At 43.6% G+C, this 143,880-nt stretch overlaps 2 protein-coding genes across 5 annotated transcripts; one reads left to right on the top strand and one right to left on the bottom strand.

Moving 5' to 3' along the window:
• The first annotated feature begins 27,044 nt into the window (after positions 1-27,044).
• On the top strand, positions 27,045-133,631 carry OGDH (oxoglutarate dehydrogenase). 4 transcript variants are annotated; one of them, XM_003418576.3, is made up of 23 exons: positions 27,045-27,157; positions 43,409-43,656; positions 73,312-73,503; positions 75,690-75,792; positions 90,222-90,337; positions 96,338-96,492; positions 97,007-97,153; positions 97,954-98,044; positions 98,568-98,747; positions 100,554-100,682; positions 124,624-124,803; positions 125,360-125,512; positions 126,314-126,416; positions 126,714-126,842; positions 127,241-127,391; positions 127,682-127,809; positions 127,911-128,089; positions 128,698-128,769; positions 129,504-129,632; positions 130,704-130,776; positions 131,825-131,988; positions 132,231-132,385; positions 132,496-133,631. In XM_003418576.3, the coding sequence occupies exons 2-23, from the start codon at positions 43,435-43,437 to the stop codon at positions 132,614-132,616; spliced, it is 3,072 nt and encodes a 1,023-aa protein (XP_003418624.1). In that variant the 5' UTR covers positions 27,045-27,157; positions 43,409-43,434; the 3' UTR covers positions 132,617-133,631. The 4 variants fall into 4 exon arrangements, with proteins under 4 accessions (XP_003418624.1, XP_010596576.1, XP_064146331.1 ...); XM_010598274.3 differs by having other exon boundaries at positions 27,076-27,169; XM_064290261.1 differs by lacking the exons at positions 27,045-27,157; positions 75,690-75,792 and adding exons at positions 31,358-36,463; positions 75,476-75,566.
• On the bottom strand, positions 116,471-117,738 carry LOC104846724 (glyceraldehyde-3-phosphate dehydrogenase-like). The gene has a single exon (XM_010598272.3). It carries the CDS (start codon positions 117,672-117,674, stop codon positions 116,673-116,675), a length of 1,002 nt encoding a protein of 333 aa, XP_010596574.1. The 5' UTR covers positions 117,675-117,738; the 3' UTR covers positions 116,471-116,672.
• Positions 133,632-143,880: the final 10,249 nt, after the last annotated feature.

Here is a 143,880-nt window from a genome sequence, read left to right as displayed (position 1 = left end):
TGATAAAGAACACTGATGAATCCTTGCAACATCTCATATCATGGATGAACCTGGCTGGCATTATGCTGAGTGAAATTATTCAGTTGCAAAAGGACAAATATTGTATGAGATCATTTTTATAAGAACTTAAGAAAAGGTTTAAACACAGAAGAAAACGTTCTTTGATGGCTGGGGAGGAAGGGAGAGGGGAATTCACTAACCAAACTAAGTGGGCAGCTCCTGTCCGGAGGTGGGATGAGAAGGCAGAAAGGGATAGGAGCTGGTTGAATGGACACAGGAAACCCAGGTGTCACATTATAGGGATTGCAACTAAGGTCACATAATGATATACATATAAATTTTTGCATGAGAAATTAACTGAGCTGTAAACTTTCACCTAAAGCACACACACACAATAAAAGTCAGGGAAAAAAAAATCTAATACTTAGTATGTGTTCAGTCTGTCCCCATTGTCTCAAAACCTTTTATGAAGCGAAACCTGTGAGAGCCGGAACTTGATGGGGCTGCCTTGTTTTTCCAGGTCTTGCAGGTTTTCCACCTTTGATAGGGTGCAGTTTTACCTCTTTACTGCTGCTTCTTTTAGTGGAAAATATTTGAGTTTTCCTTCTCTGACACATTTCCGCCTTACACAGGTTCCGGCCTTCACAGGTCTTACTGATTTAGTCTGTTCAAATCAGAGTTCACACAGTGTCTACTCACTGCATTTTATTAATAGCCTCTTTTTTTTTTTAACTCTGATATTTCTCAAATCTCTTTTAATGTATCATAATTCTCTTTCCTTTTTTTTGTTTTGCTTTTGCTTGCTGTTGTTGTTGATGCCATTTATTTATTGAAGAAACTGTGTCATTTGGCCAAAAGCATTTTCCACATTCTACATTCGGCTGATTGTATCTTCCTGTGTCAGTTAACTTACTCCTCTTTAATTTTTTATTTAAAATTTTTTTTCTTAAATACTCTCCCAGAATTCTGGATCCACGTCTAGACAGAGGCTTGATTAGAGCCAGGTTTAATGTTTTCTTCAGCAAAATACTTCATAGCTGATGCTCTTTACTTCCATTTCATCCATCAGGAGGTACATAATGTTTGGTTGGCCCCTGTGTTAGCCTGCGTTCTCTAGAGGAGCAAAACCAGTGAAGTGTATGTAGATATACATACGGAGAAATTTACTTGAAGGAAGTGACTCTCGAAATTGTGAGGAAATGGCTCATGCAATCGAGGGGATTGCCAAGTCCCAGATTTGTGGGTCAGGCAACAGGCTGAAGACCTCTGCTGGCTCACATGGTTGCACGGGCTGACGAACCCAAAATCTGCAGGTCAGGCTGGAGGCCACTGCTGGCTTATGGGGTTGCCGGGGTTGGCGAATCCAAAATCTGCAGGTCAGGTGGCAGGCCAGAGACTTCTGCAGGATTACGTCCCACGAACTGGAGGTCAGATGAAGAGTGCAGGGTCGAGAAAGAGAGCGAACCTTGCTGGAATACCCATTTATATACTGGGGGCAGGCCATATCCTCAAGAAGACTCCACTTTCAACTGATTGGCTACTCACATCAGATCACAAAATGAAAAAGGATTACGTACTATCTGACAGACCACTGAGAATCATTGCCTAGCCAAGCTGACACATAACATTAACCATCACAGCTCCTCCCCACCAGTAATGTTTGAATTCATCTGTGAATTCATGTATTGTCAGCCTGATCTATCCATCACAGTTTACCTTTTTTCTGATACTTTAGCAGACGTTGGTAATCATTGGGTCAGTGGCTCTGAACCAGGTTGTCTTAGGCTGGGTTATCTTACTTACTTAAAGTAAATAAGAGGGGTAAAACCAGCAAAATGTACACATAAGTAAATATAAAAAAAAAACAAACCCTATTAAAAAAATTTTTTTTAAACCCTACAAAAAATATATATATATATATAAAAAAAATTTTTTTTTTCTATTAAAAAAAAAAAATAGACAGGTTTAATTCAAGGAAATGGCTCATGCCATTGTGGAGGCTGGCAAGTCCCAAAGTCCATGCATCAGGCATCAGGCCAGAGGCTTCTCCTGACTCACGTGGTTGCAGCAGCTGTTGTTATTGGTGCCGTTGAGTCGGTTCTGACTCATACTGACCCTGTGTGCAACAGGATGAAACACTGCCGGGTCCTGCGCCATCCTTGCAGTCATGCTTGAGCCCGTTGTTGCAGCCACTGTGTCAATCCATCTCGTTGAGGGTCTTCCTCTTTTCCACTGACCCTGTGCCTTACCAAGCATGATGTCCTTCTCCAGGGGGCTGATGAATCCAAAATCAGCAGGTCATACAGCAGGCTCCTGGCTCATGGGGCTGTGGGAGCTAGCAAATCCCCAAATCTGCAGATCAGGCATTGTTTTCATCAGGGCTGCAAAGTGGCGATTCCTAATGCTTGTATCATTCCTTTGACATTTATCATCCGCGATTCTTCTACAAATGTGAGTGCCTCCTCATCTACTATCTGGTTACTCTGAAATAAATCCATTCAGGAAAGCCAGCATGATGCTTTCCCTTTGTTTACCAATTTTAAGAATAATGAATTAATATCCCAGCAACCTATAAATGTGACCAATTTGGGTTTATTGTCGAGGGCAGTGTTATTATGAACTTACAGATTTTTAGATATTTGATATGTTTTTCTTTATAATTTATTCTATTTTTGTTGTTGAGAATATACACAGCAGAACATACACCAGTGCAACCATTTCTTACGTGTACAATTCACTAACGTTGATTACATGCTTTAGTTGTACAACCATTCTTACCCTCCTTTTCCAAGTTGTTCCCCCATTATTAGCATAAACTCACTGACCCCTAACTAATCTTTCTAGTTGCTGTTAATTATATTCCATATGCACAGATGTTAAAAGAGCACAATGCTCAAGGCAGACATTCTTTGCTAGTTAAGCTAAACTATTGTTTGGATTTAAGAAGACTTCAAGGGATGTGTTTAAGGTTTAAAGATTATCTTAGGGCAGTAGTTTCACGGATTCATTCAGCATACATGGCTCCAGAAATTTGGGAGTCCATGAGTATTTGAAATTCTGTTCTGTATTTTCTCCCTTTTGATCAAAGATTCTTCTACACAATCTTTGATCAAAATGTTCAGTAATGTTAGCAGGGCATCATCCAGTTCCCCTGGCCTCATGGCAAAGGAGGCAGTTGTTTATGGAGGCAGTTAGCTACACATTCCATTTCCTCCTCCTATTCCTGACTCTCCTTCCACAGTTGCTACAGATGAACAGAGACCAATCGTTGTGCCTTGAATAGACACTTGCAAGCTTTTAAGACCCCAGGCACTACACAATGAACTAAGAGGTAGAACAGTAGCACTAAGGATGTTACTAGGTATGTTAACTGGGATGTCCCATATAACTATGACCCTAAACCTCCAAACCAAGAAACCAGATTCCAAGAGGTGTTTGGTTGCAATAAGTAGCCTCAGCAGCTACTTTTTTTTGTTGTTGTTGTAAAAATATCTATCACATAACTTTTGCCAATTCAACTCTTTACAGGCATACAGCTTATTGACAGTAGCTACATTAACTGGTTGTGCAGTACTAACCTTAATCATTGCGATTTTTCGGTCACCATATACCAAAACTCAGAACTCCATAAGCAATAGCCTTCACTTTCCCCCTTCCTCCTGCCCTTGGTAACTGCTAATAAACTTTGTTCTCTATACATTTGCCTTTTGTTTTTATATCAGTGAGGTCTTATAATATTTGTCCTTTTATAATTGACTTATTTGACTTAGCATAAGTCTTCAAACTCCATCCATCTTGTAGCATTATCAAGATTTCATTTCTCCTACTGGCTGAGTAGTAGTCTATTGTGTGTTTGTACCACACTTTGTTTATACATTTACCCCTTGATGGACATTTAGGTTGTTCCTAACTTTTGGCTATTGTGAATAGTGCCACAATGAACATTGGTGTACAAGTCGCTGTTTGAGTCTCTGATTTCAAGTCTTTTTGGTACATACCTAGGAGTAGAATTGCTGGGTTATACGGTAGTTCTATTTTTAGTTTTTTGAGGAACCGCCATACTGTTTTCCACAGTGCCTGTTTGTTTTGCATTCCTACCAGCAATGTATAAGGTTTCCAATTTTCCCATGTGCTTGCCAACATTTGTTTTTTCCCCAGGGGACACCTAGTTCAATTGGCATACATAGTTTATAAAGAAAATGTTCTACATCCTACTTGGGTGAGTTGCGTCTGGGGTCTTAAAAGCTTGTGAGTGGCCATCTAAGATACGTCTACTGATCTCACCCTATCTGGAGCAAGAGAAAATGAAGAAAACCAGACACAAGGGAAAGATTAGTCCAAAGGACTTATGGACCACAACTATCACAGAGTCCACCAAACTGAGTCCAGCACAATTAGATGGTGCCTAGCTACCACCACTGACTGCTCTGATAGGGATCACAATAGAGAGTCCCAGACAGAGTGGGAGGAAAATGTAGAACAAAATTCAAACTCACAGAAAGAGACCAGACAGACATACTGGTGTAACAGACAGCAGAAAAACCCCCGGACACCCTTTTAACTCAGTACTAACATCACTCCTGAGGTTCACCCTTCAGCCAAAGATTATCCAAAACCAGAAAACCAAACCAGTTGCCATCGAGTCAAATCCAATTCATTGCAACCCTACAGGACAGAGTGGAACTGCTCCATAGGGATTCCAAGGAGTGCCTGGTGGATCCGAACTGCCAACCTTTTGGTTAGCAGCCAAACTCTTAAAGCCAAAGATTAGACAGGCTTGTAAAACAAACAATAACACAAGTAGTTCAACCATGTATACAAGACTAAATGGGCATGCAAGCACAGGGGCAAGGATGAGAAGGCAGGAAAGCTTATGTTATTAGATAATCTACCTTTAAAAGCTAGGTGCGACAGCATTGCCCCTGCATTTTCTTCTAAGAATCTTTTGTTTTCACATTTAGGTCTTTAATCCATTTTGAATTTGTTTTTGTGTATGGCATAAAGCATTAATCCTGTTTCATTTTTCTGCATGTGGAAATTCAATTTTCACAACACTATTTATTGAAGAGATTCTTCTTTCCCCATTGAATGGACTTAGCACCCTTGTCAAAAATCAATTGACCATCGATGTGTGGGTTTATTCCTGGACTCTCAATTCTATTCCATTGGTCTATGTGTCTGTTGTTATACTGTACCAGATTGTTTTGATTACTGTAAAACTCCATTGCTATCATGTTGATTCCGACTCATAGCAACCCTATAGGACAGAGTAGAACTGCCCCACAGGGTTTCCAAGGAGCAGCTGATAGATTCGAGCTGCCAATCTTTTGGTTAGCAGCTGAACACTTGACCACTGCACCACTAGGGCTTCTTGATTACTGTAGATGTATAATATGTTTTAAAATCAGGAAGACTGAATCCTCCTACTTTGTTCTTCTCTTTCAGCATTGCTTTAGCTATTTGGGGCCTCTTGCCATTCCATACAAAGTTGAAGGTTGGTTTTTCCATTTCTGTAAAGAATGCTGTTGGAATTTTGATCAGGATTGCATTGAATCTATAGATTCCATTAGGTAGCTGTCTTAGGCTGGGTTCTCGAGAGAAGCAAAACCAGTGAAGCATATAATTATAGAGAGAAATTTATATAAAGGAAACAGCTCACATGGTTGTACAGGTTGGAAAGTCCCGAGTCCTTGTGTCAGGCTGGAGACTTCTCCTGACTCATGTAGCTGCAGACGCTAGCAAACCCAAGATTGGCAAGTTAAGCAGCAGGCTATGATTCACAGACTGCAGAGGCCATTGAATCCCAAGATTGGCAAGTAAGACGGCAGGTAAGCTGCTGGTTCAAGTTCCAAAAACTGGAGGTCAGATGAGCAAGAGCCAGCTGCAGGATCCAAAGTGAGCAGAAGCCAGTGAGTTTTGCCAGAAAGTTCACCTATATTGGATGCAGACCACAACCCCGAGGAAACTGGGTTTCTAATAATTGGTTGTTCATAACAGATCTCATCATGGAGGTGATTACATTATATCTGGTCTCATTATGGAGGTAATTACATCATTACATAGCTGCCATACTATATCGTAACAGCCAAACTACTGAGAATCATGGCCCAACCAAGTTGACACACAACTTTAACCATCACAGTAGTATTGACATCTTAACTACATTAAGTCTTCATCCTGGTAGGACAGCCAGGAGTCATCCAATCAGTTCCAGAGGTGGATCAGAAAACATACCAACCCCAACTTCTGGCGCCACCACGAGGTTCCTCCCAGAAACCTTGGAGCTGCCCTGGAAGCCGATCTGCCCTGGACCCAACGATGACACCATGGGAGACACAAAATGTGCCCAGGTTATTTGGTAAGTACCTAGATTGGCCTTAGGAGAGTCCCAAGAAGTGGGGGGAATTTACCGTTGATGGAATTAAAGTCTCTAGGTATCTGAGATTATTTGGTAAATAACAGGGTAATTCCTAGATAAGATCTTAGAAGAGTCCCAAGAAGCAGGAAGAATTGACTGTTGAGGGTATAAAAGGCTCTAGGTATCTGTTACTAAGTTGGTGCACAGAATTAAGCTGTGTAAGTGTGTGTGTCCAGAAAATGGGGAACATTCAAAGGATCTCAGAATGAAGTCTGCTAGGATGCATCCTTAAGAACTGGGATTATTTCAGGTCAGACCCTATGAAAAAGAAAAAGATTATTTTGTTTTGTAACAACTCATGGCCTCAGTATGAACTGGCAGATGGGTAAAAGTAGCTAGCAAATGTTGTCTTTGTTAGGTGCCATTGAGTAGGTTCTGAATCAGTGACCCTATGTACAATAGAACAAAACACTGCCCGGCCCTGCACCATCCTCACAATCATTGTTATACTTAAGCCCATTGTTGCAGCCGCTGTGTCAATCCATCTCATTGAAGGTCTTCCTGTTTTTCGCTGACCCTCTACTTTTTTTTTTTTCTACTTTATTCAAGCATGTCCTTCTCTAGGGACTGATCCCTCCTGACAACATGTCCAAAGTATGTGAGACATAGTGTCACCATCCTTGCTCCTAAGGAGCATTCTGGTTGTACTACTTCCATGACAGATTTATTCGTTCTTTTGGCAGTCCCTGGTATATTCAATATTCTTCTCCAACACCACAATTCAAAGGCATCAATCCTTCTTAGGTCTTCCTTATTTATCATTCAGCTTTCACATGCATAGGAGGTGATTGAAAACACCACAGCTTGGGTCAGGAGCTCCTTAGTCCTCAAAGTGATATCTTTGCTTTTCAATGCTTTAAAAAGGTCTTTTGCAGCAGATTTGCCCAATGCAATATGTTGTTTGATTTCTTGACTACTGCTTCTATGGGCGTTGACTGCAGATCCAAGTAAAATGAAATCCTTGACAACTTCCATCTTTTCTCCGTTGATCATGATGTGGCTTATTGGTCAAGTTGTGAGGATTTTTGTTTTCTTTATGTTGAGGTGAAATCCATACTGAAGGCTGTGGTCTTTGATCTTCATCAGTAAGTGCTTCAAGTCCTCTTCACTTCGAGCTAGCAAGGTTGTGTCATCTGCATAACACAGGTTGTTAATGAGTCTTCCTCCAATCCTGATGCCCCGTTCTCCTTCATATAGTCCAGCCTCTCAGATTATTTGCTAAGCATACGGATTGAATAGGATTCAACCTTGATGCACACCTTTCCTGACGTTAAACATGCAGTATCCCCTTGTTCTGTTCAAACAACTTCCTCTTGGTCTGTGTACAGGTTCCTCCTGAGCACAATTAACTGTTCTGGAATTTCCATTCTTCACAAAGTTATCCATAATTTGTTATGATCCATACAGTCAAATGCCTCTAAATAGTCAATAAAACACAGTTAATATCTTTCTGGTATTCCCTGCTTTCAGCTGGGATCCATCTGACATCAGCAGTGATATCCCTGGTTCCGCATCTTCTTCTGAACCCAGCTTGAGTTTCTAGCAGTTCCCTGTCAATATATTGCTGCAGCTGCTTTTGAATGACCTTCAGCAAAATTTTGCTTGTGTGTGATACTAATAATATTGTTCGATAATTTCTTCATTCAGTGGGATCACCTTTCTTGGGAATAGGCATAAATGTAGATCTCTTCCAGTCGGTTGGCCAGGTAGCTGTCCTCCAAATTTCTTGGCATAGACGAGTGAGTATTTCCAGCGCTGCATGCATTTGCTGAAACATCTCAAATGGTATTCTGTCAATTCCCGGAGCCTTGTTTTTCGCCAATGCCTTCAGTGCAGCTTGGACTTCTTCCTTCAGTACCATTGGTTCTTGCTCATACGGTACCTCTTGAAATGGTTGAACATCAATCAGTTCTTTTTGGTATAGTGACTTTGTGTATTCCTTCCATCTTCTTTTGATGCTTCCTGAGTTCCCAATATTTTCCCAATAGAATCATTCGGTATTTCAACTCAAGCCTTGAATTTTTTCTTCAGTTCTTTCAGCTTGAGAAACGCAGAGTGTGTTCTTCCCTTTTGGTTTTCCATCTCCAGGTCTTTGCACATGTCATTATAACACTTTACTTTGCCTTCTCAAGCTGCCCTTTGGAATTTTCTGTTCAACTTTTTTACTTCATCATTTCTTCCTTTTGCTTTAGCTACCCAATGTTCAAGAGCAAATTTCAGAGTCTCCTCTGATCTCCATTTTGGTCTTTTTTTTTTTCTTTCCTGTCTTTTTTATGATCTCTTGCTTTCTTCATGTATGATGTCCTTGATATTGTTCCACAACTCCTTTGGTCTTTGGTAGTGAGAGTTCAACACGTCAAATCTATTCTTGAAATGGTCTCTAAATTCAGGTGGAATATACTCAAAGTTGTACTTTGGCTCTTATCAACTTGTTCTAATTTTCTTCAATTTTAACTTGAACTTGCATATGAGCAACTGATGGTCTGTTCCACAGTCGGCCCCTGGCCTTGTTCTGACTGATATTCAGCTTTTCCATCGTCTTTTCCCACAGATGTAGTCAATTTGATTTCTGTGTATTCCATATGGCAAGGTCTATGTGCGGAGTTGCTGTCTGTGTTGGTGAAAAAAGGTATTTCCAATGAAGAAGTCCCTGGTCTCGCAAAATTCTATCATGCAATCTCCAGCATCATTTCTATCACTAAGGCCGTATTTTCTAACTACCTAGCCTTCTTTCAGTAAATAGGTCTCTAAATTATAATACTATGCTCCAACTTGATCTTTTCTGTCCTTGCGAGGGCAAATAAGATGAAAAGTGTTATGTGGATGCCATTATGACTCTGTATCAGGACAAGGGATTGCAGAAGAAATGTAAAATTCCAGTCCAGAAAGAGGGCCGGTGGATCGCAACGGCCAGTCCTCCCCTCCGGCCCTGAGGAAAAATCCCTGTTGCTCTTGTCTGCTGCATCGGTATCAGTATCGTCGCCCCCTTATGCTTCCATTCAGGGAGAAGCAGCTGCACTGGCAGTGATTCCCACTGCTAAACCTAAATATGCCCTATATTGGCCCATCTCAAGTCCTTCTGCCCCCAAATTGGGCTTGCCGCCCCATACGCAGAATAGAACAGTTTTTGGGTTCCCCAGTTCAGTGACTAGGAAGACCAAAAGTAACACGGGGCAACTGATTTTTGGGACAGCCATAACCCATCCAAGCCCAGAGGCATGTACCCCCTCTGACAAGTCCTGCCAGGAGATGCCAGCATGGTCTGGGTCCACCAACCTTTCTTAACAAGTGGTCTTTATAACTGGCAAAACCATTGCCCTGGATATTGGGAAGACTCTGAGAGAATGCAGGACCGTTTTGCCTCCATCTTCTGTACTCATAACCTTAATTGGGCAGATTGTCAGGTGCTGCTAAATGTGCTCCTGACCTCAAAGGAAAGGTGTATGGTCCTAGAAAAGGCTAAGGCTGAGGCTGACAGATGGCACAAAGTGCAGTCAGTAAATCAGCCAAGGGCAGAGACTTTCCCTGTGGTGGACCCTGGATGGGATCAGAATATGGCCAAGGGATGGACCCAATTTGGTTATCATAGGGAGTGCCTTTTAGAAGGGTTGAAGAAAGAGGTACCTAAAAAGAAAAAAATAACAAAATATATGGGATCAAAGAAGAACCAACCCAAAATCCCTCTAAGTTTCTGTAAAAATACATAAGGCTTTTAGACACGGACCCTGAGAGTCCCGAAAATGCTCGCATGGTGAATGTGATTTTTTTTTTAATCAGGCATACTGCCCCAGACATATGGGAAAAAAAACCCAAAAAACTCCAGAAACTTGAGGGAGGTGTAGAGTTGGGTATCTCATGGCTTGTTGAGCTTTCCTACCAGGTATATTCCAATTGGGACTAGAAACAGGAAAAAAGAAAAATCACTGATCAGAAGAGACAGGCTGCATTTCTGGCTGCCACCTTGCGGGGAAATAACCCATGTCCTGGTGGCCCAAGAATAGGAGGGCCCCTGAGAAGAGAGGGAGGTGAGAGCCCCCAACCCCTGTTAAGCTGAGACCAGTGTGCCTGGTGCAAAGAGGGGATTTGAAGAGAGAGTGCCCTAAATTCCTACCCAGAGTTAAGAAAGAGCCTGGGGCTTTCCAGTACCCCATGATGCCGATGAGGGAAGACTCAGATTGAGGAGGACCAGAGGCAAGTCCCCCACCTGAGACTCTGGTTGTAATGAAGGGAGAGGGAGAGGGAGACCTGTACGTTCTCTAGTGGATACGGGAACAAATCCACTCTGTCCTGACCTAGAAAAAGACAGCCATGATTAAACAAACTGTGTTGATCATGGGAGTCTCTGGTAAGAGAACACTTTCTTCCACCAGCCTCTAATCTGCTCCATACAAGGGAAGTCATTAACACCTTCTTTTCTCTACATGCCTGATTGTCCCATTCCCCTGCAGGGAAGAGATTTGTTGTGTAAACTGCAAGCACAAATTTCTTTTGATAAAAGGATCATGCAAATGCAGGTACCACCAGAGAATGGATGGTGGCTGCAAATGGCCCTTACCACTGAGTCACCCACCAATTATAGTGCAGAAGGATACTACCAGGGATCGATAGGACCATACATCACAGACACAGTGGTCCCGTGGGTATGGGCCAACAAGTTGCCAGGATGCACCAAAAACATTCCTCTGGTGGTAGTCAAGCTGCTACCTAGTATAGTTCCTTCCTGACTTAAGCAACACCCCATCCAGGCGGAGGTCCGACAGACACTGGTAAAAATCATCACCAGATACTTGAAACATGTACTGCTCAGACCATGTCAGTTCAACACCCCCACCCTGTTGGTGAAGAAGAAAACCCCAGAATACTGGTTCATTCAGGGTCTGTGAGCTGCTGAACAGGTAACAGCATCAGCCACAGTGAGTATGATTGCCTCCAGAATACCACAGAGGTTCTGAACTTTCTAGGAAATCCAGAGTATTGATTGGTTCTCAAAAGGAAAAACTCGGGTCAATCAAAAGGAGGTGATTCACCTGGGATTTAAAATCAGTCAGGGAGAGCGAGAACTTCTCCTTACCCAAAAAGATGCTATCTGCAGATTGGTGGTCCCTACCAACCGGAGACAGCTCCAAGATTTTTTGGGAATGGATGGTTTTTGCCACATCTGGATCCCAAATTTTGGACTTATTGCCAAGTCTTTACACTGAACGTTAGAGGGAAAAGACACAGATCCCTTAGAATGGACCAGGCCAGAGCAACCAGAACTGGCTTTTGATAAGTGCCCCCAGGGCTCCGGCAAACTGGGACAATGCCTGAAGTCTACTGGCAGGTGGATTTCACTGAGATGCCTTGAGCTCCTAAGAATTACAAATATCTGCTAGTCTTTATTGCCACTTTCACTAAATAGGTTGAAGCTTTTCCTTGCAGGACCAAGAAAGCCACTGAGGTTGCGATGCACCTCCTGAACAAAATCATCCCTTAATTTGGGCTTCCTGTCTCCTTGGCAGTGACAACAGGCCCCATTTTGTGGCCTTGGTGGTGCAATCAGTGGCAACTGCCCTGGACATTAATTGGAACTTACAGTCTAGAGACCCCAGTTCAACGGTAAAGTAGAACGGGCTAACCAGACTCTGAAGAGACATCTAGAAGCTGTGCCAAGAGACCAGGTTGGTATGGACAAAGGCACTGCCTGTGGCCCTCTTGAGGGTTTGGTCCACGGCTAGAGGGAAACTAAAACTTAGTCTGTTTGAGCTATTATACGGGCACCCTTTATTAGAGAACCCCAATATGACCAATGTAGCTTGCCTTAATAATGGTCAACCTCCCTCCCTCCACAAGGTTGGAGATGTTTAGTTCCTAAATACTTGCAGTATCTTTGGGCAGCTCTGTCTTTTTTCCACAGATACACTCACCTGAGGAGCCTGCCTGAGCCAGAGGTGCCCCTGCATTCATTCCAGCCTGGCAACTGGGACCTTCTCAACGCATGGAAAGTCAACCCCCTTCAGCAAAAGCAGACCAGCCTCTTTGAAGTCCTTTTGGCTACACTGACGGTGGTCGAACCCAACAGGTTCAAAGCTTGGATCCACCATATTCGAGTAAAGATCACCACCCTGCCGGATGCCGAGGGATAAACTCATCAGAACTGTGAAAACTGAACTTCTGAGCCAGTTGAGGGCCTTAAGTACTTGTTTCCCTAACACCCTCCTGCGTGGGTGAGATTCCCCAAAGGCTGTTAACACTGCTAATAACCTTGATGTTGGTATTCTGTCTCCCATATCTGTATCCTTTAGTTGAACAGATTAGATTTCTATAGACTTTTTAAAAAAAATTTATTATGCTTTAAGTGAAAGTTTACAAATCAAGTCACTTTCTCACAAAAATTTATATACACCTTGCTATATACTCCTAGTTGCTCTCCCCCTGATTAGACAGCCCGCTCCTTCCATCCACTCTCTCTTTTTGTGTACATTCCACCAGCTTCTGACCCCCTCTGCCCTCTCATCTCCTCTCCAGATAGGAGATGCCAACATACTCTCTAGTGTCTACTTGATCCAAGAAGCTCATTCTTCACCAGCATCTTTTTCTATCCCATTGTCCAGTCCAATCCCTGTCTGAAGAGTTGGCTTTGGGAGTGGTTCCTGTCCTGGGCTAACAGAAAGTCTGGGTGCCATGACCACTGGGGTCTTTCTAGTCTCAGTCAGACCATTAAGTCTGGTCTTTTTATGAGAATTTTGGGTCGGCATCCCACTGCTCTCCTGCTCCCTCAGGGGTTCTCTGTTGTGTTCCCTGTCAGGGCAGTCATCGGTTGTAGCCGGGCACCATCTAGTTCTTCTGGTCTCAGGCTGGTGTACTCTCTGGTTTATGTGGCCCTTTCTGTCTTTTGGGCTTGTAACTACCTTGTGCTATAGACTTTTGAGTGAGCAGAATCAACTATGAAAAAGGTGAAGTAGTTATTCCTCGGAGTCGCCCTATGTGTAAATGCTGGATGGAATTGCAATTTCTTAATAGGTTGCACCAGGCAGTTGTAAACCATGCTGCATGGGCTAACAATTGCTGGATTTGCTCACACTCCTGTTCGCATGTAGTGCAAGGATTACCCATAATTCCTGTACCTCTCTATTCAAATTACTGGCTACAATAATACGGGGTGCGATTAAAAAAAAAAACCCTAGGCAGAGTCCAATACACCACTGTGTGGTCTTCTTACCCATAATATCTCCACAGTAGATCAGTGGCCATGATGAAAGGCTAACTGTTCAAGCCTACGTCCAACATTTGCCCCAACTCTGAGAAGATGCCAAACAATGCCGAGCCGGGCTATATAGTTCAGAAGGAAACTGGTCCTGAATGACTAACGTTTAAAAAAGAAAAGGAGGGAATAAGAAAGAGGTCCCCAGGCTGCAGAAAATTCCACTGACTCAGGCACCTTCTTGGCATGCCCCATAGCTTCACATTACAATTCTGGTTCCTTTGCATAACACACCCCGTAGCTTTATTTTAAAATCCTGGTTCCATTCTCCTTAACTGCCGTCCCAAAGCTAGAGGAAATTGGCGAAAGGCAGTTTAGGCGCCATGTAGACTTTCAGGATAACACTTTAGATCTCATACATAGTAATTTTCCCGCCTCTGGGTGGTGTTTAAACACAATTTTCTGAATATGCAATGCATGAACTTATATGTAAACGCCATTGTGCCTGCGTATTATGATGAAGATTGTTGGTTGAAACTGTCTATCAAATATGAAGGCGAAATTAGGGCATTCGCAGATAAACAGAAGTTTAGGGAATTCGTAAAAACGAAACCAATGCTACAAGAAACACTAGCGGCAGTTCTCTGGTTAGAAAATTAATAATATCAGACATCGACCCAAGACTAGAACACAGGACAGAGCACCCAGATGTCAACACATATAGGGAAATCACAAAAATAAATCAAGATATAAAAACGCTCAAAACAGGGAAACAGCAATCTCATTATGTAAAAAAAGACAACATTAAAAAAATAAAGAGGGGGTGGAATAAAGAAATTCATAGACTCCAATGAGAATGAAAACACTTCCCATCAGAACCTTTGGGACACAGCAAAAGCGGTGCTCAGAGGCCAATTTATATCAATAAATGCGCACATCCAAAAAGAAGAAAGGGCCAAAATCAAAGAATTATCCCTACAACTTGAACAAATAGAGAGCACAGAAGAAGCCCACAGGCAAAAGAAGAAAACAATACAAATTAGTGCTGAACTAAAGGAAATAGAAAACAGAAAAACAATTGAAACAGTTAACAAGACCAAAAGCTGGTTTTTTGAAAAACTCAACAAAATTGATAAACCATTGGCCAAACTGACAAAAGCAAAACAGGAGAGGAAGCAAATAACCCGAATAAGAAATGAGATGGGTGATAATACAACAGACCCAACTGAAATTTAAAGAATTATATCAGATTACTATGAAAAACTATAGGCAAACAAATTTGAAAACCTAGAAGAAATGGATGAATTCCTAGAAACACACTACCTACCTAAATGAACACAAACAGAGGTAGAACAACTAAATAGACCCATAACAAAAGAAGACATTGAAAAGGTAATCAAAAAACTCCCAACAAAAAAAAAAGCCCTGGTCCAGACAGCTTCACTGCAGAGTTCTACCAAACTTTCAGAGAAGAGTTAACACCACTACTACTAAAGGTACTTCAGAGCATAGAAAAGGGCAGAATACTACCAAACTCATTCTATGAAGCCACCATATCCCTCATACCAAAAACAAGTAAAGGCACCACAAGAAAAGAAAATTATAGACCTATATCCCTCATGAATGTAGATGCAAAAATCCTCAACAAAATTCTAGCCAATAGAATTCAACAACATAGCAAAAAAATAATTCACCATGACCAGGTGGGATTCATACTAGGTATGCAGGGATGGTTCAACATTAGAAAAACAATTAATGTAATGCACCACATGAATAAAACCAAAGACAAGAATCACATGATTTTATCAATTGACACAGAAAAGGCATTTGACAAAGTTCAACACTCACACATGATAAAAACTCTCAGCAAAATAGGAATTGAAGGAAAATTTCTCAGCATAATAAAGGGCATTTATACAAAGCCAACAGCCAACATCACCCTAAATGGAGAGAGCCTGAAAACATCCCACTGAGATAGGGAACCAGACAAGGATGCCCTTTATCACTGCTCTTATTCAACATTGTGCTGGAGGTCCTAGCCAGAGGAATTAGGCTAGATAAAGAAATAAAGCGCATCCAGATTGGCAAGGAAGAAGTAAAAGTATCTCTGTTTGCAGATGACATGATCTTATACACAGAAAACCCTAAGGAATCCTCCAGAAAACTACTGAAACTAATAGAATTCAGCAGAGTATCAGGATACAAGATAAACATGCAAAAATCAGTTGGATTCCTCTACACCAACAGTAAGAACATCAAACAGGAAATCACCAAATCAATACCATTTACAGTAGCCCCCAAGAAGATAAAATACTTAAGAATAAATCTTACTAGAAACGTAAAAGACCTATACAAAGAAAACTACAAGACACTACTGCAGGAAACTAAAAGAGACCTACGTAAGCGGAAAAATATACCTTGTTCATGGATAGGAAGACTTAACATTGTAAAAGTGTCTATGCTACCAAAAGCCATCTATAGATACAATGCAATTCAGATCCAAATTCCAATGACATTTTTTAATGAGATGGAGAAACAAATCACTAACTTCATATGGAAGGGAAAGAGACCCCAGATAAGTAAAGCATCACTGAAAAAGAACAAAGTGGGAGGCCTCACTCTACCTGATTTTAGAACCTATTATACCACCATAGTAGTCAAAACAGTGTGGTACTGGTACGACAACAGATACATAGACCAATGGAACAGGATTGAGAATCCAGGCATAAATCCACCCATGTATGAGCAGCTGATATTTGAGAAAGGCCCAAAGTCAGTTAAATGGGGAAATGACAGTCTCTTTAACAAATAGTGCTGGCATAACTGGATATCCATCTGCAAAAAATTGAAACAAGACCCATACCTCACACCATGCACAAAAACTAACTCAAAATGGATCAAAGACCTAAATATAATATCTAAAATGGTAAAGATCATGGAAGAAAAAATAGGGACAATGCTAGGAGCCCTAATACATGGCATAAACAGTATATGAAACATTACCAACAGTGCACAAACAGTAGTAGAGAAACTATATAACTGGGAGCTCCTAAAAAGCAAACACCTATGGTCATCCAAAGACTTCACCAAAAGAGTAAAAAGATTACCTACAGACCGGGAAAAAGTTTTTAGCTATCACATTTCCAATCAGCTTCTGAGCTCTAAAATCTACATGATACTGCAAAAACTCAACTACAGAAGGACAAATAACCCCATTAAAAAATGGGCAAAGGATATGAACAGGCTACTTCACTAAAGAAGACATTCAGGTACCTAACAGATACACGAGGAAATGCTCATGATCACTAGCCATTAGAGAAAGGCAAATCAAAACTACTATAAGATCCCCTCTCACACCAACAAGGCTGGCATTAATCCAAAATACACAGAATAATAAATGTTGGAGAGGATGTGGAGAGAGTAGAATACTTATACACTGCTGGTGGGAATGTAACATTGTACAATCACTTTGGAAATCAATTTGGCGCTTCCTTCAAAAGCTAGAAATAGAACTACCATACGATCCAGCAATCCCACTCCTTGGAATATATCCTAGAGAAATAAGAACCGTTACACGAACAGATATATGCACACCCATGTTTATCGCAGCACTGTTTACAATAGCAAAAACATGGAAGCAACCAAGGTGCCCATCAATGGATGAATGGATAAATAAATTATGGTATATTCACACAATGGAATACTATGCATCGATAACAGTGAGGAATCTGGGAAACATTTCATAACATGGAGGAACCTGGAAGGCATTATGCTGAGTGAAATTAGTCAGTTGCAAAAGGACAAATATTGTATAAGACCACTCTTACAAGAACTTGAGATAGTTTAAACTGAGAAGAAAACATTCTTATGTGGTTACGAGAAGGGGGTAGGAGGGAGGGTGGGAGAGGGGCATTCACTAATTAGATAGTAGATAAGAACTACCTTAGGTGAAGGGAAAGGCAGCACACAATACAGGGGAGGCCAGTACAATTGGACTAAAACAAAAGCAGAGAAGTTTCCTGAGTAAACTGAATGCTTCGAAGGCCAGCGTAGCAGGGTCAGGGGTTTGGGGATCATGGTTTCAGGGGACATCTAAGTCAACTGGCATAATAAAATCTATTAACAAAACATTCTGTATCCCACTTTGAAGAGTGGCGCCTGGGGTCTTAAACGCTAGCAAGCAGCCATCTAAGATGCATCAATTGGTCTCAACCCTCCTGGATCAAGGGAGAATGGAGGACACCAAGGACACAAGGCGATTACGAACCTGAGAGACAGAAAGGGCCACAGGAACCAGAGACTACATCATCCCGAAACCAGAAGAACTAGGTGGTGCCCGGCTACAACCGATGACTGCCCTAACAGGGAACACAACAGGGAACCCCTGAGAGAGCAGGACAGCAGTGGGATGCAGACCCCAAATTCTCATAAGACCAGACTTAATGGTCTGACTGAGACTGGAAGGACCCCGGTGGTCATGGCCCCCAGACCTTCTGTTGGCCCAGGACAGGAACCATTCCCAAAGCCAACTCTTCAGACATGGATTGGACTGCAAAATGGGTTGGAGAGGGATGCTGGTGAGGAGTGAGCTTCTTGGATCAGGTGGACACTTGAGACTGTTGGCATCTACTGCCTAGAGGGGAGATGAGAGGGTGAAGGGGGTTAGAAGCTGGCGAGATGGACACAAAAAGAGAGAGTGGAGGGAGAGAGCGGGCTGTCTCATTAGGGAGAGAGTAATTGGGAGTGTGTAGCAAGGTATATATGGCTTAATGTGCGATGACTTGATTTGTAAACTTTTGCTTAAAGCACAATAAAAATTATAAAAAAAAAAGTTTATGAGCATCCATCTAAGATACAACTATTGGTTTCTATTTGTCTAGAATAAAAAAGAAAGAAACCCAAGTGTCAAAGATGGAGCCAGACTACAGGACTATCTCCATGAGCACTGCCTCCTCTACCTTGAGACCAGAAGCAGCAGATGGTACCTGGCTAGCACTACAGAATGTTCTGATCAGGGTTATCCTGATAGAAAGGGAGTAAAATATGGAACAAAACTTCAAATTCAGAAAGAATACAGACTTACTGGACCTACTGAGGCTGGAGGAATTCTTGAAACTATGACCCTAAATTACTCTGCAAACCTTGAATTGAAATTATCTCCCGAAGCCACCTTTAAACTAAGTAACATTTTAGGTCAAACAGTAGATTATCATCCTTAAGTACTGCATTCCTTTAAAAAAATTACCTGTATAAGACCAAACGGTCAATGGTTATTTTAAAGCATAGATAAGAAGCTTGGGGGGCAGAGAGTTTAAGTTAATAGGAGCGAAACAAATAGAACAGATGTAACGAGAATGCTGACAGAATGTAAAGAATGTAACCAATGTCACTGATCAATTACGTCTAGAAACTGAAATAGGAGCAGGTTTTGCAGTGCGTATTTTCATCAAAAATAAAACATATTCTTAAAAAATCCCAAATCTCATTATCCAAATCAGGTATGGGTGAGACTGTTATACCCATCATGAGGCAGCCATCTGTGAATCTGTGAAACCTAGAATGTACATTACCTGCTTCTAAAATACATGGTGGAACAGGCATACGATAACAGTTACTGATATTCCCATTCCAAAAGGAAGGAATAAGGAGGTCATCAGTCCCAAGCGAATTAGAAATCCAGCAGGGAAAATTCCGTTAAGTTTGGTGGCTTGTGGCTCTACTCTCTGGGCCCACGGCAGCTCTGTAGCCTCTGCCTGTACTCTTCTGGTCTCTATCCCTGTGCCCACACCTCTGGCCTCTGCTTCTGTCTCTGCACGCATGACTCCAGCCTCTCCCTCTACACTCACAGCTCTTCCATGAAGTCATTCGTCCTTGTTCTTGAAGTGCAGCCCATGTTTGCAGCTGAGTAGCTCTATCAGCCTCTTTCACTTCATCCTGTTTCTTTCCACCTTCAGTCCAAAATGACAGTGATCCTGCTGATACGACATGTTCAAAAGCCTTGCGGATCTCCTGTGTATATCAGAGGAATTGACACCATTAGACAAGAGGGTCCTCTGCAAATCTTTCTTGGATAACTCCATCTCGAATCTTGGTTTCTGCTGTGATCTGAGTCACATGCCTAATTTCTTCAGCAAAGGTGGCCCAGCCATACCCTTGGCCTGCTCTCCAGAGCACAATATACTAACAGTAAATTTAATATCGTTTGCAATCTAGTAAGGCAAAGAATTTCACAAATGATCAAACACTGATTCCTTTTTTTTTTTTTGCTTAAAACAGTTCTTCCCTCAATTTATCTCTCTCATCTCACATTTTCAGCAGAAAAGTGATCTGAAGTATCACATTTTGAGCAGGAAAGCAATCTCAAGTGTCATGTTTATTGTTATTAGTTGCTGTCAATTGGAATCCGACTCATGGCGAGCCCATGTGTGCAGAGTAGAACTGCACTCAGTAGGGTTTCCAAGGCTGTAATCTTTAGGAAGCAGATCACAAGGCCTTACTCCCAAACAGCCACTGAGTAAGTCTGAACTGCCAACCATTTGGTTAGTAGTTCAGTGTTTAATCATATGCACCGCCCAGGGACTCCATCTCACATTTTACTATTAAGCACTATCATAAAAAGTTCCTTACTATTAGAAGAAAGCAGGCTGTACCTCCAACATTCTCTTTGGAAATATCCTCAGCTAAATAGGCAAGTTCATCACTTACAAATTCTGCTTTCCACACAACTGTAGGATACAGTTCAACCAACTTTCTGCCACTACATGACAAGAAACACCTTTTCTCCAGTTTCCAATAACATTTTCTGCATTTCCCCCTAAGCCCTTACTGGGACCACCTTTAACGTGCATATTTCTACCAACATTCTATTCATGCCACTATATGAATTCTCTAAGATGACGGAAGCTTTTTCTATCACTTCCTTCTCAGCTTTCTCCAAGATTTACTTTTAATGCCCATATTCCCACAAACCGTCTCTTAATAAGCAATCTAGGCTTTTTCTATCATGCTTCTCAAAATTCTTCGTCTCTAGCCATTAGCCAATTCCAAAATCACTTTCACATTTTTAGGTATTTGTAACAGCATCACTTGACTTCCTGGTACCAAAATCTGCATTAGCTTCTTATGACTGTTGTAACAAATTACCACAAACTTGGTGGTCTAAAACAACAGAAATTTATCCTCTCAGTTCTGGAGGGGAGTAGTCTGAAATGGAAGTTTCAGCAGAGCTGTACTCCCTCCAGAAGCTCTAGAAAAGATTCTGTTTCTTATCTCTTCCAGCTATTGGTGGCTTCAGACATTCCTTGGTTTGTGACCCCATCACTCCAACCACTGACTCTGTGATCACATTCTCTCTTCCTCTTTTTTGTATCTCTTATAAGGACACTTCTCATTAGGCTTAGGGCCCACATGGATAAGCCAGGATTATTTCATCTCAAAACACTTAATTATATCTGCAAAGACTCTTTGTCCACATAAAGGCACATTCAGTTTCTAGTGTTTGGAATGTGGACATATCTTTTTGCAGGGATGTCACCATTTCTGCTACTCTGCTCAATCTTTCTATTGGTTCCAGTAGTTTTCTCATGGAGTTTTTTGGGTTTTCTATGTATCGTATCATATCATCTGCAACTTCTTCATTACCAATTTGGATGCCCATTATTTCTTTTTCTTGCCTTATTGCTCTAGCTAGGACTTTCAGCACAATGTTAAATAGGAGTGGTGATAAAGGGCATCCTTGTCTTGTTCCTGTTCTCAAGGGGAATGTTTTCAGCCTCTCTCCATTAAGAATGATGTTGGCAGTTGGTTTTGCACAGATGTCCTTTATTATCTTGAGAAGTTTCCCTTCCTTACCTATTTTATTGAGAATTTTTATCAGGAATGGGCGTTGGACTTTGTTGAATGCCTTTTCTGCATTGGTTGAGATGATCATGTGATTCTTTTCTTTCCTTTTATTTATGTAGTGGATTACACTGATTGATTTTCTATCCTTGCATACCTGGTATGAATCCTACTTGGTCGTGGTTTATTATTTTTTTGATATGATGCTGAATTAGAATTGGCTAGAATTGTGTTGAGAATTTTCACATCTATATTCATGAGAGATATTGGTCTGTAATTTTCTGTTTTTGTAGCGTCTTTGCCTGGTTTTGGTATCAGAATGTTTAATCCCTTTTACATCTTAAAAGAGATTAACTCAAGACATGCCCTACACTAATCCTGTTATCAACATAACAAAGACAGACCATTGCCAAATGGGATTATAGCCACAGGCATGGAGGTTAAGATTTACAACACATATTTTTTGAGGGCACGGTTCAATCCACAACATGGTTCAACATTAGAAAATCAATCAATGTAACACACCACATTAATAGAACAAAGGAAAAACAACACATGATCATTTATATGGATGCAGAAAAAGGACTGGATAAAATCCAGCATCCTTTCTTGATGAAAACCATAGAGAAGACTGGAATAGAATGGAAGATCTTCAGTATGATTCGGAGCATATATGAAAAACCAACAGCCAAAATTATATTTAATAAAAACTGAGAGCTTTCCCCTTGAAATTGGGAACAAGACAAAGGTAACTGCTCTTACCACTTATATTCCACTTATACTCAATATGATATGAGAAGCCCTAGACAGAGCAATAATACAAGAAAAAGAAATAAAAAGGAATGCAGATTAGAACAGAACAGTAAAATTATGTTTATGGAAAACATGATCCAATATATAGAAAACCTCAAAGAATCCCCAAGAAAGCCCCTAGAACTAGTAAAAGAATTTAGCAAAATTGCAGGGTACAAAATCAAGAAACAAAAATCAGTTGGGTTTCTATAGACCAGCAATAAGAAATCTGAAAGGGAAATTAGGGAAACAATTGCATTTACAATAGCATTTAAGAGAATAAAATAGGCATAAATTTAACCAGGGATGTGAAAAACTTATACAATGAAAACTATAAACCACTGCTGGAAGAGATTAAATAAGACTTAATTAAGTGGAAAGATGTTCTGTGTTTGTAAATTGAAATGTTGCCATGTGGAAACACCAGGTTCTGCTCCGTGCAGCTATCTCAGGCGATAAATAAGACACCAAGGTGGGAGGTTGAAAAGCACTTTTATTTCCTTGCACAAGGAAAGGAAACAGTAGGGGCTGCTGCTGCCAAGACTGCTCAGCAAGGGGGAGAGGGAAGTTACCTTTTTTTTTATATACAATTTTTATTGTGCTTTAAGTGAAAGTTTACAAATCAAGTCAGTCTCCCACACAAAAACTTATATACACCTTGCTACATATTCCCAATTACTCTCCGCCTAATGAGACAGCCTGCTCTCTCCCTCCACTCTCTTATTTCCTGTCCATTTCTCCAGCTTCTAACCCCCTCTACCCTCTCATCACCCCTCTAGGCAGGAGATGCCAACTTAATCTCAAGTGTCCACCTGATCCAAGAAGCTTACTCCTCACTAGCATCCCTCTCCAACCCATTCTCCAGTCCAATCCCTGTCTGAAGAGTTAGCTTTGGGAATGGTTCCTGTCCTGGGCCAACAGAAGGTCTGGGGGCCATGACCACCGGCGTCCTTCTAGTCTCGGTCAGACCATTAAGTCTGGTCTTTTCATGAGAATTTGGGGTCTGCATCCCACTGCTGTCCTGCTCCCTCAGGGGTTCTCTGTTGTGTTCCCTGTCAGGATAGTCATTGGTTGTAGCCGGGCACCATCTAGTTCTTCTGGTCTCAGGATGATGTAGTCTCTGGTTTATGTAGCCCTTTCTGTCTCTTGGGCTCATGGTTACCTTGTGTCTTTGGTGTTCTTCATTCTTCTTTGATCCAGGTGGGTTGAGACCAATTGATGCATCTTAGACGGCCACTTGCTAGCATTTAAGACCCCATACGCCACTCTCCAAAGTGGGATGCAGAATGTTTTTGTTACCGCAAATTGAGGGTTCGAGCGGCCTGCTGTAAAGCCAATACTAAGACAGGAGGAGGTAAGCAGTAAGAAGGGTTTATTGCATATCAGTATTCAAGAGACAGAGGGGGTTAAATTTCTCTCAAATTCTGTCTGCCCTAAAGGGTTGATGGGAGGGTTTTATATGGGAAAGATCACGGTTACCTAATGTTTTGAGCGTATAATCCACAGATGGTCTTATATATCACAAAACAACTACAAAAACTCTTTATTAAAAAAGATAACCATGTCAGGCACCTTGGACTCTAATCAGTATGTTTATAACGGGCTGAAAAACTCGTAAGAATCTCTCAGCTAGTGGGGCTGTTTTGCCAAGTCTACTGTGGCTGAGATAGGGAGCAAGAAAGAAAACCTTCTTGTCGGTTTGCAGGCTGAAGGCCATTTCTCAAGAGAACAAAGAAAAGAGACATCAAGGCCACAGAAGCTGAGATAGCTCCGCACCCCTTTGGAGGAGACCAGTGCAGCTGGTGTAATTAAAAAATGTTTAGAGATCACTTAGAGCATCATTATGGCGTTAGTCATGCTGAGCTCTCAATCACCTACTTCGAATAAGGGAACATATGTTGTAAGGTATTAGGGTGTTTGTTATGTTTAAGAGCGGAACAGGCTGCTCAGCTATAATTTGAACAGAGCCTGCACCATTTTCCAAGGACTAGTTTATACAGCTATTTTAAAACAAATGAGAAAATATATTCTCCCTAATATTAAAACGCTAAAGAAAAAGGATTTTCACTACTTCATTTTCTTAATAGATTTTATTATGCCAATTGACCTAGATGTCCCCTGAAACCATGGTCCCCAAACCCCCAGAAACTTCTTCGCTTTTGGTCTAGTCCAGTTGTGCTGACCTCTCCTGTACTGTGTTGTCTTTCCCTTCACCTAAAATAGTTCTTTTCTACTATTTAATTAGTGAATACCCCTCTCCCTCCCTCCTTCCCCCCTCTCGTAACCATCAAAGAATATTTTCTTCTCTGTTTAAACTATTTCTCGAGTTCTTGTAAGAGTGGTCTTATACAATATTTGTTCTTTTGCAACTGACTAATTTCACTCAGCTTAATCCCTTCCAGGTTCCTCCATGTTACGAAATGTTTCCCAGATTCCTCACTGTTCTTTATCGATGCGTAGTATTCCATTGTGTGAATATACCATAATTTATTTATCCATTCATCCATTGATGGGCACTTTTGGTTGCTTTGCTAATGTAAACAGTGCTGCAATAAACATGGGTGTGCATATATCTGTTCGTGTAAAGGCTCTTATTTCTCTAGGATATATTCCAAGGAGTGGGATTGCTGGATCGTATGGTAGTTCCGTTTCTAACTTTTGAAGGAAGCGCCAAATCGATTTCCAAAGTAGTTGTACCATTTGACATTCCCACCAGCAGTGTAGAAGTGTTCCAATCTCTCCACAGCCTCTCCAACACCATACAAAATATTTTTGATAAAAAAATGTTTAATATAAATCTACGCATGTCTTTTGCCCTAACTTCCATTTTACAGGAAATTTAGGAGATGGAGAACTAAGTTAGAACATCATGAGGAAACAAGAAGACAAATCCAGAGTATGGGACAATTGGTCTCAATCCTTCAAAAAATTAAAGAAAGGGGGATAAAAACCTGGGGTGAGGGGGTTATACTAATTTAAAAAAGACTAAAGACGCACAATATCAAACAAGATATGTGAACCTTGATTGGACCTTGGTGTGGTACATGGTCTGCAAACACCACTGCCAATAATTCCTCCCATCATTATATACAATGTGCTGTGCCTCCCATTAAGAGATGGAGTCTGTAGCCCTGCTGCTTGAGTCTGGGCTGGCCTTGTGACTTTCCTTAAGCAAGTCAATGAAGTGGAAGAAAAGCTGTATGACTACTTGGCAGCTTGTTTTCACTCTCGTGGAACCCGGTTGACATGTGATCTAGCCAGCCCAACTGAGGTGACAGTCATGGGAATGAAACCATCTTGGGTCTTCCAGCCCGAGTGAAGCTGCCCTAGCCAATATCCTACGGAATAAAGATGAGCTGTCCCCACCAAAAAGGAATTATGCAACTAAAAAAAAAAAAAAAAAATGAAAACACTCTCTATAAATTGATACAGGATGATTTCCAGGATATATTAAGTTAAAAATGTAAGGTGCATGCTCCTGAAGTTCACCCTTCAATCAAAGATTAGACAGGTCTATAAAACAAATTATAACACATATGAGAAATGTGCTTCTTAGTTCAATCATGTTATGAGACAAAAAGGGCAACACCTGCCCAACAGCAATGATGGGAAGGCAGGAAGGGACAGGAAAAATTGACACATGGAAACAGGGAATTGGGGTGTGGAAGGGGAGAGTGTTGACACATCTTGGGGATTGCAACCAGTGTCACAAAACTATTTGTGTATACATTGTTAAATGAGAACTAATTTGCTATGTAAAGTTTCACCTAAAGAACAATTAAAAAAATATATTAAAGTGCAAGAAAAAATATATACTAAGCTACCTTTGGTGTTTGTATTTGCATAAAGAAACACTGGAAAAATCGGTAAGAAACTAATACAAGCGGTTATCTATAGGTAACATGAATATTCAGCCCACATACACCAATATGGTTATACTGGCTAAAATAGAAATACTTATGTTCTAGTTGGTAAATGGCCACTCTCAAAACTGAATTCCCTCCACCTCTGCTCTCCCTGGAAACCCTGGTGGCGTAGTGGTTAAGAGCTGTGGCTGCTAACTAAAAAGTCAGCAGTTTGAATCCACCAGGTGCTTCTTGGAAACCGTATGGGGGCAGTTTCACTCTGTCCTATAGGGTCGCTATTGAGTCGGAATCGACTCGGCAGCAGCAGGGTTTTCTGCTCTCACCTGGGTCCAGCACAGAATGAGGTAGATGTTAACATGAGTGGAATGGAGACTTTGCAAACAATACCTTTTAATATCCCTTGATTTTGAACCATATGAATACATTACCTATTACTCAATGCAGTAAAATTTAAAAACGAAAGCACCGCTACCACCACACTCTAAACCTGTTTGAAGGATTTCAAACCACCAACTACTACTATTTTGTTGGTTTGCCCTAACATATCAACTTTATGACAGCACAGATCCTGCCTGTCTGTCGTGTTCATCACTGACACCTGGAATTGAACTGGCTCGGGACACATTCCAGCAATCTCTCTTTAGCCTCTGAACACGGACCCCGGAGTCAAAGAGGAAGGTCCAGAGCCTACCAGCTCACCCTGTAGGACCCGTGGCTCAGCAGGGGCGACGTCCGCGCCAACAAAGCCCGGGGTCGCATTCGCGGGTCCCTCACCGCTTCGGGGCTGGGCACTGCCTGGACCACTGTGACGTCACGGGCATCCCAGCCGCCGCCCTCAGCCCTCGGCTCACAGACAGCGGGCGAAGCCAAGGGGGCGGGCTCTAAATCAGGTGCGGGCGACAACGCGAAGCGGGCGGTGGCCGGACTGCGCGCGGCGCGGCCGGGGCGGGGCTACGTGCTGACGGAGCACGCCAGAGCAGGCGGGCAGGGCCGAGAGTTAGTGCTGCCGGAGTTGGGGTGCCGGCGCCTCATTCCCGGCGGAGACTGAGTCCGAGATAGGTAACGGCGGCGGTACGCCGTGTGCCTGGGCTCCGGGGAGCGGGCAGGACGCTGCGTTTGCCGGCCAGTGGGACTGGGGTCCACGGGCACGGCGCGAGGCCACTGCGCCCTTGCCACTACCGCGGTGACAGGGAGTGGAGCGGAGGTGGGGGTAGGGGGCGGGAGCGGGGTGAGGGGTCTTGAGGGACGGGCGCTGCAGCCAGTAGGACGGTGAGTGTCATCTGGCGGGCGGAGATTGGCGGATGCGGTGCGCGCGCAGAGTGCTCGCGCTGGCTTGCGGAGGCCCCGGATTAGCTGTCGGCGTGCTGGGGCGGGTTCGCCGCGGGCGGGCGGATATGAGGGCCTCGGCTACTGACCCTTACGGGGTGACCCACAAGGTCGAGGGGAGGGCGTCACGTGGGTAGCGTCTTGCCGGGACGGGCCGCCCCCGTTCGCCGCAGCTCAGCCCAGCTCATGTCCCGGCCGTGGCGCGGGACCCTCGGGGTTTCCCTGGGCACTACAGAGGCCACCAAAACCTCCCGGGAGGACCGAGCTCCGGCCCTGGCCGCCCGGCTCTACTCTGCGCGGCCGCCCTTCCCTTCTGTCCCTCGGAGGGCGCGGGGCTGCGTGGCCGTCCTAGGGCGTGGTGCGACCAGACCCAGGCAGCTACTGGGGGGCTGCGGTCTCCTGGGAGCGTGCTCTGCTTCCCCTTTTTGTCCTCCAACACGTTCGTTAATTTTCCGGAGTAAGAAAGTAGCCAAGGCACAGGTAGAGCTCAGCTGAGCGCCTCCCTGAAAGCCTAACCCTCTGTCGATCTTGGAACCATTTTGCCCCTCAGGTCTTAAGGTAGGAATGGTTTCTAGTTCTTGCTCCAGAAGCTGAGAAATGTGTCCTTCTGAAGTGCCCCACCCCTTAAAAAAAGGGGACTTTTTTCATAAAATTGTTGCATGCTTTGCTCTGACTTTTTCCCCTCATTTTGTGGCAGAACACACTTAAAATATTATTAGGTTGCTACATTTTTGGACTAGGAATTTTTGGCTGTCCCTGCTGCAGCTTCGCTTGGTAATGACCTTGGGTAAGACGATTTTCCTCCCCATGGAGTTACCTCTTTTCTATACACTTTCTTCCCATAAGTTTTATAAAACATTTTTATTGAAATGAAGATCAATTCCTGTAAAAACAATTTTCACGTAGATTTTCCTACTTCGGAAGGGTACTTGATGTAAATGTAAGTTATTACATGTTCCTTCCAGCTGCCGTGGGGTCAATTCTGATTCATGGCCGCCTCACTTCCGCAGGATTTTCAGTGCCAGGCCTTTCTTTCACAGGTGCTGCTGGGTGGATTCCAACCTTTTGGTTAGTAGTTGAGCACAGACTTTACTCTCTGGGGAAGCCTAGGTTATTACATTACTGAGATTTAACAGAAAACTTATAGCAACACAGCCACAGGATAGCCAGGGCACTTACTCAGAGTAAACGGTTATCCACGCCCCTGTATTCCCCACCTGCTCCCTCTACCCCTTTGCCCAGAACAGAGGGGACAGAAAACTCTAGAGATTGAGGGTATGAACTGTGTATTGGTATTTCTTTCTTATTTTTTGAGAGCCCTTTTCACATTTTAATTTCTTAAAAAAAAAAAAAAACTTTGTTACAATTCACATGCCATACAATTCACCTTTTTAAAGTTTACAATTCAGTGGTTTGTAGGATATTTAGAATTATGCACTATATAATTCATTTACTTTTAAAGACTAAGCTCCGAAACATTCCAACGTGAATTTCCGTTGGTTTTGTTTAAATTTAAATGCACATTTTGTTAAATACTAAACATTCACTGTAGTTATGATATGTATATCACACAGGAGTCCTTGTGGTGCAATGGTTAAGTGGTAGGCTGCTAACCAAAAGGTTGGTGGTTTGAATTCACTCAGCGACTCTGTGGGAGAAAGACTTGGTGATCTGCTCCTGTAAAAATTACAGCCTAGAAAACCCTATGGGGCAGTTCTGCTTTGTCATACGGGGTCACTGTGCATCAAAATTAACTCAGTGGCATCTAACAACAACAATATCACACAGGAGCTGCTTTTAACTGCAACCCATTTTTATTGTAGTATTTTTAAGTGTTACCTGTTTGTATAGCTTTTTTTTCCAATAATTTTTATTGTGCTCTAAGTGAAAGTTTACAGAACAAGTCAGTCTGTCACATGCAAGCCAACATATACCCCACTACATACTCCCATTCACTCTCCCCCCAATGAGTCAGCCCGCTCCCCTCTTCCAGTCTCTCCCCTCATGACCCTTTCACCAGTTTCCAACCCTCTATGTATAGCTTTTTTGATGGTTGTCTTGGTATTACATAACTTATCAAAATCTATTGGTGTCATTTTACCAGTTTGAGTGAAGTATAGAAGCCTTTTCTTTCCTTTCCCCCATTTAAAATTGTCTTAAATATTCCCTGTGCATATATTTAGAACCACATCAGTATTTCAGCCTTTGCTCTGTCAACCACAATTTAGAAGAATCAAGAGAAGGAAAGTCTGTTGTTTTACCCATATTTTTGCTCTTTCTATTGTTCTTTCCTTCCTTCCTGATAGTCCAAGATTTCTTCTTTGTCATTTCCTTTCAATTTCCATATCTTCCTTTAACCATTCTATTAAGATAGGTCTGCTGATGACAAATTCTCTTAATTTTCCTTCATCTGACAATGTCTTGATTTCGCCTTCATTTCTGACGGGTATATTTTCAGGATATAGGATTCTGAGTTGACAGTTCTTTTCTTTCTGTTTCTGAAAATGTTCTTCCTGGCCTTCATGGTTTCTGTTCAGAAATATGCTGTCATTTGTATTGCTCTTCTCTTGTAGACAATACGCTTTCTCTCTACTCTGAAGATTTTTTCCTTTGTATTTATTTTGCTTATGAAGTGTCTTGGCATGGATTTCTTTGGTTTTATCTTGTTTGGGGTTTGATCATCTTGAATCTGTGGTCTTATTTAAAAAAAAAAAAAAAGGAAAGAAACCTGTTGCTGTCAAGTTGATTCTAACTCATAGTGACCCCGTAAGACAGAGTAAAACTGCCCCATAGGGTTTCCAAGAAGCAGCTGGTGGATTCAAACTGCCAACCGTTTGGTTAGTGGCTGTAGCTCTCGACCACCGTGCCACCAGGGCTCCTGTGTTCTTAGAATTTTTGCCAAATTTGGGAAATTTTCAACCATTATTTCTTTGAGTACTTTTTCAGCCCCTCCCTCTTTCCCCTTCTTCTGCGACTCTGATGACAGAAATATTAGACCTTTTGTTGTAATCCTTCATGTGCCTGAGATTCTGTTCATTTTTCTCCCTCCTCCCTCCAGTACATTTTCTCTGGAGAAGCCAGCCACCCAGAAACACCAGCAAGTGCACAAGTCCTGTTGTTCTACCTTCAGGTTTACTGAGTTTCTTTTGTCCCCTCCATTCTGCTATTTAACCCATCCATTTCGTTTTTTTATTTTGTTTATTGTATTCAGTTCTAAAATTTTGGTTTATTTCTTTATACCTTCTGTATCTTTGCTGAGACTTTTCATTTCTCATTTATTTAAAGCGTGTTCATAATTGCCCATAGAAGCACTTTTTAAAACTTTTGTCAGATAATTCTAACATATGTGTCATCTTGGTGTTGGTGTCTGTAGGTTGTCTTTTTTTGTTTGTGTTGAGATCCTCCTGGTTCTTAACATGACAAGTGATCTTCAGTTGCAAGATTGAGACTCTGGATCTTGTTTACGTCTTCTTTTATGACACGACTCCTCTGACATTTCTCCAGTGCGGGGAAAGGAGGTACTGTCTGGTTACTGTGAGATAGAGGGAGATGTGAGTTCCGTTTTCGCAGCTGGCCTCCTTGATATCTGGCGAGGCAGGGCTCCTGGTTACTGCTGGGTGGTTATAAGAGTTTCAGCTGCACTTGAGGCCTTTACTGATAGCACCCTGCCTGGGAGGGGAATGGGTACCTCAGTATTACTAGGTGAGGGTGGAAGTCTGGGGCTTCCAGGAAGTCTCCAAGACACTGAGGTGGGAGGGAACAAGTGGGTGGGGATGGCTCATTACTGCTGGGGATGAAAGTCCCACTCCCTACTCTGACATCACCTTGGTGAGGTAGAGTGGATTGGGGTACCTCCCTACAGCCGGGTGTGGATGGGGGTGGGGCCACAGTGGGTTTTTTTTTTTTTTTTTTTGGACTTTGGTCACAGTAGTGCAGCTGTCATCTAAAAGTTTTGTTTTGCTACGCTGCCGGTTTCCTGGCCCTTTGGCTAGGGAGAGCGGCTTTTGGTGGGCCTTTTGATGTGTGTCTGTGCACCTGCTGGTGTTTCTGGGTGGCTGCTTTTTCCAGTACCTAGTCTGGAATATATGAGGCAAAAAGAAACCCCAGGAACTCATTGCCTTGTCTTTCTTCAGTCCTGAGATCCTTCTACAGTCTATTTTCTTTCCACTTTTCATTTTTATTTGTTTTTTAATGTATACCGTCTAGTGTTTTTTGCTGTACTTACCAGAAGGAATAGGGAAAAGTATGTCTACTCAGTCTTTCTGGAAACGGAAGTCCTGTATTTGTTTTTTAAAATTTTAATGAATGTTGACAAATTGCCCAGTTTACATGTTAATCCATACATTTAACAAGTGCCTATTTACCTGCACCCTCACCAATACGGTGTGTTAATCAGACCACCACAGTCATCGGATCAGATGGTACCTCATCTGGGGAAGGAAATGAACTGTCTTCATGCCCATGTATTGGGGCTCGTTCTGGGCTCTGATTTGCAGGATGTGTAAGCCCTTCCCAGCTCTAAATGTCTATGATTCTGGTTAGATAAATGGACTTGCACGTGCTAAATTATCAAGGCAGTCTGCTGACTCCACAGAAGGTTTGGAAGATATGGAGAAATTACAGAGTAAATGCCACTCTAAATTAATTTAGGGTTACATTTATTTTGGGACCTTCTATTTTTCTAAGATGTGTCATTATTTGGTCTTTTTTTCCTGGTAGGTTGTAGTTTTTTAGTCATAGAAATACTTTAAATTTTGCAAAGTGCTTTCATGTTTGTGTTCTTACTACAAACAAACAAAAAAAAAATGTGAGGCAGGAGTGATTGCTATCCCCACTTTATGACTAAGAAAACTGAAACAGATCAGGTAATTTGTTTACAGCCTTATAAATTAGTGTCAACTGTGTATTTGCCTTGCAGAGGGCGATAACTGTTTCCTATCTAGTAAAGACAAAACAGCTTTGCAGTTTTAAAGTAATCCACACTATCTCCCTATCCATCAGTTTATGTTTAATAAGGTACTATGTTTAAAAGATATTCTTTGAAATTCTCAGCTAATAAGCGAGAATTCTTATCTGTATTCTGTCTGTATGTATGCATTTTGTATCAGTACTAAAGGAGCCCTGGTGGCACAGTGGTTGAAGAGTTGGGCTGCTAACTGAAAGGTCGGTAGTTCAAACCCACCAGCCACTCCGCAGGAGAAAGACGTGGCAGTCTGCTTCCATAAAGATTGAAAGCCTCAGAAACCCCGTGGGACAGTTTTACTCTGTCCTGTAGGGTTGCTGTGAGTTGGAATCGACTCGATTGGCAACAGGTTTGGTTTTTGGTTTTTATTATTCCTAAAACTAAGATAATTGCAGGCATCGAGTAACAGACATGGGCGTGTAGCAAGAAATGTCTTCTTGATTCATCATTAGAATCTTAATGAGTACGAAACAAGAAAAATAAAATGGAAAATATTTTCAAGTCGAATTGTTTTCAAAAAATGGTTGTCAGGCAACACACATAGGGCAACAGTCGCTTAATGATGCGTGCTCTTTTCCCTCCAAGACTTGTTTGTTGAAAAAGAACAAAACAAAAAACAACCCAGGCTATTTTTGATGGACGTTGCATTTTTAATTAATCCTCTTCCCGGTCAACATTATGTTGATAAGTGTCAGTGGTAGTTATTTCCCACATCCTGGGTATAGGGACTTGGAGTTGGGCCCTTGGGTAAGATGTTTCCTGCATTGCTGGAGAGCTCCAGGCCACAGACCTTGGGGGCTTCACACTAGTCACATTTCAATATATCGTTTCTTAAGGGTGGGGCATTTAACCCTTAAAAACAAATTTTCCTTTGGTTTTTACTTTTTATTTGCTTATTTTTTCCAAATGTATAGGCTTGTACTTGTGTCTTGAAATTAATGCATTACATTTGTAATTCTGTGTGTTCTATTGATACTGATTGGCTCACCTGGGTTTTTTTCTTAGACACTATTTTTCTAATAATTTTCTTCAGATATGATTTGCGTGCCCTAAAATTCACCCATTAAAATTGTACAGTTTAGTTTTTTGCTGTAGTCAAAGGGTTGTGTTGTCATCAGCACAGTCTAGTTTTTAGAATATTGATCCCTTAAAAAGAGACTCCAGGAGTTGCTGGGTAGCATAAACACTTCACTGCTTGACTGCTAGTTGAAATGTTTGTGGTTCAAACCCACCCAGAGGTACCTTGGAAGACAGGCCTGGCAATTGCTTCCGAAAGGCCACAGCCTTGAAAACCTTGTGGAGCAGTTCTGGAGGTGTCATGTAAATGAAATCATACAATACATTGTTTTTTTGTAAATAACTGGTTTCACTTAATATAATGTTTTCAAGGTTCATCCATATTGTAGTATGCACTAGGACTCTGTAGTTTTTATGGTCAAATACAGTTCTCTTCTGTGGATATTCCATGTTTTATTTATCTGTTTATTAATTGGTGGACATTTGAGTTGTTCCCACTTTTTGGCTATTATGAATATTGCCGCTATGAACATTTGTGCATAAGTTTTTGAGTGGATATATGTTTTCATTTCTCTTGGGTATGTATCTAGGAGTGGTATTGCTGGGTCATCATCTTAGTTATCTAGTGCTGCCATAACAGAAATACCACAAGTGGATGGTTTTAACAAACAAGAATTTATTCTCTCACAGTTTAGGAGGCTCAAAGTCTGAATTCGGGGCACCAGCTCTAGGGGAAGGCTTTCTCTCCCTCTGTTGGGTCTGGGGGAAGGTCCTTGTCTCTTTTGAACATCTCGGGGCCTGGCATTCTTTGGAAATCTCTGCGTCTTGACGTCAGTCTTCCCCTGGGTCTAGGAGGTTCTCAGCGCAGGGACTCCAGGTCAAAAGGATGAGCTATGTGCTCTGCTTCTGACTCTTCTTTTTTGGTGGTATGAAGACCCACTCCACTGACTTCTCTCTTGTATGTCTCAAAAGAGATTGACTCAAGATTGTGTCCTGCCTCATTAACATAACTGCCTTTAATCCTGCCTCGTTAACATCATAGAGGTTAGGATTTACAGTACACAGGATAATTACATCAGATCACAAAGTGGAAGACAACCACACAGTACTGGGAATCATGGCCCACCCAAGTTGACACACATTTTTGGGGGACACAGTTCAGTCCATACCAGTGGTATATAGTATCTCTGTTTAACTTTTCAGGAGTTGCCAAACTGTTTTCCAAAGTGGCTGCACCCTTTTATATTCCCACCAGCGATGTATGAAGGTTCCACATTCTCCACATATTCACCAACACTTGTTATTTTCTGTTTTGATTGTAGTGTGTGTGAAACAGGGGTTTGAACCTATTTGAACCAGTTCAGTCATGGCCAACGAAGCAAAACTGGAACAGACCCGAATTTTAAAAATTTGGGTGATCTGGAACCATAACTGGAACAGGAAAATTACAGGTCACATCCCTGGAATGGGGCGCTCGGAAGAGGTGTAGTGAGCCCTTTCAGGAACTTGCTACATGAGGTTGGATTATTGCCAGGACTGAGGATAGTAACACACGTTCAGAGTGGCACAGTCAGCCACCATCTTTGAGCGGGACATTGCTGTGTCCGACTTTGCACAAAATCCTACAGGCAAGGGATTTAGTTGGTATGCAACGTATATGCTGCTCTTGTTTTCGAGAGGGAGATTAAGTTTCTAGCAGGGCTTTGACCGGTAATTTCTCATTTCAGTTATGTTTCTAGTTTACCCAAATTTTAAAAACTCGGGTCTGTTCCTTGGCCATGATTGAACCAGGAAGAACTGATTCAAAGCTCTGGTGTGAAGTGGTATGTTATTGTGGTTTAGATTTGGCATTTCTCTGATGATTAATGATGTTGAGCGTCTTTTCATGTGCTCATTGGCTATTTGCATACCTTTGGAGGACCTATTCAAGTGCTTTGCCTATTTTTTAATTGGGTTATTTCTGTATTTTATTTGAATTATGAGTTCTTTGCATATTCTGGATAACAGCCCCTTATCAGATACGTGATTTGCAAATATTTTCTCCCATTCTGTTGTCTGTTCTTTTTTTAATAATTTATTTTTATTGTTGATATTGAGAATATACACAGCAGAACATATGCCAGTTTAGTTTCTCTATGTACAATTCAGTGACATTGATTATGTTCTTCGAGTCATGCAACTATTCTCACTCTGCTTTTCTGAGTTGTTCCTCCCCCGTTAACATAAACTCACTGCCCTGTAAGGTTCCTATCTAATAATTCAAGTTGTTTTTGTTTTTTACTTTTCTTGATGTTGGTCCTTTGGCTTACAAAACTTTTTAATTTTGATGAAATCCAATTTATTTTTTCTTTTTTGTCACTTGTACTTTTGGTATTATGTCTAAGAAACCATTGCTTGACTCAAAGTAACAAAGATTTATTCCGTTAGAAATTAGAAATTATGAACTTCTAACACTGTTATGAATTCAGCTCTTACATTTAGGTCTTTGATCGGTTTTGAGTGTATGGTATGAGGTGTAGGGGATCTAAGTTCATTCTTTTGCATGTGGATATCCAGCCGTCTGAGCATTTGTTGAAAAGACTTCTTTCCTCATCAGATTGTCTTGAACAAAAAAACCAAACCCGTTGCCATCGAGTTGATTCCGACTCATAGCGACCCTGTAGGACAGAGTAGAACTGCCCCATATGGTTTCAGGGGGCACTTAGTGGATTGGAACTGCCAGCTTTTTGGTTAACAGCCATAGCTCTTAACCACTACACCACCAGGGTTTCCTTGAATTGTCTTGGCCAGTATTTAATAGACATATTCTTTTAAACCAAAAATCAAAGCACTTGGACTTTTAGACAACCCTAAGCTTTCATGGAAGTGTTTCAAAGATTGAAAGTCTCTACCAAATGATGTGTTATTGTGGAAGTTGACTTTATATTAGAGAAGTCTAGAATTGGGTCTTAAGATTGATTGACCAGCAGTTTTCTTTCAAACGAGTCTTTAATACCTTCTCACAACAGTACGTAAGAGAGAATGATGAAGGATGGTCTGCTCTTTCAAGAAACTGAAACGTAAGTATAATGAGAGGCCCTCAGCCCTGGGTTTTTCCTGGCCATTGCTGGGTGGAGGCGGGGAGGATGTTGAGCACATGTTGCAGGGAAGCTTCACAGAAGTTGTTCTAAGAGAAGCTTGAAGATTGCTAGCTCTCCTGGGAATTGTGCTGGGCAGTACTAAACTGTCAGACTCAGTGACTGCAGTTAGCTAATTATCACAGTTTATTTACAGTATTAGATTGAAAGGACCAGTTTGGGAAAAACAAAGGAAAGGAGCAGTTTTGTGATTGGTAGTACAGTGCCTGTTAATTGAGTTATTGCAGCCACTGAACAAGGATAGACAGGGAATGGAGGTGCTGCCGCTAGGTCCTAAGGGGGGAAAGAAAAAAGCCCAACGCGGAAACAATGGTGGTGTTTCAATCTGCCTAGATAGTAATGACATTAGAGGAAAAAAACGAGTATTTCCCTTGGACCTCAATAAGAGAAAAGTAGCATCGAAATCAGTAGTATTTTTGCCAGCAGTGTTAGGGCTTGTTGCTTGCTTTAAGCATTATTAGTAGAAAAAGCTGGAGTATAGTTGGAGGCAGGGTGAACTATCGAAGGTGACTTAAAGCCTGCGGTTTCTAAGGTAAAGAAAAACTAGGGTTAAAATTGCATTCTGTACCTACATCCAGAATACATTGCTTTTTCATCTTTAATGTTTAAGAGGCAAGTTTTTGTTTGTTAGGTTCCTTTGCTGCCATCCTCTCTGGCATAGCGTAGGCCAGAAGAGAGAGGCTGGAAGCCTACTGCTGAGTGTCTCTTAGGAGTAGTCTGGTCATACTTGGGCTGAGGAGAAGGACACTTGTGAGTAATATAGCAGATATTCTTATGTAACCTTGCTTTCTGGGTCAGTTTAGCATGTGTCAGAATTTGGATTTCCTTCAAGGGCATTGGGTGTAACTCTGGATTTACAGTTGGATGACACCCTGCTGCCCTCTGAGCCTGGGAAGAAAGGTAGCTGTGTCCCCAGTGCCTGCTCCTGAGCCAGGCCCTCTTTTTTTTTTTTTTTAAACCGTACTTTAGATGAAGCTTTACAGAACAAACGAGCTTCTCATAAAACAGTGCACATATTGTTTTATGATATTAGTTAACAACCCCACGACATGTCAACACTCTGCCCTCCTTGACCTTCGGTTCCCTATTACCAGCTTTCTTGTCCCCTCCTGCGTTCTAGTCTTTGCCCTTTTAGTCTCATTTTGTTTATGGGCCTGTCTAATCTTTGGCTGAAGGGTGAAACTCAAGAGTGACTTCATTACTGAGCTAAAAGGGTATCCATCCGGGAGCCATACTCTTGGGGTTTCTCCAGTCTCTTCAGACCAGTAAGTTTGGTTTCTTTTTTGTGAGTTAGAATTTTGGTCTACATTTTTCTCCAGCTCTGTCCGGGACCCTCCAGTGTGATCCCTGTCAGGGCAGTCAGTGGTGTTAGCCAGGCACCATCTAGTTGTACTGGAATCAGTCTCGAGGCTGTAGTAGTTGTGGTCCATTAGTCCTTTGGATCTTTTCCTTGTGTCTTTAGTTTTCTTCATTCTCCCTTGCTCCAAAGGGTTGAGACCAGTGCAGTATCTTAGGTGGCTGCTCACAGGCTTTTAAGCCCCTAGACACTACTCACCGAAGTAGAATGTAGAACATTTTCTTTCTTTTTTGGGTGCAAGTATTTTATTTGAGAGGTGATCTCAGAAGACAGGGGGATGAGGAAGTAAGACAGGGAAGGGAAGGAAGCCCAGAAAAGGAACTGTATTAGGTAAATTACTGCTTTGGCAACTGCAGCTGGGGCTTAAACCTGCTGGGGATGTGGACAGTGTAGATTACGCCTCTGAGTTATCCTACCCATGGGGCATTGTTAGGGATTGAGTTGTGTCCCCCCAAAATGTGTTGGAAATCCCAATCTCTATACCTGTGGTTATAATCTCATTTGGGAATGGGTTGTTAACGTTAACGAGGCAGGATTAGTGTAGGGTGTATCTTTTTTTTCTTAATTGTACTTTAGATGAAGGTTTACAGAATAAGCTAATTTCTCATTAAACGGTTAGTACACATACTGTTTTTTGTATTCTTTTATTTTATTGTGCTTTAAGTGAAAGTTTACAAATCAAGCCAGTCTCATACAAAAATTTATACACACCTTGCTGTATATTCCTAATTGCTCTCCCCCTAATGAGACAGCACACTCCTTCCCTCCACTGTATTTTCTCGTCCATATGGCCAGCTTCTGACCCCCTCTGCCCTCTCATCTCCCCACCGGACAGGAGATGCCAACATAGTCTCATGTGTCCACTTGATCCGAGAAGCTCATTCCTCACCAGTATCATTTTCTATCCCATTGTCCAGCCTAATCCCTGTCTGAAGAATTGGCTTTGGGAATGGTTCCTGTCTTGGGCTAACAGGAGGTCTGGGGACCATGACTACCAGGGTCCTTCTAGTCTCAGTCAGACCATTAAGTTTGGTCTTTTTATGAGAATTTGGGGTCTGCATCCCACTGTTCTCCAGCTCCCTCAGGGGTTCTCTGTTGTGTTCCCCATCAGGGTAGTCATCGGTTGTAACCGAGCACCATCTGGTTCTTCTAGTCTCTGGCTGATGCAGTCTCTGGTTTATATGGCCCTTTCTGTCTCTTGGGCTCATAATTACCTTGTGTCTTTGGTGTTCTTCATTCTCCTTTGCTCCAGGAGGGTTGAGACCAATTGATGCATCTTAGATGGCCACTTGCGAGAGTTTAAGATACCAGACGCCGCTCTCCAAAGTCGGATGCAGAATGTTTCTTAATAGATTTTATTATGTAAATTGAATTAGATGTCCCCCGAAACCATGGTCCCCAAACCCCTGCCTCTGCTATGCTGGCCTTCGAAGCATTCAGTTTATTCAGGAAACTTCTTTGCTTTTGGTTTAATCCAGTTGTGCTGACCTCTCCTGTACTGTGTGTTGCTTTCCTTTCACCTAAAATAGTTCTTATCTACTATCTAATTAGTGAATACCCCTCTCCCTCCCTCCCTCCTTCCCACCTCTCATAACCATCAAAGAATATTTTCTTCTCTGTTTAAACTGTTTCTCCAGTTCTTCTAATAGTGGTCTTATACAGTATTTGTCCTCTTGCAACTAATTTCACTCAGCATAATACCTTCCAGATTCCTCCATGTTATGAAATGTTACACAGATTCATCACTGTTCTTTATCATTGTGTAGTATTCCTTTGTGTGAATATACCATAATTTGTCCATTCATCTGTTGATGGGCACCTTGGTTGCTTCCATCTTTTTGCTATTGTGAACAACGGTGCAATGAACATGGGTGTGCATATATCTGTTTGTGTAAAGGCTCTTATTTCTTTAGGATATATTCCAAGCAGTGGGATTGCTGGATCGTATGGTAGTTCTATTTCTAGCTTTTTAAGGAAGCACCAAATCAATTTCCAAAGTGGTCGTACCATTTTACATTCCCACCAGCAATGTGTAAGTGTTCCAGTCTCTACAACCTCTCCAACATTTATTATTTTGTGTTTTTTGGATTAATGCCAGCCTTGGTGGAGTGAGATGGAATCTCATTATAGTTTTGATTTGCATTTCTCTAATGGCTAACAATCATGAGCCTTTCCTTATGTATCTGTTAGCTACCCGAAGTCTTCTTTAGTGAAGTGCCTGTTCATATGTTTTGCCCATTTTTTAATTGTGTTATTTGTCCTTTTGCAGTTAAGTTTTTGCAGTATCATGTAGATTTTAGAGATCAGGCACAGATTGGAAATGTCATAGCTAAAAACTTTTTCCCAATCTGTAGGTAATCTTTTTACTCTTATGGTGAAGTCTTTGGATGAGCATAGGTGTTTGATTTTTAGGAGCTCCCAGTTAATCTAGTTTTTCTTCTGCATCATTAATAATGTTTTGTATACTGTTTATGCCGTGTATTAGGGATCCTGATGTTATCCTTATTTTTTTTTTTCCATTATACACATACTGTTTTATGACATTGGTTAACAACCCCATGATATGTCAACACTCTCCCTTCTCAGCCTTGGGTTCCCTATTACCAGCTTTCCTGTTCCCCCCTGCCTTCTAGTCCTTGCCCCTGGGCTGGTATGCCCCTTTAGTCTCGTTTTGTTTTATGGGCCTGTCTAACCTTTGGCTGAGGGGTGAACCTCAGGAGTGACTTCATTACTGAGCCAAAAGGTGTCTGGGGGCCATACTCTCGGGGTTTTTCCAGTCACTGTCAGGCCAGTAAGTCTGGTCTTTTTTTGTGAGTTAGAATTTTGTTCTACATTTTTTCCGGCTCTGTCCGGGACCCTCTATTGTGATCACTATCAGAGCAGTCAGTAGTGGTAGCTGGGCATCATCTAGTTGTACTGGACTTAGTCTAGTGGAGGCTGTGGTAGATGTGGTCCATTAGTCCTTTCTTTGGACTAATCTTTCACTTGTATTTTTAGTTTTCTTCATTCTCCCTCGCTCCCAAAGGGTCGAGACCAGTGGGGTGGGGTATCTTAGATGACTGCTCACAGGCTTTTAAAACCCCAGGCACTGCTCACCAAAATAGAAAGTAGAACATTTTCTTTGTAAAGTGTGTTTTGCCAATTGAGCTAGATGTTCCCCGAGACCATGGTCCCCACAGCCCTCAGCCCAGTAGTTTGGTCTCTCAGGAAGTTTGGGTGTGTCTGTGGAGCTTCCATGAGTTTGCCTTGTACAAGTTGTGCTGGCTTCCCCAGTATTGTGTACTGTCTTATCCTCCATCTAAATTACCACTTATCTTTTGAGCCAGGCCCTCTTTGTCCAGTGGAGTCATCACCCTTCTGTTGAGGATATGGCTGTGTGTCCTGTTCTCAGGCTGTCCTCAGCTGGAGTGTCTCTGTGTCACTTCCTTTTTGCCCACTGGCCTGAGGCTGAGGCTCTGCTGACCCCCTATACCATGACTGCAAGGTTGCCTTCTGGCAGCTAAGACTTGTGAGAGTCTTTGTTCTCCTCTCCAGAGAGAGGGGACTGCTGCCTGGAGGCATGCTGTAGTCTTAAAAGTGCTTGCATGCAGCATCCCAGGCCCTCTGGGAACAGTCTAGACAGTCCAAACTCTTTCATAATTTAGGGGGTACACAAGCTTTTTTTATGAAAATGGGTATTTTGATAGAGTTATAAATTAGATTTAGTGAAAGTATAAAAATCGAACACAATATTTATTCATATCAGAAGCAAATAGTAGATATGTCAACATTTCCTCCTTCTACATGTCCTGGATCCCCTCCCCTCTGCTCCCACTTCTAGTCTAGGTCTTTGTGCCCTCTGGCCCAGACTATTGTTTAAATAGCATCCCACCTTCAGTCCTTCCTCTCCCCTCCTCTGTCAGAGGGCGGGGAGCTCCTCGTGGAGGGACAACATGGACTTTGCAGGCTAGAAGACTGGCTGTGGAGGCCTGGGTCTGCTACTAACAGCCAGATGAACCTGGGGAAATATAAGAAACTCAAACTCAGAAAGGTTATCTATAAAATGGAAGGGCTGATGCCAATCTGCCAGGGAGTTTGTGGGATTTGTGTAGGAGTCATAACATGTACACATAACAGAGTGACACTGAGGAGGTAGACATGTATCAAATAATTGGCGTAAGTACTTTTCCTTTTAGGCTTTGTAGAACCCATTGCTCCCTTGCTCAGAACTTCTTGGGCTCCCCGTTGATCTGGGCAGCAGGGTGGGGGGGTGTGGGGCGGGGGAAGTGGTGGTGGTTAGCTCAGCAGCGGCAGTCAGGCCCCTCTGAGGCCCCTCTCCAGCTTGTCCTCACTCTTCCTTTCAGCACTCCATGGTTCCTGTTCTTCCCCTTACGTTGCTTCGCACTCTCCTGCCTCCTTCTTTCTTCCTCCTGATTCTTCCATTTATGATGCCTGCCCCTCCCCTCCTCTTCACGTCCAAGTCCTTCTTGTCTTCCAGGCCCAACTCAAAGCTGTAGCCTTCCTTGGCTGCCCCACTCCCTCCAACCTGGAAGGAGTGACTGCTTCCGCGGAATTTCCTTACCATTTTCTTTTCCCACTCAGTGCTGTCTTTGTAATATTGTTTATATTTTTTTCTCCTCTGCTCAAAGTTAAATTATTTGGGGGTGAGCAAAATGTTTCTCTAATTTCTCTGTATTTTTCAGAGTACAGCAGGTGTTTGGTAGTGTGTGGGTAGCTTAAAACGTGCCTTTCTCATATTGAAATTAATCTTAATCCTTAATTCTTGTTGCCTGTTTTAGAATTGTTTTTACAAAGTGTGTAAACTTAAAGAACTTCATGTATTTATCATCGTATAACATTATATCTAATCGCTGAAGCTAGTTTTCAGACTGTTCAGTGCAGATCATAACCTGTGTATTGTGTATTCATCTTCCCCTGTGTCTGGCACAGTGCATAGTAGATGTTGTCATCAAGTTGGTTCTGACTTTTAGCGACCCTATGTACAACAGAAGGAAACACTGCCCAGTCCCAGGTCGTTGCTGTGCTTAAGCCCGTTGCTGGAGAGTGCTTTCTAACCTGAGGGGCTCATCTTCCGGCACTATATCAGACATTGTTGCACTGTTATTCACAAGGTTTTCACCAGCTAATTCTTTTCAGAAGTGACTGCCAGGTCCTCTCTGGTCTGTCTTAGTCTGGAAGCTCAGCTGAAACCTGTCCGCCACGGGTGACCCTCCTGGTATTTGAATACTGGTGGCAAAGCTTCTTAGCATCACAGCAACATGCAACCCTGCGCAGTATGACAAACTGACAGATGCGTGGGGGGCATTTACATAGTAGCTACTAAAACATTTTTGGTTTGACTTAATCACTGCTTTGCTGTGCTCTCTGTAACATGAATTTAGGGACTGATGCAGATGGCACACTGGTGCAAATACATCTGTAGACCAAATCCTTATCCTAAATAATCAGCGTCTGGCAGATCTTTCCAGTAGCCTTATGTCCTAAAATTCTCTCTCTTTTTTTTTGTACAGGCAGTTGTGAGAGGCTTCGGACAAAAATGTTTCATTTAAGGACTTGTGCTGCTAAGTTGAGGCCATTGACAGCTTCCCAGACTGTTAAGACATTTGCACAAAACAGACCAGCAGCAGCTAGGACATTTCAACAAATTCGATGCTATACTGCACCTGTCGCTGCTGAGCCCTTCTTGAGTGGGACTAGTTCGAACTATGTGGAGGAAATGTACTATGCTTGGTTGGAAAACCCCAAAAGTGTACATAAGGTAAGGCTCACCACGGCTGTGTCTCCTCACGTTTGCTGTGTTGCTCTGGATGCTTCTTGGCAGTTGAGGTAAGTGCGTGTGTCGGAGGAGCTGGAGGAAGGAAGGCATTGGGAAGCCCCGAACTGCCAAGTGCCTGCGCATCCAATGAAGCCTAGCTGGCAGGACCAGCCCAACAGAAACAACGTCTCTGGAGGTGCTTCCCTGGCTTGCTTGGTGTCCAGCGAGCTCAGAGTGTTCGGTCCCTGGGCTAGACAACGTTTTACCCTCTGAAGATCTGAAGCAACGCTTGTACCAGTTCCAAGATCTCACTAAGGGCTACTTTAGGATACAGACATTGAAGAGAAGAAAGCTCATGGAAAAGAATGGATATTCGTGAGGCTCTTGTCTCCCAACAGTCCTAAGAAGACATCTTTTTACCTTAAATGCCCTAAAATTATCTCATGTAATTTTATATAAATGACGTTTTAGATAACTATGTTCATATATTTCTCTTATATTCGAAAGTGAATTCCTTGCAGGTTTCTTTGTAATTTTTCTGTATTCCCTATAAGGGCCTTTCCCTTTAAGATCCCCTTTCTTCACATGTTCACTTAATATAAATCATGGCTAGTGACAGAATTTCTTCTTGGCATCTTTGATGAGTATAGGTGTTGGTAGCCGTGTCCTGATTTTCAGGTCAAGCAGCTAGCCAAAACCAGGAGTTGAAAGGTGGTGTGTGTGGTGTGGTTGGTGGGAGGATTCCAGAGGCTCTCAGGCCCCTTGAGTGTGCTCATAGGGCTGTTGGGAGAATTAAAGGAGACGATGCATATAAGGTGCTTAATGTCTGGCACAGAGGATGGGCTCAACAGATGTCACCACTGTTTTTTCTTTGTTTTTAAATAATATTTTGTTGTGTTTTTGGTGAAGGTTTACATAGCACTTTAGGTTCCTATTCAGCAGTTTCTAAACAAATTGTTTAGTGGTATTGGTTATATTCTTTGCAATGTGTGAACATGCTCATTGTTTTCGTTCTGGTTGTTTCATTTCCATTAACCTGATTTCCCTTCCCCCTTGCATTCTCGTCTTTGTTTTAAAGTAGTTGTTGACCGTATGGTCTCATATAGATGATTTTTTAAAGGAGCACAGTATTCTCACAAGTGATATTTTTTATTTTGTAAGCCAATCTGTTATGTAGCTAAATGATGACCTCAGGGGTTAGTTTCAGTTCAAGGTTTAAAAAGTATCTCAGAGCAGTTGTCTCGGGGAGTCCTCAGTCTCAACCGGTCCAGGAAGTTGTTTTTTTTTTTAAGGGTATTTGAGGTTGTGTTCTATGTTTTTCTCCCATTCTATCAGGATTCAATCTATTGTGGACTTGATCAGAACAGTCAGTGTTGGTAGCTGGCAACATCTAGATCTGGTCTCAGGATAGATGAGGCTGTGGCTCGTGTAGACTATTAAACCTGTAGTTTCTTCATTGAGTTTTTGGTTTTCTTCTTTCTCTTTTGTGCTGGATAAGTAGAGACCAATAGTTGTATCTTAGATAGCCACTTGCAAGCTATCAAGAATGTAGATAGTACTCTCCAAACAAGGATATAGAACATAAACTTTATGAACTATATTGTGCCATCTCGGTTGTCATCGCTATTAATTTGGCCTTTTCCTTACCTTGAATCTTGGGGTCTGTTTTCAAAGGGCAGCTGCTTCCATTGGGCCCCTTTGAGTGAATATGTTTCTATGGCTGCTGGTAGCCACCAGATTCTGTTTCATTAAGAATGCCACCTTTGTGGTGTTGGGGGATATCTAACTCAATTGGCATAACAGTTTATAAAGAAAACGTTCTATATCCTAATTTAGTGATTGTGAGTGACCATCTGAGATATTCCACTGGTCTCATACTGTCTGGAGCAAGGGAGAATGAAGAAAACTAAAGACACAAGGGAAAGGTTAGTCCAAAGGACTAATGGACCAGAACTACCACACCAAACTGAGTCTGGCACAACTAGATGATGGCCAGCTACTACCACTGACTGCCTTGACAGTGATCATAACAGAGGGTCCCGGACAGAGCTGGAGAAAAATGTAGAACAAAATTCTAACTCACCAAAAAAAAAAAAAGGCCAGACTTACTGGTCTGGCAGAGACTGGAGAAACCCAAGAGTATGGCCCCTGGACACCCTTTAACTCAGTCCTGAAGTCACTGAGGTTCACCCTTCAGCCAAGGATTATGCCCATAAAACAAAATGAGACTAAGTGGGCATACCAGCCCAGGGGCAAGGACGAGAAGTCAGGAGGGGACAGGAAAGCTGGTAATGGGGAACCCAAGGTTGAGAAGGGGAGAGTGTTGACATGTTGTGGGATTGGCAACCAATGTCACAGAACAATATATGTATCGATTGTTTAATGAGAAATTAATTTGCTCTGTAAACCTTTATCTAAAGTAGAAAAAAAAAAAAGAATGCTACCTTTGGTCCGAACTTCGGTGCTGAGCAGGGGAGGGGGTCTAGCTGAGGCCTTGGCTGTCTCCTTGGCAGCCTGCGAGTCATGTTCATCTTGAAGCAAGGTGAGGCCTGGTTTTCTATAAGATGAAATCTGTAGTTTATTTTCCTGGTCTAGAAACAAATTGGCTGCTCAGAAAGAAGTGGCCTGTGAATATGGCCCCTGCTTTGTGTTGGATGTCAAAAGGTTTCCGAAGACAATTGCTGCAAGATTATCCCTAAAATAAAACTTAGGTTTCAGAATCAAAGGCTGTTGTCCTGTGCCCAAGTATATTCCTTTGCCTTCCCTTTCTCAAAGGAATATAACTTTTTATGGGAACATCTAGGTCATTTTAAGTCATATTTGAACTTAGAGATAATAGCACCTGAATGACACCTTGTATGCAAGGTAAAAAAAAAATGTAGACTCAGGAGTGTCATGTGCGTATGAATGCTTAAAGTCAAGTGAATGGTTTGTGGGTGGGAGATGTGTGCTAAGAGCTGTATGGTTACAGAGCTGTTACAAGTTGGTGCAGCTGTCATGGCTGCTTCTGCTGGAAGCTAATTTGAAAAAGTTTTTTTTACTTTAAATAAGGCTGTGTTTCCTAGACCTGTAGATGCATAAATGAAGCCACCTTTGCTTGAGATAGATTTTTACTGCATGTCATCCAAGACAGTAACACTCGATGGCTGGCAGGCACATGGAGGGACTGTTGGGCTGGAGGTGGGTTGTCAGGGGTTGCCCTATCCTGGCTGTGGGGCAGGAGCTTAGGGGAGTTTTGCTGACATGCAGTATGTCTGTCAGTTGAGTTGATTCCTGCCCTTGAGCTGAGGAGACTGGCCTGTAGATGCAGCCTGCTGGGGCAGACGCCCAGGTGTTAAAATTTGGGCTCTGGGGCTCTGGAAGTCAATATGAGCACCTTCTTGAGAGACTCTGCAGGGGGCATGGGTGGATAATCTCAGAAAGGGAGCTCCAACTTAATAAGAAAATGCATGCAGGGTGCTGGCCCTTGGGACAGATTTTATGTCCTGGTTTCTGTTGCAGTGATTCTCAAGGGCATTTTCTGCCCTGACCCCTCTTCTAAGGGGTTTTGAGGAGGAGTGACAGAAACAGCACAAATCCCTGATTACATCTCCACTCCCATGGATCCCATGGACTAAGCTAATATAGTATTGTCATTGTCATCTTGTGGGAACTTCGTCACTCCTTTGCATCTCAGACCCTGAAGGTGGTCACCTCCTGACATTGGTTTTGGCCTAAAACACGTATGTACATTCTTTAAGGAAGGAGATTTATAACCTTCATCACATTTTTAAAGGTATCTGTGACCTCCAGAAGGTTAACATCCACAGCCTTAAAAATAGTTCATTTTGTTAAGAATGCTTCATTTGTGCTCTTGTTTAGAAGCAAATTCTTTAAGCAGAGATGTTAAAATTAGAAGTGCTGTAGGATTTAGATAAATCATCATTTTGATATGTCATATCCTCATCAGAAAGGACTTTGATACCTTCCAGGAGCTCACATTCTGGGCCATCCCACTGCATGCATTCTCCCCTCCATTGTGCAGAGATCTGCTGGGACCAACCTGTTTTCACATCCAACAGAGACAGCACAACTTGGCATACCTTTCCACCCCCCTCCATCCTTCTGTAGTCTGCTTTCCTGTTATTTTTTAAACTTTACATTATAATATTTTCAAACATACGGAACAGTAGAGAGAAGAGTATAAACTGAACCTCCTTGAAAAGGCTCCTCACCCAACTTCAGCAGATATCTACATTTTAATAGTCGTGTGTGTGTGTGTGATAGGTGAAAATTTGCACAGCAAGTTAGGTTCCCATTTAAAATTTTTATTCAGATTTTTCCATGACATTGGTTACATTTTTCACAGTATGCCAGCGTTATCATTATTTCCATTGTGTTTGTTCAGTTTCCATTAGTCTAGCTCCCTGCCCCTCTGCAGTGCAGTGAATTACTTAATATGGCCCTTCTGGCCATAGTTTAGTAACTCCCAACAAAGGACTGTGTGGGACTATGCAAATGAGGTGCTTATGGCCCACCAAGGGGATTGGATAGCTTGATAATAATGTAAATAAGGTACATGGCAGCCTTGTGTGGGTAGGATGATGCATATAAGGTTTATGGAACACTAATGAGGGGATTGGTCAGTTTTGCCATCCCACTAGGCTTAAAATGAGCCAACCCAGAGGCAGGAAGGGAGGATCTCACCACCACCCAGAAAGAAGAGCCAAGAGTCAAGCACATCCTTTGGACCCAGGATCCCTGCGCTGAGAAACTCCTGGAACCAGGAGACAGAAAGCTGTGACACCAAAGAAGGTGAGAAGTGATGGCAGGGAAACAGTGGCAGCAGAGGCAGAAGACAGCGTGGCAGGCTTCCCAGCCCACGGAAAGACAAAGCTGAGCGCCTGCAGGCAGGAGGCTTGCTGGCCAAGTAGGAAGCCTCTGGGCACTTGGTGGAGCTAGGTTTGCTGACCCACCTAGCTGAGCGCATTTGGGCTGAGGTTGATGGAGTGGGGTGCCTCTCGGTATGTAGCAGAACTAAAAGCTTTGTAACACTTGCTGGAGCAGGGCAAAGGCCAGGCTGAGGGGCAGAGGGATATATGCCTTCAGGCATGGCTGACAAGACTGTCCTGATCTAAGAGCTGTATCGTGTGCATTCCTGAACCTGAATTGTAACCTGTTCTTCCCTAATTAACCCCATAACGATGAGTATTGTCTGTGAGTTCTGTATAGTCATTGCAACAAATTACTGAATCCAGCAGAGGAGTAGAGAGTGCCATGGGAGGTACAGATGGTATCAGAATTGGTAAAAAGGACCGGCAAGAGGAGGTATATCTGACCTCTGCCTCATCGGAATCAGCCTTGGGCCTGATCCTGAGTCTCCTTCCCCCTCGTGAAGTTAGAGGAGGTCAGATACCTCTGCTACACCGTTTTTACTCTCTCCTCAGCTTCTCGTCTTTGTTTTAGGGTAAATGTTGACTGTTCAGTCTCATATAGTGGATTATTTAAAGGAGCATAGTACTAACAGTGATATTATTTTATAAACCCATCTGTTATTTGGGTGAAGCGTGACCACTGGGAGTAGCTTCAGTTCCAAGTTCAGAGGGGATCTTAGGGCAATAGAGATTTCTCTCGTCTGTATCACTCCATTAAGTCTGATCTGTTTTAGGAATTTCAGTTTTGTTCTACATTTTTCTCCCTTTCTATTTGGGACCTTCTATTTGGTCCCTGGTCAAAATGGTTGGTAGTGGTAGCTGGGTACCTTCTAGTTCTTCTGGTCTGAGGCTAGATGAGACTGTGGTTCATGTGGGCTATTAGTACTGCAGACTTTTACTAATCTTTTTAAATCTCTTATTTTTTGTTGTTATTTTAGAGAATATACACAGCAAAGCGTACACCAGTTCAGCAGTTTTACATGTACAATTCATTGACATTGATAACATTCTTCAAGTTGTGCAATCATTTTCACCTTCCTTTTCTGAGTTGTTCCTCTTTCGTTGGCATGAACTCACTGCCCTCTAAGGTTCTTGTCTAATCTTTCGAGTTGCTGTTGTCGCTTTGACCCCATATAAAAAAAAAAAAATAGATCTTTTTTTGTTTTTGCCTTGTTTTTTTGTATAAGTCAGGTCATACAATGTTTTATTGATTGGGTTATTTTGTTCAGTGTAATGACTTTAAGTTCCACCCATACTGTAGCATGTATCAAGACTTCATTTCTCCTGTGGGCTGGGTAGTATTCCACTGTATGTGTGTACCACATTTTATTTATCCATTCATTAGTTGGTGGGCATTTAGTATTTTCTACCTTTTGGCTGTTTTGAGTGGTGCTGCAGTGAACATTGGTGTGTAAGTCTCCTTTTGAGTCTCTGCTTTCAAGTCTTCTGGATATATACCTTGGAATGGAATTGCTGGGTCATACAGTAGTTCTATTTTTAGTTTTTTGAGGAACTGCCATGCTGTTTTCCACAACGACCGTACCATTTTACATTCCCACCAGTAATGGATAAGGGTTCCAGTTTCTCCACATCCTCGCCAGCATTTGTTATTTTCACTTTTTTTAATCTTAGCCAATGTAGTGGGAACAAAATAGTATCTCATTGTGGTTTTGATTTGCATCTCTCTGATGGCTGATGACACTGAGCATCTTTTCATGTGTTTGGTGACCATTTGTCGACTTTGGTGACATGTCTATCGAGTACTTTGCCCATTTTCTGATCGGGTTGTCTTTTTGTTGTTAAATTGTCAGTTTTATATATATTTGGGTTAAATTCTTGTCAGATACAAGGTTTCCAAAGATATTCTTCCAGTTGGTAGTTTGTCTTTTCACCTTTTTTGGTAGAGTCTTTTGATGAACAAAAGCTTTTAATTTTCATGAGGTCCCATTTATTAATTTTGTTTTTTGCTCTTTGTGCTTTTGTTATTATATTAGGTAATAACATTGTTGAAAGCTAGGCCTGGCAGTGTTGCCCCTGCATGTTCTTCTAAGAATTTTATGGTTTTAGTTTGCACATTTAGGTCCTTAATCCATTATAAATTTGTTTTTGTGTATGGTGTGAGGCATGGATCCTGTTTTTGTTTTTCTGCATGTGGAAATCCAATTTTTCCAGCACTGTTTCTTGAAGTGACTCTTGTTTCCCCGTTGAACAGACTTAGCACTCTTGTCAAAAATCAGTTGACCATAGACATTTGGGTTTATTTTTGGACTCTCAGTTCTGTTCCATTGGTCTGTGTCTGTTGTTCTACCAGTACCAGGCTGTTTTGATTACTGTATAGTATGTTTTAAAATCAGGAAGTGTCAGTCCTCCTACTTTGTTCTTCTCTTTCAGCATTGCTTTAGCTATTCGGGGCCTCTTGCCATTCCGTATAAAATTAAGGATTGGTTTTTCTATTTCTGTAAAAAAGGCTGTTGAAATTTTGATTGGGACTGCATTGAATCTATAGACAGCTTTGGGTAGTACTGACATCTTAACAATGTAAAGTCTTCCAATCCATGAGCATGGAACATCTTTCCATTTATTTAAGTCTTCTTTCATCTCTTTCAGCAATGTTTTATAGTTTTCATTGTCTTAAGTCTTTCACATCCCTGGTTAGATTTATACCTAGATATTTCATTCTCTTAGATGCTATAATAAATGGAATTGTTTTGCTAACTTCCATTTCACATTTCTCCTTGCTGGTGTATAGAAACCCAAGTGATTTTTGTTTGTTGACCTTGTACCCTTTGCTAAATTCCTGTATTAGCTCTAGAAGTTTTCTTGTGAATTTTTGGGGATTTTCTGTATATAGGATTATATCATCCACAAATAGAGATAATTTTACTTCTTTTCCAATCTGAATGCCTTTTATTACTTTTTCTTGTCTTATTGCTCTGGCTAGGATTTCTAATACAATATTGAATAGAAGTGAGAATGAGCACCCTTATTATGTTCCCAGCTTCAAGGGGAAAGCTCTCAGGCTTTCTCCATTAAGTATAATGTTGGCTGTTGGCTTTTCATACATGCCCTGAATCATACTGAGGAATTTCTCTCCTGTTACGGGTTGAATTGTGTCCCCCACAAATATGTGTCAACTTGGCTAGCGCTAGGCCTCGATTCTTAGTATTGTGTGATTGTCCACCATTTTGTGATCTGGTGTGTATTTCCTATGTGTTGTAAATCCTGTCTCTATGATGTTAATGAGGCAGGATTAGAGGCAGTTATGTTAATAAGGCAGGATTCAATCTACAAAACTAGGTTGTATCTTGAGTCAATCTCTTGAGATACAAAAGAGAGAAGCATGCAAAGGTAGGGGTGGGGGGTGGTGAGGAAGGTACCCCACACTACCAAGAAAGCAACACCAGGAACAGAGTGAGTCCTTTGGACCCGAGGTTCCTGTGTTGAGAAGCTCCTAGACCAGGGAAAGATTGATGACAAGGACCTTGCTCCAGAGCTGACAGAGAGAGAAAGCCCTCCCTTAGAGCTAGTGCTCTTGTCTTTGGACTTTTAGCCTACTAGACTGTGAGAGAATAAACTTCTGTTTGTTGAAGGCATCCACTTGTGGTATTTCTGTTATAGCAGCACTAGATGACTAAGACATCTCCTATTCCAATCTTCTTTAGGATTTTCATCAAGAAAGAGTATTGGATTTTATCAAATGCTTTTTCTGTATCCATAGAGATGATCATGTAGTTCTTTTTCCTTGTTCTGTTGATGTGTTACATTGATTGATTTTCTAGTGTTGAACCATCCCTGCATTCCTGTAATAAATCTCAATTGGTCATGGTGTATGACTCTTTTAATATGCTGTTGGATTCTGTTTGTTAGCATTTTGTTGAGGTTCTTTGAATCTATGTTCATAAGAGATACTGGCCTGTAGTTTTCTTTTGGTGCCTTTGTCTGGTTTGAGTATCAGAGTTATGTTTGCTTCATAGAATGAATTAGGTAATACTCCTTTCTTCTGTCTTTTGGAAGAGTTTAAACAGTATTGGTGTTAATTCTTCTCTGAATGTTCCATAGAGTTCCCCAGTGCAGCCATCTGGTCCAGGATTTCTTTTTGTTGGTCTGTATTAAAAAAAAAAAAAAAAAACCCAACCTGTTGCTGTCAAGTTGATTCTGATTCATAGCGACCCTATAGGACAGAGTAGAACTGCCTAATAGAGTTTCCAGGAAGCGCCTGGTGGTTTTGAACTGCCAGCCTTTTTTGGTTAGCAGCCGTTAGCACTTAACCACTATGTCACCAGGGTTTCCATTGAACAGCTCTTAAAAGAGCATAATGTTCAAGGAGACATTCTTTACTAGTTAAGCTAGACTGTTGTTTGGTTTTAAGAAGACTTTAGAGGATGATTTTGGTTTAAGTTTTAAAAATTATCTCAGAGCAGGAATTATGGGGTCCATTCAGCCTCCATGGCTCTAGGAAGTCTGGAATCCATGAGAATTTGAAGGTTTCTTCTGCATTTTCCCCCTTTTGATCAGGACTCTTATGGGATCTTTGATCCAAATGTTCAGTAATGGTAGCCAGGCACGATCCAGTTCTTCTGGTCTCTAGGCAAAGGCAGGCACTTGTTTATGGAGGCAATTAGCCACAGATTCCATTTCCTACTCCTATTCCTGACTCTCCTTCCTTTGTTGCTCCAGGTGAGTAGAGACCAATTGTGCCTTACATGGCGACTTGCAAGCTTTTAAGACCCTAGGCACTACACAGTGAACTAGGAGGTGGAACAGAAGCACTAAATATGTTATTAGGCCTATTAACTGGGACATCCCATGAAACCATGACCCTAAATCCCAAATCAGGGAACGATATTCCATGAGGTGTTTGCTTGTACATAAGCATCCTCAGCTTTTTTTTTTTGGTCGTCGTCTTTCACATAATTTTTGCCAATTCAGCTTTTTACAGGTGTACAACTTATTGACTGCATTTATAATAATTGTCTTTGCAACCCAGCCCTTAATCAGTGTGGTTTTCTTTTGTAGGGGGAGGTGGATACTAGAGTATTTTAAAGCAAATACCAGACCTTGTGTCATTTCTGCCATAAATAGCGTGGCTCTAACTGACAAGGGTATTTTTGTTATCGCATCTAACAAAGTTAACTATAATTCCTTAGTGTTACCTAATTTTCAGTCTCTGTTCAAATTTCTGCAGTTGTCTTAAAGGTACCTTTTTATATTTGGTTTTGTAATTTGCAGTTGTTTGTTACATTTTTTTTTTTTTTAAGGAAAACATTTTAAAAGTGTTTAATTGCAAACATCATGTTTGTGGTAAAATATTCCAACAGTACAGATCTGGAGGACTCTTCTCTGCTGCAGCCCCACTGCCCAGAAAGACTCAGTGAGGACAGTCTGTGCCTTCTGTCTCCCAAGTGATTACCTACCTGTCACAGCCCAAGGGTCTTAGCTCGGCATTAAGTCTTATTCATGGATTTCCTCCCTTTTATTCCTTAGGTTGGTTCTCTCCTAGTTTCCTGCATGTTCTCCTGTTTTTCTAGTCTGGTTCTGAATGCTAGTCTTGTACCTGCTTTTCAAGCACAGCTGAGACTTGACCGTTTGTTAAAAACCTTAAGTAGTATCCTGTACTGCTAAGCATTAAAGCCCTCCCTCATTGGGTCTCAACCATATCAGGGACAAGTCAGATAGTTATATCTTATAAATACCCAAAAAAAAAAAAAAAACCCAAACCTATTACCATTGAGTCAATTCTGACTCATAGCAGCTCTATAAGTCAAAGTAGAACTGCCCCCATAGATTTTCCAAGGCTGTAAATCTTTAGGAAACCCGGTGGCGTAGTGGTTAAGTGCTACGGCTGCTAACCAAAAGGTCAGCAGTTCAAATCCACCAGGTGCTCCTTGGGAACTCTATGGGGCAGTTCTATTCTGTAGGGTCGCTATGAGTCGGAATCGACTAGATGGCAATGGGTTTGGTTTTTTTGGGGGGGGTAAATCTTTACAACCAACTCCCATGGAAGCAACAGTCACGAAATCAAATGATGCATCGCATTGGGCAAATCAGCTGCAAAAGACGTCTTTAAAGTGTTAAAAAGCAAAGATGTCAGTTTAAAGACTAAGGTGTGCCACGCCATGGTGTTTTCATTCGCCGCATATGCATGCAAAAGCTGAGCAATGGATAGAGACTGAAGAATTGATGCCTTTGAATTATGATGTTGTTAAAGAATATTGAATATACAGTAGACTGCCAAAAGATCAAGCAAATCTGTCTTGGAAGAAGTACAACCAGAATGCTCCTTAGAAGCGAGGAGGGTGAGATTTCGTCTCACATGTTTTGGACATGTTATCAGGAGGGATCAGTTCCTGGAGAAGGACATCATGCTTGGTAAAGTAGAGGGTCAGCAAAAAAGAGGAAGAAAGACCTTCAGCAAGATGAATTGACACAGTGGCTGCAATGATGGACTTAAACATAGCAACGGTCATGAGAATGGATGGTACAGGACCAGGCAGTATTTCATTCTGTCGTACATAGGGTCGCTATGAGTTGGAAGTGACTCGACGGCACCTAACAACAACAACAAATCTTTATGGAAGCAGACTGCCACATCTCTCTCGTGGAGTGGCTGGTGGGTTTGAACTACCGACCTTTTGGTTTGCAGCTGAGCACTTTAACCACTGCAACATGAGGGCTTCTTCATACAGATACAGTCAGTGCTAAATTATTTTTGTTAATGCTCAAACACACAGTGAGAACAGGTGACTGCTCGCTAGCCTGGGTGCTGGTCGCATGCTGTGGAGTGAGGACCTGGGCAACCCAGGTGGAGTGAGGTGTGCAGCCTCCTGATGAGTTCACCAGCGCTGGCCCTGCTGAGAATGATCAGGTTAACTTGAGAGTAGCCTGTTAGGGCTTCAGCACTGAGTCCTGTGTTTTCTTTTCCACTAGGCCGCCATGCCCTCTGTTGCTTTCTTTTCTCCCTGCTGAATGGCACCTCTCCTTTCCTCAGCATTTGTCTTTTTGGGTTTCCATAGTCTCCTCTGCTGCTCAGAGCAGCTCTCCCTGCCCCATCCTCCTCTGACCTCTGCCCTCCTCCTAAAGCCTATCTTTCTGTTCTTGTTAACTGAGTGCCACCCCTTTTGGGTTGTCTCTCCATGCCTTCAGCCTGTCAGCCTGTAAAGTGTTAGAAAGACTCACTCATGGGTGAAGTCAGGAGGGTCTTTGTAAACCGATGGAGTGATAGTCTGAGACTGGGTCAACCCTCCTTTTGTTAAGAGCAGGCAGGTGGGGCGTTGGGAGTCCTGCTCACGCTGCCATTCTTACCTAGGCAGGTCTGCTTCCTCCATGCTTATGAAGCACAATCCTGTTACTTTCTGTAAGTGAACGAGCACAGGGAAGTCTGATGTGCCCACTTCTTAAGGGACAGTTGTGTTTTAAAGACCTTTGAACACTTTCCTGCCTCTTAAATTGTTTCTGGGAGGAATTTACAAGTCACTTTTAGTAGTGATAGTTTGGTACTTGGGGTACTATTTTTAAGTACTTCAGTCTTTTCTGTAGTTAATTTATGAAAAGATAAAACACATTTAAAAGCCCATGGTATATTTAAGTGAGGTTTCAGTGATCAAAGCTATTAAACCGCCTTTTGAAGTATCCTCTTGATAATACTCAGCTTCCTATGTAAAGGGGAATCTTAGCATTGGTCTTTTTATTAAATCCAGCAAGAAAGCCCAGAGTATCTACCCCAGCTTCAGCCCAGTGTTTTACAGGGCTTATATTTATCTTCAGCTAGGGAGATGATGGAAACCCTGGTGGCATAGTGGTTCAGTGCTACGGCAGCTAACCAAGAGGTCAGCAGTTTGAATCCGCCAGGCGTTCCTTGGAAACCCTGTGGGGCAGTTCTACTCTGTCCTATAGGGTTACTGTGAGTCGGAATCGACTCGACGGCAGTGGGTGGGAGGGAGATGATGGAGCCCTTGGTGGCACGCTGGTTAAGAGCTCATCTGCTAACCAAAAAGTCGGCAGTTTGAATCTATCAGGGTTTCCTTCTTGGAATCCCTAGGGGGCAGTTCTCTGTCCTGTAGGGTTGCTGTGAGTTGGAATCCACTCGACTTGACAGCAGTGGGTTTTGGCTTGTTTTTTCATTTTCTTAGGGAGATAAAATACTTCTGAAAAATATAAGAAACATGAAAGAATATCTTTAGTTTTATTTGTATAGCAGTTTGCAGCTCTGACACAGTTTTACTCTTTCATTCCAGGACTGTATTGAATGGCTGCTACATGGCAGGAAATGTACGGAGATGCCTGCCAGATAAATAGTCTGGAGCCCTTATGAAGCTTCCAGACCAATGGAATAGTTAGATGAGTGAAGCAACATTGAGAATACAGAGAGTACCTAGGAAAGCTTCTTAAGGGCAGTGTTCGTTATGCTGAGTGAGTGGAGAGGCATTGTCGTGGTAGAAGTTCGCTTCCCCAAGGAATGGGGCGGGGGGGTGGGGGGGGCTAGATCCCAAGTATGGCAGAGGGACCCCTGGAGCTGATGGTGAACTAACTGAAAATGAGGTGGGAGGAGAGAGGCTGAGCAGTGGATAAACGCAAGGGCAGGCTTTGAATTGAGAGTTGCCTGTATCTTTTAGAGCATTTTTTTTGTGTGTGTGCTTTAAGTGAAAGTTTACCAGTCAAGTCAGTCTCTCATACAAAAATTTATAAACACCTTGCTATATACTCCTAATTGCTCTCCACCTAATGAGACAGCACACTCCTTCCCTCCACTCTTAGCGCATGTTTCTAATGATTATTGTACTGTATTTTAAGCAAAAATATATGTATGTACATATATATACACACACACACGTATTTTATGTCAGCAATTAGGGGGGGTGGGGGAAAGCAAAACTTCAGGGAAAAGTAGGCACCAAAAGTAAAAAAAGAGCAAAGCGTTAGTAGCTGTTGGGCTAGCCTTTGAGAAGCTCATCGTGAGCCCTGGCCTCCCTGAAATACAAACAGGCTCCCTTAGCAGGACACTCTCCTTTTTCTTGGAGGCAGTGAAATAAGAGTGGTGCTTTTTAAGTTGTACGTGGCAATTCCCAGCCTTTTCTTCATAATCCTAAACAGGATGGCAGTGAGGTGTTTGACCTGGAGATTGGGAAGTTTACTAAAATAGCTAGGACCAGGTTTTTCAATTAATTAAGTCATCACATGATAAAAACAGTCTAACCTCTGGGTTATTTGCTTCTGCCTCCCTCCCCCATCCAAAGCTCCTGAAGGGTCAGTTCTATCTGGAACCCCACAGCAAATGGGCTGCAGCTCCTGCAAGTAGGACACCCAGCTACCGCTGTGGAGGAATGGGGGCACTGATATTTGGCCCCGAGGCAGGCCCCCAACAGATGGCCACTTGTGGTTCTTTACAGCCTTGAGAATGGTGATGGCGAGGATTGATGCAAACATGGTGTTGGATCAGGGAGCCCGTGTATCCGTAGATCGTCGGGCAGAGAGCTAAGCAACAGCCCTTTCTTGAGAGTAATGTCAAAGAGTGTATATGAGAGAGGTCACATACAAGGTATCTTTGATGCTTCCTTTTCATGCTAATAAAAGGTTTGTTTCAGTTAGTGTTTGTATTACAAGCCACCCCAAAACTTAGAAACTTAAAACAATGACAGTTTATTATTTCTCAGGATTCTGGTGTCTGCCGTTTCTCTTGCCTCACTGGCTTTTGCCTGCCTGCTGGGTCATCATCCTTCAGCAGGCAAGAGCAACTTCATAGTTGTGCATGGGAAAGGCAGAGGCTGTGAGGCTTTAGCTGCCTGGGCCCAGGACCCACAGTTTCACTTCCTTGGGAAAGTTGCCAGCCCAGCCCAGAGGGCAGGGAGTCACTGCCCCTCTGGATGGCAGGAGCAGTTCAGTTATGGGCGAAGGCCATATGTCCTAGGTGGTAGACAGTTGTGGTGTTAGACTGCCTCTACAGTCCTTTTCCTGGTGATCTGGTACAGCATCACCTTCAGTCTAAAACAGAGTCTTAGGGAATGAGATCTAATATCAATAAATATCATCGGGCAGAGCTGAGGCAGCTTTTCTTTGTGATCTTGGTGTTGATTGACATTTTATTTACACACCAATATGGAGAAGGTAGTGGATATTGTTTGGAAGTAGTCCCTCACCTATACTATGTTATACTAGAAAAAACAACTGCATAAATTCATTTGGTCTCTAACTGACGAGAAATACCTAAATAGGACCCCAGATTTTGACTGCCTTCAGAAGTACACAGCTTCCTAGTGGTAATTCAGGCAGGCTTCTCCTCAGCCACCACAGGGATGTGTGTCATAGGCAGTACTGGTGGCAGTGGAAGGGACTGTGAACTGGGAATAAAGGAGCTGCTCCTGGGCTTCACCGTACCATTCATCAGGCCCTTCGCTCCTTGGGTGCCCGCCTTACCTTTTGACTAGGGGTCTGAAATTCAGCTCTGAGCATTGTTTGGCTCTCTGTGGAGACTTGTGCTTGATCCTGAAGCAAAAATTTTTGCTGGACACTCTGTGGAAGTTGGTAGTTGATCCACAGGCCTTACCCCCACTGGGAAGATTTTCAGGGCCGGGGTGGTCAAGCAGCCATACATGGGAGAGTGGACTCTCATCCCTGGGATATTTTCAGGAAAGGCTAGGCCCACTGTTAGAAGCTGACTTAAGCAGCAATGGGAGGAGTGATGGAGACAGCGTAGGCCTGCTTCCTCCCATTGGTGGGGAAGAAAATGAGTCCAACAGCGCGACTCTGCAGCTGCAGCGCACTGTAGCCTCTGGTGGGGCGGGTCTCTAACTCCTGGTGCCTAGTCAGTCATCTGAAATTTGCCAGTGGACTTTGTCAGCTGGAAGTGCCCCCTGAAGGCGTGCCTCCTTCAGAGCAGTGCTAGGCCCTCTCCCCCTCGCAGAGGGACACGATGCGCAGGGGGCAGAGCACCTCAGCAGCCTAGTCCCTGTGCCCTTGTCTTTGCCTTCTCACTCATTTGGCTGAGTTAGAATGAACCTGCCAGGCCTTTGCTTCAGAATTGCCATGGACAGTTTTCTTTGGTGACTTGTTGCCTTGTATTTTACATTTATAACAATTAGAAAAACATTGTTAGTATCAGAATTTAATACTCTGCATGTGATACTGCTAAAATCTGACTCCTGGGTCCAGCGGCCAGTCCTTGATTTAACTGTGATCGTCTCTGAGCCTGGGGCATTGGGCCCTTAGCTGAGGAGGCTGGGTACTGTCCACCCTGCCCCCCTCCCGCATCCCTAGGACCATTGTTATGTATAAGAATCCTCTGCATGGCATTGGCAGAACTGAGGGTGATAATGGCAAGATCAAGGGTGGAAGTTATGGGTGGGCTAAAGCTCCTTGCGAAGGGAAGGGAGGTGGGATGGGGAGGGCAGCAGTAGCAGTGCCTCCATAGGCTTCCTTGGACGAGAAGAAATGGCCAGCTCTTGTCAGTCCAGAACAACCTAGGGTGGAATAAGCATTAGTTGCCCTGTGCTTAGGCAAACCACATATTCTCTGAGTTTTGATGCCCTTTTTTGTAAAATGGGGATCAAATTAGTTCCCCTCATAGACTTCTTGAACAAATATGAATATATTTGCAGGTGCTTTTTAAATTATGGCTCCTTAGAAGGGAGGACGGCAAGACTTAGTCTTAGATACTCGAACATGTTATCAAGAAGCACCAGTCCCTGGAGAAGGGCATCATGCTTGATAGAGTAGAGGATCAGAGGAAAAGAGAAAGACCCTCAATGAGATGAATTGACACCATGGCTACAACAGTGAGCTCAAGCGTAGCAGTGATTGTGGGGATGGCGCAGGACCGGGCAGTGTTTCCTTCTTTTGTACATAGGGTTGCTAAGAGTCAAAACTGACTCGATGACACCTAAGAACAAAGGCCAAACAACAACGTGCAAATACAGGATTGTCTCATTAAATATCTATGCTTTGTTGTGTTTATAGACTAGAAAACGGGCTAAGAGAGCTGAAGTGACTCCCTGACCCTCACCAACTTATTGGAGGCAGAACTGGAATTTCAGTCCCTAGTTAAAATGATAGCAGGCAGGGCCTGGTGCGGTGAGACTGAGATAAATGGTCCTGTTAGGTGAGGTACCTGAATTGCTGTATGAAGAATGATGATTGATAGAGTGGAGACTGGGCGGGGGTTGGGGGCGGTGTCCAGATGAGTTGAAAGAACATCAGGGGATGTGTTTGTCCTTCATCTATAAGGTTTGTGTGTGCTGCCACTCAGAAAAAAATGAGAGCCCTGTGTGAAGTGTTCTCCCTTGTGAAGTTCACAAGCAGAGGAACTTGGCCTTGATGCCTCTTCTGAATCTGCTGACTTAAAGGACAGAGCAAAGTCATCTTGTTTCATTGAACTGCTGATGTGTAGAAAAATAATTGTTTCTTGGTCAGAAGGCAGACACCTGTCATTAATCTTTTTTGAGGTGGGGTGGAGTCTTTGGACTCCAGATGTTCCCCACCGGACCCTCAGTTCCTAGAACTTTCCATGTTCTACACATACCACTACGTTTCAGTGAGCGGTGAGACTTGCGAAGAAGTTTGAGTCTGAATTTAATCTGGCAGATGTTTGTTGAGCACCTGCTATGTGCAAAGCAATGTTTGATTCCATGAGGAGTTACAGAGGAAAATGGAAGATGTTTACAGCATTTTAAGAGCGTACTCTAATTGGGCAGAAAGCTTTAGCAGTTTACTACCACAAGGAAAGTAAATTGTGAGCAGTGACTTTTGACTTGAAAAGCAGAGCTTCACATGTTACAGTTAAATGCCTTTAAACTAAAAAAAAAAAAAAAAACCTGTTGCTGTTAAGTCAATTCCAACTCATAGTGACCCTATAGGATGGAGTAGAGCTGTCCCATAGTTTCCAAGGAGTGGCTGGTAGATTCGAACCACCGACCTTTTGGTTAGCAGCTGTAGCATTTATCCACTTTAGTTATCTAGAATTAAAAGTAGGAATTCTGGTTTCATTTCACACAGAATGTTGAAATTCTTTATACTTGAAATCTGTCATGTTTTGGTTTGTTCTTTCAGTAACAAGTGATGACCTTAAAACCAGTTGTAGAAAGTGGAGGGTACGTGGCCTCCCTTGCTGTCATTGTTATCTAGTACTGCTATAATAGAAATACCATAAGTGGATGGCTTTAACAAACTGAAATTTATTCTCACAGTTTAAGAGGCCAAAAGTCTGAATTGATGACACCAGCTCTAGGGGAAGGCTTTTTATCTGTCAGCTCTGGGGAAGGGTACTTGTCTTCTTTCAACTTCTGTTGGCCTGGTGTTCCTTGGAGAGCTCCATGTGTCTTGGCATCAGTCGTCCCCTGGGTCTAGGAGGTTCTCACTACAGGGACGCTGGTTCCAAAAGATGCACGCCGCTCCCAGCTCTTCTTGGTGGTGGTGAGGTCCCCCCACTCATCTCTCCTTTAATCACCTGTAAGATAAAAGGTGTGACTCAAGCAAGGGTGAAGCTTGAGTAAGGCAGTGACTTAAGATACAGCCCGCACTCTTTTCTGCCTCATTAGCATATAGAGGTTAGGGTTTATAACATATCACAAAATGAAGAATAATTACATCAGATCACAGAATGGGGAACAACCACACAGTAATGGGAATCATGGCCTAGCCAAGTTGACACATATTTCCGGAGGACACGATTCAGTCCATGAAACCCTCCTGGCCAGCTTCCTATTTATGAGCTACTCTTGCTTACAGCACTGTTTGATGGCAAAGATTAGCTCCTATTCTGGTTCAGGTCCTTGCCTCCGGGGGACAGTTGACCTGGGCCCTTCTTTATCTGTTCTCCCTCCAGAGGTAGCATGCCGAAATGAAGGTTATATTATATTATTTTTCATTCCCACACACTTTCTCAGTGATTTTTCTGTTCCCAAACCTCTAGAAAACTGTATAGAGGTAACCTTTAATGATAGTTGTTGAATTGAACGAGAATTGGATTTTTTAAAAGTAATGTTATTCATTTTTCACATATTACAGCTGACATACATCTTACACACCTTTAGAAGAAATGTTCACGTGTGATAAGAACTTCATGTCAGTCCCTCTGTATTCTATGCCAGGTATAGAGAGTCACTCCCGAGAGCAGGTGCCTTCCTCTTCCCTCATCTCCTCCTCTGGCCCCAGTATCCCTGCAGTCCTTCAAGTTCACCTTTTTCAGCAGCTCCCTGCCACTTGAATGTAATTTCTGGCCTTGCTTACCTACTTTGACATTTTAAACTTTTTCCTTCTGTATCAATGACTTTACCCTCTGGTGGACAGAAAAATTGAGTGTGTATGTCAGTGTCTGACTATATGTACTGTCATGGATTGAATTGTGTCCCCTACAAATATGTGTCAACTTGGTTAGGTCTTGATTCCCAGTATGTGTGGTTGTCTTCCATTTTGTGATCTGATGTAATTATCTTCCATTTTGTGATGTGTTGTAAATTCTAACCTCTGTATGTTAATGAAGCAGGATCAGTGTGGGGTGTATCTTTTTTTTCTTAATTGTGATTTAGGCGAGCAGATTCATCTCTCATTAAACAGTTAATATGCAAATTGTTTTCTGACGTTGGTTGCCAACCCAACAATGTGTCAAGACTTTCCCCGTCTCCATCCAAGGTTCCCCGTTTCCACTTGTCCATGTTCCTGTCGCTTCCTGCCTTCTCGTCTTTGCTTTTGGCTGGTGTACCTATTAGTATCGTATACATGATTGAACTATGAAGCATGTCCCTCACATGTGTTATTGTTGACTCTATAGACCTGTCTGATCTTTGGCCGAAGGGTTCACCTCGGGAGTGAGGTTAAAGTAAGGAGTAAAGCAAGCTCTAACTAGTCTATTTTTGTAGCTGAATAAAGAAACAGGAGGAGAAGTAACTTCCCCCAGGCCTGTGTGGTGGCACTGGGGGCCCCACTTGGATTCGATGACTCAGAGGTCCATGTACTTCACCCTGAGCCAAGTGGTGAAGCCAAGTACCACACTGCCCAATGTAAAGGAGCCAGAGCCTGACTATGCCTGTTTCTGTCTCATGAGACTTCGTCTTCAGTCTCTTTTTTTTTTAAATTGTGCTTTAAGCGAAGGTTTATAAATTAAGTCAGTCTCTCATACAAAATCTTATACACACCTTGGTATGTAACCCTAGCTGCTCTCCTCTAATGAGACAGCACACTCCTCCTCTCCGCCCTGCATTCCCCTGTCCATTCAGCCAGCCTCTGACACCCCCCGCCCACTCCTCTCCCCTCCGGACGGGAGCTGCCCACGTGGTCTCCTGTGTCTACTTGAGCCGAGAAGCTCATGCCTCACCAGTGTCGTCTTCTGTCCTACAGTCCAGTCCAGTCCCTGTCTGAAGTTGGCTTTGGGAACGGCTGTCCTTGGTCTTTTGTGTGGTGATATGCTGTTAAATCAGTGTGCCGCAGTCTGGCTGGATTTCCACCAATAGCCAGGCACTGTGCTTTCACCAGTTCACTTCTGCCTTGTCACTTGAGATATTTCTGGAAGTAAAAGCCTTTAAGTATTTTTAAATGGCAGAAACCTCATGGCAAAGTTATAGTTTTTCTTGGTAATGTTACTCAGCGCCTTGGTTGGTGTGTGCTGTTGACACCACCCGCATAGACACAGATTCTGGAGCATCTGGACAAGGAATGAGGGTACAGCTAGGGGTGTGTTTGGCTCCAAGAAGCAGAAAACTCAACTAAGGTGGCTTAAACAGGGCTTTATCTTTTGAGACAGTAAGAACTCTAGTTGTGGGCATTAGCTCAGGTTCTCAATGATGTGTCAGGGACCCAGGTGCCACCTTCTTAGTGTGTTGGCATTTGTCGACATGCTTGTCACCTTGATTTGGGATCATAGAAATTGCTGGTGACCGTGTCCTGGCAATTCAGTAATTCAGAGGGGATGGAAACCAGACTAGGGGTTAAAATGTGACTTCGCATCAGTTGACTCTGAGGAACTGGACCAGGGATACAGGGTCAAGGGTGATTTCTTTTTACAGCATTTTCAGGATAGGTTATTTGTGCCTAGGAATAATTCAATAGAAAGGGAGTGAGAGAGATCGGAATTAGTGAAGCCCTTGAGTAGGTGCAAGCAGATAGGATCCAGAATCCAAATGCAGGACTGGCCTTTTGATAGGAGGAAAGCAAGAGGAGCGTGAGCATATTGATAAAGATAACCAGAACTCAGACACATTGAAACGTAATGTTTATTCCGAGCAGTTATTCTGCAGGCGTATAGGGAGACCACTTTGATTCCAGGAAAAGCAAATGGCTGGAAGTTGACTAGTTACAATGAACCTTACAAAGAGAAGAGGAGAAGATGAATAGAAGATTACCCATTTGCTAATCTTAATATAGAGCCCTGGTGCCACAGTGCTTAAGTGTTCAATTGCTAACCAAAAGGTTGGCAGTACAGTAAGTATTTGGTTTAATGGGTAAGAAAACTGTAAAAGCAAAGTAAAATGGCTGTTACTAATTTTTCTCTGACATTAAAGTAAAGAGGTTGCTCCCATTTCTCAGGGCGGTAAGAGTGAGGATGGGAAGAAGGGGCGAGTGGGTGGCCTGAGGAGCTAGGAGAAGGTATGAAAGACATCTCCATGGGGAGTGTGAAACTCCTGTCCTACGTAGAGAAAAATACGATTGCCAGACAGAAGTTAGGACAGCATACTCCAGTCAGCTCTGCAAACACAGGGACAGTGGAGGGAAGGGTGACCCCCACTGAAGTAAGCAGGAAGAGGGGCAGAGAACGAGAGAGTGAGAGAGATTGGAATGGGCTCTGTTGTGGTGGGCCATGGGTGGCCTGCAGGGCTTGGTTTGTAAAGCCATTCGGTTTCAAGACCTCTTTTTTTTTTTTTAATCAGCTCTTTAAAAAAAAAAAAAAAAATTATTGTGCTTTAGGTAAAAGTTTACAGTGCAAATTAGGTTCACATTCAAAAATCTGTACATAGATTATTCTGTGGCATTGGCTGTTTAATCAACTGTTTTGAGGTCTAACTTACATACACCAAGATTCATTCATTTTAACTGGAGGTCGATGAGTCTTGCCAAATGTGTGCAGTGATGTAATGTCCACGGTCTGCATAGCACGTTCTACCACCCCAAGATTCCAAACCTTTCGTTGTAACTTCACGTCTTGGTGAGGAAACAGGCTTACTGTCATTGGCCTGCTTGGCAGGATTGCCACATGGTTTGGGGGCTGAGGCCCTGTGTACAGCTGAGGGTTGCTCACACCTGCATCTGCCGGGAGGTGGGGCACTGGCCAAATGCAGTCTGGAATATAAAATGGGAAAGGCCACTGGCCTTGTTTCCTGCAGGCGAACCTGGCTGCACTGTCTATTCAGGAGGAGAGGGCAGCTGTAGCAGTGGGGTTGTGTATTAGAGGGAAGGGCAAGGAAGCTGCATTCCTAGCATAATCTTCCATGGTAATTCCCGGCCCTCTGAAGTACTGGTACGAACGAACCAGTTTTTTCCGACTGCCTCCAGCACAAGCTGAGTTTTGTCAGTGCAGTTGTCCTCAGCCAATTGAAAATCACCTGGAGTTCTATCCCGAACACAAAAGAAGGTCAGAGAGAGGAGACCCGATGATCATGATTGCAGCAGCCTCCTTCCCAAGTCTTGCCTGGAGTGGGTTCTGCAGCCTTTGTTTCTGACTTGTGCTCTCAGGCCTGCAATTGGCTGCGCTTGACCTCAGCCCAGGGCTTCGGTGGTGGTGGTGGTGTTGTGTGCCATCAGATTCCGGCCCTATAGCACAGAATAGAACTGCCCCATAGGGTTTCCAAGGGTATAATCTTCATGGAAGCAAAGTGCCACATCTTTCTCCCGCGGAGAGGCTGATGGGTTCGAAGGGCTGACCTTTATCAGTGTCACCAGGGCTCCTTTGTCTCCACACACACACAAAAAAAACAGGGGGTGGGAATTCCTTTCTTTTTATTGTTACGCCCAGAAGCTTACAAATGGCTATTCTCCTGGCCTGGATTTGGTGACAGCAAGCCAGGGTCAGGAATGATTTGTATTTGGTACTTTCAATGGAGTGACTGGAGCTCTTCCTCTAAAGGTCGCTCTGCTATTATTCATTTGCCCTAATTAAAATCCCTGCTAGATGTTGGCCGTGTTTTAATCCTGCGTGGGCTCAGACCAGTCTCCTCCCAAAAGCTCACACACAGAGAGCTCAGGATTGCCTGGCATTGCAGAGTAGGCTGCCATGAACGTTAGCACTTCCTGCTGCTGTTTTTCTATTTTTATCATTACCCAAAGCTATCTTTTTCCGAAGAGAGGTAAACCTCTCATTCTTAGTATGATTTTTGGCATGGCTCTGGGTCCTTAAGTAATTATTGCCCATAAAGATAAAGGAACCAGTCTTTCAGATTGGAGAGCGCTCTTGATTGAAAGTCTTATTATTTGGGGTGACCTTTTTGCCACTGTGTTTCTGGATACTTCTTAATGGGTTTTGTAAAGCACAAAAAAGATCATCTGTCTTAAGGCTTTAGAAAGTTTGTATTATGCTGCTCTCTGACAGCTATTTGGCTTCAGGGTCATACCCACCCCTGAGTCTCATTCCAGCCTCAGAGATGTCGGTGGCCAGCAGCCTGACTGGAGTGAGCAGCACGGGTACCATTTTGGCTAAAGGAAATGTGACTAGGTTTTACGGGGAGGGAGTATCTTACCATGGTTTTTGGTGTGCAGGGATCGGGTTGGGGCTGGGTTGACCCCTGTCCAATATGCTACTGTGTTATAGGGGCCTCTCCTTTTTGGCCGGGACTGAGGCTGTGTTTGCTTGAGGTGGAGGATCCTCGGTCATTCCTGCCAGCTTCCAGAAGGAGGGGGCTGTACCCTTGGCCCTGCTAGAAGAATTACATAACCAACTTGTCGGCCTACACAGCCACTTTTCTAAATCCAAGCTACTTTTGGGGTTATAAATAACTGGTCTGTGACCAAGGTGGGAAACCCCTCATGTGTCAGAGAGTCAGCCTTGACTTACTTTCAGGAACTCACCGAGACACCTCTGGGCCCACTCATGAGAATAAATTATTTTTTCTGGTAGAAATACTGTCTTCTCCCTTGATAGAGGAGAACTCAAGAGAGTTTTTGGCCAGCACCAATTGGACAGAGGAAGTTTGCAAGAATGGTCTTGGGGGATTCTAAATCCTGGATTTCTGTAGCAGGTATTGTGGTAGCACTTATTGAAAAGGAAGATGTGCAGACTGCTTCTAGTGTCCCCGACTGGTAGGTTTACATTTGTATAAAATGCTTGTACAGTGGGCTTTCTGGGGTGGGGCGAGGGGGGTGCCAAGAGAGAATCTGGCATAGCTCTTCTGTCACCAGCCAATAAGCAATACATGGGCAATTACCCAGAACAGTAAAACAGTTGAGTAGTTTGATTTTTAAAAAACATTTAAAATTGTTATTGAGATAAACCGTTCATAACCTAAGCTTTACTATTTTAAAGGGTACAGTTCAGTGGTTTTAATTATGTTCACAATGTTGTGCAACCATCCCCACACAAAAGAAATGTATACTTACTGTAGTGCAGTTTAAGCATTCAGCAGAGCTCCCCTCAAAAATCGTCTTCACTGAGAGCAGACATTTCAGATGTGCACGTTGTGCGCTCTCCTGGCCTAGCCTTTGACTGGCTGCAGTGTGAAGAGGAGCTCTCCGTGATAGCACGAGTTCAGGGTTCGTGGGGCCTGAGGCAGGCACATCTGTGCTCTGGACAGTAGTGTAAAACAACCTATCTGAAATACCCAGAAGGCCTGGAAGTCCAAGCTCTTGGTTTTGTAGCCACCTACCCCTCCTGCCATGGACAGCTGTTGCCATCTGCCTGGGGTCCTGATGAGGAGCAGATCTGGAGGGCTTCTTGGTAGAGCTCACTAGGAAGGCCAGTATATAATCCAGTAAAGATTTCTGCTCTTCAGATATTTCAACTCTGTCCAAAATGTTATTCCTGTTTTGTGGCCTGGAAAATGAAGTAGAATCTTTATACTGAAACAAATAAGCAAATCTTCTAGTTGTTTTCTTCCTGATTTCTAGGGAATGGTGATTATCTTCCTTTGAGCTCCCCAGGAAGTAGGGCCTGAGGCCGAAGTTCAGATGCTATTGCTTTATTTGGGAGACGGGTACAGGAAACCGAACAGTAAAGCAGGGAAAGAAGGAGAAGCCTGTATGGGGTGCTCCTGAGCTGACCACTGCTAGGTCGCAGTGCCACTGAGTGCTCTCAACAGGCTCCTAAGGACACTTGGCCCTGGACGTGAGGGACTCCCACTTCTGGGTGGTACACAGGTAGGCCCCAGAATCTAGAGCACCTTGAGCTCAACATCTACAGGGAAGCCCTGAGATGGGAAGTCCTAAGAGGCTGGTCAGAGTCTACATAAAATGGGGGTGGCCGGAGTGAAGCAAGTGGCCAGAAGCCCCAAGTAAGGTGGCTGAGAGGGACTGAAGTGTGAGTGGGAGGTGAATAGTTCTCAGTTTCTTGGATGTTGTCCCTAGCACAGACACCATCTTGCCATGAGCCCCCATGTTCTGGCCACCTCTTGAGAGAGCCCAGCCTTTTCACCACCGAACACCTCTTATTTTCCCTTTAGTCTCTGTGGCTTGTCTACCAAATGAACCGTATTTATTGGGTAAATTCATTTTCCTCTTCACATTAGTCTGAAACTGAATCAAAGTGGCGAACCTGAGATCACTTACCATACTGACTTGATGTCTTCCAGTCGTATTTGGCAGTTTGTGGCCTGTGAGTCCTTTCTGCACCAGATGTACAGTTCTAAATGGAATACCACTTCCCTTCCTTCCTGCCCTGTGCATCCTGCTGTGTTAATTTGTGGAGGGTGGGCATGGCTGTATTAGGATTCTCCTGGCTCCCTCATTCCATTCCCTGTTTCTGCTGCAAGAAACTCACTAATGTTCTTGAACCTAATTTTTATTCAGCAGTGATTGTAACAATTTGTAAAAACATGAAATTGTGTATAGGCTCCTTACCATTCTGAGAATTAAAGTCTGCTTCAGGAACTTTTTCTTAGTTGTATAGGAAACACAGTTTATCTTTGGAGGAATCTTTAAAACTGAACATGTATGATAGAGAAGAAAGACAACGTTTTCATGTTTTGTAACTTTCTGGTTTTTTAATAGTCCCTCTGGATAGAGTTTTATTAATTCTTCATGTCTCTAATCTCTAAAATATAAAAATATCCTCATCTTGTGTGAGACGAACAGAATATTATATGTACTTTGTTGTTATGTGCCGTCAAGTCAGTTCTGACTCGTAGTGACCCTGTGCACATCAGAACAAAACACTGCCCGGTCATGCACCATCCTCGCAATCATCGCTGTCAATGTTTGAGCCCATTGTTGCAGCCACTGTGTCAGTCCATCTCATTGAGGGTCTTCCTCTTTTTTACCGACCGTCTGCTTTATCAAATGTGATGTCCTTCTCTAGGGACTGGTCCGTTCTGAGAACAGGTCCAAAGCATTCTGGCTGTACTTCTTCCAAGACAGACTTGTTCATTCTTCTGGCAGTCCATGGTGTATTCAGTGTTCTTTGCCAGCACCAGAATTCAAAGGGATCAAATATTCTTCAGTCTTCTTTGTTCATTGTCCAGCTTTCGCATGCGTAAGAGGCAATTGAAAATACCAGGGGTTGGGTCAGGCGCAAGTTAGTCCTCAAGGTAACATCTTTGCTTTTTAACACTTTAAAGAGGTCTTTTGCAGCAGGTTTGCCCATGGAATATGTCATCTGATTTCTTTCTTTCTTTTTTATAAATTTATTTTGTTGTTCCTGAGAATATACCCAGCAAAAATACATTACAGTTCAACAATTTCTAGATATACCATTTAGTGACATTGATTACATTCTTCATGTGCTTTCTCACCCTCCTTTTCTGAGTTGTTACTTCCTCATTAACATCAACTCACTGCCCCCCGGGGCTGTAATCTTACGAGCTGATGTCAATTTGATCCCGCAGAGTTCTTAATAAGCGTAATGCTCACAGCAGACCTTTTTTACTAGTTAAGCTAAACTATTGTTCGGTTTTAAGATGACTTCGGGGGGTATTTTTGGTCTAAGGTTTAAAGGTTATCTCAGGACGCAGTAGTTTTTGGTGTCCATCAAGCCTCAGTGACCCCAGAAAATCTGGAGTCCATGAGAATTTGAAATTTTGTTTCTCGTTTTTCCCCCTTTTTGATCAGGATTCTTCTATAGCACCTTTGATCAAAACGTTCAAAACTGGGTGATTCTTCCAGTCTCATGGCAAAGCAGGCAGTTGTTCATGGAAGCAATTAGCCACATATTCCATTTCCTCCCCCTATTCCTGACTCTTCTTCCTCCTATTGCTCTGGGCGAGCAGAGACCAATTGTCGTACCTTAGATGGCCGCTTGCAAGCTTTTAAGACCCCAGGTGCCATGCAACAAACTGGGAGGTAGAACAGAAGCACTAATAACAATTATGAGGCCAATTAACTGGGATGTCCCATGAAACCATGACCCTAAACCTCCAAACCAAGAAACCAGATCCCCTGAGGTGTTTGGTTGTGCGTGAGCAGCCTCGGCAGCTACTTTTTTTTTTTTTTTGTCATTGTGTCATTTGATTTTTTGACTGCTGCTTCCATGGGCATTGATTTTGGATCCAAATAGAATGAAGTCCTTGACAGCTTCAGTACTTTCTCTGTTTACCATTATGTTGCATATTGGTTTAGTTGTGAAGATTTTTTTGTTTATGTTGAGGTATAATCCATACTGAAGGCTGTGTAGTCTTTGATCTTTATCAGTAAGTGCTTCAAGTCCTCCTTCAGCAAGCAACATTGTGTCATCTGCATATTACAGGTTGTTAATTAGTGTGGTGTGATGGATCCGTTTTATATGGCCTTTATCACCATGGTTTTGTAACTCCCATCAAATGATTGGTGGGACTATGCAGGTAAGGTGCTTGTGGCCCACCAAGGAGATTGGACAGGTTGCTAATAATGCAAGTAAGGTGCATAGCACCCTTGTGGGGTAGAACCATGCAAATAAGGTATGTGGAACCTTAATGAGGGTATTGGTCAGTTTTCCAATCCTGCTAGTCTTAAAATGAGCCATCCCAGAGGCAGAAAGGGAGGAGCCTCACTATCACCAAGAAAGAAGAGATGGGAGCATAGCGCATTCTTTGGACCTGGGGTTCCTGCACTGAGAACTACCTAGACCTAGCAGACAGAGAGCTGTAACACCAGAGACAGTGCAAGATGGCAAGAAGTGGCGGCAAGCACGACAGAAAACCGGCTGTAGCAGAACCAAGAGACCAGCAGGAGACAGCAGGTGTAATGGGTTTCCTGGCGCACGGAGCGAGAAAGCTGAGTACCTTCCAGCAGGAGACTTGCTGGCAGAGTGGAGTGCCTCTGGGCACTTACCGGTTGAACTAAAGAGCTTTGTAACACTTGTCCAAGCAGGAAAGAGGCTAGAGAGATGCCTGCCTGTGGGCAGGGCCAAGAAGTTGTCCTGACCCAAGAGCTGTACCGAGTGTTCCGGAAGCTGAATTGTAACCTGTTACTTTCATAATAAACCCCCTAACTATGAGTATTGTATGTGTGTTCTTTGTGGCCATTGCAACGAATTATGAAGCCCAGCAGAGAAATAGAGTGTGTGGTGGGAAGGACAGCTGGTGTCAGAACTGGTAAAAAGGTTGGAGAAAAGGAGGTATGTCTGACCTCTGCCTCCTAGGAATCAGCCTAGGGCTGATTCAGATGGTGATTCTCTCTACCCCTCATGAAGTTAGAGGAGGTCGGACATCGCCACCACACCATTTTTACAATTAGTCTTCCTCCAATCTTCATATAGTCCAGCTTCTCCGATTATTTGCTTAGCATACAGATAGAATAATTATAGTGAAAGAATACAACCCTGGTGCACACCTTTTCTGATTTTAAACCATGTGGTGTCCCCTTGTTCTGTTCGGACAGCTGCCTCTTGGTCTATGTATAGGTTCTGCATGAGCACTACTAAATGGCCTCCATGAAGTGTGGAGAAAATTGTTTCTCCACGGGTTAATAAGGGCAAGTTTCACAAATACAAGCCTTGGGATGTCTCTTACAAGGACTAGGTTAGTCCAGGGAGTAAGGTAGCATGTATAGGCGGCCAGGCTGCTGTACTGGGCCCGGAAAGGTAAGCCTCCTGGAAGTTGGGCTGAACCTCTGAGGGTCTTGAGGAGGGAAATGCTAAGTCCTCTACACACACGCCAGCACTTGTATGGCAGAAAGACCAGGTAGAAGTCTGCAGTATCTGGTATTGCCAAAGGCCTATAAGCAGAGGAGGGTCAAGAGCACTCAGCTTTCCAGATAGCATAGGGCTGGGGAAACGGATTGTGCAAGGAGGTTTCTTCTGTTTGGCTGTATCCCAGCCCTGGCAGGTAGAAGGCAGGCAGATGTAGGAACGAAGAGAAGCAGCTTGGTCTACAGCATGTAAGATAGCTGTGTTGATGGAAGGACAGCTGGATGGAGATGCCCTGTGTGGGGGTGATGGGTCACTAGGCATAGATGTCGTCATCGTTGGGGGTAAGAAGGTGCATTCTAAGGGAATTATAAAAGGGGAAGGAGCAGAGGACCCAAACTGAAGGATGCCTCCCAAGTAGGAGGTGGTGGAGAGATGGACCTTGCAATCTTTTGGTAGCCAAGTACAAGCAGACATGTCATACCTGGGGAATCCTTCCTTCTGGCTTGCCGCAATTAGGAAATGAGTACCCAGACTTCAGGGAGCAGTGGAGTAATACTTGAATGTCTTCTTTGTCTTTAGTCATGGGACATATTTTTCCGCAACACCAATGCCGGAGCCCCCCCGGGCACTGCCTACCAAAGCCCCCTCCCCCTGAGCCGAGGCTCCCTTTCTACCATCGCCCGAGCACAGTCACTGGTGGAGGCCCAGCCCAATGTTGACAAGCTTGTGGAAGACCACTTGGCTGTACAGTCTCTCATCAGGGCGTACCAGGTAAGACAAGTGCTGACTCTTCCCATGTGAGAGAGGAGGCGGCCTTCCTCACGGCCCACAGCGATGTCACCAGAACCTTGCTAAGTGCTTTCTCCCTACTTTACCACCCTGGGGAGACAGTACATTAAACAGTATAAGAGAAAAAGAGCTAGGGCATTCTAACCTTGTCTGAGGAAGTCCTCTGCCACCTTTAATGCTTGTCATATAAATAGCTCCTTACTTCTCATAATTTGGTAAGAAAGCAATTCATGTGGGCAGAAAACCCCAGTCAATATTTGCCCACCAAGGAGAAGTAGCTGGTCCCAGATGCAATCATCCAGAAGTGAAAATTGACATTCTGGCTGGGCTGCCAGGGACGGGAGCTGCTGTTGCGTTAGTCACTGCCTGTTCTCACGAACAACCAAGCACCCTAAGAGAAAACAAATGTGGGAAGTTTGAGGAAAGGAACGAAACCCTCGGAAACAGGGAGAGGCAGGTGAGAGGGTCAGTTGACTCTGAAGGTAGGTGAGGGGCAGAGCCAGCCTCATCCTGTGTTGAGTGTTGGGGCTTTTCTCCCAGTCCTTTCTCAAAGCTTAATCACCTGGCCGCTTCCAGGATTTTCATCTGGTGGTGTAGGAGATAGCCCAGAATTGTGACCTGACCCTTACAAATTCATCTGCACATAGTTCTGAGGAGTAGCAGAGGAGAGCAGCAAACCCACAGCACTCCCTCTTGTAGCTCCTCAGGATTTCTTGACTCATCCGTGGTCACAGGGGCAGCATCACCTGTGAACAAGGAACTACGCCATCACGTTTCCTCTTCTCTCTGACCCTTGTCTGTTCCCTGGAGATGGGGATGTGGGCCATTTTCTTTGTAGTCTTGCCACCCCAGGACATTCTCGGGCAACGGGGACCACATGTTACAGCGGTACCCAAAACCCCACTGCTGTCGAGTCGATTCCGACTCATAGCAACCCTATAGGACAGAGTAGAGCTACTCCATAGAGTTTCCAAGGGAGTGCCTGGTGGATTTTGAACTGCCAACCTATTGGTTAGCAGCTGTAGCACTTAACCACTATGCCACGAGGGTTTCCATAGTAAAAGGTAGCACAGGGGAAAGGTAGCACAGGGGAAAGGCACAGAGTTCTCTCCCCGGGCAAGTATGCATTTTCTGTAACCCTTTTCCTTAGAAAGGAGGGGTGGTTGTAAATAGTAAGCTGTGTACTCCCAAAGTGCCGCCCGCAGTGGGAGTGTCTCCAGGGGAGAGGCACAGTGGTGTTGGTGACCACCCTCTGCGTTCAGTCTGCCTCAGTAACAGCTTCACCTTAATCTTTCGGTGACTTGATGGCATCTGCTCCCCTTCTCTAAGTTGCTGACAAGACATGGTGGAGAAACCATTCATACCATAAAGAAACTTAAGATTTGAAGGAGTTTTCTTTTAAACAGCTCAGATTGGATAACGTAAGTCTGTGTTGGGCTGTTGCCTTGTTCTGACACAGTCACCAGCAACTGAGGCGCCCTTTGTCTTAGGAAAACAGGCCATTACCCACTGTGTCTCATCCATGTCCCTTCCTAATCAAGGCCAGCACCTAAGCTGTCGTTTTCCTTCTCCGGAAGATGTTTTTGTTCTAAGCTGAGGTAGAATTTTCACTGGAATAAGAATTCCCCAGCATATCTTGTTTCCATTTATCCCAGGAAACTGGAGGGAAGGAAGCTGAATCCCAAGAAGTGGATCCTTTCAGACTGCCAGAGTTTATTAAAACTTGAGAAGTTTTTCCTTTTATTTTTTTTTTTACAGAAGTGCATTTATGCACAATAAAAAAGAAAAAAAATAAATAAGCCATCCTAAGACTTTTTAAAATCCGATTTTGTTGAATGAGTTCATTGGTGCTGATGGTCCTCTCCAGGAAAGGTTTGTATGAAGTATAACTCTGTTAGCCCTTTACGTACCTCACTGAATCTCTTTAATGACTGATTTGTATTATTGCTTCCAGGTCAGGGGTCACCACATTGCAAAACTTGATCCTCTCGGAATTAGTTGTGTAAATTTTGATGATGCTCCAGTAACTGTGTCTTCAAACGTGGGTGAGAATTAATCTGCAAATGCTAATTTTAATGTAATTTTACCTTTTTTTACCCCTTCCCTCTTTTTTTTTCTCCTGTCCTTTTGTGTGTGTCCTTCCCTCTCCATTGTTGGCCCGTCCATAGATACGAGGGCACCATGTAGCACAGCTGGACCCCCTGGGAATTTTGGATGCTGATCTGGACTCCTCCGTGCCAGCTGACATTATCTCATCCACAGACAAACTTGGTGAGGGTTCCGGGAGCAGTCAGTGCTGCGTTGCTTGAGCTCCTCTCTCTTCACAGCTTGTCACAGCTAGGCTGTCCACACACAGCAGGGAAAGACTCTCAAGTTTCCTTTGTTCTGATCACTTGAAATTTATAGGTAATACAGCTGGGGTGTCCTTGAGTGCAGTTGGTGCAAGTTACTTTTGTCCCAGCCTTTTAGCCAGATTGTATTGGCTCAATTGTCTAAGTCTCAAAATTGAAAAAGAAAATTTTAGATAGAAAAGGTCTGTGGTGTCAGGGGAAAAATGACCCACCCGGGACAGAAGATAGTTCAGCTTCACAGACCTCCAGAGCAGCACTGTCCTCCCGAGGTGGAACTCCTGCTGTCCTCAGTGAGGCCAGAAGAGGGCCTGGTGGAGCGGGGGCTCTGCTAAGAAGCTGTTCTCCTACCTTCCCATCCTGAAGCACGGGATCCTGATTTGGTTGGGGCCCGTTGTGTCCGGGGCAGGGATGGATTCAGAGCAGGCTGTGCAGTTTGGGACCTCTGATTCTCGCTTTGGTGATCACACTGAGGAAACTTTGGAAGCATTCTCACAACCCGCAAGGCGCATGTGTGGAGCACAGACGGATTGTTGCCACAGTTGCTAGAATATGTTCTGATTGCATTCTTCCCCTTTGATTTTGATCACCACCAGGGCTGGTGTTTGTTATGCACAGGGCTGAACTCTCACTGCAGTTGCTTTGTCAAGTTAATCTGCTTTGAGTTACTGTGCTGCTAACCTGTACTGAAGAAAAGATGATGGCGACTAATTTTGAAATGGCCAAGGTGCTTACCAGAAACATGATGCATGCTAATAACAATACCTGCATAAATACTGCTCTTTGGGAGTGGGGTGAAATCAGCCTACTCTGTAGGCATTTTAGGGGAAGGGTAAAGAATAAAGACCCCCCTCCCCAGACTCCCACCTCCAGACTCCCATCCCCCTTCCCTCCTGTCACAACCTGTGGGGCCCTGAGACTCTCCCACACCCTGTGCTCACATGTGTCCTGAAGATCCAGGCCCTGGCAGTGTACTGACTCCTCCTGAGTAGCCTTGGACCTAAGCAGCACCAGGTCTTCTGCCCCTGCACTGGACCTTGGCCACATGTAGCTGGCTCCTAGGATGAGAAGCTGTGCCCCTTGCTTAGGACGGGGTGGAGCCCACCCAGCGTGTGAGTCCTGGGGGTGGTGCCCTGCAGGGGCTGTCCACCTCACTTGTTCCTCCTCAGCCTGCTCCCTGGAGCACTCTGCATAGAGGAGACAAACATGGCCGTTCCCGAGCACTTCTCCATTGTAGTTAGTCCAGAAAGTGAGACTTCCATATGCAGAGAAACATCAAGCAGCAAAGGAGCATAGAAGATGACAGTCCCTCGTCTCCCCTTAAATGACACTTCCCCAGTTTGTTTTCTCCAGTGGTGTCCACAACTGTAGACTTTTTCTTGTGGTTCCCAGCCCTCACTGCACATTACAATTACCTGGGGGCTCTAGAAACTATCCTCTGCCACACTTCAGACTCATTGAAGCAGAGCTGAGTAGGAACAGGCAGCATGCACAGAGGTTTTTTTGAAAGTTCTCCAAGCGATTCCAACCTAGTGTTAGCTCTTAAGGGTGAGGAAACCTAAGTCCCACTTGGATTAGTGGTAGAGCGAGGACCAGAATTTCCTGGCTCCACTGCACTTTCCATGCAGTGTGGGGCCTTGCCTTGGGATCCCTTTCTGGAAGTGTTCATAGGTATGTGGTTCTGGGTTTGGCAACCACATAGAGAGGGAATGAAGTCTTGACAAGAGGACTTCATAAGCGTTGAGACTCACATGGAGGTAGCCACAGAGCTGCTGCTGCTGCTTTTTTTTTGGATCCAGAGTTTGCTTTTTTTCAAATAAACTTTTTTTTGGCGGTGTCTTTTTTTTAAATAATTTATTTTTCTTGTTGTTGAAAATACAGCAGAACATACACCAATTCACCAATTCCTACATATACAATTCATTGACACTGATTACATTCTTCAAGTTGTGCAACCATTCTCAACCTCCTTTTCCGAATTGTTTCTCCCGTTAACATGAATTCAGTGCCCCCTAAGCTTCCTGTCTAACCTTTCCAGTGTCACTTTAATCCCATGTAGATACTTCTTTAAAAGAGCACAGTGTGCAAGGCAGATATTCTTTACTATTTAAGTTAAACTATTGTTTGATTTAAAGAAGACTTCAGGGAATATTTTTGGCCACAGAGCTTCTTAAAATCATTTGAGGAAGAGATAACGTTTGGTGCCTCGGGCAGGGCCTTCAGAAACTGGTAAGATAAAGTCAGAAAGCAGCTCCTTTGTGGGAGAAAAGTACATTTTCATGGATTCTTTCTTTAGGTGCAAAAACTTGAAATACGAATCTGGAGGAAAATTAGTCTTGAATTATCTCACGCTTGATTTATGTGGAAAATCTGGTAGCATAGTGATTAGGAGCTATGGATGCTAACCAAAAGGTTGGCAGTTCGAATCCACCAGGCGCTCCTTGGAAACCCTATGCGGCAGTTCTGCTGTGTCCTTTAGGGTTGCTACGAGTCAGAATCGACTAGACAGCAACGGTTTTGGTTTGATTTTTGGCTAATGCAGGGCCTTGAAGAAAGCAACTCATCAGAAAATGGGACCACTGTGTATTTATATAGCATTTAGTATTCACGATCTCATTTGAGCCTCGCAGAGCCTAGACTCTGATGCAAAGACTCTCTAGATTGAAGCCTAGCTCTGCCATTACTAACTATGTGACCATAGGTCACTTGCTTAACCTCTCTGTGCCTCAGTCCCCCCATTAGTCTCAGTAAGGTGGGGTTATAGTACCCACTTTCTAAGGTTGTTTTGAAATTAAATAAATTCATTAGAATAGTGCCTGGAGCATACTAAGTTCTATGTGTTAGATACTATTGTTATTACAGTCTTTTGAGAAGAGTAACAGCTGGACTCTGGTGGTGATGAAATACATTAAGAAATGAGGAATTCGCAAGTTAACAAGTGAAGAGTCTTCATATGGACAGGAGGTTTAGGGCCCAAGGGAACGTGTTAGCATGTGTATGCAGGCAGAGGGCAGAAGCGGCCCTTCCAGGCCACTCTGTCCACTTCTGTTCAGTAAGATGGCAGCAGATCCTGGGCAGCCCAGTCTTTGCAAAACCACAACAGGGCAGGGCTGAGTGGCCATGCAGTGGCAGTGATAGGTGAGTAACCCTACCATGGGGCGTCCTGTTCTGCACAGTGTCTTCCCTAGAGCTGACTGTTCACAGTTCTTCTTAGCTGACCTTCCCGTCTCCTAAGGATGTAGACACCACGTCACCATTTTCTTGTGGGGAAACTGAGGCCCAGAGCAGGGATCACACCTCACACAGTTTGGATACAGCCCTTAGTTGCTTGTAGTCGAATGTATTCTGCCTGTGATTGGAAAGGAGTGAGAAGTGAGGGGGCACTGATGGGAGGGAAGGGGCTGGGGGTGATGACAGAGAAGAATGCAATTATTTGAAACTGTGCAACAGTGAGAAGCAGTTCCCCAGAGAAGACTTAAGAGACTACCACAAAAATACTTTCACTAGCTGAATATCTGGGATGGCTGCCATATTTTGAATTGAGAGTACAAGCAGGGTGTTTTGTTCACCCCAGAATTTTTTTTTAAAGTGTAATATATGGAGTCATTTCAGATTCTTGACCTTTTATGACCAACTTTGAAAAGATTGGGGAATACTGGCCTCGGGTGCCTGTTCTGACTTCCCAGAAATTCTGCTGATCCCTGAAGTCAATTAAACTCTAGTCCTCTTGTCGACTCCTGGGGTGGCCACTAGGACACGGGGACGTCTGCTGTGGCATAAGTCATGCAGAGTGTACTTTTAAAGTTGTGTGCTTTTAGAGCATCATGGATGTAATGAAAATAGTGTTTAAGATGATAGTACCCATTGCTGTCAAGTTGATTCTGACTCATAGCGACCTTATAGCACAGTACAGCTATCCCATAGGGCTTCCAAGGAGCGGCTGGTGGATTGAACTGCTGACCTTTTGGTTAGCAGCCATAGGGTTAGTGACTAGTTTTCAAAATTCAGAATTAATTTTAGGACACAACTACTGCTACCACTACCTGTTGCTGTTGAGTCGATTCCAACTCACAGAGACCCTTTAAGACAGAGTAGAACTGCCGCAAGGAGCGCCTGGTGGATTCAAACTGCCAACCTTTTGGTCACCGGCCATAGCACTTAACCACTGTGCCACCAGGGTTCCCTTTTTTGCTTTTAGGATAGTTTCTCAATTAAGCATAGATTACGTTCCAAAATTGTGCAAGTGTTTATGAGGAACTTGGGATGATACCCTTTTCCCTGAAGCGTTCTGTTGGTGATTAGGCCACTTTATTTGTGTGAGATTGTATCGTAGGCCCTACTTCCCATGGGGAGAGAGCTGAGAGCATCACATGAGATGCCTTGAGCACATGTTTCTCACCACGCATGGTCCACAGTTAAGATTGCCGGCCCTCAGACTTCAGACCTGTGAAATGAGGCCCCGTGTGAGGTTCAGTGATGGGGAGGGGAGGGAGGTTGGTAGCATCACTTTTTTCCTAAGGTTTTTCCTGTGGCTCTTGAAAATGCACATGAATCAGACTGCCAGCTTAGAAGTGCATGTATTGCAAAATATTAGATTCGGTCAGTTACTGACACGAAAGGCCTAAGCTACAGTGAGTCTTTTGGGATCTGTTGCCATCTTTTATAGTCTCATTACTTAATTAGGAATAAATGGACTTGCATACTTGACTGAGATCATGCACTGCCTCGCCTTAGGGCTTGTATTCTGTCCCACTTATCCCTTCCTTACTTGCTTAGGTTTTGGGGGAGCATTGAACATGAAGCCGCTGACCTTGTTCGTAGCCATTGATTAGCTTTGTAACTTAGAGAAAGTTCTATCAACTTTTGCTCCCAGTTTTCTCCATCTTTAAAGTTCAGAGTTTGAATTAGATTCCAACTTAAAAATGCCATCATCTCTAGTTTCTGTATAAATTCTACCGTGTAATGTCTCACAATGATAAAAATGATTGAGATTTACTTAATGTGAGATTTTAACAGAATTAAAGGAGAGTTCAAGACAACAAATTCTCTAAGAGGGATGAGGCATGAAACTTCTCTCTTGTTTACCATTAAGCTGCAGATTGCTAATGTCAGTCTGAAGAGGTGAACTTGAGTTACGTATACAAAGTTGAGAACCCCCCTCCAAGGGGACAAAATTTTAGCTACTTAAATGACTTTGTTGCTGCTTCCGTCATTCACTCTGGTGTCATTACCAGCAAAGCAGAGGGTGGAGTCTCATTGTCCCACAGATCTCTGGATCTCTCTGGGGTATCCCAGTCCTGTTCTGCTCCCTGGGTTGTTGGGAAGAATGAGATGGCAATAGAGTTGATATTAACAGTTGATTTTTTTTTTTTTTTAATTCAGAGCAGTAGAGAGCAATGCATTTAATAAAAATTTACTGTCTACTAAGTGCAGGACATGGTGCCCGTGGTAACTGGGTGATGAGCTGGGAGCCACTCTCCAGAAGGGCCTTGGCAGAGAGGCCCAGCTAATGCCTTTAAATGGGAGTTGACATCATAGGACAGATACTGTCACTGTGGAGAGAACAAAGGTCTAAACCAAGTGGAAATCTAACATTTAAGGGTGTTCTTAACTTTGTCCTTTCTCATGGACATCCAGGAACTGACACTCTGAATCACACTTGGCCTCCTAGTATCTCGCCCCTGCTTCTCACAGGTCTCCCTGGGTTAAAGGTCCTGTAGGCCAAGTCCCACGGCAGCTGTTTTCTCCTCAGGTGCTGAAAAACCTGTGTGCTTTCTGTAAATGACAGCCTTCTATCATTCTTTGCACTTGCCTTTTCTTTCTTTGGTTTGTGTCTTTTGTTTGCCTTATATTTAAAAATACTAAAAAAGCACAGATAAAAACAAAAGCTTCCACATGCCCACTCCCCAGAAGGAACTGTGTAAACGTCTTAAGTTTTGTAGATTTATTTTTCACAGAAGTGGCCCAGTTGAAGTTCCCTTGAGGCCCTTACCTTTTGTGGTCCTGCCCAAGAGGCAGAGTGTGATTAGCACGTCATCCAGTCATCTTTATCCTGAGGGTTAGAGGAGAGATTGTTTCTTCATCCTTGCCTTAAGCAAAACATGGAAACTTGTGCAGAACTGAGCTATTTTCTTAAGAGCCACTAGGATCTGGATCTTTGGCTTTTGCCTCTGTTGCTGTCCTCTGGGGAAGGAGATGAACCATATCCAGCATGTCCCTTTCAGAGCTGGGAGGCCCTTTGGGGAGCCCTGGAGAGCAGGCTTGCCCCAAATGCTCCCTGGGTCTTTTCTAGTCCGAGTTCCCAGCAACTTCAGAGAATGCACCAGCTTTCCTTTCTTTGCACTCCCAGGTCAGGAGCTTCAGCAGTGACAGTGGTCACAGCTTGGAGAACTCAGCTGTCAACACCTTCATGCACCCACGTGCCAGCAGGCCATTAACCTTCCAGACTCCATCCATCCCGGCCCACACACCCAATCCCTGGGAGTTAGGACAAGGTATTTGGTGTATCCAGATAAACATCTTAATTTCGCCAGTGGCAAAGAAAGCTTAGAGAATCTTTGGATATGGTAGAAAAACAGGTAGTAGGAAAACGTATAGCTGTACATTTCTAGCTGTGACTCTTGGGTTACTATTTTCAGCTAGTGAGCTCTTCTAGTTTGGCCTTAGGGGGAGGAGTGGCCATCAGCAGGTCTGTGGGACCAAGGATTCTCCCTCCATTATTTATAATCCTACAGAATCTAAGGATTTAGAGTCTGTCCTGCTTTCTGATAGTTCAGTTCTAAAGTATGACTATTGTAATATTGGCTTTTTTGCTTTTCTAATTTTTTCATCCTGAAGTAGTCTGGGCCAGATGTATTTGACTTCTTAGAAGAACTGTGCCACTTCTTAGAACTTTGCCAGACACTTTATCAGGATAGGGAAATGAGGGGACCTCAAACTACGCTGCCTGATGCCTTCCAAGTGTCTGGGAGAACTGCCTTTCCTGCCTTTTGATTCACCTCATTCCAGCTGTTCTCATGTTTACAAAGTAGTTCTCACTTACAATCACCTAATCACGTAAACCACCACCTCTTCTCCCCCGTATGTGTGTGAAGGTGTTTGTGCTCTTTGTTACTGCTTTAATGGTGTAGTGTTGTTTGGTTTTTGAATTTTTTTAAAAAACTAACTCTCAACTGTCTTTTTCCTTCTGCGCCTATCCACGCTACCCCACTCTGCCTCTCAGATCTTGCAGTTTTCAAGGAACGACTTCGAATGCTAACAGTAGGAGGTATGAAAATACTGAGACTTTCACCTATCTGGAGTTGAGGGTGTGATTTGAATAGGATGTTCAACTTTTCTAGCATGCAGTTTGGGGAAAGTTGACACAATTTCTATCAAGCGTTTTGAGAGTTGTTCATTGTTTTGAAATATGTTTCTCCAGCTTCATTTTAATCATTAACCAACAAGTGCTTTTCTGGTGTGAAGGATGCTGTTTTTGTTTCCATCGTTTTGTGCTCTGAGGAGCGTTTTTCTACTCCATGTGTGCTCATCAGCCTTCACTCCAGCCTTCCATGGCTTCAGCCATTTGTCTCCAGCTGCTGCTGGGATCCCGAGGCCCTGCTGAGTTCTGCATGCAGCACACATGTCCTCCACATCCTGCGTCTGGCCAGACTCTGGATTCTTTCAGATTTTGCTCCTGGACATTTTAGACAAGTTGTCTCTTTTGATCTTGCCCATGTTTGAAGGACAAATGAAATACTAATAAAAACTTACTGGGAACTCTTAATGACCCTTGTTTCTGGGCAGAGTACCATTGAGGAATCCAGAGTTGAGATGCTGCCTGTTCTGATTCACCCATGGCCAGTCTCTTCCTTCCACACCTCCTTCAGCCATTCCCTTCTCCAGGCTTCCTCAAGAATTCTCCTTTTCCTCCAATTTTCCTCATACCCGTGAGACTCTAATACAGATTTGTATTTTTTAATTGTGTTATTTTGAGATAATTTTAGATTCACATACAATTGTAGGAAATAATACAGAGAGGTCCTATGTGCCATTCACCCAGTTTGCCCCAGTGGTAGCATCTTGTATATCATACCCAGGATATTGACGTCAACCCGGTCAAGACACAGCACATTTCCATCACCACAGAGATCACTCATGTTGCCCTTTTAGAATTACCTCCACATTCTTCCTACCCCACCCCCTCTCCTAAAAAAAAAAGTATTTATTCTCCGTATATAATTTTGTCATTTCAACAATGTTATATAAATGGAATCACAATGTTATATAAATGGATTGGATTTTTCCACTCAGCATAAATCTCTGGAGATTCATGCAAGTTGTGTGTATCAATAATTCATCTCTTTTTGTTGCTGAGTACTATCCCATCGTATGGCAGTACCACAGTTTAATTAATCACCCATTGAAGGGACATCTGGGTTTTTTGCATGCTTTGGCTGTAAAGACTCATCTGTATAAACATATGTGTACAGGTTTTTGTATGAACCTAAATCTTCATTTGTCTGGCATAAATGCCTGGGAGTACAGTTTTTGAGTCGTCATGGTCGTTGCATGTTTAGTTTGATTAGAATCTGCCAAACTTTTCCAGAGTGGTTGTACCATTTTACATTCCTACCAGCAATGTATGAGGGACTCAGTTTCTCTACATCTTTACCAGCATTTAGTGTTGTCATTAGTTTTTATTTTAGCCATTTTGATAGATGTGTAATGATATCTCATTGTGGTTTTAATTTGCATTTCCCTCATGGAGTATGAGGTTGAGTATCTTTTCATGTGCTTTCTTGCCACCTCTGTATCCTCTTCAGTGAAGTGTTTCTTCATGTCTTTTGCCCATTTTCTAATTGGATTTTTTTTTTTTTTTTAACCATTGAATTTTGAGAGCTTTTTGTATATTGTCTACATCTTAGTCCTAGTACATGGTTTGCAAATACTTTCTCGAAGCCTGTAGTTCGTCTTTTCAATCTCTTAACAGGGTCTTTTGCAGAGTAAAAGTGCTAAATTCTGATGAAATTGTTTGTCAACTCTTTCCTTTTGGTGTCATGCTTAAGAACTTTGCCTAGGCCTGTAAGATTTTTTCCCCTGTATTTTTTCTAAAAACGTTATAGCTTTCCGTTTTACGTTTAAGTCCATGGTCCATTTTGAGTTAATTTTTGTATGAGGTGTGAAACTATGTGAAGGTTTATTTTTTTTTCTCTTTCTTCAGCACCATTTGTTGAAAAGACTGTTTTTCCTGCATTGAATTGCTTTCGCACCTTTGTCAAAATTCATTTCGCTGTACTTGCACGCATCTATTTCTGGGTTTTCTGTTGTATTCCTTTAGATCTATGTGTCTGCCCCTCCACCAATGACACACTGTCCTGATTACTATAGCTACATAGTAAGCCTTAACATTGGAATACTTTATCAGGCCTATGAGATTCTTTTTCAAAATTCTTTTTCAGTGTTCTTTTTCAAAATTCTTTGCCTATTCTAGGACCTTTCTCTTTCCGTATAAACTTTAGAATAAGCTTGTCTGTGTCAAAAAAAAAAAAAAAAAAAAAAAAAAACCTCGCTGAGATTTTGATAGAAATTGTTTTAAACCTATAGGCCATTTTAGGAAAAATTGTGTTCAGTCTTCTAATACATGAACACACTATGTCTCTTCATTTATTTAGGTCTTCTTTGATTTCTTTAATCAGTGCTTTGTAGTTTTCAAGTCTTGTGTATGTTTTGTTAAATTTAAACCTCTTTCATTTTCAAAATTGGTTGATGTCCATGTGTTCATTGCTGGTATGTAGAAATACAATTGATTTTTGTAAGCTTATCTTATACCCTGTGGCCTTGCTGAACTCATTCATTCCAGGACTTGTTTTTTAGATTCCTTAGGATTTTCTAGAATCATGTCACCTGCAAATAGGAATAGTTTAAATTCTTTCTGATCTGTGTGCATTTTACTTTATATTCTTGCCTTACTGTACTGTCTAGGACTTTCAGGAGTATGTTGAATAAGAGCAGTGAGAATGGACATCTTTGCCAGGTTCCCAACCTTAGGATGAAAGTGTTGAGTCTCTTACCATTGCATAGAATGTTAGCTGTAAATTTTTTTGTCAGTGCTCTTTATTAGGGTGAGGAAGTTTCCTTCTGTTCTTTTTCTGATGATTTTTTGTCATGAATGGCTATTGAATTTTGTCAAATACCTTTTTGTGCATCAATTAATATGATCGTATAATCTTTAACTTGTTAATATAGTGGGTTACACTGAAAATTTTTTTAATTTTTCAAAATAATATTGTGTTTTGGCAAAGGTTTACACAGCAGTTTAGGTTCCCATTCAACAATTTCTACACAAACTGTTCAATGACATTGATTACATTCTTCACAATGCGTGAACGTTCTCAGTATTTCTGTTCTGGTGTTCCATCTCCATATCCCCTACAGTCTCGTTTTTGTTTTAGAGTAATTGTTGACCATTTGGTCTCATACAGGTGATTTTTTAAAAAAGCACAGTACTTACGGATGATAACTCATTATTTTTTGAGCCAGTTGTTATTTAGCTAAAAGGTGACCTCGGGTTTGTCTCAGGGAGTCCTCCAGTCTCAACGAGTCCAGTAGATCTGTTTGTGTGTGTGTGCTTGTTTGATTGATTTTTAGGAATTTGAGGTTCTGTTCCACATTTTTCTCCCATTCAATCAGGTCCATCTTTCGTGACCTTGATCAGAAAGGTGATAGTGGTAGTGGTAGTCAGACACCATCTAGTTCTTCTGGTCTCAGGGTAGATGAGGCCATGGTTCGTGTAGGCTGTTAGTCTTGTAGACTAGTTTCTTCTGGTTCCTTTTTTTGCTCTGGATGAGTAGAGACCTATAGTTTAGATGCCTGTTCCCAAGCTTTTTATACCCCAGACACGACTCACCAAACTAGGGTGTAGGATATAAACTTTATAAACTATATTATGCCAGTTGACTGAGATATCCCACAAGACTATGGTCCTAATCCTTCAAACCCAGGAAACCAATCCTGTGAAGTATTTGGTTATGTCTAAGAAGGATCCGTTTCTGTGCCCCCTCTGTGCTTTATTACATATCTGAATATGTGTGCATACAGTCGCGTGTATATATATATGCATACACCTGTATATACACGTATACTCACATGTACATATTTATACACATGTCTACATACATACATGTATGTCTAATTATACATGTATATGTATGTAGTTAACCTGTGATATGCAGGTGACATAACATGGCTTGCTGAAAGTGAAGAGGACTTGAAGTACTTGCTGATGAAGATCAAAGACCACAGCCTTCAGTATGGATTACACCTCAACATAAAGAGAACAAACATCATCACAATTGGACCAATAAGCAACATCATGATAAATGGAGAAAATATTGAAGTTTTCAAGGATTTCATTTTACTTGGATCCACAATTAATGCCCATGGAAACAGCAGTTAAGACATCAAACGATGCATTGAATTGGGCAAACCTGCAAAAGACCACTTTAAAGTGTTAAAAAGGCAAAGACTTCACTCTGAGGACTAAAGTACGCATGACCCAAGCCAGGGTGTTTTCCGTTGCCTTGTATGTATGCAAAGACCCCTGGTGGTGCAGTGGTTAAGAGCTCAGCTGCTAACCAAAAGGTCAGCAGTTCAAATCATCAGCCACTCCTTGGCTATGGGGCAGTTCTACTCTGTCTTATAGGGTCACTATGAGTTGGAATCAATTCGTCGGCAACAGGTTCATATGCATGCAAAAGCTGGACAGCGAATAAGGAAGACCATAGAATTGATGCCCTTGAATCATGATGTTGGTGAAGAATATTGAATATACCACGGACTGCCAGAATAATGAGCAAATCCATTGCTGTAAAAAAAAAAAAGTATAATGCTTACAAACATACCTTGCTGGGGGGAGGGAGCAGTTGGCAAACAGACATAGAAGACATGCATTATTTGTGCAAAAAATACGGTAGTTGGGGTTTCCAGGCTGCCAACTTCCTCAGCTCCAAGTCTGGAATGTAAGAAGCAAAAAGAAAACCCAGGGAGCTTACCCCCGTGTCATTCCTGGGGTCCTAGGGTCCCTAGTCTGATTTCTTCTCTCCATTTTTGAGAGTCTTATGCTTGTTTTATATATAACGTCCAGGATTTTTACTTGTTAGCAAGAATAGGGATATATCTACTCCATCTCTTCAGAAGCAGAAGTCTCTAGATTTAATTTTTCAAGCAACTGAAGAACTTAGAAGTAGGAACCAGCAGCTCTAAGATTCATCAGTCCAACCGCAAGTAATGATAATTTCAGGGTAGTGCAAGTGAAGAACATACAATGAGGACAGGGTATTTATTAGAGTTGCCTGGAAACCCTGGTGGCGTAGTGGTTAAGTGCTACGGCTGTTAACCGAGAGGTCGGCAGTTCGAATCCCCCCGGTGCTCTTTGGAAACTCTACAGGGCAATTCTACTCTGTCCTATAGGGTCGCTATGAGCCGGAATCGACTCAATGGCAGTGGGTTTGGTTTTGGTGGGGTATCTAGAACATAAGCCTCTAATGCCACTAGTTCTCAGGATTCATCACAATGAAAAAATTCAAATACACAGTTCTCACCTTGGGATATTCTTGACTCTATAACAGTCAAGATGTCTTCTTGACAAAATGTGTATTATTGAATATGCTGGTCTCTCTGACCTGGCCCTGGCCCAAGTGTTTTTTTCAGCTAGGAAAAATTTCCCACAAAATGATTTCGTTTTTCTCCCGTAAACAATGCAGGGTGGTTGCCAGTGAAGCCGGGCTCTGAGTGGCCAGGGCGGTCTGCTTCACCTGTTCTGGGTGACTGCCAGGCCCTCATTTTTGATCGATTCACAGAAAGAAATGGGGTGGGGGCAGGCCTAACTAAGCCATTGCTACCATCACCATTCCCTTTTTTGACATACAAATTACTTGAGGGAAAAAGCCAAATTTACTTTTTTTTTAATAAAACAAAAAGAGCTTAAAACATAGAGTTTGCTTTTAAAAGTTTAAAAATTGTCCTAAGGCATTAGATAAATGAAACAGTTGTTCCCAAACCTGGCTTGAAACAGAATCATTTGGGGAGGTTCTTGGGCCCCACCCAAGGCCAAGTGAGTCAAGATTATTGGGGTTGTGGGTTGGAAATAGGAATTTTCACATACTAAGCAGTTTGGGTAAATGGTTGTGTTTGCAAACGACTGCTATAATCCAATCCCTGGACTTTATGTCTCACAGTTGCTCTTAAAACTTACATTTAATTTGAAAACAGAACAATTTCACCCATACAGTCATATGCAGGTAACTTTAGAGACTGGCTTTCATTCATGGAGTCTGAGGAAATACTGGTATAAAGTATTCAGGTGCCAATGAGTCCTTGAGCTGCCCCCTTTGCCTTATTCCAGCATTATCTCAGGGTAGATGGGCAAACCATGAATGGAACTGTGAGCACCATGAGGAGCACTTTTCTCCACGTCTCTCTTCCCCTCTGATAATTATTACAATATGAGAACAACCATATAATGCCAAAGGAAGAGCCCTCCCACCATTTTTAAAAATTCGTTTGAAATATACTTCCAGGCAAGAAAGCACCTTGCACATAGTCAGGGTTCCTAAATATTTAAGTGATTGGATTTGGGGGAGGGAAGTGAGATTAGTGACTGTGGACTACTCTGTAAGATGGGCTTAGAAGGTGCAGGTTGGGGTGTTTTCAGGAGAAGAAAGCCGTCCTTAGCCAGAGGATGGGAGTGGCTGTATGTACTGCCCTATTGCTCTACTTTCATCCTGCCATGGACCACTTACTGCTGGTTTCTTGGTGATGGCTTTCTCTCTCCTGCCTCTCCCCAGCTTTTTGTTACTTACTGCATACATACGTTATTGTCATGTGATACCTAAATAATTTGCTAAATTCCTGTAGCACTTCCTCCTTTTTTACTTTAATTTCCCTCCTTAACCATTTTCACTTTCTGTTAGATTGACTTACCTAGTGCCTTTTTGTGGCTCTCTCTTTCTACCTTCAACATGGGTTTGTGTCCTCAGGACCTTGAAATAAATGTCTTTAAATTGTGTGTGATTTGTACACTGGGCTGAAAAAAGTCATATGCATAATATGAGTCTTATTCTGGTTTACCTGTGGCAGCCAGGAATGTTAATCAGCTGCTATTCTTAAAGTTTGTGTTTCTGGCTATAAAATATTACTATTTATTTTTCATTTAGATGAGTTGGGTTTTATTATGTGACTTTTTTTTCTTCTTATTTTTCTCCCCTGGGAAGTTCCTTCTCCTTTCCATGAAATGTTGGCCCCTATATGACTGTCCCATGTTTTACAAAGACATCTCTCATCTGGCTTGTCCCACCCACAATAATCCTGCAGGGTTTTATGGACTGCATGAATCTGATCTCGACAAAGTCTTCCACTTGCCCACCACAACCTTCATTGGGGGAAAGGAGTCTGCCCTTCCGCTTCGGGAGATCATTCGTCGGCTGGAGGTAAGACAATACAGGTCAGGTTCCAAAACAAATCAGATGTCCCTGCCAAGAGGCTGGGTTGGCAGTATGACTTCAAGACTAATTGTTTTTCTTTGTTTTGTATTTTTAAAAATTTTAAGGAAAAGGGAACTTTTTTCCTATTTTGTAGGCTGCAGATAGAAATCCATGTTTCTGAGATCAGCTATGGGGGCGGGGCGGGGCGGGGGCGGGGGCGGGGCTGGGGGGAGGTGGAGGGAATCTGCATTCAAAGCCAGTGAGAGTTTATTTCAGTTGTGTGAGGGTTCCCTGAAGAATAAGTCCTGTCTTGAGCCAAGGACACTCTCCCCAGGCATACTGGTTCTAAAGACTACTAGTGGCCTACCTTTCTTCCTCATTCTCCCTCTCCTCTTCTGCTTGTCTCGTCCTTCTGTTTTATTCGTCTTTTTTCCTCCTCCTATCTGGTTATTATGTTAATACTAAGCCTGCCAGGGGCATTCATTCACACAAATTATAGCATACTGGTTAGGAATGTAGGCTCTGGGATTAAACTGCCCGGGTTCAAGTCCTTACCAACCTTGGACAAGTTACTTAACCTCTGAACAGCCAATTCTTCATCTGTACAAGGAAGGTTAACTACAACACCCATTTCATATGGGTTATTGTTAGGTGCCATTGAGTCAACCTTCAACTCATGGCAGCCCCATGCACAATGAACCAAAACACTGCCTGCCCTGTGCCATCCCCGTGATCTGTTGCCAGTGGGACCATTGTGATCCATAGGGTTTTCATTGGCTGATTTGCAGAGGTAGGTTGCCAGACCTTTAATCCTAGCCTATCTTAGTCTGGAAGCTTGGCTGAAACCTGCTCAGGATCACAGGGCTGGACTAGATTTAGTGAGATGGTCCATGCCACGTGTTTGTTTCTTACTACTCACTGCTGCCGATGACATTCAGAGCTTAAGAATTGAAGTTGAGATGCACTGCACGATCTAGAGCGGAGCTTCTCGGAATTTAATGTGTGTGCAGACCACCTGGGCATCCTGGATAAGGTGCAGATCTGAATCACAGGTGGAACCCGGCTTTTCTAACAGGCTCCCAGTTTGGACCACACTGAGTAGCAGGGTCCTGCACTTGTTCTCTACCTAGGCTACACATTAGAATCACCTGGGAGCTTCCAGCAATCCCAGGGCCCAGGCCACAGCCTAGATGAACTAAATCAGAACCTCAGGTTCATACCCTGGTCCCTGTGGTTTCACTGTGTAGCCAAGGTGGAGAGCCGTGGCTCTAGGAAGTGAGATTTAATTTTAAATTCTCATGTTGGTCCTTCTACCTTTGACTGCAGAGTGGCATAAAATCCTTCTGAGTATCTAGTAGTGACATTTTCTATAATATGTGACAAGCATCCTGCAGTATTCTCAGCGTCTACTTACAGCTGCTTCCCTACTTTGTCTTTATCGCTTCCAGGCTGATGGGGAGAGAGAGGTGGAAATCTGACGATCTAAGTGACAGCTTTGTTGGTCTCTTTCAGCATTAGGAAGGTTGTGGTTAGGATTAGTCTTAGATAAACTGACCTTTGGATCCTTCCCAGCTCCTTTACTTGCACTCCAGCAGTACCACTCTTGACCATGACCTCTAGGTCTATACTGTCCAGCATGACAGCCACTAGCCACGTGTGACTGTGAGCAGTGAAGGTATGGCTAGTCTAAATTGAGACTAGTATAAAATGCACACCAGATTTCAAAGACAGTACCGAAAAAAAAAAAGAATGTAAAACATTTCAATTTTTAAAAAAATATTAATTACATGTTATAATGATGGTGTAATGGAAGGGAGCCCTGGTGGTGCAGTAGTTAATAGCTCGGCTGCTCACCAAGTGGCCAGCAGTTCGTATTCATCAGCCGCTCCTTGGAAACCCTATGGGGCAGCTCTGCTCTGTCTGAGAGGGTCACTGTGAGTCAGAATCAACTTGACAGCAACGAGTTCGGTTTGTTTAATGGTAATGTTTTAGATACAATGAGTCAAGTAAAATATAAAAATTAATTTTACCTGTTTCTTCAAGAAAATTTTTAATTGCATATGTGGTTTACAGTGAAATTCTGTCAGATGATAATCTAGAAGCTCTTATGTTTTCTGTACCCCACAAATGGCACCCCATTTGACTGATCCTTTTCCAAATGGCCCTACCCCAAACTTACTTCTCTTTCTTGTGTCAAATTCCTGCCCTAATGCTCATATTTCCCACCCCACTCCCTCACTTTATTTCAGATAAATGTTAGGAGAGCGGTCTGGGTAAACCAGTCGGCACTAAGAGATGGCTTACAGCAGTAGCACCTCCGGAACTTCAAAGGAGTGCTTGCTTATTAACCCAAACGAATCTTCAGTGGGGAGCTCAGCAGCTCATAGTTAAGCATGCCTCTCTAATTAGAAAGCCTTCCCTGGGAAATACCTTTTCCATAGCAGTGTCTCCTTTTCCTCTCAAGTTCGCCTTTCCTTCCTGGAGAGCAGAATTAAAGGTGGGGGCAGGCATTAATGTCCCCTGTGGTTAACTTGGAGTCCCTGGGCGGTGCAAACAGTTAAAGCACTTGGCTGCTGACCAGAAGGTTGGAGGTTCAGGCCCACTCAGAGTCATCTCAGAAGAAAGGCCTGGTGGTCTGCTTTCAGTAAATCAGCCATCAAAAAGGGGTCGGGGGGTGTTACTGCTTATGGAGTACTGAGTTTTGGTTTAGGGTGTCAGAAAACTCATATGGATTAAGGGCAGGGTTGCACAGCCAATTAATCTAATTGCTGTCAATAAGCTGTACACATGTGAAAAGTTGAATTGGCAGAAGTTGTGCAATCGATATATTTCAACAATGACAAAAAAACAGAGTAGCTGTTAAGGCTACGTAAGTACAACCGAATACCTTATGGGATTTGGTTTCTTGGTTTGGAGATTTCAGGTCATGGTTTCACAGGACAACCCAGTTAATTGGCCTTCTAGTTCCTTTTGTATTGCCTGGGGTCTTAAAAGCTTGCAAGTGATCATCCAAGGCTCAACAGTTGGTCTCTATTTGTCTGGAGCAACAGAGGAAGAGGGAGAGTCAGGAATAAGAGGAGGAAATGAATGTGTGGTTAATTGCCTCATGAACAATGGCCTCCTTTGCCTTGAGACCAGAAGAACTGAATGGTGTCAATTACTGAACATTTTGATCAAGGATTCTGTAGCAGAATACTGATCAATAGGGCCAAAATGAAGAACAGAATTTTAAATTCTGATGGACTTCAGACTTTCTAGAGCCAGGAAGGGTAGATGAGCCCCTGAAGTTATTGCCCTGAGATAATCTTTAAACCTTAAACTGAAAACATCCCCCGAAGCCTTCTTAAAACCAAACAGTAGTTCAGCTTAACTAATAAGGAATGTCTGCCTTGAGCATTGTGCTCTTTTAAGATCTGTCTCTATAGGATCAAACTGAGAGATTAGATAGGAGACTTAGCGGGACAGCAAGTTTATGTAAATGGAGGAGGAACAACTTGGAAAAGGAGGGTGAGGATGGTTGTACAACTCAAAGGATGTAATCAGTGTCACTAAATTGTTGAATTGGTATATATTCCACTGTGTATGTTATCAAAAACAACAAAAATAGCATAAGTTATATTAAAAAAATAACCAGGATGCATTAGAGCATCACTCTGCTCTGATTTGCAGTTCAGACCTTGACCCCTGAGGGAAACCATGTCTTTTTTTAAGCTGATGAAGAGGGTTATTACTCACAACCACTCTGGCTGGGCCACCTCCTCTCAAATGTGTTTGCAGAAGTATACTTTCTTCTGCTGATTAGTGGGATTTAATGCTCTGTGAGCCCCAGACATCTGTCAAGGTTAAGTAGGGGTGGTGAACTTACACTGGCTTTGAAGTCAGGGAAGGTGACTGATGGCATACCATTCCCGAAGTTCTTGAAAATCCGACTGTGAAGTTCCAGTTCTATTGTGTTAGATATTCACTAGGAAAATATGCTTTGGGGTTAATAAAAGTGCCTTATACCAGAATCTCTCCCAGTTTCATTTTCTCTAGACAAGATTTCATTCTCTTGAATAGGATGATACCTAGAGTGCTGTGGTTTGCTGTTACGCAGTCAGGGTCCGTGCTAGTGAATCCTGCCGACTATCCCAATTCTGCATACTAGTCCAGGGAGACTAAGATCACCCACTTCTGATGCCAGGTTGTGTGGTAGATAACAAATCCCACTCCACATGTTTCCTTCTACTTCAGTCCAGCCAACTCCCCTTGCTCCTTTGGGTCCGATAATTTGCTGGAATGGCCCACAGAATTCATGAAGAGTATACCGTACTTACTACAGATTTATTACAACCAGAGAGGATACTAACGAGGAGACACATAGGGTGAGGTCTGGGAGGGGTCACAGCGTGAAGCTCCCATGTCTCAAAGAGGGACGTGTGACCCTCTCCCGTGCGTGATCACCGACCAGGAAGCTCCTTGAATCTTCCAAGGCCTTTACTGGTCTCACCATGATGTGTCTGTGATAAGCTATATCATGCCTCCTGAAGCACAGCCAGTGTTGGGCCCCCAGGTGGTCCCTCATGGTCTGGTCAGCCCCCACTCATTTGTTTCAGGTGTGGTCCAGTTTGCAGGAACCAAGATCAAAGGCCAAATGGCTTTCTGCAAAGTGATTCCAGACCTCGCAGCTATTATTTCTAGTTCAGGCACATTGTACTTTGTGTCATAATCATGGAACAAATTGTGTAATGATAGTCCATTCTTTCTTTGGAAGATAGGGAGAAAGTAGAGAACATGGCCTAAGTTCAAATCCTGACCCTGCCACTGTGATTTTGGGCAAATCATTTAACTGATCTGTGCCAACCAATTTTCCCTATCGTTGTGAAAACTAAGTAAGATAGTGAATAGAAACCTGGCATTCTGTAAGTAAATGGTGGCTGCTCTTAAGACATTTGAAAGAATGTTCCTGAGGTCTGTAAAATGTCCCTACTGGCCTTTAGTCTTATTGGTGTTTCACATTCAGGGCCCATTTCCTTCTTCAGTGTTTGTTTTAAGATCCTCATTCTGATACCCCTAAATAGCTGTAGCAGTTGGGGAGGGAAGGTAAGCATTGGCCACTCTGGCTTTCATGTCAAGCCAGGGCCTTAGCAAGGGCCTTGGACTCCAAGGAGGGCCATCAGGGTTTCTAGAGAGTGCTGGTTCCTGGGCATACATCTTTCTTTTGATGATGGAATCTTTCCCTTTTCTTCCTATTCTTTTCCTCTCTCAATTTTCTTTCCCATGAACCCTGACTCTCCCTTGGTCTCCTGCCCTGTTCGGAGCTCGACTAGCATGCTGACCACCTTTCCTGAGGTTTTGGCACAGTGTTAGGTACACAGTGGTGTGGGAGGCCTGGTGTATTCAGGACCTGTCTTTTGTAATGTGTCCAGTTATGCTTCTTTAGGACCCTATAGTTCCTAAGAGGAGTTATTACAAAGTAGAGCTTAAAATTTTTAAAACCTGCAAACCCTAGTTAAAATGATCATTTAGCTGTGTTCTCCACCAGCATGGTGTGGGCCTTTGTTTCTCATGGGTTCTGGGCACAAGCCTGACCTTAAGGTCAGGGAAACCACTTTGCTAGGGATATCATGCCTTTCTCGGGAAACTACCCAGATCCCAAAGCTGATGCCGTGTGCTCTCCCTGCCGAGAGTAAAGGAGTGGAGTCGGGGAAGTTGTTCTTTGGCTTGGCCCATGAAGGAGGCGTAGAAGTCCTTGCTGTCCGTTATTGTCATCCTGGATCTGTGTACATGTAACCTGGTCGCCGAAGAAAGCATATCATGGCCAAGTTTGGAGTGAGAGAAGGTGTCTGGGCCTGGTGCTGACACCACTTTGCTCCTTTGGGTTACACCTGGGTCTTGGTGTATCTTAAAAGGAAACCACTTGACTGTTCCTCTCCTCCCTTCTAGCTAAATGGGTAGTCAACGTTTTTTGCATTCAGCCAGGTCTAACTAAAAATCCTCTTCACCGCATATGTCTTTGTGAAATAGATGGCCTATTGTCAGCATATTGGAGTGGAGTTTATGTTTATCAATGACCTGGAGCAGTGCCAGTGGATCAGGCAGAAGTTTGAGACTCCTGGAATCATGCAGTTCACGAACGAGGAGAAACGAACTCTGCTGGCCAGGCTCGTGCGGTCCACCAGGTATCTGACCTGTGGGAGGCTGCACCTTGGACCTGGATTTCCAAAACATGAGCCTTCCAGGAAAGACATAGTCCCGGATGTGTGAACACTTAAGCCCTGCAGCGTGGCCTGTCATTCCACGGTGTGGCCTTAGTAGCCTCCCTTTTGGGAGGATGAACCTGGGATGTGGCACACAGTCTCACCTGTGAAAGGAGAGCCCCTCTGCCTGACCTTTTTATACTTTTGTCGTTTGGAAGTCACTGGGTGGTGCAAATGATTAATATGCTCACCTGCTAACCAAAAGGTTGGAGGTTCAAGTCCACCTAGAGGCACTTCAGAAGAAAGACCTGACAACCTACTTCTTAAAAGTCAGCCATTAAAAACCCTATGGAGCACTGTTCTACTCTGACACACATGGGGTCACTATGAGTTGACTCAACAGCAGTTGGACTGGATTTTGTTGTTTCGGAAAGTCTGACTTTGGGATTTGGTCCCTATAAAATTGCCTTCTTGATTCCTTGGGCTCTCCTTCCAGGTTTGAGGAGTTCCTTCAGAGGAAGTGGTCCTCTGAGAAGCGCTTTGGTTTGGAAGGCTGTGAGGTGTTGATTCCTGCCCTGAAGACTATCATTGACAAGTCGAGTGAGAATGGAGTTGATTATGTGATTATGGGCATGCCACACAGGTAACTGTCAGGGACGGTTCTGCAGCAGCTGGGGCCCTCTTGCCTGACCCCTTCCCCTGTCAGTCTGTTTCTCTCACCATTGCCTATTGGGCACAGAAAGCAACTTGGTTTCCTGCCCCATCCCTGTGTAACCTTGCATGCATTTAAGTTACTGGGTCATAAGTAGCCCTTCTGGTTTAAAGCTCAGTCAGTGTGCCTGAAGGAGGACTCCCATTCTGGTATAAGGGTGTCTTATTCTCCAGGAGTTCTTGCATTGTCTCTAATTCAGGATAACCATTATCCCTGTTTCGAGTAGCTTTTTCTCAGTTTGGAGAGTCACTGTCATATCCAAGGGCACGTGTTTTAGACACGTCATCCTGGCCTTGGGTTATATTTTTATAAAAAGTGAACCAAAAATACCTTTGTCAGGGACCACAGCAGAAGGGAGATCGCTAACCTGTGGGAATGTCGCTCTCCTTGACAATAGCCCAGAAGTCAAGAAAAGCATGCATGAGTGAGGCCAGACCACGCAGCACATGCCGGTGGGCGGCCCTGTGGTTCTGTGCAGCTGCCCCTCTGCCCGCCCCGCTGTGCAAACTTCATCTAGGTACCTGGGAGTGTGAGCCCGGTGTCTGCTACCAGCCCTGGGTCTCAGTTCTCCTTAGATTGCACACTGCAAAGGTGCTGTGCACAGCAGGTGAGGGGAGCAGAGGTAGGAAGGCTGGAGGCTGGCTGGCTGTGAGCTCTGAATGGGGATGGGTTCACGGGGGGCTGGCCCCAGCGAGCCTCAGGCAAGCACTCACCTGCCCCATGTGCCACAGAGGGCGGCTGAACGTGCTTGCAAACGTCATCAGGAAGGAGCTAGAGCAGATCTTCTGTCAGTTTGATTCAAAGCTGGAGGCGGCTGATGAGGTGAGTCACCTGTGTTTCTCTGGAGACAATTCCAGCAGAGCTTTAACCCTGATCATTGTTTTCCTGCCTGGCACAGATTGTCTGGGCTTGAGTGTATGAATATTCCGTGCCTAGACGAAACCTCCCTGGCTCCATCTGTTTCTTGGGAAAAGACTGTTAGGGCTGGGATCCTCCATACCATTTTAGTTTCCCCTCCTGTTTAAGAGAATCTGGGAATCAAAGAAAGTGGCCAGTGGCTGACCACTTCAGGACCTGTATTGTGATGGGGGGACGGGGCGTTCATAGTAATACCCTGCTGGGAGGCAAGTAGATACCTATCTGCTTAGAGACCTTTTCCCTGTGCCCTGGTCAGAATTGTCCTGGAGAGGAGGCTTTCCCATTCTTTCAAGGAATAGGGGGTTCTGAGAATAGAAGTAAAATACAAAGGATCTGTGTGAAGAAATACACTCATAGCTCTTGCCTTTAGGGACAATGTGACTTTTCCTTCCTTTCCAGTGTAAAGATGCACTGTTTGTACTTTCAGGGCTCTGGAGATGTGAAGTATCACTTGGGCATGTATCATCGGAGGATTAACCGCGTGACAGACAGGAATATCACTCTGTCCCTGGTGGCCAACCCTTCCCACCTCGAGGCTGCCGACCCTGTGGTGATGGGCAAGACCAAAGCTGAGCAGTTTTACTGTGGGGACACTGAAGGGAAAAAGGTGAGGGCCACTGGGCAAGGCCCATGAGGACACAGCCTCTGAGTGAAGCAGTTCCTCCCAGCCTCCTAAACAGGATGGAGTCTCCACTTGCTGGCAGTGTTGTGAAGCCCCTTGACATGTCTTAGGCTTCACATCTCTGGGATTTAAAGAAGTATCCTAACCCAGCTTTACAAGAATAGCAAACAGCAAATTAGTCCCACTTATAAATATGCCATCTACCAAAGTCATAGCCACTAAAAATAGGGAGTTTTAATCACGTCTGTGGAAAAACTGGTCTTACACAAATACTACTAATGGATAAAACCAAAAACTCAAACCTGTTGCCATCTAGTCAATTCCAATTCATAGTGACCCTATGGGACAGAGTAGAACTGCCCCGTAAAATTTCCGAGAAGCGCCTGGTAGAGTGGAACTGCTGACCTTTTTTTAGCAGCCATAGCACTTAACCACTAAGCCACTGGGGTTTCCACTAATGAATAAAGAAGCATTTTTATTGAAAAGGAGGAGAAAATCTTAGTAAGGAGAATTGTAAGCAAGCTTGAAGGAGAAATGTCCCGCTGACAAATGTGTGAGAAGAAAGTCTCGTTATCAGGGAAATAAGTTCGTGACACAGTTTAGAAATGCAGAAAAATGGACTCGAAGCTCTGGCTGTGCCTGATTCTGGTATTTACCATGTGTGACAGTGGCCAGGCCACACTGTCTCTCCTGGCAAAATGAGACTGACTCTTCAAAACCCTGCAGTTCTTTTTCAGGATTTACACATTAATTGAATGCTGATTTTCCAGCCAGTTTGTGTCCAGATATCCTCAATTGATTGTAACCATTTCCTCTTATTTAATCTCAAGATGACAAATATCCCAATGTATCATTCTTATTAACGATGACCTAAAACCAAGCAATCAAAAAATCACGTATTTGCTAAGTGTGTACCGTGTGCACCTGGGGAAAATAAGAAATAGGCTGCATTGACCTTGCTCTCAAGGATGTAGAAATAAGATAATATGTAAAGAAGCTAATAGAACATACAACAATGTGATATAAAACTGCTAAGTTAACTGGTAAAGAACTTCAGAAGAGGAATATATATATAGAGATTCAGGCTGGAGTTATAAAGGAGGAGAATTAAAAGGCCATCAACTCCCTTTTCAAAGATGATAGTTATCATACTCAATGAGAAAAGAGGTAGAAATGGTAGGATTTAGGTAGGAGAGAAAGAAAGGACATTCTGTGGAGTTGAAAGATAGGAGCAAGGACGGAGAGGGGAGAGTGGGGAAGAGCAGGAAGAGGCCAGCTCCTCTGGGGAGAAGAGTAAGGCTGGTTCCAGACAGAGGTCAGGCTTTTCATTAGCGGTGGAACCAAGTATTAGCGTACCTGGTTCTGTAACTAAAAATGAATCTACTATTATGCTTCAAGAATTGGAGGACAGAAACTGCTCTCAGGAGCAAATGGAGCCCAGACTAGAAGGGTGGCATTAAGAGAGGAAGGAAAGCATGCATTTTAGTGATGTCTTTTGCAAAGAACGTGGCAACCATACAAGGGATAGGGACCTCCTGCCTGCAGTGTGCTTTCAGACAGTTCAAAAAAAAGATGCATGACAGTGGAGGTGTACAGACAGGAAGTAAATACAGTAGCATGTGAACAATTGAGGAAGATAGGTGAAGGGCATACTGGCATTTTTTGTACCCTTTTGTAACTTTTTTCTATGTTTGAAATTATTTCAGAACTTTTAGAACACAGGTTTTGAATTTATTTCCACTATCTTTGTGGGATTTGGTGGTGAGGAGGGTCTTATCTGTGTGTCTTCAGGTCATGTCCATCCTTCTGCATGGAGATGCTGCGTTTGCTGGTCAGGGCATTGTGTACGAGACCTTCCACCTGAGTGACCTGCCGTCCTATACGACGCACGGCACTGTGCATGTGGTTGTCAATAACCAGGTAAGATTGAAGGCTCCCGTATTTGGCCCTGGTGTGGCTGTCTCTGCAGTGCTGAGAGCGAAGGGAATATTCTTGGCTTTTCCCATGGCATCTGAATTTCTGATCACATGTTCTCCTGATGGATCTGTAGTCACATCAGTCTTACTTAGAACTGATATCTCTTCATTATATAGAACATTTATTGTTTTTTTTCTGATTATGAAAATATAAAAAATTTACAGAACACAGGAAAAAAACTTTTGAGTGGAGAGATTTTCATTACATTATTTAAGATAGTATCGTTTGAGAATATTTTCTTCCAGACCTTTCTGTAGTGAACCCGCATGCACACAGATGGCTTTTTCTTTCTTTTTATTGTGGTGAAAATGTACATATAAAAACATTCACCAGCACTTCTTTTTTCATCTTTTTTAAAGGAAACTGGGGTGATACATACATGGTTTTATATCCATTTCTTTTTATTTATCGCATTATTTTCTCATGTCATTTCGTACTCTGTTAAAATATTAATTTTTATTAACTTTAATGGAAATGTCCATTATTGTTTTATAAAATAGACATTGCCTTAGTTTTAGACTTTAGGATTCTCATTTTTTATTGTTTTAAGTAATGCTGTGATGAGCATTCTTGTAAATAAATATTTCTGTACATATGTAACCCTAAGTGCCCTCTGTTGGTGTGTCTGAGGGGCATCTCACCAATTTTTTGAGCTCCCACCTAACAAATATGTGAGTGCCTTTCATGGGCAGGCATAGCACAGGCACTGGCAGAAGCAGGTGCCATTGTGGCGCAGTCGCTTGACTGTGTGGTGCCGTCGCTCGCGTGTGTGGTGCCATGGAGGAGTGGACAAAACTCTGGGGACGGGCTGACTGGGTGTCCAGTTAGTCAGCAAAGGCTTCTCTGAGGATTTGACATTTAAGTGGCGACCTACAGGTCAAGTAGGCAAACACTGGGAACCAGTGGGGCGGGGCAGGAAAGAGCTTTCTGTGTCCAAGGTAGTGAAGGCAGGCTGATAGAGCTGATGCACAATTAATGCGCTGAAGAGCTGCCAGCCACCAGCTCCTGCCCAGCCCCACTAAGGGAAAAGGACTTTATTCCAAATGCATTGGAAGCCATTGGAGGAACTGAAGTAAGAAGTGGCAAGTTATTTTGTTATGTAAAGATGATTTGTTATTACACGCAGAATAGATTAGAGGGAGACGGAGAAACAGTTGCTCTTGTCCTAGCAAGAAGTAAAGAGGAAGAAGGGAAAATTAAAAAAAAAAAAAAAAAAAAAAGTGGTGTTGACTGTAAACACTAAAGAGCTCAAAGTTTAGAAGGTCAGGTACAAAAAGAAGGGAAGAACATTATCAAGTATGAACATAATACAATATGATAAAAGTATTAAGTGCCTCTATGGCCAGACACTGAACAAGGCACTTACTATACATCAACTTTAATCCTTAGTTGTTAACCATGCAGTGGGTGGTAATATTCCCGTTTTACCTAACAAAAAAATTGAGGAGCAGAGGGCTTAAATAGCTGCTTGAGGTAAATAGCAGAGCCAGTATTTTATCTGCTTTTCTTCAGAGAATGGTATCAGGAAGACTTCTGGGAAAATGCTAAGGAAAGAGAGGCCTTTTTAAAAAGCCACTGAACTGTGTTTTAAGCAAAGAGATGACCAAGGACAGGATGGCCTCACTGCTTGTGTATAAGATACTGAAATATTGACGGGAGAATGGTCATCAGTCTGAAAAAAGTACAACAAAGATGATTAGAAGGATTGGAAGCCCAACAGAGGAGAATAATTTTTTTCATTCACAAAAGAAAAAAGATTCCATGAGTAAAATTGCTAGACTCAGTTGAATTACGTCATAGGAGATTTAAAAAAGATGATTTACTCTGATGGCAGAACCTATTTTAATAATCTCTTATGAATCCTGGCAAATAGGAGAGGTGCCAAAGACATTTTAATTCTGTTTTAAGGAACAAAAAGGGTGGGTCCTAGAAACTGTAGGCCAGAGAATGTAAATCAGTCCCTGGAAAAAGACTTGAATAGATAATCAGCCAGGAGGAGGGAGTGTCCCAGGTAATGAGGCCCTTAGTCAAGTCCTTCATTTTATCTCTTTGGCTATAGTGGAGAAATGTGATATAGATAGTAGTGTAGTTATATGGCTTCTTATCTGATTTCAGCACTGGAAAACATCACTTAATAGATGGGTGTCAGCAGCGTGCACGTTCTCCCTATAGCCCTGTGGGTTCAGTACTTCTGTCAGTAACAGGAGGAAGCTACATTTGGTAGATGACCCAAAGCTTAGGGGAAGAGCTGAGCTATTGCAGTTCAGAATCAGAAGTCAAAACTCCGTTCAGATGGTTCAAGCACAACCAACAAGATAAATTTAGAAACAAGTTCTAGAGTCAGGCATTTTAGAAAATTGTTTTTTTACATTCTTTTTTTTTTCAGTTGTTACGATATACATAGAGTAAAATCCGCCCATTTTAGTGTATAGTTCTCTGAATTTTGATGAACACAGTCATGTAACCACCACTACAATGAAGACAGAAAAGTTTACTTCAAAAAATATTCCTTCATACCCCTTTGAAGTCAGCTCTGTTCCTAATTCTCCTTCTATCAGCCTCTGGCAACCACTGACCAGGGTTCTGTCCCTGTAATTCTGCCTTTTCCAGAATGTCTAGTAGATGCAGATGTGGAGTCTGTAGATTTTTGAGTGTGGGTTCTTTTTTTTTTTTTTTTAAATATTTTACTGTGTTTTCAGTAAAGGTTTACACAGCAGCTTAGGTTCCATTCAACAACCTGAGTCTGGTTGCTTTTACTCAGCATAATGCATGAGAGTCGTCCATGCTGTCATGTGTACCCATGGTTTGTTACTTCTGATTACTGAGTAATACTCAGTTGGATGGATATACCACAGTTGGTTTATCCATGTTCCTGATGAAGGACACTTGGATTGATGTGGCACGACTCAAAAAGAGCAGAAACAGCTGCAAACATCCGTTAATAATCAGAACATGGAATGTACAAAGAATGAATCCAGGAAAATTGGAAGTCATCAGAAATGAAATGGAATGCATAAAGATCGATACCCTAGGCATTAGTAAGCTGAAATGGACTGGTATTTGCCATTTTGAATCAGATAATCATATGGTCTACTATACTGGGAATGGCAAATTGAAGAGGAATGGCATTGCATTCATCGTCAAAAAGAACATTTTAAGATCTATCCTGAAGTACATCGCTGTCAGTGATAGGATAATACTCATTCACCTACAAGGAAGACCAGTTAATATGACTATTATTCAAATTTATACATCAACTACTAAAGCCAAAGATGAAGAAATTGAAGATTTTTACCAACCACTGCAGTTCAAAATTGATTTTTTTTTAAATTGTGCTTTAGATGAAAAGTTAACAGCAAATCAGTTTTTCACTAAACAAGTAATATGCATAGTGTTCTGTGACATTGGTTGCCAACCCCTTGATGTGTCAACACACTCTCCTTCTCAACCGTGGGTTCCCCATTTCCATTTGCCCAGCTTTCCTGTCCCCTGCTGCCTTCTTGTCCTTGCCCCTGGACTGGTGTGCCTGTTTAGTCCCGTATACGTGGTTGAGCTACATGTGTTATTGTTTGTTTTATAGGCCTGTCTGATCTTTGGCTGAAGGGTCAACCTCAGGAGTGACTTTAGTATTGAGTTAAAAGGGTGTCCGGGGGCTATACTCTCGAGGTTTCTCCAGTCTCTGTCAGACCAGTAAATTTGCTCTTTTTTTTTTATGAGTTAGAATATTGCTCTACATTTTTCTCCAGATCTTTCTGAAACCTTCAATTGTGATCCCTGTCAGAGCAGTCAGTGTTTGTAGCCAGGCACCACCTAGTTGTGCTGGACTCAGTCTGGTTGAGGCTGTGGTAGTTGTAGTCCATTAGTCCTTTGGACTAATCTTTCCCTTGTATCTTTAGTTTTCTTCATTCTTGCTCCAGAAGGGGTAGGACCAGTAGACGTATCTTAAATGGCCGCTTACAAGTTTTTAAGACCCCAGACACTACTCACCAGAGTAAGCTATAGAACATTTTCTTTTTAAGGTATGTTACGCTAATTGAGCTAGACGCCCTCAAGACCATGGTCCCCAGCCTTGAGCCCAATAATTCGGTTCCTCGGGGAGCTTATTTTTGTCTGTGAAGCTTCTGTGACTTTGCCTTGGTCAAGTTGCGCTGATTTCTCCATTATTGTATACTGTCTTACCCTTCACCGAAGTTCCTGGTTATCTATTGTCCAGTTAGTGTTTTTTTCCTCCCCACTCCTCCCTTGTAACCATCAAAGATTATTTCTGTTTGTAAACTTTTCATGAGTTTTTATAATAGTAGTCCCATACAGTATCTGTCCTTTCGTGATTCACTTATTTCACTCAGCATAACGCCCTCCAGATTCATCCATGTTGTTAGATACAGGTTCCTGATTGTTCTTTAGTAATCCATTGTGTGCATGTACCATAGTTTGAGATCCATTCATCTTTTTTTTTTTAAAATTCTTACTGTGCTTTAAGTGAAAGTTTACAAATCAAGTCAGTCTCTCACACAAAAACCCATATACACCTTGCTACATACTCCCAATTACTCTCTCTCTCTCCACTCTCTCTTTTTGTGTCCATTTCGCCAGCTTCTAACCCCCTCCACCCTCTCATCTCCCCTCCAGGAAGGAGATGCCAACATAGTCTCAAGTGTCCACATGATCCAAGAAGCTCACCCCTCACCAGCATCCCTCTCCAACCCATTCTCCAGTCCAATCCATGTCCGAAGAGTTGGCTTCGGGAATGGTTCCTGTCCTGGGCCAACAGAGGTCTGGGACCCATGACCACTGGGTTCCTTCTAGTCTCAGTCAGACCATTAAGTCTGGTCTTATAGGAATTTGGAGTCTGCATCCCACTGCTCTCCTGTTCCCTCAGGAGTTCTCTATTGTGTTCCCTATCAGGGGAGTCATTAGTTGTAGCTGGGCACCATCTAGTTCTTCTGGTCTCAAGATGATGTAGTCTCTGGTTCATGTGGCCCTTTCTGTCTCTTGGTGTTCTTCTCCTTTGATCCAGGTGGGTTGAGACTCATTGATGCATCTTAGATGGCTGCTTGCTAGCATTTAAGGCCCCAGACACCACTCTTCAAAGTGGGATGCAGAATGTTTTCTTAATAGATTTTATTATGCCAGTTGACTTAGATGTCCCCTGAAACCATGGTCCCCAGACCCCTGTCCCTGCTACGCTGGCCTTGAAAGCATTCAGTTTATTCAGGAAAAGTCTTCGCTTTTGGTTTAGTCCAATTGTGCTGACCTCCCCTTCACCTAATGTAGTTCTTATCTACTATCTAATTAGTGAATGCCTCTCTCCCACCCTGCCTTCCTCCCCCTTCTCATAACCACGAAAGAATGTTTTCTTCTCAGTTTAAACTATTTCTCAAGTTCTTATAATAGTGGTCTTATACAATATTTGTCCTTTTGCAACTGACTAATTTCACTCAACATAATGCCTTCCAGGTTCCTCCATGTTATGAAATGTTTCACAGATTCCTCACTGTTCTTTATTGATGCGTGGTATTCCATTGTGTGAATGTACCATAATTTATTTATCCATTCGTCCGTTGATGGGCACCTTGGTTGCTTTCATGTTTTTGCTGTTGTAAACAGTGCTGCAGTAAACATGGGTGTGCATATATCTGTTCGTGTAAAGGCTCTTATTTCTCTAGGATATATTCCAAGGAGCAGAATTACTGGATCGTATGGTAGTTCTATTTCTAGCTTTTTAAGGAAGCGCCAAATCGATTTCCAAAGTGGTTGTACCATTTGACATTCCCACCGGTAGTGTATAGGTGTTCAGATCTCTCCACAGCCTCTCCAACATTGATTATTTTGTGTTTTTTGGATTAATGCCAGCCTTGTTGGAGTGAGGTGAAATCTCATTGTAGTTTTGATCTGCATTTCTCTAATAGCTAATGATCGTGAACATTTTCTCATATATCTGTTAGCTACCTGAACGTCTTCTTTAGTGAAGTGTCTGTTCATATCTTTTGCCCCTTTTTTAATTGGGTTATTTGTCTTTTTGTAGTTGAGTTTTTGCAGTATTATGTAGATTTTAGAGATCAGGTGCTGAACAGAAATGTCATAGCTAAAAACTTTTTCCAGTCTGTAGGTAGTCTTCTTACTCTTTTGGTGAAGTCTTTGGGTGAGCTAGGTGTTTGATTTTTAGGAGCTCCCAGTTATCTAGTTTTTCTTCTGTATTCTTTATACTGTTTTGTATACCGTTTATGCCGTGTATTAGGGTTCCTAACGTTGTCCCTATTTTTTCTTCCATGATCGTTATCATTTTAGATTTTATATTTAGGTCTTTGATCCATTTTGAATTAGTTTTTGTGCATGGAGTGAAGTATGAGTCTTGTTTCATTTTTTTGCAGATGGTTATCCAGTTATGCCAGCATCATTTGTTAAAAAGACTGTCTTTTCCCCATTTAACTTGTTTTAGTGCCTTCATCAAATATCAGCTGCTCATAAGTGGATGGATTTATGTCTGGATTCTCAATTCTGTTCCATTGGCCCATGTATCTGTTGTTGTACCAGTACCAGGCTGTTTTGACTACTGTGGCGGTATAATAGGTTCTAAAATCAGGTAAAGTAAGGCCTCCCACTTTGTTCTTCTTTTTCAGTAATGCCTTATTTATCTGGGGCCTCTTTCCCTTGCATATGAAATTGATGATTTGTTTCTCCATCTCATTAGAGAATGTCCTTGGGATTTGGATTGGAATTGCATTAAATGTATAGATCACTGTTAGTAGAATAGACATTTTTATAATGTTACGTCTTCCTATCCATGAGCAAGGTATGTTCTTCCACTTGTATAAGTCTCTCTTCGTTTCTTGCAGAAGTGCACTGTAGTTTTCTTTGTATAAGTCTTTTACATCTCTGGTAAGATTTATTCCTAAGTATTTTATCTTCTTGGGGGCTACTGTAAATGGCATTGATTTAGTGATTTCCTCTTCGATGTTCTTTTTGTTGGTGTAGAGGAATGCAACTGATTTTTTTATGTTTATCTTGTATTCCAATACTCTGCTGAACTCTTCTATTAGTTTCAGTAATTTTCTGGAGGATTCTTTAGGGTTTTCTGTGTATAAGATCATGTCGTCTGCAAGTAGAGGTACTTTGACTTCTTCCTTGTCAGTCTGGATGCCCTTTATTTCTTTATCTAGCCTAATTGCTCTGGCTGGGACTTCCAGCGCAATGTTGAATAAGAGTGATGATAAAGGGCATCCTTGTCTGGTTCCCTATCTCAGTGGGATGTTTTCAGGCTTTCTCCATTTACGGTGATGTTGGCTGTTACCTTTGTATAAATGCCCTTCATTATGTTGAGAAATTTTCCCTCGATTCCTATTTTGCTGAGAGTTCTTATCACGAATGAGTGTTGAACTTTGTCAAATGCCTTTTCTACATCAATTGATAAAATCGTGTGATTCTTGTCTTTTGTTTTATTCATGTGGTGGATTACATTAATTGTTTTTCTAATGTTGAACCATCCCTGCATACCTGGTATGAATCCCACCTGGTGATGGTGAATTATTTTTTTGATATGTTGTTGAATTCTATTGGCTAGAATTTTGTTGAGGATTTTTGCATCTACATTCCTGAGGGATATAGGTCTATAATTTTCTTCTCTTGTGGTGTCTTTACTTGGTTTTGGTATCAGGGATATGGTGGCTTCCTAGAATGAGTTTGGTAGTATTCCGCCCTTTTCTATGCTCTGAAATACCTTTAATAGTAGTGGTGTTAACTCTTCTCTGAAAGTTTGGTAGAACTCTGCAGTGAAGCTATCTAGATCAGGGTTTTTTTTTGTTGGGAGTTTTTTGATTACCTTTTCAATGTCCTCTTTTGTTATGGGTCTATTTAGTTGTTCTACCTCAGTGTGTGTTAGTTTACGTAGGTAGTGTGTTTCTAGGAATTCATCCATTTTTTCTAGGTTTTCAAATTTGTTTGAGCATAGTTTTTCATAGTAATCTGTTATGATTCTTTTAATTTCATCTGGGTCCGTTGTAATATCGCCCCTCACATTTCTTATTCGGGTTATTTGCTTCCTCTCCTGTTTTTCTTTTGTCAGTTTGGCCAGTGGTTTATCAACTCTGTTGATTTTTTTCAAAAAACCAGCTTTTGGTCTGGTTAATTCTTTCATTTGTTTTTCTGTTTTCTATTTCATTTAGTTCCGCTCTAAGTTTTTTTTTAATAGTTTTTATTGAGCTTTAAGTGAATGTTTACAAATCAAGTCAGTCTGTCACATATAAGCTTATGTACACATTACTCCATACTCCCACTTACTCTCGCCCTAATGAGTCAGCTCTTCCAGTCTCTCCTTTCATGACAATTTTGTCAGTTTCTAACCCTCTCTACCCTCCCATCTCCCCTCCAGACAGGAGATGCCAACACAGTCTCAAGTGTCCACCTGATACAAGTAGCTCACTCTTCATCAGCATCTCTCTCCTACCCATTGCCCAGTCCTTTCCATGTCTGATGAGTTGTCTTTGGGAACGGTTCCTGTCCTGGGCCAACAGAAGGTTTGGGGACCATGACCGCCGGGATTCCTCTAGTCTCAGTCCAACCATTAAGTCTGGTCTTTTTATGAGAATTTGGGGTCTGCATCCCACTGATCTCCTGCTCCCTCAGGGGTTCTCTGTTGTGCTCCCTGTCAGGGCAGTCATCGATTGTGGCCGGGCACCAAGTAGTTCTTCTGGTCTCAGGATGATGTAGGTCTCTGGTTCACGTGGCCCCTTCTGTCTCTTGGGCTCTTAGTTGTCGTGTGACCTTGGTGTTCTTCATTTTTCTTTGCTCCAGGTGGGTTGAGACCAATTGATGCATCTTAGATGGCCGCTTGTTAGCATTTAAGACCCCAGACGCCACATTTCAAAGTGGGATGCAGAATGTTTTCATAATAGAATTATTTTCCCAATGGACTTAGAAGTCCCCTTAAACCATAGTCCCCAAACCCCCGCCCTTGCTCCGCTGAGCTTTGAAGCGTTCAGTTTATCCCAGAAACTTCTTTGCTTTTGGTCCAGTCCAGTTGAGCTGACCTTTCGTGTATTGAGTATTGTCTTTCCCTTCACCTAAAGCAGTTCTTATCTACTAACTAATCAGTAAATAACCCTCTCCCACCCTCCCTCCTTCCCCCTTTCATAACCACAAAGGTATGCGTTCTTCTCAGTTTGTACTATTTCTCAAGATCTTATAATAGTGGTCTTATACAATATTTGTCCTTTTGCCTCTGACTAATTTCGCTCAGCATAATGCCTTCCAGGTTCCTCCATGTTATGAAATGTTTCACAGATTCGTCACTGTTCTTTATCGATGCGTAGTATTCCATTGTGTGAATATACCACAATTTATTTAACCATTCATCCGTTGATGGACACCTTGGTTGCTTCCAGCTTTTTGCTATTGTAAACAGAGCTGCAATAAACATGGGTGTGGATATATCTGTTCTTGTGAAGGCTCTTATTTCTCTAGGGTGTATTCCGAGGAGTGGGATTTCTGGGTTGTATGGTAGTTCTATTTCTAACTTTTTAAGAAAACGCCAGATAGATTTCCAAAGTGGTTGTACCATTTTACATTCCCACCAGCAGTGTATAAGAGTTCCAATCTCTCCACAGCCTCTCCAACATTTATTATTTTGTGTTTTTTGGATTAATGCCAGCCTTGTTGGAGTGAGATGGAATCTCATCATAGTTTTAATTTGCATTTCTCTAATGGCTAATGATCGAGAGCATTTTCTCATGTATCTGTTAGCTGCCTGAATATCTTCTTTAGTGAAGTGTGTGTTTATATCCTTTGCCCACTTTTTGATTGGGTTGTTTGTCTTTTTGTGTTTGAGTTTTAACAGAATCATATAGATTTTAGAGATCAGGCGCTGGTCGGAGATGTCATAGCTGAAAATTCTTTCCCAGTCTGTAGGTGGTCTTTTTACTCTTTTGGTGAAGTCTTTAGATGAGCATAGATGTTTGATTATTAGGAGCTCCCAGTTATCTGGTTTCTCTTCATCATTTTTGGTAATGTTTTGTATTCTGTTTATGCCTTGTATTAGGGCTCCTAACGTTGTCCCTATTTTTTCTTCCATGATCGTTATCATTTTAGTCTTTATGTTTAGGTCTTTGATCCACTTGGAGTTAGTTTTTGTGCATGGTGTGAGGTATGGGTCCTGTTTCATTTTTTTGCAAATGGATATCCAGTTATGCCAGCACCGTTTGTCAAAAAGACTATGTTTTCCCCAATTAACTGACACTGGGCCTTTGTCAAATATCAGCTGCTCATATATGGATGGATGTATATCTGGGTTCTCAATTCTGTTCCATTGGTCTGTGTGCCTGTTGTTGTACCAGTACCAGGCTGTTTTGACTACCGTGGCTGTATAATAGGTTCTGAAATCAGATAGAGTGAGGCCTCCCACTTTCTTCTTCTTTTTCAGTAATGCTTCACTTATCCGAGGCTTCTTTCCCTTCCATATGAAGTTGGTGATTTGTTTCTCCATCACATTTAAAAATGTCATTGGAATTTGGATCGGAAGCGCATTGTATGTATAGATGGCTTTTGGTAGAATAGACATTTTTACTATGTTAAGTCTTCCTATCCATGAGCAAGGTATGTTTTTCCACTTAAGTAGGTCCTTTTTAGTTTCTTGTAGTAGTACTTTGTAGTTTTCTTTATATACGTCTTTTACATCTTTGGTAAGAATTATTCCTAAGTATTTTATCTTCCTGGGGGCTACTGTGAATGGTATTGATTTGGTGATTTCCTCTTCAATGTTCTTTTTGTTGATGTAGAGGAATCCAAGTGATTTTTGTATGTTTATCTTATAACCTGAGACTCTGCCAAACTCTTCTATTAGTTTCAGTAGTTTTCTGGAGGATTCCTTAGGGTTTTCTGTGTATAAGATCATGTCATCTGCAAATAGAGATAATTTTAGTACCTCCTTGCCAATCCGGATACCTTTTATTTCTTTGTCTAGCCTAATTGCTCTGGCTAGGACTTCTAGCACAATGTTGAATAAGAGCGGTGATAAAGGGCATCCTTGTCTGGTTCCCGTTCTCAAGGGAAATGCTTTCAGGCTCTCTCCATTTAGAGTGATGTTGGCTGTTGGCTTTGCATAAAATTTGCATAGATGCCCTTTATTATGTTGAGGAATTTTCCTTCAGTTCCTATTTTGGTGAGAGTTTTTATCATAAATGGGTGTTGGACTTTGTCAAATGCCTTTTCTGCATCAATTGATAAGATCATGTGGTTTTTGTCTTTTGTTTTATTTATATGGTGGATTACATTAATGGTTTTTCTAATATTAAACCAGCCTTGCATACCTGGTATAAATCCCACTTGGTCATGGTGGATTATTTTTTTGATATGTTGTTGAATTTTATTGGCTAGAATTTTGTTGAGGATTTTTGCATCTATGTTCATGAGGGATATAGGTCTGTAATAATTTTCTTTTTTTGTGATGTCTTTACCTGGTTTTGGTATCAGGGATATGGTGGCTTCATAGAATGAGTTAGGCAGTATTCTGTCATTTTCTATGCTTTGAAATACCTTTAGTAGTAGTGGTGTTAACTCTTCTCTGAAAGTTTGGTAGGACTCTGCAATGAAGCCATCTGTGCCAGGGTGTTTTTTTGTTGGGAGTTTTTTGATTACCTTTTCAATCTCTTTTTTTGTTATGGGTCTATTTAGTTGTTCTACTTCTGATTGTGTTAGTTTAGGTAGGTAGTGTTTTTCCAGGAATTCATCCTTTTCTTCTAGGTTTTCAAATTTGTTAGAGTACAATTTTTCGTAATAATCTGATATGATTCTTTTAATTTCTGTTAGGTCTGTTGTGATGTGGCCCTTCTCGTTTCTTATTCGGGTTATTTGTTTCCTTTCCTGTATTTCTTTAGTCAGTCTGGCCAATGGTTTATCAATTTTGTTAATTTTTTCAAAGAACCAGCTTTTGGCTTTGTTAATTCTTTCAATTGTTTTTCTGTTCTCTAATTCATTTAGTCCAGCTCTAATTTTTATTACTTGTTTTCTTCTGGTGGCTGTGGGTTTCTTTTGTTCCTCTCTTTCTATTTGTTCAAGTTGTAGGGATAATTCTTTGATTTTGGCCCTTTCTTCTTTTTGGGTGTGTGCATTTTTGGATGTAAACTGGCCTCTGAGTACCACTTTTGCCATCTCCCAAAGGTTCTGATAGGAAGTGTTTTCATTCTCAGTGGATTCTCTGAATTTTTTTATTCCATCCTTAATGTCTTCTATAATGCAGTCTTTTTTGAGCAGGGTATTTTTCAGTTTCTAAGTGATTTTTCCACTGCTTTTCTGTTATTGATTTACACTTTTATGGCCTTATGGTCAGAGAAGATGCTTTCTAATATTTCAATGTTTTGGATTCTGCTAAGGCTTGCTTTATGACCTAATATGTGGTCTGTTCTAGAGAATGTTCCATGTGCAGTAGAAAAGAAAGTATACTTGGTTGCTGTTGGGTGGAGTGTTCTGTATGTGTCTGTGATTTCAAGTTGGTTAATTGTGGCATTTAGATCTTCCGTGTGTTTATTGAGCTTCTTTCTGGATGTTCTGTCCTTCACCGAAAGTGATCTGTTGAAGTCTCCTACTATTATTGTAGAGCCGTCTATTTCACTTTTCAGTGCTGATAGAATTTTTTTTATGTGTCTTGCAGCCCTGTCATTGGGTGCATAAATATTTAATATGGTTATATCTTCTTGGTGTATTGTCCCTTTAATCATTATATAGTGTCCTTCCTTATCTTTTCTGCTGGATTTTACTTTAAAGTCTATTTTGTCAGAAATTAATATTGCCACTCCTGCTCTTTTTTGATTGTTGCTTGCTTGATTTATTTTTTTCCATTCTTTGAGTTTTAGTTTGTTTATGTTTCTAAGTCTAAGGTGCGCCTCTTGTAGGCAGCATATAGATGGATCTTGTTTTTTAATCCATTCTGCCACTCTCTGTATCTTCATTGGTGCATTTAGTCCATTTACATTCAGAGTAATTATGGGTAGGTATGAATTTAGTCCTATCATTTTGATGTCTTTTTTTGTGTGTTGACAACTTCTTTTTCCCACTTGATTTTATGTGCTGAGTAGATTTTCTTTATATAGTGTCCTTTCCTCATATTTGTTGTTGTTGATTTTGATTCTGCTGAGTCTGTATTTTTCCCTTGTATTTTATTTTGATGAGTAGGGTAGTTCATCTCCTTTGCGGTTACCTTATTATTTACCCTTAGTTTTCTAAATTTATAACTAACTTTTATTTCTTTGCATCACCGTATCTTCCTCTCCATATGGAAGGTGTGTGATTACATTTCTTAGTTCCTCTTTATTATTTTAATGTTGTCTTCTTTTATATAATAACATCGCCGTTACCCTGTGTTCGGCTTTTTTTTTTTTCTTTCCCTGTCTGGGTTGACTTCTGGTTACTCTGCCCAGTGTTCTAGTCTTGGGTGGATACCTGATATTATTGATTTTCTAACCAAAGAACTCCCTTTAGTATTTCTTGTAGTTTGGGATTGGTTTTTACAAATTCCCTCAACTTGTGTTTATCTGGAAATGTCTTAATTTCACCTTCATATTTAAGAGACAGTTTTGATGGACATATGATTCTTGGCAGGCAATTTTTTTCCTTCAGTTTTTTAAATATGTCATCCCATTGCCTTCTTGTCTGCATGGTTTCTGCTGAGTAGTCCGAGTTTATTCTTATTGGCTGTTTCTTGTAGGTGACTTTTCTTTTATCCCTGGCTGCTCTTATAATTGTCTCCTTATCTTTGGTTTTGGCAAGCTTGATTATAATATGTCTTGGTGACTTTCTTTTAACATCTACCGGATGTGGCGTTCTATGAGCATCTTGGATAGATATCTTCTCATCTTTCACAATATCAGGGAAGTTTGCTACCAACAAGTCCTCAACAATTTTCTCTGTATTTTCTGTTATCCCTCCCTGTTCTGGTACTCCAATCACTCATAGGTTATTTCTCTTGATAGAGTCCCACATGATTCTTAAGGTTTCTTCATTTTTTTTAATTCTTTTATCTGATTTTTCTTCAAATATATTAGTGCCAAGTGATTTATCTTCAAGTTCAGAAATTCTAGCTTCTACTTGCTCAATTCTGCCCCTCTGACTTTCTATTGAGTTATCTAATTCTGTAATTTATTGTTAATCTTCTGAATTTCTGATTGCTGTCTGTCTATGGATTTTTCCAGTTTATTAAACTTTTCATTATGTTCCTGAATAATCTTTCTGAGTTCTTCAGTTGCTTTATCTGTGTGTTCCTTGGCTTGTTCTGCGTATTTCCTCATTTCCTTCCTGATGTCTTGAAGGGTTCTGTATATTAAACTTTTGTATTCTGCATCTGGTAATTCCAGGAATGCACTTTCATCTAAAAGATCCCTGGATTCTTTGTTTTGAGAGCCTGTGGAGGTGATCATGGCCTGTTTCTTTATGTGACTTGATATTGACTGTTGTCTCCGAGCCATCTATAAATTATTGTATTAGTCTATGCTTGCTTACTGTGTCGTAGCTGCTTGCTTTTTTTTGTTTTGGTATACCCCTATGGGTTGCTTGAGTGAGCTAGCTTGATTATTTTCACCTTTGGAGCTCTGGTGTCCTGTCCCCAGCTGGCTAGAGCTGTCATCAGGTATATCAGTCTAGGAGTCCTTTCAGTTTTGTTGTATGAATTCAGCTCAGGTTTCCAGGTAGCTGATCATCAAGTGTGTGGAATAGACGCTGTCTTAGAGGGGCAGGGGTGATGGACGTATATATCAGTATCTGATTGCAGCAGGGGGTCACGCTCTGAACAAGGCGGGGGGCTGAGAACTGACCCCCAAGTGTCTCTGAAGAAAACGCGTCTCTGGTCCCTAGAGCATGCTGGTGGGTGGGTTCTGCAGAGGGACCATGGGCACCCAAAGTTTTTGGTTGTAAGGACTGGGAGGTTCCAGTTGTCTTTGGACCTCTGTCGCCGGTAGCTGGGTGACCTGAGTGGAGCTACTAGTCCTTAGGTGCCTGATATGGGTAGGTGAGGACCTTGTTCAATAGGCAAAGCAATGTCAAATGTCAAACACCCACTTATCCACCACACAGTTGAAACAGTTGGAGTCTGCCAACAAGGGCCTATTCTCCTGAAACAGGCCCACACAGGCCCATGCAGAAGGGAAAGGTACTCAAGGTCCATGGACGGTTTATGCCTGGACAGGAGCCACTTCCGTCCTGAGCTCCTCTGGTTAATGGAGCTAGCAAATTATCTTTTCCCCCCAGTTGCAAATTTTTTCCTTCTCCATCGCCAGGAGGATGGCCCTAGGTGCTTGCCAGGGATTTAGCCGCTGAAGCCCTCTTGGGGGTGGGGGGCTTGGTAAAATATATGCAAGTACTTAGCTTTTGCCGAGAGCGCTGTTCTGCTCAGGTTCTGGAAGTGTGAGTAGGCTGTGTGGCTGGCTGCTTCTCTCTGAGGAAACTGCAGCGGAAAGCTAGTACCAGCCCGCCACCACTGCCGCTGCTCCAGGAATGGTGCCTGAGGGCTCTCCGAGATTCAATTCCGGTAACTCCTCTCCACTTCTGAGCGGTCTCTTCCTCCCCCTACCCCTCAGTTCGTTGTCTAAGCTTGCCTTTTATGCTCAGGGCTCCCCACTTGTCACAAATATGCTCGTTTCACTTGTTTTTTCGTGTCTTTCTTGTAAAGAGGGCTTGTGAGAAGTGTCTGTCTATTCCACCATCTTGGCTCCCGGATGTTCTCCTTTTTTTTTTTTTTTTTTTTTTATGGGTATAGTATACTTTATTGATGGTACATGACAAGTTTGGGCTCTCTGAGCCCCACTCCCCTTTCTTCAGGGGGTATGGATGGAAACTGTAGAGGATGGGAGATTCTCAGTGTGTTGGATCAAGTTGGGGCAAGGACTTCCCAGCAGCTTAGAGGACCTCTCTTCCTCTAGTGCTATTTGCTGGGGCTGGTGGTCCAAAGGGGTCTTATTCCTTGGAGGCCATGTGGACCATAAGGTCCACCACCCTGTTACTGTAGCCAAATTCATTGTCATACCAGGAAATGAGCTTGACAAAGTGGTCATTGAGGGCAATGCCAGCCCCAGCATCAAAGGTGCAAGAGTGGCTGTCACTGTTAAAGTCGCAGGAGACAACCTGGTCTTCAGTGTAGCCCAGGATGCCCTTTAGGGGACCCTCCAATGCCTGCTTCACCACCTTCTTAATGTCATCATATTTGGCAGCTTTCTCCAGACAGCAGGTCAGATCCACCACTGACACGTTGGGGGTGGGGACACGGAAGGCCATGCCAGTGAGCTTCCCATTCAGCTCAGGGATGACCTTGCCCACAGCCTTAGCAGCGCCAGTAGATGCAGGGATGATGTTCTGGGCAGCCCCACGGCCATCACGCCACTGTTTCCCAGAGGGGCCATCCACAGTCTTCTGGGTGGCAGTGATGGCATGGACGGTGGTCATGAGTCCCTCCACGATGCCAGAGTTGTCGTGGATGACCTTGGCCAGGGGAGCCAAGCAGTTGGTGGTGCAGGAAGCATTGCTGACAATCTTGAGAGAGTTGTCATACTTCTCGTGGTTCACGCCCATCACAAACATGGGGGCATCAGCAGAAGGGGCAGAGATGATTACCCTTTTGGCGCCACCCTTCAAGTGAGCCCCAGCCTTCTCCAAAGTTGTAAAGATACCAGTGGACTCTACAACATACTCAGCACCAGCATCACCCCACTGGATGTTGGCGGGATCTCGCTCCTGGAAGATAGAGATGGGTTTCCCATTGATGACAAGCTTTCCGTTCTCAGCCTTGACGGTGTCATGGAATTTGCCATGGGTGGAATCATACTGGAACATGTAGACCACGTAGTGGAGATCAATGAAGGGGTCATTGATGGCAACAATGTCCACTTTGCCAGTGTTAAAAGCAGCCCTGGTGACCAGGCATCCAACACAGCCAAATCCGTTTACTCCGACCTTCACCATCGTGTCTTAGGGATGCGGCTGGCACTGCATGAAAAGTAGCGGCTGTCTACTAAACCGGGAGGAGCAGAGAGCCTCCATTCATCTTTTGATGGGCACTTAGGTTGTTTCCTTCTTTTTGCTATTGGGAATAATGCTGCAGTGAACATAGGTGTGCATATGTCTGTTCGCATGAAGGCTCTTATTTCTGTAGGATATATTCCTAGGAATGGGATTTCTGGATAGTATGGTATTTCTATTTTTAGCTTTTTAAGGAAGCGCCATAATGTTTTCCAAAACGGTTGTACCATTTTGCATTCCCACCAGCGGTGTGTAAGAGTTCCAGTCTCCCCAGAGCCTCTCCAGCATTTGTTATTTATTTATTTTTATTAGTGCCAGTAATGTTGAGTTGAGATGGTATCTAATTGTAGTTTTGATTTGCATTTCTCTAACGGCTGGTGATCGTATTTCCTCGTGTGTCTTTTAGGCTGCTGAATGTCTTCCTTGGCGAAGTGCCTGTTCATATCCATTGCCCATTTTTTAATTTAATTTGTCTTTTTGTTGTACAGGTATTAGATTTCCCTGTAGCTTTTAGAGATTAGACCTATGTTGGATTTGTCATAGCCAAAATTTTTTTCCCAGTCTGTAGGTTCTCTTTTTACTCCCTTGGTGAAGTCTTTTGATCAGCATAAGTGTTCAGTTTTTAGTAGATACCAGTTCTCTAGATTATCATCTGGTGTTTGTGTATTGTTAGTTATGGTTTGTGTCCTATTTATGCCATATATTAGGTCCCCTAGCATTGACCCTATTTTTTCTTCTATGATCTTTGTGATTTTTGGTTTTATATTTAGGTCTTTGATCCATTTTGAATTAGTTTTTGTGTGGTGTGAGGTATGGGTCCTGTTTCATTTTTTTACAGGTGGATATCCAGTTTTGCCAGTACCATTTGTTACAAAGACTGCCTTTTCTCCATTTAATTGACTTTGGGTCTTTGTCAAAGATTGGGTGACTGGAGGTGGATGGATTTACATCTGGGTTCTCAATTCTGTTCCATTGGTCAATGTGACTGACGTTGTACCAGTACCAGGTGTTTTGACTATCAGAGCTGTATAGTAGGTTCTGAGGTCAGGTAGTATGAGGCTTCCTGCTTTGTTCTTCTTCTTCAGTAATGCTTTACCTATCCGTGGCCTCTTTCCTTTCCATATAAAGTTAATGATTAGTTTTTCCATCTCATTAAAGAATGCCATTGGTATTTGTATCAGGATTGCATTGTATTTGTAGATTACTTTGGGAGGAATTGACATTCTCACAGTGTTGAGTCTTAATGTATGAGCATGGTATGTTTTTTTCATCTATGTAGGTCTTTTTTTGGTTTCTTGCAGTAGTGTTTTGTAGTTTTTTTTTGTATAGGTCTTTTACGTCCCTGGTTAGATTTATTCCCAAGTTTTTTATTTTTTTAGGGGCTGTTATAAATGGTGTTGTTTTCCTGATTTCCTTTTCATAGTTCTCTTTATTGGTGTATAGGAATCCAGCTGATTTTTGTATGTTTATCTTGTGTCGTACTACTCTGTTGAATCTTTCCAGTAGTTTTCTTGTGGCGTCTTAAGGGTTTTCTATGTATAGTATCATATCATCCGTGAATAGGAATGGTTTTACTTCTTCCTTTCCAATTTGGATGCCCTTTACTTCTTTTTCTTTCCTTATTGCTCTAGCTAGGACTTCAAGCACAGTGTTACATTTTATTGGTGATAAAGGACGTTCTTGTCTTGTTCCTGTGTGTTTTTAATTCTTGTTGAAACATTTTTACGGTGGCTGTTTTTTAAAGTCTTTGTTAGATAATTCTAGTATCTGTGTCATCGTGATGTTGATGTCTATTGATTCTTTTCTCATTTAGGCTGAGATTTTCCTGGTTATTGATATGATGAGTGATTTTCACTTGAAACCTGCACATTTGGGATATTATGTTATAAGACTGAATATCATTTACACCTTCTGTTATGACTGGCCTCCTTTGAACACCTCTCTGGTGGGGTGGCAGGGCGAGAGGAGCATTACCTTGTTACTGTGAAATGGGAGTGGAAAGCCAGGGAGGTAAGGGGATGAACAGGGATGCTTCGTTTCTATTTCCCAGGGCCAGGGGTGTGTGGCCTCATTACTGCTGTGCAGTGGTGAAAATCCTGATTCTCCACTAGGCCTTCTCTGACACTTCCCCACTGGGCCGTCTCTGACACAGTCTCATCCCAGTGAGGGGCTTGGGGTGCCTAATTACCGCCAATTTAGGCCCTCTGCTCAGCCTTTGCTGGTGGGGTGGAGCTGCAGTTTTTTCTGTGGTGTTTGGCTGGAGTAGAACAGTTACTATTCGAAAGTTTTCTGTCTTGCTAAGTTGCCCTTCCCTGGTCCTAGAGAGAGCAGGATTTTTTTTTTTTACTTTCTTTTTGTCTGTATCAGTTGGCATTTCCATGTTGCCGGTTTCTCCAGCACCCAGTCTGGGATATATGAGGCAAAAAGAAAACCCAGAAAACTTGCCACCCTGTTGTTCTTCAGGTCCTAAGGTCCCTGGGCCAGTCTACCTTCTCTCTACCTTCCGAGTTTTATGTTTGTTTTATATATAGTATGCAGAGATTTTAGCTATACTTAGCAGTACATCTACTGTATCTTTCCAGAAGCTGAAGTCTCTGGAATGATTTTAAGTATAAATTTATTTTTTTTGGTAAATATAGAATTATTTAGGCTTCTGTTTCTCCTTTAGTGAGCTTCAGTCATTTGTGTCTTTCAAGGAATTTGTCCATTTCATTTAAATTGTAGAACTTATGGGCATAGCATTGTAGTATTCCCTTATTATCCTTTTGGTGTCTGTAAGATCTTTAGTGGTTTCCTACTCCTGGTATTTATGTCTTTTCTCTGTTTTTGTTGGTTATTCTGGCTATAGGTTTACCAATTTTTTTTCCCCAAAGAAACAGCATTAGTTTTCACTACTGTTTTCCTCTTTTCAATTTCACTGATTTCTGCCCTTTATTATTGCTTTCCTTTTACTTGCTTTGGGTTTAATTTAATCTTTTTCTGGTTTCTTAAAGTGAACATTTAGGTCATTGATTTGAGACTGTCCTTTATACTACAAACATTTATTATATTTAAATTTAAAAATCACATCACACAAGCAGTGCAGGGAAGCTTCGGGTTTGTCAGATTTCTTGAAGACAAAGTCAGGTATTTTGGTCAAACATAAATGAGACAGCATAGAGAGGAGGGTGTCCTGGCGTGGTGCAGTGTCTGGAAGCTCTCCCACAGGAATAACCAGTGATGTACTCTGTGTGTGTGTGTGTGCGTGCGTGCGTGCGCACATGTGTGTGTGGCCTGGAAGGTAAAGGGCTGCCAGGTAACATGAGAGCTGTTTTCAAACACATGAACAGTTCGTGTAGCAGAGAATATAATGGGCAGAATCCACACAATGGGTGGCTGTTAACAGGAAGCAGATGCAGATTTTGGTTGAATGAAAGAAAGGACTTCCAACAATCAGACCTGTTCCAGAGGGAAATCAACTGTCTCCAGAAGTTTTGGAACAACTAAGGAACTCTTAGTCAAAGTCGAAGTAAACAGGACTTCAAGCACGGCGAAGGATAAACCATTTGACTTCTAGTGTCCCTTTCAGCTCCTAAAATCAGCAGTTCCACTTATATGGATTTTTCCTGCCAGTACATGCGTACACATATATAAGAGGCATCTTTAAAGATATTACTGCTGCAGAATTTGTAGTAGCAGAAGACTAGACATCTAAACTTCCATCAGTAAATCAGTAGGGAGCTACTTAAATAATGTATGATGTATCTGTACATGTATTTACAAGTATTAAATAATGCTTGTGAAATGCTTAGAATGGTGCCTGGCACATAAATATGCACACTAATAAGTGCAATTGTTAATACCGTAGAATAAGGCAATTTGAAAGACTGAAACCTACATATATATTGACGAAGTGTGCTACAGGGTATATGAAGTGGGAAAAAGTACAGAACAGCCTGCAGCATGTACCTCCACTTAGGGTTTTAAAAAATACGTGCATATATATCTATATGTGTGTACCCCCGTGTAGATCCCTGTGCTTGGTGGACACAGAGGTAGTAACAGTGGTTGATGTTGGGGGGCAGTTGGGGAACCAAGGTTTCAAAATGTCAAAGCAGGTTTCACCCTGTAACCTTTTGTACTATTTGAATTTTTTTACCCATATTCTTGGATTTTTCAAAAACAGAACTATAAAAAAAGATGGAATTTTATGATTTTGCACATAAAATTCTTTCTGTGTGGTCTAGAAACAAATACGGTGAAGCTGCTAAGATTTGTTCATATTGGGTGATAGATGTAATGGGCACATTACCATCAGTAACTTACCGGTTAGATAGCCACATTTCCCTAAGTGGTAGAAGCTGCGTGGGCAGGGCTGGGTCCATTACTTGCTGAGTTGTTCAGGGACCTCTGTAGGTGTTGATCAGACTTCTGCTCAGCGTATCGTGTTTAACGTACTCATCAGTTTCTAATCCTCCTCTTTAGTGCATATGAGAAAGGAGATTATTTAAAAGCAATTTCACATAAACGTGGAGTTCTTGGGCCTTTATAAGGACCACAGTGTGCCAGTATTTTCTTTAATCTCGTTACTGCCTTTGGCCTCATCAGTCACAGGTGGTATAGGATCAGGTGAGAGCTGTAGGGGGAGAGATGTGGCTGCTTTGCTGAGACTCTTGTTCTCTTAAGAACATACCTTGACAGTCTTTCTAGAAACCTCTCTCACGGAAACAATCACATGCTAAGTATTTTTGTATAAATACGTGTGTCAAAGCTGTATTTGTACTACCATGAAATTAGGAAATAAGAATAGAAGAGTCTTTGCATAAATTTTGGCAAAACCATAGGAAGTGCTATTTTCCAACCGTTAAAATATCTAATATCCTGGGACAATATTCACTATGTTAAGTGGAAAATGCAGGATACTCAGGCTGCCAACAAGAGTATAAATGGCACAGCCACTTTGGAGAGTTGTTGTTAGGTGCTGTCAAGTTGGTTTCGACTCCTAATGACTCAAATGTGACAGAGTAGAACTGCCCGTTGGGTTTCCTAGGGTTGTTTTTAATCTTTAAGGGAGATGATTGCCATGTCTTTCTCCCACAGAGCCGTTGGGTAGGTTTAAACCACCAGCCTTTGAGTTTGCAGCTGAACTTAACCATTACACCACCAAGGCTCCACTTTGGAGAATAATCAGATAATATGTTGTAAAGTTTACGATGCTTATACCCGATGGATTAGATTTCCCTTCCCGGGAATATACTGCAATACACTCAGTATTTGCTGGTGAAAACCTGTATAAGAATGTATATAATAACACTGTTTGCATTAACCACAGATTGAAAACAACTGAAATATCCACCAGCAGGAGAATGGATAAATACACTGTGCTGTACTATTTAGTGGTTAAAATTCATGAATTAGAGCTACATGTGTCAGCCTGGATGAATCGTAAAAACAAGTGTTAGGCCAAAAAGCAACTTGCAGAGGATTTGCACAGTGTATAGAATACGATACATACGTAAGGTATATAGAATATGGCATTTAAAACACATACAGATACTCTTCAAAATGTTACCGTCATGAAAAACCACAAAAGGCAAAGCCTTCCAGATTTAAGGGAGGCTCAAGAGACTTGACAGCTAAATGCAATGTGATGTCCTGGATTGGATTAGGCTGAAGGAAAAAAAAAACCGTACGGGCATTATTAGGATAATCGATGAAATGCGTATGTAGACCGTGGACTAGCTAGTAGTAGTGTATCATTTCAGGTTGAGAATTGTGCTGTGGCTAACTAAGGAAGTATCTTTGTTTTTAGGACACTGAAGTATTTCAGGTAAAAGGGCACTGTCTACAGCTTACTCCTAAATGTTTAGGTTAAAATGTGCCTGCGTGTAACAGAGTATGAAAAGTAAAGCACGCAGGGTGAAATGTAAACCATTGACCAATCTGGTTAAAGGGTCCACAGGAGTTCATTGTACTGTTCTTTCAACTTATTTGTAAGTTTGAAATTATGTCATAAAGTTACCAGAGGCCTAAAAAGATACCACATAGTATGGATATTTGAACTATGTATACTAATATGTGGAAAGAAGGTTGCTAATTTCAGGGCCGTGGATCCCCCTGCAAAGGAATAGAATCAGGGAGGAAGGTGGGCTTGGGCTCCAAGTGTAACAGGAATGTTTTGTTTTATTCGAAGGAATAAAAAAGGTCTAGAAACAAATACGGTGAAGCTGCTAAGATTTGTTCATATTGGGTGATAGGTTCATGGGTGATCGTTATAGTATTACACATTTCTATATGCTGGGATTCTTGCATGAAAAAAATTTTAATGCAGAACATAAAATTATGGATGTATATAATTAAATTTTAGTACATTTGTGTGTTGGGTCACCATGAGTTGGGGGCTGACTCGACAGCAGCTAACAAGTAATAGGATTATAAAACCTTTAAATTTTCTTTGCAAAGAAATAGTGCTAAATGAATTAAATACAAAGTTATAGAAATACATATATATAGTCTGAATAGGAAAACATCAAAATATTTACACTATTTTCAAAATACACCATATTTGGTGGGATTATAGATAATTTTGTTTAATCTTTTATACTCTCTGTCTCTTCTAAATTCTCTATGTTGGATATACATGAATTTAGTTATAAAAAAATGAATTTAGTTATTAGGATAGGAAAAATAAAAAATGTAAAGGAAAAAAGAAACCTGAAAAGTGACTCGAGGAGTTACTCAAGAGTCGTGTCAGGACTGTGTTGGCCCCCAATATTTCCATATTAAGTGAACGTGTTGAGTGTGTCTCCTGCTCCTGGTACTGCTGACCAGATGCACCCCTGCCTGCCCTCGACCTCTGAGCTGTGGCCCTACTCAGGCGTCTGCTTGATGAGACCTGCCATGCTCCTTGCAGATCGGCTTCACCACAGATCCCCGGATGGCCCGGTCCTCTCCCTACCCTACAGACGTGGCCCGTGTGGTGAACGCCCCCATTTTCCACGTGAACTCAGACGACCCTGAAGCAGTGATGTATGTGTGCAACGTGGCTGCTGAGTGGAGGAGCACCTTCCACAAGGATGTGGTTGTTGACCTGGTGAGTGCCCCAAGTTCTTCCAGGAACGAACATCACCAAGCTGAGCTTCTGAGGTGTAGGGGCTTTCTTAGCTTGATGAGTCAACTCAGAATTTCTCTAGAACTGTGTCTCAAATGGATTCCCCTCTAGTCTAACTCATGAATGTCTTGTAACTCCTCAGTATTCAAGCCTAAATGTAGCCATGAGCCACGAAGCATGTTGTGCTTTGTAACAACAGAGCCCTGATGGTGGAGAAGGTAATTGGTGAGCTAGTCTGGTCCTATCACGGGGCCAGCTTGGGGATAAAACACTTGAATTCCCAAATCACTCTCTCGTTTTACCTAATTTGATAGTCAAAACAACTCTAGTATGTGAAGGGGAGAGAGGCAGTGTCCTAGTTCTAGCATCAGTAAACTGAGCAGAGCAGGCAAAAGACTTGCTGACTGTCATGTTGGAAGAAATGGAACAGATCCTCATGCCCCTGAGCCCTAGCCTGGCAGGTTTCCCCACTGATGCCACTGCTTCTCAGGGGACTGTGACTATGGTTCTCTAACCCTGGTTTTCACTGGATGACCAGGTGTGTTACCGGCGCAATGGCCACAACGAGATGGATGAGCCCATGTTCACACAGCCGCTCATGTACAAGCAGATCCGAAAGCAGAAGCCCGTGCTGCAGAAGTACGCCGAGTTGCTCGTGTCACAGGGAGTGGTCAACCAGCCGGAGTATGAGGTGCGGTCCCCCAGCTTTTACTCCACAGAGCACTCCAGAGCTGGCAGGGGGTTAGACCAGGGAGGCTGCAGGGCAGTTCTTGCTTTGCAGAGCTACTAGCATCCTGGAGAAAACGTGGAAATGTATTTATGACTACAGCATTTCAATGCATAGCTTTCAGGGTGTCTGGGCTCTGATAAGTCTGACAAAGAAGTGGGACTCAGCAGGGCTGTGAAGGTGGAGCAGGGTAGGTTAGAGATGGGGTGGGACAGTGGTCTCTAGTAAGATGAAAGGTCCCGCTTGGCCAAGAGCCTGGGGGTGGTGAACTTTCAGCTCCGTGAGTTGAGTTAGAAGGACTTCTGCAGTGATGCTGGTGTCAGGAACAGAGAAGGCTGGGTCAGGGCGAGGCGTTTGTGAGGCAGCCAGTTTGGAGGTGTGGGAATCAGGCCGCAGAGGTCAGCACAGCTGGGAAGGCACACTGTGGAGGCCGGTCCTTCTGGGGGCTGTGCTAGGAACTGTGAACTAGACCCATTTTTAAGAAAGACTGTTGGGGCAGGGAGAACAGGGGACTGAACTTTGAGGAGGAGTTCCAGCCAGTAAATGTGGAGAAGAAACTACTGGGAATGAAAAGAATAAGGCATCTGGGCTCTTGCACGTCTTAGCACATAAAGGCTGCACTCCTGGGGAAGAGTGGGTGGAAGCTGGCAGAGTCTGCATGCTCTGTGCCAAGGGAAGTGAGGTGTGGGCGGCGTGCGGCTCTGAGGTCTGCTGGGCTGAGGGCAGAGAGTCCTGTAACTGCTGCGTTGTGTCATGGCTTTCCAGGAGGAAATCTCGAAGTATGACAAGATCTGTGAGGAGGCATTTGCTAGGTCCAAAGATGAGAAAATCTTGCACATCAAGCACTGGCTTGACTCTCCCTGGCCTGGTGAGTCAGGAAAAGGAAACTGGTGAAGTCCCTGATCTCTCGTAGGGCACAGACTCCTTTGTGAATGTGATAGAACCTTGATCCCCCTTCCCAGAAGAGAGCTCACTCACCCTCCCACCCATCACGGTTCTGCGTTCAAGTCCAGGCCCTGGACCAGTGCTTCCGTTGGGGAATGGAGAAGGCATCTCCCATGTCCTGTGTGATATGTTCTGAGCTGCACTAAGACCTTCCCCTGGTCAACAGCACTTCTCATTATCTCAGCGGTCATGGTGCCCCAGCATACCATTTCTCTCCCAGGTTTCTTCACCCTGGATGGGCAGCCGAGGAGCATGTCTTGCCCTTCCACGGGTTTAACAGAAGATATTCTGACCCACATTGGGAGTGTGGCCAGCTCTGTGCCTGTGGAGAACTTCACCATTCATGGAGGTAACACTTGCTGTCATAGAAGCACTGAGGGCATGTGGCGTGGAGGCTTCTGTCTAGGACTGTGCTGCACCCCAGCGCCCAGGACCTCGGTCCCATCATGCGGCCCATAGACTACAGCCCCTGCCTCATGCAAGGCCACTGGAGAGCTGAGGGAGGGAGCCCGGTGAGCGTGTTCACCCACCTACCCTAGCTGGCGCTAAAGGGAAGGATGAGCTGCCACAGCTTTTTGAGTTGACCCACGGTCTGTAATTAAATTCCATTTTGCCACTTTTCCAGCCAGTCAGGAGTCCTAAGATGGAGGGACATCTCAGCTCTTGTCACAAGGGGTCCTGGGAAGTGAGGGCAGTAGCTGACTGTCCTGGGGCCTGAGCTGGCTGGTAAGTGCAGCGTCTCTACAGGGCTGAGCCGGATCCTGAAAACTCGGGGTGAGCTGGTGAAGAACAGGACTGTGGACTGGGCCCTGGCCGAGTACATGGCCTTTGGCTCTCTCCTGAAAGAGGGGATCCACATCCGACTAAGTGGCCAAGATGTGGAGCGAGGCACTTTCAGGTGAGACGCTGGGTGCTTCTGTTTGCCCTTCAAAGGGTAGAGGTGGAAAGGGGCTGTGGAGATTTTCTTCTTGAAGAAAATCATTTCCAAAAAACAATTATGAACTTCCCATTGTCTTAGGCTTCAAAGAGCCGTTTCCCTGGCTGGTCTGGCTGTGTTCTGCAGCTGCCTGGTGGGCAGCCCCAGTGTATGTGTGCTCTGCTATGTCCTGTCAGGGTCCTCAGCACACTAGTCCGGCACTCAGAGAGTGGGCTGGGTTTCCCGGCTAGTAACACTGCTCTTTGCTCCAGCCACCGACACCATGTGCTGCATGACCAGAATGTGGACAAGAGGACCTGCATCCCCATGAACCACCTCTGGCCCAATCAGGCCCCCTACACTGTCTGCAACAGCTCCCTGTCAGAGTACGGAGTCCTGGGTGAGTGGCTGCACTCTGCACTCAAGACTACAGAGACTTCTGGCCTCCAGTGCCTGTGGACTGACTATTGGGGTGGGGTTTCCTCCTCTTGTTGTTGGCAGGCTTTGAGCTGGGCTTTGCCATGGCCAGCCCCAATGCCCTGGTCCTCTGGGAGGCTCAGTTTGGTGACTTCCACAACACAGCCCAGTGCATCATTGACCAGTTCATCTGCCCAGGACAAGCCAAGTGGGTGCGGCAGAACGGCATTGTGCTGCTGCTGCCCCATGGCATGGAGGGCATGGTGAGTACTTTGCCTCCCCACCAAGCCTGTCCTGGACCTCACTCCAGAGACAGGCATCGAGCCAGCTCCTATGGGCACTGCCCATTCATCTGTTTCTGGGGCCTTAGATTGGGGTGCCACTTTGGAAGGCAAGAGTTGCATCATCTGGGTGCTGCTGGCACGTCTGTCCTTCCTCCATCCCTCTGCCCAGCCCCTGACCACAAGTAGTTGGTGCCAATGCATCTGCCTGACCTGACAGGCGGAGCCCCTGTGTCATCCTGGGAAGCTCCTTAGCCCCTCTCCACACCTACCCACCCCTTGTGGAGCTCTCCCTGCTGCAGAGGTGCCCTGTGTGATACAGTCAGTCTGTAAGACTCTCCTATCCTAAGACTCGGGTTTGGACCTGATAGAAATAGAGCAGAGTCCTGGGTCCAGTCCTGCAAGAAGACATGTTGCCGTGTGCTCAGTGGCAGGGAGGGAGAGGAAAGACATGAATTCTGTTATCATGAAAAAGAGAAATTAGAGTTTTTCAGACTAAAAGTCAGCAAGTTGTCATGGAAGAGAAACAGAGTGAGTGCTGCTGTTAGCATGAGAGAAGCTCCCAAATATAACTGTGTGTCTGGTTCCAGGGTCCAGAACATTCCTCAGCCAGACCAGAGAGGTTCCTGCAGATGTGCAATGACGACCCAGATGTCCTGCCGGTGAGTAGAGCAGTCCCTAAGGACATTGTCCCTGTCCTTCCCTGGCCCTACCCAGACACAGCTCCTGGAGCTGCTGAAGGAGTCAGTGCTGTGCCCTGCTTTGTAGCTGAGGACTCCAAGAGCCAGCCAGGCAGGTGCACCCCAGGGTGGGTGCATAGTTGCGGCCACATGCCTGTCGGGGCACTAACTGAGAAACCCCACAGAGCACAGAAGATGTGTGCAGGACTGCTTCCTGGAGCATCCTGCTGTTGCAGACAAACTCCAGTGTGATGGCTGTGGCCTGAGCTTTAGGGGTGATACTGCGTGTATGTTGAGTCAGTGTTATTTTAGAGAAAAGGATTTTGAGGTTATTTCAGTGAAACTTAAGGAGCTCAAGGAAAATTACTGGGAAGGCAATTTCTGTGGAACACTAGAATTGGTTTTAGGTAGAATCTGTGTCTTAAAATAGCATCTGTTTCATGACGGGCAGTAGTTTTCAGAGAAAAAAACAGTGGATTCAGTGGATGGAGAATCTCATTCCAAAGCGTGTGAGGACCACCTGGCTCAAGCCGCTGTACTTGCTCTGGTTTTGTCCTCTTGTGTTTGTATCTCCCAGGGAAGTCTGACTCCCTTGAGGTGGAGCTATGTGGTTTTTCCTCTGCTATTGCCCCTGTGCCTGCCCCTGCAACCCCAGACACCTCCCATGAGAAACGTGCTCAGGGCTTGCCTGGCTTCTGGCCTTCTTCTTGCTGCAGGACCTGGAGGAAGCCAACTTCGACATAAATCAACTGTATGACTGCAACTGGGTTGTTGTCAACTGCTCCACCCCTGGCAACTTCTTCCACGTGCTGCGACGCCAGATCCTCTTGCCCTTCCGGAAGCCGGTCAGTTGGAAGTCTGCTGGGAAGGGATCCTCAGGCCCAGTCTTGCTTTGGGGCCAGTTGGAGTGGCGCCACAGAAGGATGGATGGGGGCATGGCAGTAGGGGCTATGGCCCCATTCCTTCTCTCACTGCTATAGATTGAGCCAAGCAGGTCCTTAGGAGCAGTCTTCAAGGACTGTTCTTTCACATTCTCTTCCCCAAATTAGCTGACTCTTGTCCCCATTCATGTAGTCCTCACATGTTTTGAGCCCCGCTGTGCACTGGGCCCCAAGCTGGGTGTGCAGAGGGTCAGACAGGCCCCAGCCCTCGAGGTAGCCCTGGGTGGTGGGGCGGGCTCTGGAAGAGGGGTGAACCTGGTAGGGGATGAGGGAAGGAGAGAGGGAGCATGCCACCTGTGCTCATCTGAGTGTGAAGAAAGGCTTCCCTTCCCCAAGATGCGGGCCCCCAGCTGGTCCTGAAGTTGGAGTCTGCTGAGGGAGGGTGGGGGGCGAGTAGGGGGTGGTACAGGAGGAGGAGGACGCGTGGAGGTTCAAGGAGCGAGCACAGCCCTGTTGCCTGGTGATGTTGCTGGGTGGGGACTGCACAGGGTGGGCCTGCAGCTCTGTGTTCTCCAGGCTCCCAATGGCCATTGGGAGTCCGGGGGAGGAGAACAGTCACAGGGCTGCTGGCAGCTGGCGACCCATATGGCCTAGAGGCACGGGTGTAATGACACTCTGCTCTGGGGTGCCCAGGAGAGGCTCGGAGCTCTTTCCTGAATGCAGGTGGTGTCAGTGGGAAGCCATGTTGCAGTTGCAGGGCACCAGGGGCTGGCAGGAACAGGCCAGGAGGGTGGGTGCCTGGCTGGCTGGGATCCAGCTTCTTGGTGAGTGCAGAAGAGTGGCTGAAGCAAGAGTTTGTTATCATTTGCTCTCTTTCTCCTCTTCCTGCCTCTCTGGATCTGCAGATCCTACTATAATACTGAGCAGGGAGAGGGTAGGGGGTGGTGTCCTGAGAGACTCAGGCTTGGGAAACCTCTTGCGTTTAATTTCTCTTCTGGAATCTTCAGGACCCTGCCCATCTATTCTGCCTTTCAGTTAATCATCTTCACTCCAAAGTCACTGCTGCGTCACCCTGAAGCTAGAACCAGCTTTGATGAAATGCTTCCAGGTATGAATGGAGGGTAGGGGGTAAGACCGCTGTTTCCATGAGGGGATGATAACCTTTGGACTGGGGTTCTTGGCTGCAGCTGTGGGGAGTCTACTTGTTTTTGATTTCTGTGCCTCTTGCCATGTGTTTTGGCAGTGGGACAGAGGGTCAGCAGGGGTGGGAGAACTCTGACCTTGCCTGAGAGCTTGGTCCCCTGGCAGGGTTGGCCCACCAGCCCCAGGGAGTGGTGGCACTTATCTGTGTGTATTCCACAGGATTCTTTTTGAGGCAGCTACAAAAACCCACCTCTCCAGTGATCCGCAGCAGCTCCATGCTGGCTCAGAGTCCTCTGGGCTGGTGGGACCTGCCAAGTCACGTGCCCGTGGTATGAGTGTAAAGCAAGGCTTCTTACCCACACAGCACCTGACTGGCAGGCAAATGCAAGGGGCTGAGATTGTTGCCCCGACAGTGAGGGACAGTAAAACACAGGGCCTGGCACAGCAAGGAGGGCACCACCTGCTTCTATTCTCTTTGGATCCTGATGAACCCTATGGTATGGAACCGGGTTTTTGTAAGTCAGTGTTGTTCTAATGGACACCAGTCCCAGCCCTGATTATCTTAATATTTGCTCTCAATGTGTTGAAAGTTTTTATATTAGTACAACCACAAAGAGTATGAGCAAAGTGAGCATGGGATTGTTTCATGTACTTATTTGCCACTGAAGTCTGAGACAGACAGTTTTAAAACAATAAATTGGTCTTTCTTAGATATCAGAGGTAGGATTTGTTTCTCTGTATATGTTACATATGGTGTGCCTTTAAAACCTCTCCTTCGGTCTGAATAAATTCTGGATGCTAGGTTCATAATTAAGGCGCTCAGGCATCGCACAGTGCCTCTAACCCTTGGAAGCAGCACGTGTGTCAAGTGCCACGCTGCGTGGCTGTCTTGAGAGATTGCGAGGCACCACAGCAGCAGTGGAAGGCCCATGGGCATCGCAGGGCCCTGTGATGATAGCCCCGCAGGCCAAGACCCTGGGCAGAGTCAGTTGGCTGTGTGGACTCTCTCGTAGGAACCCACTTCCAGCGGGTGATCCCAGAAAACGGCCCTGCGTCTCAGAACCCAGAAAAAGTCAAGAGACTTCTCTTCTGTACTGGCAAGGTGTACTACGACCTCACCCGAGAGCGTGCAGCTCGCAACATGGCAGAGGAGGTGGCCATTACAAGAATCGAGCAGGTGAGGTTGGGTGGTGGTACAGGACACCCCTCTACTGCGTGCCACACTCAGTGCTGCCTGCGAGGTCCAGCACGCCAGGCCAGCGCCCCACTGTTCTTGGGGAATGGCTCTCAGTCTGGGCCAGTCACTGTGAGAGATGTCCCCTTCTGAGCACAAGCCTTGCCCCTTTTGTTGGGACCTGGCTGCCAGCCCTCTCACTCACTGTCCTCTGCCTGACGTTGCCACCTCACTTTTCCTCCCAGCTTTCCCCATTCCCCTTTGACCTCCTGCTGAAGGAGGTGCAGAAGTACCCCAATGCTGAGCTGGCCTGGTGCCAGGAGGAACACAAGAACCAGGGCTACTACGACTACGTGAAACCCCGGCTCCGGACAACCATCAACCGCTCACGGCCCGTCTGGTAAGCCCCTGCAGCCCAGGGAGGCCCACTCACAGGTGGGGAGCTGGGGGCCTGCTGTGCGAATCAAGCCCTGGCGGCCTGCTTATGGCCCTCTTTGCTGTCCATTACAGGTATGCTGGCCGGGACCCAGCGGCTGCTCCAGCCACTGGCAACAAGAAGACCCACCTGACAGAGCTGCAGCGCCTTCTGGACACGGCCTTCAACCTGGACGCCTTCAAGAACCTGGCATAGACCCGGCCTGAGCTGCCGGCCCCCCTCCCTCCACCCACGACTGCCATGCTTCTCCACTAAAGAATAGTGCCTCAGCACTGCCCAGGCTCCCTCCCACTGCACCGACACTCCCCACTCTGAGACGACACGGGATCGCTCGTCCCCTCAACTGCTTGGCTGCCCCTCTCCCTTGCCAGATGCCTCGCCACTGGCCTCCCCCAGGGCTGCAGAGCCCCCACCTCTCTGGAGGCCTCAGGGACAGGAGAAGGAAAGGGTGGGCTGTGGGCCAGGCTGGCTCCCGCAGCAGGGAAGGCAAGGGGCCTCATGGTGTGCTGGTGGTCCTCACCACCCAGGAAGGGAAGAGCCTCTGTATCTGGGACAAGGAGAGCTTTGTCTTCCTCAGCCCATCCTTAGCATCAGCAGGCAGGAAACTACCCACAACCTGGACTCGGGTCTGCAGTGAAAGGGATCCCATGGGGTGGTCTGGGCACTGGCCAGGCTCTCAGCTCCTGGGTGGACCGAGGACAGAGGCAGAGGGGGCAGCTCTACCTGACCTCGGCTCAGAAGACACACCAGAGTCAGGAAGGCCCTGTCTCTCTCCAGAGTCCTCTGGTGCCCCTTGTGTGGGGTTGTGTATGTCTGCCCCTGCCTAGGGTCCAGGGGCCTGGAGCCTGGAATGTGCACTTCAAGGTGCCCCGCAGCCCCCAGGGTGCCAGCACTTGGGACCCTGTGTCCTGCTTACTCCTCCACCTCCTCCCTCTTCCTCCCGGCCCCAACCCCAACTCTTCTTTCTTTCCTTTATTTCCCTTTAACAAAATGGAAACTTTCTGATGCATTATTTTCTTTACTGTGCCAAAGCAAGTCTGAGGGGCAAGAGAATGGGGAAGTGAGGGGACGGGGCATGGTCAACTGCCAGCTGCCCTTCATCACCGTCACTTTGACTCTTTATAGGGACAGATCTGATTTATTTATTTTGGTTAAAAAAAAATAACTTTTCATTGTATTTGGCTTGACCCATAAAATAAGTTATCCTTGGGCCTGTGTGCAATATCATTCAGCCTGCTCTGCCTTCTTGGCCCTGAGGGAGAAAGCTGGGGGGCACCTGGGAGATGTGGCCTGGGTTTCTGGGCATGGCAAGGAGGCGGAGGGCTGCCTAGTCTTTTTGGACAGGTGGAGGCAAGCAGCCACCTCCTCTCCCATGGGTGGGCGTCTCACTGTGGCCCCAGACCCCAGGCCCAGTGAGGGCTCCTCACCCATGCCAGTGTCTGATCAACCCTTCAGGGCCCCTTCTGCAAACTCTTGCACAGGCACCAGTGGACTGGGTAGTCCTTGTCTTCTCACCATCGCCTCAGCTCGGGAGGGCCTCAGTGCAGTCATTGTAAAGATGACAGAGGAGGCCTGCGCAATGAGACGGCATTTTACGGACAGCCTTCTTCCCGAGCCTTCTCTTGTCAGATTAGAATCCCGCTTCTCCATTTAGTTGCTGTTTTAAATTAACAGCAGTAACAGAAGAACACCTGCTTCAGGGGAAAACATCCAGAACGTTTTTACATGCCTAGGGTTGCTTACACCTGAATCCGTCCACTCTGCCCTAAGAACACCCTGCCATCTGCTGTTTTGGAGCCAGCAGGCCTGTGTGAATACCACTTACCAATCATTACCAATCAGTGTACCCAAAGCCCAAGTGGCTCATCAACCCCTGTCTGTGGCCTGCACACCAGGCCCAGCTCTGAAGCCCAGTTGTCACCTCTGGCCCACAAACCCCATGGTCTTCAGCTAGAACCCAAGCCTTGGCCTCCTGGTGGAAAGTTGACTGTGCCCACCCCCTGAAAAGCCAAGGCCTGGACATGCTGATGGAGAGAGCCTACCCACCCACATAGTGTCTCTGGCCCCCACACTGTACTCCTGTCCTCTTAGGGAGCACCCGGGTCCCCCTTTTTCCTGAAGCCTCTTCAGCATCTTGTCTGATTGGTCTCAAGTGCACTTCTGCTGAATGGCTGAGGTATCCTCTAATCATGGTGGAGCCAGGTCCCTGGGAAGAACAGTTACCACCTGCCCCAAGAGTTGTAGAGGGTGAGACATTCCTGAACTGTGTGCTCTATGCCCAGTTCACACCTTCCCTGCACCCTGGAAAGGTGCCCCTGATGCTCTGTAACTTAACTGTTGTCAAAGCGTTCTGCACACAGGAGGCATGTTTAGAACGTGCTGCATCAACACCATCCTGCACTCTGCTGGTGAGCTACATGTGGGCTGGCCTGTAGTCCAAGAACCATTTGGAAAGATGGTCTCAAGTGAGATTGAAAGGTGGCAGATAGGACCTCACTCTAGTTGCTTACAAGACATTGTAATGCAAGGCCAACAACTAAGCTGCACTTTAGCTGTGAACAGCGTGGGTAGACCGGGCAGGCTGGCATGAGAGGAACTGGGAGGGCTTCCTAGAGAGAGGAGGCTCAGTGCAGTGACCTGAGGAAGGGACCCTGTGCTGGCCTCCTCGCAGCCCTTCGAGGGGTCTGTGACTGCTGGGAATGCGGAGGTGGCTCTGTCATTTGGGTTCAGTGAATGGAAGGGAGGTCTCCATAGGCATCTTGCCCGACTTTCATCAAGAAGCCCGCAGAGTTGACGATTCTGGAGGCCAATCAGGACGTACAAGACTGGACCCTGCTAGGAGTTACAGGTGCTCAGGTGACATGGCAATTACACTGTTGTCGTGCAAGCTCCTCTGGCGGTTTTTGTGCTGCTTTTGGTTTTTAGTTGACCCCTTTTCTAACATTGGAAGAGAACAATTTATTAGAAGCTTCACATGGTCCAGGAGTTGCTGATTGCTGTTTAGTCAGCTCCTACGCATGGCCACCCTATGTGTGCAAAGGAGAACTCCATAAGGTTTTCAAGGCTGTGACCTTTCAGAAGCAGGTCACCAGGCCTTTCTTCCGAGGTGTCTGGGTGGGTTTGAACTGCCAACCTGTTGGCTAGTAGTCAAGCACTTAACTGTGCCACCCAGGGCTTCCTATGTGTGGTCCGGGAGGGTGACTGCCTATTTGGACAAGACTTCAAAGTGTAATGAACCTCTGGGAGTCTGCATCACTCTCCGAAATACTGGTCAACCCGAGATCCCAAAATAGATTGGGCTGCGCTGGGCAAGGGGAGACAGGTGGGAGGACTTTCCCTAAGCTGAAAAGGCCACTAAAGCTACGAGGAACTACAGTCTAGGCTGCCATGCCCCTACAACTCGGGTTTTGTTGTGCTTTCTAACACCTGAACACAGAGGGAAAGGGTGAGACTGTCAGCCTGCTCCCATGGGGGAGGGGCCCAGAAACAACCCAGAGAGCTTTACAGTGGCCGGTTGATAGTGATGGCTGTCCCCCACCCCCAACAAGAGATGGGATGGGCGGGGGCCCAAGTCACCCCGAAGGGAGTATTCTGGTATGGGTGATGACCATCCCTATCAGTGGCGGACGAAGATACCAGGCCCCTCTCACTTCCAGACAGCGGCAGGGCGGCAGTTGGGAGGTAGCTTCCGTAGCAGGAGCCAAAGTTACCTCCAAGGCCTGGGAAGAAGGCCACGCCAGTGGACATGGACGGAATACAGTGACCGGTCCGGCGGTGTTTATTGAGCTGGAGGTTTTACTATACTATTGTGTTTAAGAATGCCAGCATTCTAGAAAGAGGAAGATAAGCTGCGGTAGCCCACGGCTGTAGTCCCAGCACTGTTGATGTGACTAAGTCGCTATATCCGGGTTTCAGTATTCTCCTGTGCCAATATGGTGGAAGAAGCCAATATGGGAATTGGAATAAATGCCCGCCAATAGTTCTAAGTTTAGTGGGGTAGTGAGTTCCCCTGACAGTGGTAGTTTTCAGTTGGGGATTGGACTGAGCAGGGATGGTGCATAACATCCTCTTGCGTTGTATACAGGTTCCCTTGTTTTAGAATTTCGTGGGTTGCGGTAAAACAAAAGGGACTGCGGCTTCAGGCAGCGCGTTCCTGCCTGACGCGGACACCTACGCGCGAGCCGGAGCCCTTCCAGAAATGGGCCACTCGCCAGCGCTGGCACCGGGCGCTGCACGCGCTCGGGAGCTCGGCAGTACCTCGGCTTCCCTTGGTTTCCGAGTGTCTGCGCTTTCACACTCAGTATCTTAGCTGATCCTCGAAAGAACCGAAGACCGCTCCAGTAATGAGGGGCACAACTGGGCCCCCACCCGGGGACGGTTAGGGCAACGGAGGCCGGGTGTCATGGAAACCCCGTCCCCTCGCCGCGGGCGACCTTCGGCAGGGCGGACCCCGCACAGCTTCCCGTCGAGGGGCTCTAGGGCCAGGACCAAACCCTAAGACCAAGGTCCGCGGGCTCCGAGGCCCTGGGCGGGTGGTTTCTGTTTTCTTTCCTGGTCTTGCTCTGAAATCAACCTTCTCTCGCCCTTCTCGCTGCCGCTCGCGCCAGGATTGGACCCAGCCACTAGATCAACAAATGGGCGAACCTCTACGCTGGGTGCCCGGATGCCCAGCGCTGGGGCGGAGGAGTGCGTGGCCCCTCCCCAGAGCGCGAACCAACGCTCCTCCCCGAGCGCGTACCCCCACCCCCGGAGCGCGGCCCCTCCCGGAGCGCGGCCCCTCCCGGAGCGCGGCCCCTCCCGGAGCGCGGCCCCTCCCGGAGCGCGGCCCCTCCCGGAGCGCGGCCCCTCCCGGAGCGCGGCCCCCCTACCCCGGAGCGCGGTCCCCCTACCCCGGAGCGCGGTCCCCCTACCCCGGAGCGCGGTCCCTTCCCGAACGCGTGACCCTGCACCCTGCCCAAGCGCATGCCCCCACCCCCGGAGCGCGGCCCCTCCCGGAAGGCGTGCCCCTACACCCTGCCCAAGCGCGTGCCCCCACGCCCGGAGTGCGGCCCCTCCCGGAGCGTGGTCCCCCTCCCCCGGAGCACGGTCCCTTCCCGAACGCGTGCCCCCACCCCCCGCCCCCGCAGCGCACAGCACGCGGACACTTTCGCGTCCTTGGCCTGTGGGTGAGGAAGCCTTCCGTAAGGGCGGTGAGCGCTCACGGTCACCGGTCGGTTACCGTGGAAGGGTTGTCTCCCTTTCCTGGCCGTGACTTCTTCCATGACTGACCATGAAACCGAGCTCCAGTGCCAAAAACGCCGCCTGTTGAATGCGGGAGGATTCTGAGCTCAGGGATCCGCCTATCATCTGTCACCCTGGTCAATTTCAGTGGCCCCTTGAGGGAAGGCACCAGGGAGGAGCGGTGCTGTTTCCTAGTTCTCTGTCCAGCCTTCCTCCATCCCGTGGACTCAGGATCAGATTGTCCCTGTTGCTTTTGTCCTCTCCCCTAGTCCTTGACATTTAGTGTTGAGAATACTTGTTAGCCTCTAAGTTACATAAGGAGTCCTGGTGGTGGAGTGGTTAAGAGCTTGGCTGCTAACCCAAAGGTCAGCAGTTTGAATCCACCAGTCCACTCCTTGGAAATGCTGTGGAACAGTTCTACTTTGCCCCATAGCGTCGCTGTGAGTCAGAATCTACTCCACCGCAAGAAGTTTAAGTTACATAAAGGCACTGGCCTGTGGATCAGAGTACAATTTTGCTTAGTTGGGGAGTTAGCAAAAATCAAAAGACACATTTATCAGGGCCAGCGGTGACCCTCACAGGGATGGTCCTGACATACCCTGGCCAATAACTTCACGCCGCTATCCCAGCAGACTATCCAATTCCATTGCTGCTACTTGAAGGCTTCCTGCTTTGTCCCTCTTTTTTAATAAAGCGGTCTTAGTCTGGGTTCGCTAGAGAAGCAAAACCAGTAAAGCATATAAATGTATATATAGAGAGAATTATATTAAGGAAATGGGTCACGTGGTAGTCAGACTGGCAGTTTCTCCTGATTCACATAGCTGAAGGGTTTGAAGTGGTTTGAAGAAAACTACAAACCACTGTTGCAAGAAACCAAAACAGAACTACATAAATGGAAAACATACCATGGTCTTGCACAGGAAGACTTAACATTGTGAAAATGTCAATACTATCCAAAGTGATATATAGATATAAGGCAATCCCTGGGTTCGCTAGAGAAGCAAAACCAGTAAAGCATATAAATGTATATAGAGAGAGAATTATATTAAGGAAATGGGTCACGTGGTAGTCAGACTGGCAGTTTCTCCTGATTCACATAGCTGAAGGGGCTGGCAAGTCAGACAGCAGGGCTCTGGCTCACAGGCTGTGAAGACCCACGAATCCAAAAATTGGTAGACAAGACTGCAGGTAAGCTGCTAGCTCAAGTCCCAAGAACCAGTGGTCAGACAAACGAGCCAGCTGCAGGATCCAGAGTGAACAAAAGTCCATGAGCCTTACCAGAAAGTCCAGTTATATTGGGTACAGGCCACATGCCCAAGGAAACTCCCCTTCCACTGATTGGCTACTCACAGCAGAATCCATCATGGAGGTGATCACATTATACCAAATCTCATCATGGAGGTGATCACATCGTTATTCAACTGCCAAACTACATCATAACTGCCAAACCACTGAGAATCATGGCCCAGCCAAGGTGACACATTACCTTAATGATCATAAAGGCTTTACTTATTTGGGGCCTCTTTCCCTTCCACATAAAGTTAGCGATTAGTTTTTCCCTCTCAGTGAAGAACACTGTTGGGATTTGGATTGGGATTGCCTTATATCTATACATCACTTTGGATAGTATTGACCTTTTCACAATGTTAAGTCTTCCTGTGCAAGACCATGGTATGTTTTCCATTTATGTAGTTCTGTTTTGGTTTCTTGCAACAGTGGTTTGTAGTTTTCTTTGTATAAGTCTTTTACATCCCTGGCTAGATTTATTCCTAAGTGTTTTATCTTTTGGGGAGCTATTGTAAATGGTGTTGTTTTTCTGATTTCCTTTTCACAGTCCTCTTTGTTGATGTAGCGAAATCCAACTGGTTTTTATATGTTACTCTTGTGTGCTGCCACTTTGCTGAGTGCTTCTATTAGTTCCATCACATTGTCCGCCATCGGTGACCCTACTGGGTATTTGAAATACCTGTAGCATGGCTTCCAGAATCATAGCAACGCACAAGCCACCACAATACAAGAAAGTGACAGGTGGTGGTTATAAGGGGTAGGTGTCTTTAAAAACCAAAGTAGAAGTCTGGTCATGGGGCTCAGACTCAGGTTTACTGCACCTTCGGTTAAAAAGACAACCAAAACCCAAGACTTGCTAAACTTAAGGATTTTCTCCCAACTCTGCATACTCATCTCTGTCATTTCTGGCTGAGCTATGATCCTCAATTTCTACTCTCTAGGACCACCACCTCTTACTGAGAATGCAGAAACACTTAATCTGAAGCTTGGGAAGGAATTTAGGAATCTTCTAATCCAATCTTTGATCCACAGTAGAAGCTCTCAACAGCACCCTTGGCAGGGTGCATTCTTGGAACCCTTGCAATAATGAAGAACTCATTACTTTTCTTTGCGATCAGATTATCAGAGATGCCAACTGTAAGAAAGTCTTGCTCATAACTGAGCCAAAATCTGCCGCCCTCTAACTTGCATTCATGGGTCTTAGCTCTGCCTTCTGAGCACACACAAAGTTTCTTACCATTTTAGTTTATTAATTTTTTATTGTACTTTAGATGAAGATTTACAGAGCAAATTAGTTTCTCATTGAACAATTAACACATATTGTTTTGTGACATTGGTTAACAACCCCACAACACGTCAACACTCTCCCCTTCTCCACTTCGGGTTCCCTGTTACCAGCTTTCCTGTCCCTTCCTGCTTTCGCATCCTTGCCCCTGGGCTGGTGTGCCCCTTTAGTCTCGTTTTTTTGTTTTGTTTTGTTTTGTTTTAATGGGCCTGTCTAACCTTTGGCTGAAGGGTGAACCTCAGTACTGAGTTAAAAGGGTGCGCTGGGGCTTCTCCAGTCTCTGTCAGACCAGTAAGTCTGGTCTTTTTGTGAGCTTGAATTTTGTTCTGCAATTTTCTCCAGCTCTGTCCAGGACCCTTTATTGTAATCCCTGTCAGAGCAGTCTTTGGTAGTAACTGGGCACCCTCTAGTTGTGCTGGACTCTGATGGAGGCTGTGGTAGTTGTGGTCCATTAGTCCCTTGGACTAATCTTTCTCTTGTGTCTTTGGTTTTCTTCATTCTCCCTTGCTCCAGACAAGGTGGAACCACTGGAGTATCTTAGATGGTCACTCACAAGCCTTTAAGACCCCAGACTGTACTCACCAAAGTAGGACATAGAACATTTTCTTTATAAACTATGTTATACCAGTTAAGTTAGACTTCCCCCAAGCCATGGTCCCCAGCCCTCAGCCCTCTAATTTTTACTATTTCATTTCTTTTCGTGACTGTGAACTTCTTTTGTTGTTCTCTTTCTAATTGTTCAAGTTGTAGGGTTAATGTTTTGATTTTTGCCCTTTCTTCTTTTTTGATGTGTGCACTTATCGCTATAAATTGACCTCTGAGCATTGCTTTTGCTGTGTCCCAAAAGTTTTGGTATGTTGTGTTTTTGTTCCCATTTGAATCCAGAAATCTTTTAATTTCATCTTTAATTTCTTCTATTACCCAGTAGTTTTTAAGCAAGGTGTTATTTAGTTTCCATTTATCAATTTTTTTCCTTACTCTTCCTGCTATTGATTTCTACTTTTATAGTGTGGCCAGAGAAGATGCTTTATATTATTTTGATGTTTTTTAATTTGTTGAGGCCTGCTTTGTAGCCTAAAATGTGGTCTATTCTGGAGAATGATCCATGAACATTGGAGAAGAATGTGTACTTTGCCACTTTTGGGTGATGTGCTCTGTATATGTCTATGAGGTCAAGTTGGTTGATTGTGGTGTTTAGATCTTCTGTGTCTTTGTTGAGTTTCTTTCTAGTTCTGTCTTTCACCAAGAGTGGTGTGTTAAAATCTCCTAGTATTATTGTGGAAATGTCTATTTGTCTTTTCAGTGCTGTTAAGAGTTTGTTTTATGTATTTAGGAGTTCTGTCGTTGGTTGTGTTTGTATTTACTATGGTTATATCCTCTTGGGGGATTGACCCTTTAATTAGTCTGTAATGTCCTTCCTTGTCTTTTATAGTTGATTTTGCTTTAAAATCTATTTTATCAAAGATTGATATTGCCACTCTTGCTCTTTTTTGGTCATTGTTTGCTTGACATGTCTTTTTCCATCCTTTAAGTTTTAGTTTATTTGTATCTTTGTGTCTTAGTTATCTAGTGCTGCCATAACAGAAATACCACGAGTGGATGGCTCTAGCAAAGAGAAATTTATTTTCTCACAGTCTAGCAGGTTACAAGTCCAAATTCAGGGCACCAGCTTCAAGCGAAGGCTTTCTCTCTTTGTCAGCTCTGGAGGAAGGTCCTTGTCCTCAGTCTTCCCCTTGTTGAGGAGCTTCTCAGGCGCAGGGACACCCTGTCCAAAGCATACCCTCTGCTCCTGGTGCTGCTTTCTTGGTGGTATGAGATCCTCAACTCTCTGCTTGCTTCCCTTTCCTTTTATCTCTCAAGAGATAAAAGGTGGTGGAGGCCACACCTCAGGGAAACTCCCTTTAAGTTGGATCAGGGAGGTGACATGGGTAAGGGTGTTGTTACAATCCCACCCTAATCCTTTTAACCACAGGCAAAGATTATGATTTATAACACATAGGAAAATTACAAAATGGAGGACAACCACACATGGCCTAACCAAGCTGATACATTTTGGGGGGGATATAATTCAACCCATGACACTTTGTGTCTAAGGTGTGTCTCTTGCAGACAGCATATTGATGGGTCCTGTGTTTTTAATCTGTTCTGCCACTCTCCGTCTCTTTACTGGTGCATTTAGGTCATTTACATTCAGTGTGGTTTTTGATAGGTATGAGTTTATTGCTGTCATTTTCTTAGGATTTTTGTTTGTTTGTTTTTGGGTGCAGTGTTGACTGTTTCTTTGTTCCACTTAATTTTCTGTGCTCAGTTTTTTTGTTTGTGTTTTTTAATTGTGACTTGTCTTTTCATTTCCTTCCTCATTTTTTGTTTTGTGTGTGCTGAGTCTTTATAATTTTCTACTTTTATATTCTGATGAGTAGGTTTGTTGACTTTCTTTGTGGTTACCCTGAAATTTACCTTTATCTCCCTAAGTTTAAAGCAGTGATTTGTTTCTTGATATCACCTTGACTTCTTCACCATATGGAAATGCTAAACCTATCTACTTTATTCCCCCCTTATGTTTTGAAGTAGTTGTCAGTTACAGATTAATGTTCTTGGTTCCCTGTTTTCCATCTTCTAGCTTTATTTTATTTTTGATAGTTCTTTATCTGGGCTGATATCTGTCTGGTGTTGTCATGTGTTTTAATCTCAAGTTGTTTTCTGATGTGTTATTACTTTTCTGTCCAAAGGACTCCCTGGAATATTTATTGTAAAGTTGGTCTGGTTTTTTACAAATTCCTTTAATTTCTGTGTATCTGTAAATGTCCTAATTTCACCATCATGTTTAAGGGATACTTTTTTTTTTCTATATAATTTTTATTGTGCTTTAAGTGAAAGTTTACAAATCAAGTCACTCTCTCACACAAAAACTTACATACACCTTGCTACATACTCCCAGTTACTCTCCCCCTAATGATACACCCCACTGTCTCCCTCCACCCTCTCTTTTCATGTCCATTTGGCCAGCTTCTAACCCCCTCTACCCTCTCATCTCCCCTCCAGGCAGGAGATGCTGACATAGTCTCAAGTGTCCACCTGATCCAAGAAGCTCACTCCTCACCAGCATCCCTCTCCAACCCATTTTGCAGTCCAATCCATGTCTGAAGAGTTGGCTTTGGGAATGGTTCCTGTCCTGGGCCAACAAAAGGTCTGGGGGTCGTGACCACTGGGGTCCTTCTAGTCTCAGTCAGACCATTAAACCCAAAAAAACCAAACCCAGTGCCGTCGAGTCGATTCAGACCATTAAGTCTGGTCTTTTTATGAGAATTTGGGATCTGCATCCCACTGCTCTCCTGCTCCCTCAGGGGTTCTCTGTTGTGTTCCCTCTCAGGGCAGTCATTGGTTGTAGCCAGGCAACATCTAGTTCTTCTGGTCTCAGGATGATGTAGTCCCTGGTTCGTGTGGCCCTTTCTGTCTCTTGGCCTTGTAATTACCTTGTGTCCTTGGTGTTCTTCATTCTCCTTTGATCCAGGTGGGTTGAGACTCATTGATGCATCTGAGATGGCTGCTTGCTAGCGTTTAAGACCCCAAACATCACTCTTCAAAGTGGGATGCAGAATGTTTTCTTAATAGATTTTATTATGCCAATTGACTTAGATGTCCCATGAAACCATGGCCCTGCCCCTGA

The sequence above is a fragment of the Loxodonta africana genome, chromosome 8 (assembly GCF_030014295.1).
Source record: "Loxodonta africana isolate mLoxAfr1 chromosome 8, mLoxAfr1.hap2, whole genome shotgun sequence".
NCBI classification, from domain to species: Eukaryota; Metazoa; Chordata; class Mammalia; order Proboscidea; family Elephantidae; genus Loxodonta; species Loxodonta africana.
The sequence above is the reverse complement of the archived record's forward strand: the minus strand, read 5'-3'. Positions and strand labels throughout refer to the sequence as shown.

Excerpts from the sequence above, each read along its gene's own strand:
- OGDH (XM_064290260.1), top strand. The coding sequence starts at position 36,436 with ATGGTCTGCTCTTTCAAGAAACTGAAAC. Across the intron at positions 73,504-75,689 it reads CTCTCATCAGGGCGTACCAG|ATACGAGGGCACCATGTAGC; the intron begins GTAAGACAAGTG and ends GCCCGTCCATAG. Across the intron at positions 127,810-127,910 it reads GTCAGAGTACGGAGTCCTGG|GCTTTGAGCTGGGCTTTGCC; the intron begins GTGAGTGGCTGC and ends TGTTGTTGGCAG.
- LOC104846724 (XM_010598272.3), bottom strand. The coding sequence starts at position 117,674 with ATGGTGAAGGTCGGAGTAAACGGATTTGGCTGTGTTGGATGCCTGGTC.